Source organism: Lissotriton helveticus, chromosome 2_1, assembly GCF_964261635.1.
Source record: "Lissotriton helveticus chromosome 2_1, aLisHel1.1, whole genome shotgun sequence".
Classification (NCBI taxonomy): Eukaryota; Metazoa; Chordata; class Amphibia; order Caudata; family Salamandridae; genus Lissotriton; species Lissotriton helveticus.
Genome location: NC_136059.1, coordinates 1,089,389,796 through 1,089,533,974, shown reverse-complemented (window position 1 = coordinate 1,089,533,974; position 144,179 = coordinate 1,089,389,796). Strand labels below are relative to the sequence as shown.

Below are 144,179 nucleotides of genomic sequence, written 5' to 3'. Positions count from 1 at the left end.
CGGTTTTTACGATAGCACCTTCATCAGGACAAGGTTCTATTTAAAAAAAAAAAACATACAGTTAGAGAACAAGCATTAGTCTTTCAGAAAACTTTTCTTTATTATATTCTAAGGCACAGAAATATACTAACATCTTTTAGGTTGTTTCACATAGTATTTTTTACACATCTATAAAATCCTTTTTTAGTTATTGAGTTATGTGAGGTTATACTTTCAGGCTTGAATGAGAGTGACCTATGTCACTCTACGGTAGCATGTAGATATAATTATGCATACCTACGATAATTCGTTCAGCCTCTCATCTAAATTGGAGGGTTGTGTAAGATATGTGATGCCTCGAAGGATAAGGGCTCTATTCTGTAAAAAGTGCCACAGTTTTCTTGCTGGGGGGAAAAGAAATAAATTGACACAACACATCTATTAGTTAGATAGCCAAATTTTTCAATTACGGCAATTTGCCTCACTTTGAGGGCGCCTCAATTTTTTAAAACATACGCTCATTAGTTCGATGTTACCTTCGGATATGTCTGTGGTAAGGATGAGATCGGAGGGGGGCCACCGTGTTGTTATAGGTATGTATCTATAGAGAAACATATATATACACATTAGGATCATTCAGCTCGTTCACTGCTCGTTATCCTCCAACACTTCTGGATTATAAGAGCTTACTAACCTATAGTCTTGTATGTTTGTTCATAAAGTGCTAGTCATACACAGCCAAGGCTTAGCAGCGATCTGAAACATTAAATTAAAGATCCAATTTACTGTATGTTTATGATATTACTAGCCCTCTATGGTCTATGGAGTGCAAAGGAACTAGTACTTACCCTGAAAACAGGGATGTTGAGCCCTCTAGGTAGCGTGACTGGATTCCTTTTAATTCTACCAGCGCTATCCTTTGAGATGCGGTCTTTTATCAATGGACCTGCATTTAATTAAAATATACATCTCTTGATCATTTGAACAACCCTGAGAATTGAATTTCAGTAGCTCAATAAACATTGTCGATTGTTGCCGCGTATCCTCGATGTTAAATTACACAGTACATTACTAATTTCAAAATTTTTGTCTAAATCGTCATTTTTTGGGATGTCTCCCTCTTTTTGTTTTCAAATTCGAAATTAGCGTAGTTAAACAATTTGATAACTAAGAAATAGGAAGTAACCCAACATCGAACTCGTAAACGAGCTATTGCTTTATCGCAAGCATACTAGTAAAACCCCGTCTCTTTCACCCATTATTTTGTGGGCATTAATTACGATTTAATTCACGAGCTTTATTCGGTAGCCTACGTAACAACAGTCACGGATTAAATAAAGAGCATATTAACATTTGCTCTGCGTTATTGACTAAACACTATTAATTTAAGAAGACGTCTGTAGATCTAAATAGAACCACGGACGCCATTGGTACAATCTGACATACGTTCTTACTTGTGCCAGTGTACTTTCAAACCACGAGGACGAGAGGAAAGAAGTCTTACCTTATTTTCATACATCGGCCTCCCTGCTCCCGTCACGTCTCCTGGTAACTGCGTTTCAATAGTGATAAGCCCCCCGATTCATTTTGGGCTTTTTTATGCAAATTAACGCGGCATTATTTGGGTGTGTTCTCGCGAGAGTCTGACATCTCTTTAACATCATAGAGATGCGCTGCTTACCCGGGAATTACAGCGGTAGTTTTGATCACAATAGGCTTCCGGGTGTAAAATGTGAGAAAATACCGAAAGCTTTATTTAAACGTAAAATTCGGACAATTGACAATGCTTAGGCATATTTTATATACCATCCCCTCTCTGATTAGGGACAACACACGCTATACGTATCGACACTGTTGGTAATCAATCTTATTTTGATTTCGGCAATGTATATTCGTGGAGTGCATATTCAGGTGTGATCAACATATTACATATATTCCTACTATTAGGTCAGGTACTGGCAGCATAACTGGCTCCCTATTTGTTTGTATCATTGAGCGTATGTATAGGGGTTATTCAGCCGAAGTTTTGCTTGTCCTTCAACATATGTAATAAATCTCAAATGTTGTAATCACCATACCTGTCCTAGTGTATATATCAAGTTTATCCTATGGGACATATATAATAAAGATGATAGTATACTCAAATCAGACATTCTACACAATCCTATAGGATGCGTTCCCAATCCTCTTTAGTATTAAGTCCATCTCTTACTGAGTTAAATCTACACATAAAAAATTGTTCAATCTTTTTGCGTTTAGTGTCAGTATTGCCCCCTCTGCTATTAAGCGTGGTAAGTTCTAAACCACACCAACGCAAATCGTCAATACTGTGCCCTGCTATTCTCCAATGCTCAGTAAGAGGGGCACCTTTTTTATTGCACCGGATGGCGGATTTATGTTCATTAATCCTCAACCGTATTTCACGTGAAGTTTTACCAATGTATATATAATCACAGGGGCATTTGATTAGATATACTAAATTTTTTGATCTACAATTAATAAATGATTTTATTCTGTGTTTTATTTTGTTGTGTTCCACACAATCACCTTTAATTATATTAGTACAGTTTGAGCAATTGCTAGAGGGGAACGTTCCCAACGGGAGTGGGGTTTTATTAATGCTCAGTTGGGACACTTTGTTCTCCTCCCTGTAGGTATGTACTAGACTATTTCTGATAGTAGGGTTATGTCTAAAAGCAAACATAGGTTTAGGGACCTTTTCTTTGTTCTTTTTGGTCACCAAATTCCAATTTCGATTTATTATATTTTTCACTTTGTTGCTTATTCCACTGAAGTTACTAACAAATACTAATCGTTTGTCAGTTGGAGTTTTTTTAGCCTTTTCTTGAAAGAGGTTCTCTCTGTTAAAATACTTCGCTCTTTTAAATGCCTGTTTAACTATCCGTTTCGGATAGCCTCTGTTCAGAAATTTCGTAGTGAGGATTTCTGCATGTTTTATAAAATCACGATTCTGGGAACAATTGCGTTTCAATCTTAAAAATTGTCCGAAGGGAATATTATTTTTTTGGCAAGGTGGATGATGACTCTTATAATGGAGCATCGTATTTCTATCCGTTTTTTTGGTAAAAAGCTCTACCTCTAAATTGCCTCCTTCGTGTTTTATTATAATGTCCAAGAATTCACATTGATGTTGATCATGGTGCACAGTGAATTTGAGATTGCTATCGCCAAGGTTTAACCAGGAGATAAACTCTTCTAAAATTTCTAATGGTCCGGTCCAAATAAAAAGAAACCTCATCTATATACCTAGACCAAACTGAAATGTTTTCAAAAAAGGGGGCGATGGGGTTAAATATATGTGTCTCCTCAAATTGTGCTACGTATAGGCAAGCCAGACTAGGAGCACAAGTGGCTCCCATACTGGTGCCTTTGATTTGTTTAAAAAAATCTTTATTGAATAAAAAAATTTTGTTTTTCAACACAACAGTTACACACTCAATGATGAATGATTCATGAGGAGCAGGATCATTACCACTCTGACATAGTAGAGTATTCACCATATCTATAGTGCTGTCTTGCGGTATGTTTGTATATAATGCCTCGATGTCGAGAGTTACGAGGTATTGTGTTTCTGGATTAAAGGATAAGTGCTCTATTTTTTTAATGATGGCAGCTGTGTCTTTAATGTACACTTTCTGTTTAGTCACATGTGGCTGAAGAAAGATGTCAGCGTATTTACTAAGTGGTTCTGTTAAAGAACCTATACTTGAAACAATTGGCCTCATCGGTGGGTCTGTAGGATTTTTGTGGACTTTTGGAAGTCCATACAATGCTGGAACTGTGGGGTTGTTATTTAATAGAAATCTATACTCCTCATCACAAATGATATCATCTTCTTTAGCGAAATCTAACATCCTTTTAATCTTACTCTGGAGGTCAGACCACTCTTTCCTGCTTGATTTTTGATAATGTTCTTTATTATCTAGGAGTGAAATCATTTTATCATCATATTGTGTAGTTGACATCACCACTATGCTACCGCCTTTATCAGCAGGTTTGATAGTTAGCATAGGGGAGTTCTTCAATTTAGTGAGGGCTTCTTTTTCATCTTTATTCAAATTGAAATCAATCCAGTTTTTTTGATCAAGTAAATCTGAGATACTTTTAGTTACTACTGTTTCAAAAGCCTCAATCTCTTTGTTTACTTGCCCGATTTGAGGGGTCCAAGTAGATCTATGCTTGAGGCTGGATTTATTAAGAGAGGGTGCCCTATCTCTGTCCTCAAAGAATGACTGGAGTCTGACTTTTCTAAAGTAAGTTTGAAGATCCCTTTCTAGGTTAAATCTATCCACAGGAGAGGCAATCGCGTATCCTAAACCTTTTTCAAGAAGTTTAATTTCTATGATGGACAGTTCTATTTCAGATAGGTTAATCACAGGGGCTTTATTTAAATGTCCCAGGTTTTCTGGCTCCTGGTATGCGGTCTCTGTTGATACTGAGGTTGAGGGGGATATTTGCCTCTCCCTCTGCCTCTCCCTCTCTGTTGGACAAAAAACTGTCGCTGTTCTAAAAAAGAGAGGGAATCTCTATTCGTAATTTTTGTGGTTTCCTTATCTTTGCTAATATTCCTGTTGTCACTCGGTATCTCTGGTTCACTGTCAGAGCTGGTATATGAAGTGTCAAAAAATCTGACCTTCTTTTTCAGGAAATTCTGGCCCTGATGTTGTTGCCAAGGTATGCGATATTGGGGCATCTCTCTGGGGCGTTCATAATAATCTTTCTGTAGATATGGATAAACAAGTTCAGGATTGTATTTAGTGACATCTTTTCTTAGTTTACTGCTTTTCTTATTAAAAAGATAATCTCTGTAGACATTGACATCTTTTTGGATGTCCTCCAGCTTTTTTATGGCCTCTTCAACTGCCGTGCTTTCAGTTAGCTTCTGTTCTAGATCTTTCAGCTCTTGTCTTTCTATAATAAGTATATCTGATGCTGTCTCTATTATTAAAAGCATCCAGTCACGGCTGCATTGATTGGCTACAAGGGTCCATTTTCTATAAATTTAGTGTTCCCAATGAATATTCCCGGTTCATTTGTAACCTGGAGTCCCTTAGGGATTATCCCATTCTTACAATAATCAATTAGAAAATCAGAATGTAATTCTGTTCTTATTATTTTTTTACTTGGTATTCCATAAGTTGCGCCACTCTTCCTCATCAGTATTATTAATTTGTGCAGATGAGATATTTTTGGTAGTACCATTAATTATTTTATTAAATTGGTCCTCGCTATAGCTGAGGGTTTTTATGCCTTCCATATCGGCTATTCTAAGGTGAAAAACACCTCCCCGGTTAACAAACCGTGAGTTACAAATATCAAAAGAAGGGAGGTCTCCTAATTAATCTAATCAGGGACAAGGAGGAATGATTTGCAGAAACTTCAAAAAGTCCCAGTATTCAGTTTTTGAAAAAACTTATTGTATACCCCCCTCATAACTCAAAATAACTAAAGTGATCACAACCTCACAATCAAAGAAGAGTACAATTGTAAGAATAAAGCATAAAGTCAGAAAAACAGTTTTATAAAAATTTTACAATTTATTACACATAATTCAATTGAGTATTCAATAACAGTAATACAGTGCCATTAAAAAAAGTCTTTAAAAATGTGTCCATACACATAAAGAACAATTAAAATTACAAGGTTCAAGAGTTGTCGACGCAGCGTTTCGGTTTTTACAATAGCACCTTCAGCAGGACAAGGTTCTATTTTTTTTTTTAAAAACATACAGTTAGAGAACAAGCATAAGTCTTTTGGAAAACTTTTCTTTATTATATTCTAAGGCACAGAAATATACTAACATCTTTTAGGTTGTTTCAAATAGTATTTTTTACACATCTATAAAATCCTTTTTTAGTTATTGAGTTATGTGAGGTTATACTTTCAGGCTTGAATGAGAGTGACCTATGTCACTCTACGGTAGCATGTAGATATAATTATGCATACCTACGATAATTCGTTCAGCCTCTCGTCTAAATTGGAGGGTTTTGTAAGATATGTGATGCCTCGAAGGATAAGGGCTCTATTCTGTAAAAAGTGCCACCGTTTTCTTGCTGGGGGGAAAATAAATAAATTGACACAACACATCTATTAGTTAGATAGCCGAATTTTTCAATTACGGCATTTTGCCTCACTTTGAGGGGGCCTCAATTTTTTTAAAAATATGCCCATTAGTTCAATGTTACCTTCGGGTATGTCTGTGGTGAGGATGAGATCGGAGGGGGGCCACCGTGTTGTTATAGGTATGTATCTATAGAGAAACATATATATATATAGACATTAGGATCATTCAGCTCGTTCACTGCTCGTTATCCTCCAACACCTCTGGATTATAAGAGCTTACTAACCTATTGTCTTGTATGTTTGTTCATAAAGTGCTAGTCATACACAGCCAAGGCTTAGCAGCGATCTGAAACATTAAATTAAAGATCCAATTTACTGTATGTTTATGATATTACTACCCCTCTATGGTCTATGGAGTGCAAAGGAACTAATACTTACCCTGAAAACAGGGATGTTGAGCCCTCTAGGTTGCGTGACTGGATTCCTTTTAATTCTACCAGCGCTATCCTTTGAGATGCGGTCTTTTATCAATGGACCTGCATTTAATTAAAATATACATCTCTTAATCATTTGAATAACCCTGAGAATTGAATGTCAGTAGCTCAATAAACATTGTCGATTGTTGCCGCGTATCCTCAATGTTAAATTACACGGTACATTACTAATTTCTACATTTTTGTCTAAATCGTCATTTTTTGGGATCTCTCACCCTTTTTGTTTTCAAATTCGAAATTAGCGTAGTTAAACAATTTGATACCTAAGAAATAGGAAGTAACCCAACATCGAACTCGTAAACGAGCTATTGCTTTATCGCAAGCATACTAGTAAAACCCCGTCTCTTTCACCCATTATTTTGTGGGCATTAATTACGATTTAATTCACGAGCTTTATTCGGTAGCCTACGTAACAACAGTCACGGATTAAATAAAGAGCATATTAACATTTGATCTGCGTTATTGACTAAACACTATTAATTTAAGAAGACGTCTGTAGATCTAAATAGAACCACTGACGCCATTGGTACAATCTGACATACGTTCTTACTTGTGCCAGTGTACTTTCAAACCACGAGGACGTGAGGAAAGGAGTCTTACCTTATTTTCATACATCGGCCTCCCTGCTCCCCTCACATCTCCTGGTAACTGCGTTTCAATAGTGATAAGCCCCCCGATTCATTTTGGGCATTTTAAGCAAATTAACGCGGCATTATTTGGGTGTGTTCTCGCAAGAGTCCGACATCTCTTTAACATCATAGAGATGCGCCGCTTACCCGGGAACTACAGCGGTAGTTTTGATCACAATAGGCTTCCGGGTGTAAAATGTGAGAAAATACTGAAAGCTTTATTTAAACGTAAAATTCGGACAATTGACAATGCTTAGGCGTATTTTATATACAATCCCCTCTCTGATTAGGGACAACACACGCTATACGTATCGACACTGTTGGTAATCAATCTTATTTTGATTTCAGCAATGAATATTCGTGGAGTGCATATTGAGGTGTGATCAACATATTACATATATTCCTACTATTAGGTCAGGTACTGGCAGCATAACTGGCTCCCTATTTGTTTGTATCATTGAGCGTATGTATAGGGGTTATTCAGCTGAAGTTTGGCTTGTCCTTCAACACATGTAATAAATCTCAAATGTTGTAGTCACCATACCTGTCCTAGTGTATATATCAAGTTTATCCTATGGGACATATATAATAAAGATGATAGTATACTCAGATCTGACATTCTACACAATCCTATAGGATGCGTTCCCAATCCTCTTTAGTATTAAGTCCATCTCTTACTCAGTTAAATCTACACATAAAAAATTGTTCACGCTTTTTGCGTTTAGTGTCAGTATTGCCCCCTCTGCTATTAAGAGTGGTAAGTTCTAAACCACACCAACGCAAATCGTCAATACTGTGCCCTGCTAGTCTCCAATGCTCAGTAGGAGGGGCACCTTTTTTATTGCACCGGATGGCGGATTAATGTTCATTAATCCTCAACCGTATTTTACGTGAAGTTTCACCAATGTATATATAATCACGGGGGCATTTGATAAGATATACTAAATTTTTTGATCTACAATTAATAAATGATTTTATTCTGTGTTTTATTTTGTTGTGTTCCACACAATCACCTTTAATTATATTAGTACAGTTTGAGCAATTGCTTCAGGGGAACGTTCCCCACGGGAGTGGGGTTTTATTAATGCTCAGTTGGGACACTTTGTTCTCCTCCCTGTAGGTAGGTACTAGACTATTTCTGATAGTAGGGTTATGTCTAAAAGCAAACATAGGTTTAGGGACCTTTTCTTTGTTCTTTTTGGTCACCAAATTCCAATTTCGATTTATTATATTTTTCACTTTGTTGCTTATTCCACTGAAGTTACTAACAAATACTAATCGTTTGTCAGTTGGAGTTTTTTTAGCCTTTTCTTGAAAGAGGTTCTCTCTGTTAAAATACTTTGCTCTTTTAAATGCCTGTTTAACTATCCGTTTCGGATAGCCTCTGTTCAGAAATTTCGTAGTGAGGATTTCTGCATGTATTATAAAATCACGATTCAGGGAACAATTGCGTTTCAATCTTAAAAATTTGTCCGAAGGGAATATTATTATTTTGGCAGGGTGGATGATGACTCTTATAATGGAGCATCGTATTTCTATCCGTTTTTTTGGTAAAAAGTTCTACCTGTAAATTGCCTCCTTCGTGTTTTATTATAATGTCCAAGAATTCACATTGATGTTGATCATGGTGCACAGTGAATTTGAGATTGCTATCGCCAAGGTTTAACCAGGAGATAAACTCTTCTAAAATTTCTAATGGTCCGGTCCAAATAAAAAAAACGTCATCTATATACCTAGACCAAACTGAAATGTTTTCAAAAAAGGGGGCGATGGGGTTAAGTATATGTGTCTCCTCGAATTGTGCTACGTATAGGCAAGCCAGACTAGGAGCACAAGTGGCTCCCATGCTGGTGCCTTTGATTTGTTTAAAAAAATCTTTATTGAATAAAAAAATGTTGTTTTTCAACACAACAGTTACACACTCAATGATGAATGATTCATGAGGAGTAGGATCATTACCACTCTGACATAGTAGAGTATTCACCATATCTATAGTGCTGTCTTGCGGTATGTTTGTATATAATGCCTCGATGTCGAGAGTTACGAGGTATTGTGTTTCTGGATTAAAGGATAAGTGCTCTATTTTTTTAATGATGGCAGCTGTGTCTTTATTAATGTACGCTTTCTGTTTAGTCACATGTGGCTGAAGAAAGATGTCAGCATATTTACTAAGTGGTTCTGTTAAAGAACCTATACTTGAAATAATTGGCCTCATCGGTGGGTCTGTAGGATTTTTGTGGACTTTTGGAAGTCCATACAATACTGGAACTGTGGGGTTGTCATTTAATAGAAATCTATTCTCCTCATCACAAATGATATAATCTTCTTTAGCGAAGTCTAACATCCTTTTAATCTTACTCCGGAGGTCAGACCACTCTTTCCTGCTTGATTTTTGATAATGTTCTTTATTATCTAGGAGTGAAATCATTTTATCATCATATTGTGTAGTTGACATCACCACTATGCTACCGCCTTTATCAGCAGGTTTGATAGTTAACTTAGGGGAGTTCTTCAATTTAGTGAGGGCTTCTTTTTCATTTTTATTCAAATTGAAATCAATCCAGTTTTTTGATCAAGTAAATCTGAGATACTTTTAGTTACATCTGCTTAAAAAGCCTCAATCTCGTTGTTTACTTGCCCGATTTGAGGGGTCCAGGTAGATTTAGGCTTGAGGCTGGATTTATTAAGAGAGGGTGCCCTATCTCTGTCCTCAAAGAATGACTGGAGTCTGACTTTTCTAAAGAAAGTTTGAAGATCCCTTTCTAGGTTAAATCTATCCACAGGAGAGGCAATCGCGTATCCTAAACCTTTTTCAAGAAGTTTAATTTCGATGATGGACAGTTCTATTTCAGATAGGTTAATCACAGGGGCTTTATTTAAATGTCCCAGGTTTTCAGGCTCCTGGTATGCGGTCTCTGTTGATACTGAGGTTGAGGGGGATTTTTGCCTCTCCCTCTGCCTCTCCCTCTCTGTTGGACAAAATTCTGTTGCTGTTCTAAAAAAGAGAGAGAATCTCTATTCGTACTTTTTGTGGTTTCCTTGTCTTTGCTAATATTCCTGTTGTCACTCTGTATCTATGGTTCACTGTCAGAGCTGGTATATGAAGTGTCAAAAAATCTGACCTTCTTTTTCTGGAAATTCTGGCCCTGATGTTGTTGCCAAGGTTTGCGATATTGGGGCATCTCTCTGGGGCGTTCATAATAATCTTTCTGTAGATATGGATAAACAAGTTCAGGATTGTATTTAGTGACATCTTTTCTTAGTTTATTGCTTTTCTTATTAAAAAGATAATCTCTGTAGCCATCGACATCTTTTTGGATGTCCTCCAGCTTTTTTATGGCCTCTTCAACTGCCGTGCTTTCAGTTAGCTTCTGTTCTAGATCTTTCAGCTCTTGTCTTTCTATAATAAGTATATCTGATGCTGATGATTTGCAGAAACCTTTTTTAATGGCACTGTATTACTGTTATTGAATACTCAATTGAATTATGTGTAATAAATTGTTCAATTTTTATAAAACTGTTTTTCTGAATTTATGCTTTATTCTTAAAATTGTACTCTTCTTTGATTGTGAGGTTGTTATCACTTTAGTTATTTTGAGTTATGAGGGGGTATACAATAAGTTTTTTCAAAAACTGAATACAGGGACTTTTTGAAGTTTCTGCAAATCATACCTCCTTGTCCCTGATTGGATTAATTAGGAGTCCTCCCTTCTTTTGATATTTGTAACTCACGGTTTGTTAACCGGGGAGGTGTTTTTCACCTTAGAATAGCCGATATGGAAGGCATAAAAACCCTCAGCTATAGCGAGGACCATTTTATTAAAATAATTAATGGTACTACCAAAAATATCTCATCTGCACAAATTAATAATACTAATGAGGAAGAGTGGCGCAACTCATGGAATACCAAGGAAAAAATAATAAGAACAGAATTACATTCTGATTTTCTAATTGATTATTGTAAGAATGGGATAATCCCTAAGGGACTCCAGGTAACAAATGAACCGGGAATATTCATTGGGAACACTAAATTTATAGAAAAATGGACCCTTGTAGCCAATCGATGCAGCCGTGACTGGATGCTTTTAATAATAGAGACAGCATCAGATATACTTATTATTGAAAGACAAGAGCTGAAAGATCTAGAACAGAAGCTAACTGAAAGCACGGCAGTTGAAGAGGCCATAAAAAAGCTGGAGGACATCCAAAAAGATGTCGATGGCTACAGAGATTATCTTTTTAATAAGAAAAGCAATAAACTAAGAAAAGATGTCACTAAATACAATCCTGAACTTGTTTATCCATATCTACAGAAAGATTATTATGAACGCCCCAGAGAGATGCCCCAATATCGCAAACCTTGGCAACAACATCAGGGCCAGAATTTCCAGAAAAAGAAGGTCAGATTTTTTGACACTTCATATACCAGCTCTGACAGTGAACCATAGATACAGAGTGACAACAGGAATATTAGCAAAGACAAGGAAACCACAAAAAGTACGAATAGAGATTCCCTCCCTTTTTTAGAACAGCGACAGAATTTTGTCCAACAGAGAGGGAGAGGCAGAGGGAGAGGCAAATATCCCCCTCAACCTCAGTATCAACAGAGACCGCATACCAGGAGCCAGAAAACCTGGGACATTTAAATAAAGCCCCTGTGATTAACCTATCTGAAATAGAACTGTCCATCATAGAAATTAAACTTCTTAAAAAAAGGTTTAGGATACGCGATTGCCTCTCCTGTGGATAGATTTAACCTAGAAAGGGATCTTCAAACTTTCTTTAGAAAAGTCAGACTCCAGTCATTCTTTGAGGACAGAGATAGGGCACCCTCTCTTAATAAATCCGGCCTCAAGCCTAGATCTACCTGGACCCCTCAAATCGGGCAAGTAAACAAAGAGATTGAGGCTTTTGAAACAGATGTAACTAAAAGTATCTCAGATTTACTTGATCAAAAAAACTGGATTGATTTCAATTTGAATAAAGATGAAAAAGAAGCCCTCACTAAATTGAAGCACTCCCCTATGTTAACTATCAAACCTGCTGATAAAGGCGGTAGCATAGTGATGATGTCAACTACACAATATGATGATAAATTGATTTCACTCCTAGATAATAAAGAACATTATCAAAAATCAAGCAGGAAAGAGTGGTCTGACCTCCGGAGTAAGATTAAAAGGATGTTAGACTTCGCTAAAGAAGATGATATCATTTGTGATGAGGAGTATAGATTTCTATTAAATGACAACCCCACAGTTCCAGCATTGTATGGACTTCCAAAAGTCCACAAAAATCCTACAGACCCACCGATGAGGCCAGTTGTGTCAAGTATAGGTTCTTTAACAGAACCACTTAGTAAATACGCTGACATCTTTCTTCAGCCACATGTGACTAAACAGAAAGCGTACATTAAAGACACAGCTGCCATCATTAAAAAAATAGAGCACTTATCCTTTAATCCAGAAACACAATTATTTATTATTTATTTAATTTATTTAAAACATTTGTATAGCGCATCTGTCACCTGGCAGGTATCCTGGCGCTGAGAGATTACTCCTAAGATGAAAAATAACGAGAGGCTAGGAACGGGTAACGGTGAGGGATTTAGGGGAAGAGCCAAGTTTTGATCCGCTTTCTAAAAGGAAGGAGTTGTGAAATTTGGCGGCTATCGACCGGCAAGCTGTTCCAGAGTTTGGCGGCGGCCACTCTGAAGGATCTTCCCCCCGTCCTTACCTTATTGAATCTGGGTATCATGACAAGGCAGGCTGAGGTGGATCGGAGAGTTCTGGTGGGGGTGTACCAGGAAAAAAAAATTTGTAGGGGTCTGGGGCCAGTTCCGTGTAGTGCTTTAAAAACCAGGCAGAGTGCTTTAAAAGCTATTCGCTGCTTCAGAGGGAGCCAGTGTAGCTTGGCTAAGGCTGCTGTGGCCGAGGATCTCCTGGTCCATCCGAGGGCAAGTTTGGCTGCGGCCGACTAGACTCTTTGGAGTCTGTCCAGTAGAACAGCTGGGGACTCGATCAAAAGTGCATTGCAATAGTCAAGGCGACTAAGGATAGTGCACCCGACTATTAATGCTCGTGCCTGTGCGGGAAGTAGTGGCATCATTTTGCGTAAAGAGCGCAATAGGGCTGAGCAGGTGGAGACTGTTTTGATTACCTGCATTTCCATGCTGAGTTTGTTGTTTAGCAAGACACCCAGATTGCGGACACTAGTGACCGGCTGTGGTTTTTCTGGGGTTTCTGGGGGCCAGAATTCCGTAGGGAATAGGCGAGGAATCCGGCTCCTATCGCAGAACAATACCTCTGTTTTAGAGGAATTAAATTGCAAAGAATTTTTGTGCAGCCAGCCAGCTGTGTCTCTCAGGCAGTCGTGGAACGATTCCATGGGAATTGATTCTTCCCCCTCCCAGGAAAGGATAAGCTGGGTGTCGTCCGCATAGTTTATAGTTTTCAGTCTGTGGGATTTAATCAAAGTAACTAATGGTTTCAAATAAACATTAAAAAGGATCGGGCTGATGGACGAGCCCTGGGGCACCCCGTGAGGTACCGGGGAAAAGGCGGATTGAAAAGGGGGGAGGGACACAGCCTGTTTCCTGTCTCGCAGGTATGAGTGGAACCAAAGCAAGGCGGTGCCGTCGACCCCTGCCTCCTTGAGTCTTTTTAGCAGAATCGCGTGGTTGACCGTATCGAAAGCGGCAGACAGGTCCAATAAGATCAAGGCCACTGCGTGGCCCCTGTCTGCACGCATACGAAGTTCTTCCATGGCTGTAAGTACAGCTGTTTCTGTGCCATGGGCTGGGCTAAATCCAAACTGGAAGTCGCCCAGAATGTGATTCTGCTCCAGATGAGTCGATAGACAGGAGCTAACCCAGCGTTCCACAACTTTCACCGGGAAGGGTAGGAGCGATATAGGCCGAAAGTTGGATAAACACTCAGGGTTCAGTGAGGGCTTCTTCAGCAGTGGGGTGATAAGTGCTTGCTTCCAGGGGGTAGGGACAAATCCGCAACGCAAAGATTGGTTGCAGATCCTGCGGAGGGTACCGAAGAGTTCAGTTCCGCACACTTTCCATGTTTTTGGGGGCAGCGGGTCGAGGGGGGACCCAGAGGTGATTCCGTGTGCCATTCTCTCGAAGTCTGCTTCCGAAATAGGAGGGAGAACTTGCAGACATTCCCTGGGTAGGTGTCCTGGGCTCAACGGACACCCGGAGGCGTAGAAATTATCTTGCGAAGGGGTGGTATTTAGTTTGTTACTGATGGTCTCGATTTTGTCCTTAAAAAACAGTGCGAGATTATCGCAGAGTATCTGTGTAGGAGGGATGTTTTTTTTGGCACAGTCGGGGTGGATAAGGTTGTCGAGAATCTGGAAGATGTTTTTGGGGCTATTTGCGGCATTGACTATGGTAGAGCAGTTGTAGGTGGCTTTGCTCTCAGCGATGGCAGATTTATATTCCAGGAGCTTATTTTTCCAGATAGTTTTATTTATGTCGCGATAGCCATGTCTCCACTTCCTCTCAGCCTGTTTACAGGCTAATTTGAGGGTTTTCAGGGAATCGCTAAACCATGGGGCAGATGCTCTGCCTTTAGGTTTGCATCTTTTTAATGGAGCTAGGGATTCCGTAGTGGATAATAACCTCGTGCAGAAGGCTTTGTGGTTATCTTCTACCGAGTTGATAGGGGAGAAGCTGTCTTCCACGTTAAATAGGGTGGCGGTAGAGCTCAATTTTTCCAGAGCTTTCCAGTCTCTGTACATAAATTCTGGTGGGGCGCTATGATTCGGTATTCTAGTTTTTGTACTGGTAATGTGGAATTTAAGAAGAGCATGGTCAGTCCAGCTCATGGGCAGAACGTCATTTAGGTGTACTAGTTGAGAACTGGAAAAGATGAGGTCTAGTCGATGGCCTGCTGAGTGGGTAGGTTGTTTAATCAGTTGGTAGAGTCCCCCGCTTTCGCAGGAGAGCAGGAGGTTTTCTAGACCAGTGTCGAGATTACCGTTTGGCCAGAGGTTGAAGTCCCCTAGGGTAATTAGTTTATTGTGGGAGGTTGCCATATTCGTGAAGGTGGTGAGTAGTACTTGCTGTTGTTGGGAGGTGAAAGTCCCTGGAGGACGGTAGCAGATAATTGCCGTAATAATTCCTCCAGAATGGCAATTTATGGAGAGGCCAAGGATCTCGGTGCCAGCGACTGAGTCCATGTCTATTGTGTTAATGTGCCAAGAGGCTCTGTAGATAATACCTACTCCACCACCATGGCCTTTGGGTCTGGGAAGGTGCAAAATTTTAAAGTCCTGAGGACATGCCCATGCTAATTCAATGTCACAATCTGCGTGGGTCCACGTTTCGGTTAAGAAGAGGACATCCAAGTGATGAGATTCAATAAGTAGATGAATTTCATTAGCATGTTTTGGCAGTGATCTGACATTCAGAAGACCTCCCAGGAGCAGACCTTTGTTTGCGAAGTCATGCAGTGGAAAGGCAGTGTCCGCAAAGATAGGCTGACCTTCGTGTGCGAATTCTCGAAGGTTGAGCAGGGTTTCACGAGTAAAGCACGGGGGCTGTGTGAGAATTTGAGTAGGGTTGGCAGCGCTAGTCGTGTCCTCGTCGCGGACGAGCGCAGACGAGCTTACCTTAAGCGCGCCTTCGGCGCGCCATCGTCGCGCCCGCTGCGCTCGTCTGCTGCGCTTCTTACTCAAATTCATGCTTTATAGTAGGTGCTGTGGGCGTCGGTGGGGCGGTGTGGCCACCAGAGGTGGGCGTGGCTCGTGGCTCCCTCGATCAGGCAATGGCGGCAGAGGCGAGCGTTTTGGCCGGAAACAGCAATTTGATCTGTGTCAGTAAATACCTCGTAACTCTCAATATCGAGGCATTTTATACAAACATACCGCAAGACAGCACTATAGATATGGTGAATACTCTACTATGTCAGAGTGGTAATGATCCTACTCCTCAGGAATCATTCATCATTGAGTGTGTAACTGTTGTGTTGAAAAACAACATTTTTTTATTCAATAAAGATTTTTTTAAACAAATCAAAGGCACCAGCATGGGAGCCACTTGTGCTCCTAGTCTGGCTTGCCTATACGTAGCACAATTCGAGGAGACATATATATTTAACCCCTTCGCCCCCTTTTTTGAAAACATTTCAGTTTGGTCTAGGTATATAGATGACGTTTTTTTTTTATTTGGACCGGTCCATTAGAAATTTTAGAAGAGTTTATCTCCTGGTTAAACCTTGGCGATAGCAATCTCAAATTCACTGTGCACCATGATCAACATCAATGTGAATTCTTGGACATTAAAATAAAACACGAAAGAGGCAATTTACAGGTAGAACTTTTTACCAAAAAAACGGATAGAAATACGATGCTCCATTATAAGAGTCATCATCCACCCTGCCAAAAAAATAATATTCCCTTCGGACAATTTTTAAGATTGAAACGCAATTGTTCCCAGAATCTTGATTTTATAAAACATGCAGAAATCCTCACTACGAAATTTCTGAACAGAGGCTATCCGAAATGGATAGTTAAACAGGCATTTAAAAGAGCGAAGTATTTTAACAGAGAGAACCTCTTTCAAGAAAAGGCTAAAAAAACTCCAACTGACAAACGATTAGTATTTGTTAGTAACTACAGTGGAATAAGCAACAAAGTGAAAAATATAATAATTCGAAATTGGAATTTGGTGACCAAAAAGAACAAAGAAAAGGTCCCTAAACCTATGTTTGCATTTAGACGTAACCCTACTATCAGAAATAGTCTAGTACATACCTACAGGGAGGAGAACAAAGTGTCCTAACTGAGCATTAATAAAGCCCCACTCCCGTTGGGAACGTTTCCCTGTAGCAATTGCTCAAACTGTACTAATATAATTAAAGGTGATTGTGTGGAACACAACTAAATAAAACACAGAATAAAATCATATATTAATTGTAGATCAAAAAATTTAGTATATCTAATCAAATGCCCCTGTGATTATATATACATTGGTGAAACTTCACGTGAAATACGGTTGAGGATTAATGAACATAAATCCGCCATCCGGTGCAATAAAGAAGGTGCCCCTCTTACTGAGCATTGGAGAATAGCAGGGCACAGTATTGATGATTTGCGTTGGTGTGGTTTAGAACTTACCACGCTTAATAGCAGAGGGGGCAATACTGACACTAAACGCAAAAAGCGTGAACAATTTTTTATGTGTAGATTTAACTCAGTAAGAGATGGACTTAATACTAAAGAGGATTGGGAACGCATCCAATAGGATTGTGTAGAATATCAGATCTGAGTATACTATCATCTTTATTATATATGTCCCATAGGATAAACTTGATATATACACTAGGACAGGTATGGTGATTACAACACTTGAGATTTATTACATATGTTGAAGGACAAGCAAAACTTCGGCTGAATAACCCCTATACATACGCTCAATGATACAAACAAATAGGGAGCCAGTTATGCTGCCAGTACCTGACCTAATAGTAGGAATATATGTAATATGTTGATCACACCTCAATATGCACTCCACGAATATACATTGCCGAAATCAGAATAAGATTGATTACCAACAGTGTCGATACGTATAGCGTGTGTTGTACCTAATCAGAGAGGGGATGGTATATAAAATACGCCTAAGCATTGTCAATTGTCCGAATTTTACGTTTAAATAAAGCTTTCGGTATTTTCTCACATTTTACACCCGGAAGCCTATTGTGATCAAAACTACCGCTGTAGTTCCCGGGTAAGCGGCGCATCTCTAGGATGCTAAAGAGATGCCGGACTCTCGCGAGAACACACCCAAATAATGCCGCGTTAATTTGCTTAAAAAGCCAAAAATTAATCGGGGGGCTTATCACTATTGAAACGCAGTTACCAGAAGACGTGAGGGGAGCATGTATGAAAATAAGGTAAGACTCCGTTCCTCGCGTCCTCGTGATTTGAAAGTACACTGGCACAAGTAAGAACGTATGTCAGATTGTACCAATGGCGTCCGTGGTTTTTTTTTTTTGCAGAGTTTTATATAGCGCGAACTAGAATCGAACCGAATCAGTTATCAGAGCGCTTTACATAGCACCAGTTACGTTACATGAGGACACACTTTCATTTTTGGCACGGGGAGATTAAGTGATTTGCCCAGAATCACAGGGGGTTTTTGGTGTCGTTACAGAGACTCGAACCGAGTTCCCCAGGTCCGAGGTCGAGCGCCTTAGCCGTTAGGCCAACCCCTCTCCCCTGGTTCTATTTAGATCTACAGACGTCTTCTTAAATTAATAGTGTTTAGTCAATAACGCAGAGCAAATGTTAATATGCTCTTTATTTAATCCGTGACTGTTGTTACGTAGGCTATCGAATAAAGCTCGTGAATTAAATCGTAATTAATGCCCACAAAATAATGGGTGAAAGAGACGGGGTTTTACTAGTTTGCTTGCGATAAAGCAATAGCTCGTTTACGAGTCCGATGTTGGGTTACTTCCTATTTCTTAGTTATCAAATTGTTTAACTACGCTAATTTCGAATTTGAAAACAAAAAGAGGGAGACATCCAAAAAAATGACGATTTAGACAAAACTGTAGAAATTAGTAATGTACCGTGTAATTTAACATCGAGGATACGCAGCAACAATCGACAATGTTTATTGAGCTACTGACATTCAATTCTCAGGGTTATTCAAATGATTAAGAGATGTATATTTTAATTAAATGCAGGTCCATTGATAAAAGACCGCATCTCAAAGGATAGCTGGTGGAATTAAACTGGTGGAATTAAAAGGAATCCAGTCACGCTACCTAGAGGGCTCAACATCCCTGTTTTCAGGGTAAGTACTAGTTCCTTTGCACTCCATAGACCATAGAGGGGTAGTAATATCATAAACATACAGTAAATTGGATCTTTAATTTAATGTTTCAGATCGCTGCTAAGCCTTGGCTGTGTATGACTAGCACTTTATGAACAAACATACAAGACAATAGGTTAGTAAGCTCTTATAATCCAGAAGTGTTGGAGGATAAGGAGCAGTGAAGGAGCTGAATGATCCTAATGTGTATATATATATGTTTCTCTATAGATACATACCTATAACACCACGGTGGCCCCCCTCCGATCTCATCCTTACCACAGACATACCCGAAGGTAACATCGAACTACTGGGCATATTTTGAAAAAAATTGAGGCCCCCTCAAAGTGAGGCAAAATGCCGTAATTGAAAAATTTGGCTATCTAACTAATAGATGTGTTGTGTCAAATTATTTCTTTTCCCCCAGCAAGAAAACTGTGGCACTTTTTACAGAATAGAGCCCTTATCCTTCGAGGCATCACATATCTTACAAAACCCTCCAATTTAGACGAGAGGCTGAACGAATTATCGTAGGTATGCATAATTATATCTACATGCTACCGTAGAGTGACATAGGTCACTCTCATTCAAGCCTGAAAGTATAACCTCACATAACTCAATAACTAAAAAAGGATTTTATAGATGTGTAAAAAATACTATGTGAAACAACCTAAAAGATGTTAGTATATTTCTGTGCCTTAGAATATAATAAAGAAAAGTTTTCTGAAAGACTTATGCTCGTTCTCTAACTGTATGTTTTTTTAAAAAAAAATAGAACCTTGTCCTGATGTAGGTGCTATCGTAAAAACCGAAACGCTGCGTCGACAACTCTTGAACCTTGTAATTTTAATTGTTCTTTATGTGTATGGACACATTTTTAAAACCTTTTTTTAATGGCACTGTATTACTGTTATTTAATACTCAATTGAATTATGTGTAATAAATTGTTCAATTTTTATAAAACTGTTTTTCTGAATTTATGCTTTATTCTTAAAATTGTGCTCTTCTTTGATTGTGAGGTTGTTATCACTTTAGTTATTTTGAGTTATGAGGGGGGTATACAATAAGTTTTTTCAAAAACTGAATACTGGGACTTTTGAAGTTTCTGCAAATACTTTATACATTGACCAGGAGGATAAGCCTGACTGCTCTGTGCCAAGCTACCCCTGGTTGAGCACTGGTTATCGGACACATGTATGGTACTCATTCTATCTAGGACGGTGATTCCAACTGGCTTTGATGCGTCCCAGTCAGCCGGAAACCGCTGGGTTTAACAAAATTTCATGTCAGTAGTCTATCTATTTTGTTCAACCCTTCTACTTATAATGTCCCTTAGGGACACTGTTGACATTGCCAAGTTAGCATGAGCTTTGCTGCCATGATGCTTTTGAGCATGTTACTACATGACTTTGTTTTTGCAACTCTGTTTGTGCCTTTCACATGAGAACGGGCTGCTTTTAGCATTCTCTGCTAAGTTCCTGGAGTTTAGTCTGAACATGATGTGCATGGTCGATAAACAATGCCCCTTGTTATTTTGTTCTGGTCAGTCCCTAGCACCTAGACATAATATGCTATACACAGCTGCAATGCTGGAGACTCGTGCTTTGATATAACAGGGTTGCATGTTGTTTTAACACACTTGGAGAAAGCCTAAGAGCTACGCTGTTCCTATGATGTAAACCTTACATCCAGGCTTCAAGGTATGGAGTCTGCTGTCAAAGCCCAGAGATTTTCCTTTATATAAATAAACTTCTTCCAGCCAAGGAGAGGGTGGTTAGGCCTTAAAGTCCTTTTTCCACTGTTTTTATATAATGACTTCCCCCTTTGTACTCTATGAAATTGTAACAATGTTAATTGTCTTGAGTTTATGCATTTTGCTTCTGGTAGTGGCCCGGATACTGTATTGTAGAGCACAATAGTTAAAATAAACATGTTATACTATTTCAGAGACTCTGCCAATTCTTAATGTGGACCAGTACGAGTGAGCAAGCAAAAGAGTATGTCTTGCTACTGTGATTCCTGAGAGAGTCGGGACTTTTGTGATCTGGGTTGTCTAATCATTTGTAGCTTCCTGATATTTGGAAGAGAACGAATGAGACACTATAGCTAGTCGGTTTTGGTTACTAAGGTGATAGGTTGGTACACCCCTATACACTGAGGTCCTGTTTTCCTGAGCATAGGTCTGTGTAGGTGCAAAATCCCCGAAACATGGCGTCCAATGTTTGGTCTGGTTCTTATCTGCGAGACTCTTGAGTAGTGTTGTCCACAAAACCCTCACTTCTTTACCCGGAGACAGCTGTGACGGTGTAACCTTCTATATTGATGTTTTATAGGTTCTTTCAAGCTTGACATTTTAAAAGGTTTGTTTTCTTTACTGTTAACCTGAGTTTGCTCTGCCACGTTTTAGGTTGTTGTTCTTTGTCTTTCATTATGGCGGTTGATATTACGCCTCATAGCCGCACGCCGCTCAGGGCCTATTTGACTCAGTATGGTGTACGTGATGCAGGTGTCGCGCTTATATTTGTCGTGGAAGCGGATCCAGCTTTCCGCTTCGAGGTGTTTTATTCTTGGGTTACCTTACCGGCAGTGGATGGGACAGACAATTTGTTTCACAAGTATACTGCCACCGCGATTCTGCATGACTATCGACTGTATAGTACTCTTGAGGTTCCGCGGACAGTTTGGCTACACCAAATTCGGTTTAATGGTGCCCTTCCTCACCCAATAACACCAGTCCGTTGAGTCCCTTTATCGATAGATGTGGCCATGTGGCCCGTTTTGGCTGGGTATACCCCTCACCGGGTCAGCTGACAACAGTGACGCTTGCAGAACTCCGCATGTTACATACCTCTTTAGAACACATGCATAGAGGTGTTTTACAGTTCATGCAGCGCAACTTCCAGGTGAGGCCATCTGGTGTTGCTGCGCAACCTGCGGGTCCTGGTGGTGTGACCATCAGTCCCCTTATGGTTAATTCAGTAATGGGCAACGTCCACAGAATAAGGATGAGTTCCCTTATTGGGTTGCTGATAAATTTGGAGAACTCGAGGTTGTTTTTTCCAAATACCAGTCCTGTGGAGAAAAGCAGGATGTTAACAATAAGTTTGCTTAAAGACTTACTTCCCCAGTTAGCTGATTGTAACACCTGGGGCAAGTTGTTTGCAGTGGCATATTTGAAGTGTTTCGGCACTCCCTCCATGACCGTACTCCCCTCCGTGATAAAGCGTGTTCAAGATGAACTTGGGGCCGAGGCGGCTGTAGAGCTGGGGGTGAGACAGGTGGGGGGGGGTTCGAAGTGGTTGCTGATGAGATCCTTGCTTCAAGTGGCAAACCGCTTGGAGGCTGGCCCAGAGGCAGACAAGCCATGAGAAAAAATAAAGATTATTGCAAACGCTTATAAGATCATAGGCCACAAACGTCTGGGAGTGAAGCCTTTTACTCAAAAGCAAACGCAATCTCAAACTCAACAAAAGCCCAGTCTGATAAAGACAGGTGTACATTTTTTCCTAAAAAGAACTGGAAGAACAAAAAACTGGGGCAGCAACAGCAGAAGCAAGGTTTGTATGCTGGTCCACTGACACCTGAGACTTCTGAGCGTACTTATGACTTGTGCAACCGCTTGAAAATTAAGTCTCCTGATAGATTTCAAGTCCCTGATCAGTGCTCTCCTAGTTCTTTGCAGGACCCATCACGCTCTCAAGTCGGTGGAGGGGTACGCCAGGATCGTGGCAAAAGTCAATGTGCAACAGAGGGACGAGATCAGCCGTGACAGTTTGACATTAAAGGAAAACAAGAGGATCTACCTCATTTTCGACCCCCATTTCAGAAGAAAAAAGTTGCCACTTTAAAAGCGAGGTATGCCTCAGATGGCGAGAACGCGACTCTTGGATTGAAATTGGGCAGTGACGCTGCTGGACAGAGCGCCAGAGGTTACCATAGTGCGGGAGGCTCTGCGTCCCTGTCTGGAGTGGACAGCAACTGATACATTCATTATAGTAGAGACAGCAGATACCCAGGTTGCCTCCCCCGGATAGGCTCTATGAGATTATTTTCCAAATCGAAGGTGATATACCTCGTCCAATCAAGGTGGTTTTCTGGGAGAATCTAACCTCCTCGTATGACATTTTCTTAGCAGAGGCGGATTGGCCTCCACCCATTGTGTTAGCCACTTCTAGAGGGGAGGACGTGATATGAGTTTTTCGCGTTACGACCCTGAGGAGCTTGCAAAGGCTTTCGCAGAGGAGTGGGCTTTGGCCATTTCCCCGGAGGTGTACAGTAATCTGGTGGGTTGGGATGTTGATTCACCGGCTCATGAGATACCTGTACGATCTATGCCACAGCCACAACCATAATATCCAATCAGGCGTGAAGCTAAGGCTCATGTTTGTGACATTCTAACACAGTTAGGGTATCAAGGAGTGATTGAATCATGTACATCACCGATGAATAATCCTCTCTTTATGGTATTAAAACCGGACGTCTCCAATCGGATTGTATTGGATTACCGTAATTTGAACAGTCATTTTCGCACTTTTGCATTGCAGAACACACACAGCTCTGCTCTGGAGAATATTCTTGTTCGTAAAGAATACAAAACTACACTGGACATTTCAAATGGTTTCTACAGTCATAATCTCGCTCCTGAGAGCCGTGACTTGACAGCATTTACCGCCGTTGGAAATCAGAAAATGTATGCGTTTGCCTATGGGGTATAAGAATAGCCCCGCGGTATTTGCGGCACGTGTTGTGTCTTTGATACACAACATAGGCCCAGATGCGTACTCGTACTTTGAGGATATTTCTCTAACAGACGACAAACTTCTGCTGCATCTTGTCTGAGTCCACAGAATTACTTTGTCCTTTGCTGATTATGGATACAAGTTCAATTTGCAAAATCGCACATCGCCCATTTGGCGGTACTCTTTCTGGGCAATGTGCTCAATAATGAAGGAAAGGGGATAGCCCCCCCACTTCTTGGAAAAATGTGTACAATTGCAACCCCCTTTCACACTGAAGAAACTTCAGTCCTAGCTGGGATTTTTGAATTTCCGAGGACATACATTCCCGATTATGCCCAGCGTATCAAACCGCTTTGTGCATTGATACAACCCACATTTTCATCTACCAGCTGGCTCCTGGAACATACCTCTATCCTACATTCTTTGCAATCTGATATGCTTGTAACTACTTGTTAACGCGTGATAACACCACAAACCTGGAATACGTATAGTTCCAGGAGTGGTGGGTTTCACTTACTTGATGTTCAATGAGGGTGACACAGTAGCTGTTGCATACAAATCAAATTTATACATTGCAGCTGAAATGCGTTTTTCAAATGTTGCAAATTGTTTGAAGGCGGTACCGATGGCGGTGTTTAAAGAACGCTCACTGGCGCAAAGTAAATGCCTTCTCATGGTCACGCCCTTCCCTGCTTTGGAGGCCGTAACGAAGGCAAGTGTACCTAATCTCGAAGGCACTACAACCCCGTTGGATACAATGGGCTATGTCTTTAACATCCTCTGATGTCACATTTATCTTTGACGCTGCTCTTCAGACACAGGATTTTTTTTACAGTATTAACATGTTCATCCTCTTCCTTTGTCGTTGCTTCCTCTACATGAGTACGAATGCATCATTTATACCGATGGCTCAGCTCAACCGTCCGCCGGCTCCAAAGAAGCTTATTCTGCGGCTTGCGCAATTGTTGCTCAGCTCAATTGTCAATGGAGAGTTTAAGTCTTCCATAGTGCATACTCAGGCACTTGGGGACTGTACGGCATAATTGGCAGAACTGAGTGCTCTTGTTCTTGCTCTAGAGTTTGCAGATCCAAATGTGAATACTCTTATTGTGTGTGATTCCTATTACTGTGTCCAGTCTTTTAATGACAACTTTTTCTTTTGGTCTCAAAATCACTATTGTGCCTCTAAAGAAAGCGCAATCAAGCATAAAATGCTTTGGGTTCGAGTGGCAGACCTTAAACAACCTCTCACGCTTAAACATGTTATACATACTCTTGGCCATCTGCATGTGGGAGCACATGCTCTTGGTAATTATTTGGCTGATGAATCTGCAGTAGCCACGTATTTCGTAGCAGCAGTTACAAGGTCCATGACTGAAATAGATAATGATTTTCTAGCAGTAGTAGCTGCTACAAGGGAGGGAACTTATTATCCTCAGGGTTTCCCTTCAAAATACTCTTATCATATAACTCCCAAACAGGTTCCTCATGCTAAGATTCCTACAGTTGGGGGTCGGCTGATTCCCAACTTGGACTGCATATTTGCTTTGATCAAAGCCGCACATGAGGGCATAGCGTCAGCACATGCAGGTGTGTCGGCGACAGTCTCCATTTTACAGCACCGCTACTGGTGGTGTGGTTTATATAAACAGACCCGTAATTATGTACTTTCTTGTGACATTTGTCAACAAATTAAACTGTCTTTGGTCACACGCCCACCTCAAACACAGCTGTGTATTCCTACTCAACCATTTGGCTGTGTGTATCTTGATCACTGCGGTCCCTTCTTTTCTGATACTGTGTATAAATATATATTTGTTGCAGTTGATTCATGCACTAGATTCCTTTGGGTTTGGCAACAACGCAGTGTTGACGCTCGAAATGTCATCAGGGATTTGCGTGTCTTTGTCGGGATGTTTGCCTGTGGCACCTTCCATTCTGACCAAGGTCCAGCGTTTGCCTCTAAGGCGTACAATGGCGCAATGAAGTCAATAGGGGTACTGGTGCAGTTTTCGTCTCCACACAGGCCTAAGGGCAATTCAATTGTGGAGCGAATGAACCATGACTTAAAGCAATCCTTGACAGCTAGAGTCTTAGGTATTGGCAGGAACTAGCTGGCGAATTTGTATGGTATTCGAAGTGCACTCAATCTCCCTAGAAGATCTCTGGGTGGCGGACCCCATGCGAAATGCTCTTTGGCATTAAAATGCTTGAGCCAGACCTTGATGGTCTAGACGTGTGGCGGCTGCCGCAACTTTTGACGTAGATAATCATTCTACTGTGTTACAGGATCTACAAAAGACTTGTGACAGCTATGTAACTAAACATTTATCCTCTTCCACTGATGCAGCACTGCTGATTACGGTTGCCAGATGGCTTCCCAAAATCGGAGATCTGGTACGAGAAAAGCAGGAGAACAAAAAAGGATTTGGTCCCTCTTATCGCGCACCAGTTCCAGTGCTTGGACTAAAGGGTACTCCTACAGTCATTTTACCACCTTTACCTGGTCGCGAAGACAACAGATACATCTCAGTGGACAATGTCAAGTGACACCGTGTGGCCGATTCTGAATAGTGTCATGCCTACTGTTTTGTGTAACGCAATTTCATTGGATCCTCTGACTTCATCCTCTTCCACTGGTCCTCGTGTGGCTAAGGAAGTGATGGACACTGTAATTGACCTTTCACCTGTCCGACCTCTATCTTCCAATATGGATGTTCAGTATACTTATCCTACAGATGAGTCCCTTAGTGAGGTGCCGACCAGTCCTCGACAACATCAGGCGGACCCGGCACTGCCTCCTCTGATTAATAGAACTGCAAGTGGTAACTTTGGCGATCAGGCCAGTTTATTTTCTGACTCATCCTCCTCGACATCCAGTTTCGCAGTCCCCACCACCGAAATTAAGTATTTTCTTCTCTTGGTTCAAAAACACCTCCATGGACCTACATTTTGGTTGGTGCTCATCCTGATTTTCCTCTTCATGTCGATTGGATTTGTGACAGTGTTCTTTTTACTCATCAATGGTCATTATTTGCCAGAACGCTCTGCTGTGAACTTGGTTGATGGAATTCTGGACCCTCACACATCATCCAATATCATGAAACGTCATCAGACACTTGTGAACATTTCAGCATTCCTGGTTGGAGACGGCATCGTTTGGGACAAGTAGCCTTCAAAATTCATGGTGCGACCGAGGTGCTTAGGGTGCCATACGTGTTTTGTGTCTCATTAAGAGATGTGATAACACGGGACACACAATCTGACGATTGAGATGTGCAGGCAGTACATTTATTGTTTTCAGATTTAAAATATTATGGTGTTTTTGATGCTGAGGATTTGTATTTAAATTCTGACAATTATGCTGATCTCTTTCGTTATCGATCTTATGGGCATAATTTTTTGCACAAAACAAACACATTAAGACCTCTTCATAATTACACTCAATGGAAACATTTTCCTACTCCAGTACAAGGGAGTTCTAAAACTCTTAGAGATACATTCACTTACTTTCCAGATTATGACACGTCTAATACGGAATCCTATTTCTTTAAACTACATTTGTCATCTCAATCCAAAGTTATATTGACCCACGCTAAATTGATTTAATCCAACTCATTTATGACTAAGATAGCTACACAGGGTTATGATCACTGGAAAGACATTGTTGATTTGAAATCAATCTGTGGCATGAAGTCTTGGCAGCTTCAGGGAACTGAGGTTTTACATCGTGCCTGCCTGATCCCAACTCAAATTTTGTTTTTAAATGATACAGTGTACCAAACCAATTGTTTCGGCCTGGCAACTGTAAAAAATGTAAATACTCCATCCATTCCGTCCTTAGCGGAATATGACAATTGGCGCGCTCAGACGAATTATACTATTGATGCATTGCAAGCTTTGTTTTCGAAATGAGACCTTCAATGTCATCTGGGTGGTTAGTATGGCAAACAAATACATGGCAACTGCGTTTTTATAATGTAACACCTGGTTTCACTCAGACTAGACCGGAGCCTCGTTATCCACTTACGCATTCGGTCACCACATACTCAGTGGGCAAGTTATGCCAACAATGGTTGGAACATTCCACATTAGTGATGGAGCATGGTTTCACATATACCGAAACTTGCTCATACTCAGCCCTCTCGAAATAACCTGTAATATATTAATCAACATGTTTTGTCCATTAATATTTGCATTACATGACATATTTAGTATCTAGGGGAAGCTTTCCTATGTGCTTTTACTAACAGTAACCGGAGTGTCCTAAAAATGGCCGCCGTAAACACAGGAACTTTACTGCGCATGCGTCTGCCACATCTACGTGGTATGATGTCCTTTGCTTTTTGGCAGGATCTTGCTTCTGTGCACTAGTGTCAGAAATGGCTGCTTCAAACCTCACATGCTAATGCTTAGGCTGCTGCTTGTACTAAACTTGTTCGTTCTGCTTAACCATTAATGCAAAAGTTAAAATAAAGTAATGGGGTTAGAGTAGAGATAAGTGGTATACAGTGCATTCATTTATTTTTGTATTCTAATGTGTCTCTCTTTGACTTTATTAATAGCTCGTATTTGGGCCGAGGGAGACCTGAACAACCATTTTGAAAATAAAAACTGTGCGTGTGTACCGAACTTTGAGAGACCTCGAGCCATGGCATTGAACCGATGCCAGAAGTTGTCTTTCCGTCAAAGCACCTGGGAAATCTACAACCTCAACCTGGGAAAGGAAGACAAGTCGCAACTGTATTAGTTTTGTACAACAAAATTGAATAATATTGGTGGGCGGAATAAAGTCATGGGAAAAATAAATTGTGGGCGGAAACTTTGATCAACTATATTGAGTTGAAATGATCTCATCTTATTATGGTGTGATGACCTCTCCTCGTCTTTCTGACCAATCACTAAAGGGGAACACATAGATTTGCAACATTTAGGGGTGGTACATTGCCCTGGAAATGGTATAACTAAGGTAGGTTTAGTTAGAGAAATTGTCCAACTTGTCCGAATATCTGACCTGTCACTGACTCAATGCATGCTATAGGAGATCGAGAGCACAGGTGCTGGCAGAGCACTCTGTCAGAAAATTCGAGGTGTTTGTGAGAAATTATCGATTATCCGAACGGGGTACTTTGAATTGGCTTAATGACAGAGAGGGGTGTGACACTGGTGTTGCACTTAGCGGAGGTCACCTGTCCTGAACTGCACCTGGCTTGTCCCTTGGGCACCTGATTAGTCAGGAGCCTTGTCTTTTGCCCCAGCCCGTGACCAGGATTTGTCCTTGTACCATTCTAGGTAAATATAATCCATGCTGTATGTCCTTGTGCTCCTTCCCTTTCTCACCCTTCACAGGTACCAATGTCTAAGGGTGTTACTGTTATTTCTTGCAAACTTTATATCTTATTAATCATATTTTTACTTCTGAAATTTATGGTGTCTGTAATTTGGATGAAGACTCACTTAAACTTGCATAGATAAAGCATTTAAAACTTTCCCAGAGTCTGTGGTTATTACAGGAAAGGTAAAATTGTTTAAATACTGCTTATTTATTCTAACGCCTTTTCGATCCCTAGGACTGATAGCAAAGGTGACAAGGATTGGTAAATCATGGTTTACAGATATATGTACTTAAAGGACTAAAAAGTACTGATAGGCGATTAGTAGTAAAAAGCAGGACTACTAGTTCAAAGTGTGAATGTTTATGGGCCCAGGTGAGTATGGTAAATTTGAGCTAGTAAAACAACACCTCACACTCTTGTTGAATATAATCAATCTGGCTGATTTCATTTTAGGACCTAGATCTCCTAGATCTAAGAGATTTATTTATGCCTCTTACAACGAAATTTGGAAACTTTCGCAGATTGAGGCAGCTCTCTGTTTGCGCCAAATTGATCAAGCCAATTTAGACAAAGTCCTTGCCGTGGCCGATAATAGTATCAATACACTTTCATCACGCATTTATACATTGGATAATATTGTTTCATCTGTTATTGATATTGTTCAAAGTGATGTATCTGTGTTATATCATTGTCAAAATCAATTAAGATCTGTTATGCACTTTGCATGGACATTGCAGAATCTCAAAATGGGTAAGGTCCCTTGGGATTATTTGAATGCTTCTGCTTTGTTCCTACCTTTTAATCTAAATGATAAACAGATTTATGTCCATGAAAGAAGCTGCATATACACGTTTGCATATTGAACAATTGGAGCCCTTGCTCAGTAGCGGAAACAGACTCTGCGGTTTGGTTAATTCATGGGTTTATCTCTCCCTTTTTTGCTGTTTCAATTTAAATCATGCATGCAACCCTTTTCCAATTGGTCGCTTTGAACCACCGGGTAGTGCATTTCTCCATGAATTGTGGTCCCTACCTTTCACTTACAGATGTCAATGGGAGGATAAGGAAGTTTTGCTAACAGGGTAGGACTGTGATTCCACTGTAGGACATTCTCTGCTTTGTAAACACGTTAAGTTGCACGGCGTGTGTAATGTATCAGCACCTAATCTTGCTTGTCTTTTTAAAGGCACCCCAGTGCATTCAATAATTGATGCTTTTACCTTGCTTACTAATGGCAGTTATCTTATTTTGAACAACCAAGACTGCTGTGGTTTATGGGCAGGAATCCCGTACAGCATGTAACTTGTTGTAGCAATGTGCTTTTTCCGCCCCAGCTGGGAGTCTAGATAGTTCCATTTGGCCTTCCATTCCGACTTTGAAAACAGATTTAAACAAATCAAGCAAGCTCAAAGTGCTGATATTCCAGCAAGAAGTGGCTCCACGTCCGCTTGAGAGACCTTTGAGTTACACGTGGCTAGGACATCTAGCGAGTTTCGGTCCCTTTTGAACACTAACCTCCCACTTCACATTGGGGAGCTTATACATCAAATATTTAATACGTCTGACACTAAAGGCCTTGCACATTTTTTTAAACATATGGGATCCAGGCTTGTGACTTCTTTCTAGACTATATTTGGAGTTTTGTTCATTCGATTTTTTCCAGCATCTTTGGCGGGTTCCCCTTATTATTGGCTCTAGGTGGTGGAAATCCTGCTTCTTCTGTTCCTGTTGCGCAATGGCTGCTCATTTTGTGGTACTGCACAGACCAGGCCAATTTCAACTGTACTGTGATCAGATTCAACAGGTTTTTGGATGCTTACCATTAGCAATGCTTGGCGTGAGTTATGAATTAACTTTTCGCTTTGCCTACTTTACTTGCGTGCAACCAGTATTCTACAGTCAACGGTGCCCCTTCTATTGGGCTATGGATTTATGCCTCTCCAAAACGTCATGTCCAGTCCCGGATTTTAACCAGTTGATGGGTCCCTTAGAGACTCATGACCAAGCTTGTTCTGGGGATGGATGTATGGCGCGTGCGGCAGCACTTGGTGTATTGGCTGAATGGGATGTCTGTGCGGCAGCGGAGACAGTCCTGCATCGGAGTTTCGTTGAATATCACACAAGTTGTCCGGTTATGCCATTGGAAACATTTGAATACGAGGAGCACGTTTGTTCTTTCGACTTCCTGAATTGGATTGCATCCCTTTTTTCAACCATTGATAGGGATGATCTTTTGGAGGGAATTGCATACTTGAGTTCACATACTTTGATGGATTCACCACCTCCTTCATAATAACTTTATTATCCCAGAGACAGCACTCTTTCAATAGGCGTAATAAGACAGTTTAATATTTATTTTTTACAATTTGTTTTTTTCAGATGTTTTGAGCTCTGCTTGCCTTTTGAGCTCTGTTTTGGTCCTTTGTATATATCCTACGGCCTTACCAAGGGGAGGGTTTTATTTGGCCCTTAGGAACATTGTATACATTGTTACGTTAGCATGAGCTTTGCTGCCATGCGGCTGCTTTTGCGCACGTTACTACATGACTTTGTTTTTGCAAGACTGTTTGTGCCTTTTACATGAGAACGGGCTGCTTTTTGCGTTCTCTGGTAAGTTCCTGGAGCTTAGTGTGAACATGATGTGCAAAGTCGATAAACATTGCCCCTTGTTATTCTGTTCTGGTCAGTCCCTAGCACCTAGACATAACATCCTAAAAATAGCTGCAATGCTGGAGACTCATGCTTTGATATTACGGGGTTGGATGTTGTTTTAACACACTTGGAGAAAGCCTTTCCATGGGGAAGAGCTATTCTGTTTCTATGATGTAAACCTTACACCCAGGCTTTAAGGTATGGGGTCTGCTGTCAAAGCCCAGAGATCTTCCTTTATATAAACTTCTTCCAGCCAAGGAGAGGGTGGTTAAGCCTTATAGTCCTTTTTCCACTGTCTTTATATAATGACTTCCCCCTTTGTACTCTACAACATCAATTGCTTTGAGTCTATGCATTTTGCTACTGGTAGTGGCTCATATACTTTATTGTAGAGCACAATCGTTAAAATAAACATTTTGAACTATTTCAGTGACTCTGCCAATTCTTATTGTGAACAAGTACGAGTGAGCGAGCAAAAGATAGCTCTTGCTACCGCGATTCCTGAGAGAGTCTGTTCTGGGTTGTCTAATTGTTTGTAGCTTTGTTATTTTTGGAGGAGAAAGAATGAGACACTATAGCTAGTTGGTTTTGGGATTTTGGTTAGGTTGGTACACCCTTATACACTGAGGTCCTGTTTTCCTGCGCATAGTTCTGTGTAGGTGCAGAATCCCCGCAACACCATGTACTTATAACTTCAACCCTACTGAGCTGGGTGAATACTTGTTAGTATCAGTCTTAAAAGCCAGCCCTTTGAAGTAGCTGCAAGGTGTACATGATCAGAGCAGAGACCAGAAAGTGTTTGTTATCCATAGTCAAAAGAAAAGTCTTTACACACTGACTGTAAATTGCTTCGTTGAAATGGAGATTACATAACAATTCTGTGGTTGCAGTGTTTTTCACTGTAAATAGATAAACCAATGCAGATCTGTGTCTTCACTTAAAAACCTCTTTTATAAAAAACAACACTGATAAAAACAGGAACCAGTCACTATGTGCTTCGAATTTCCAAATGCCCATCACGTCTGCATCAACATGTCCAGGCTAAGGCTTGCTTTGTTGCACTACGATCAGATGTTCTTTCACAGCTTTATCTGCACTTATGCCCCTCAGGTTTCTTTCAGGGTTAGTGAGGCATGTTAAATTATGCTTACCTTGGCACATCTTTTTTTCCATGTTTTACCTCACTGATTCCCTGTCACATAACAAAACATAACACATCAGTTCTCAGCTGTTTTACTGCGTTAACCAGTGTGAAAATGTTTTTTTAGCTAGAACTTGAGCAATTCGTGTGCTTTAACCTCAAACAATGAGTTTGATCTAAATCTAATTTTGTTTATATCCAAAGCAATTGATTTGCAAAATGAAAGAAAAGATAATTTTACTTTTCTAAAAGAGCACTCCCTAAAGATAATTCTAGCAAGCTGTAGACAGTAGTAATTTACCTATGGATTCTTATGAATGTTATTTTAACTTTATAAGAGTAAACACATGATCCTTTTTCGTGTAATGATGGTCCGGAGAAAGGCTCACAGAACAATAAGAGAGCCAAAATAAAAGCAGATCTTTGTGTAAGACGTTTTTGTGTCTGCCTTTAAATGCAAAACAGCAGGTATCGTTTGATTGAGGTAACAATTTTCAATATTTACCTTCATAAATTGTACTCTACATGTAGTGGCAATTTAAGGAAGGAGGAATGGCAATAAGAAAACATAGCACCATGAATAGAAATTTCATTTAAAAGTAAAAAAATAAACAAAGATATCCAGCTTTAATCAATTTACGTTCCTTCCTTTACCACCTTCTGTGTGACTTGCTACTGCCCCCCCACCAAATTACCCACGTCCTAGCAGCTAATGTGAACCTACTCGCCATGAAATGTGACCCCTGGTCTTGGCTGTTCACCTTCACTTTTTCCCAATGCATGAGATTTCTGTTATGTAATGTTTGTTGTTCAGTCTTTAATTATTACTGAATTCATAACATAAATCTAAGCCTTGGCGGAGTATGCGGAGTTCCGCAAAGTGACAAAAACACTCTGCCGTGCTACGCAGAGTTCCGCAAGCGGCTGAATACGTTAGGGCATGCCATTTGCAGTGATTTTGAGTGCCAAGTGTTTGTCCCACGTGATAAAATCATCATGAAAGGCACCATGCACAGGGCAAGAGGGCGCAGCTTCCTTTCTACTGCTCGAGTAGATTTTCTACTCGAGCAGCAGCTTTCTCAAAGCAAATGGAAGGTTTTTCAAAGAGAGTGGTCGTGACCTCCTGCAACCATTCACATTGAGAAATCCGACTGCCCGCGTTGAGAAATCTCACCAGGATGTTCATTTTTCGTTGCTTACCAACTTGATATTGACATGCAAGACAGAGGAAAAAAACTCTGCTCAGCTGAGTTTTTGGGAACTCTGCGTGCTCCGCAGAGTGTGGAAAACTGGGCAAATGGAAGGAGTGTGAAAAACTTCCTCAAAGGGAGCAGAGTTCAGTGCCCAGGATTACATAAAACATAACATGTGCATTTGTAGTGCACGTTCACCCAGAAGGGTATCTTGGCGCTGAATAACAGGTGTTTGGCCTTACTCAACTCACTGGTACTCCTTTTATCAACCTCAGAAGTGTAAAAGGCTGAGTGGACCCGCTGGGATTTGAACCTGTGACCATGAGGTCGAACACAAGCCCCTAGAGTGGAGGCATTAGTCCATTAAACCAACAGAACTGGCATTCACAAGACTGCTGGTCACTGTGGAAGTTGTAATTGTGTGAGGATTTATTCAAATGCCATGTAAATTCGTGGACAAGCCTATATTGTCTGCTTTCTGCTTATGTTCAACATAGTCAACTTTACATGCCTGACCAAAGGTCATGAAGAACATTTGGCAAAGATGGTCTTCTAGTTGCTCCATATATCATTAACACATTTTTAGGGTTTATGAAGCTTTTCAAATTGGTATAAAGATGGCAGTGTCAAATAAGTTCAAAATATTGCACAAATCCCTTCGGATTCAGTTTCACTTCCCTAGTGCAGCTGGAGAGCATGCAGGCTCAACATCTAGTAGAAGTCCGTCCAGAAAGGCAGTCAGTATCTTGCGGTTTAATGAATAAGAAATGAGATTAAGATATACTAGAATAAAAAGTACAAAAAATAATACCAGATGCAGTTTTATTTCTCGACTGGAATATGGTTAACTGCATCTCATTTGAAAAATAATTGCTTTCTTAAACTGGACAATAAATTTTTTATATTTTAGTTACATTGGAAATAAAAACAAACAATAAATTAATAAAACATATACCCACATAAGACACAAAAATATCGACCTGAGCGCTAAAAAAGCTACTTTAAAAAACAGTGTTCCTGAAGGACGAATACAACAGCAACAGACCGGCCCCAGCTGCCAAGCTTCTCAAATATGCGTTCATTGCCAGATAATAGATTTTCAGTGGACCTGAGAAGGCTGAGTTTTGTCATACTTTGCAGACCCAGGGAGCACATCATACAAGAGCTAAAACCAAGGCACGTCATCAAACATATCAACATTAAAGGAGTATGGTACAGTCTCCTACAAAGTGAACAAAAGTGAGCTTTCCAACCACCCAGATTTCCCTTTCGTACCATATCCTATCATGGGTTTGCATACTTACTTTTTTTTTTTTACACAATAGCCAAGTATTTTTCTGGCATACTCTTTGCACTTTGTAAATTAGGTATTACATTAGCTTTTGTAAAGGGCTGCAGAGGCACGCTGCTGAATACTCAAGCTGTGAGAGTAAGAAAGCTCCTCGGCACATGTTAGGATGCTTGGAAAGTAACAAGAAACCAATCAGTTTCAGAACATTATAAAGTCCAACGATGGTATACAGTATGACGTTTAAAGTTGATGACCATGCAACAACCCAGTAGCAGCTTGTACGGCAAGTAAGGTTCCACATTTCTCATTAACCTAAGCAGAGGTACTCGTCAGTGTCATTTTTGGGGCGCTTGTGCAAAGAATGACTCTCCACTGAATCCTCCGTCACTGAAACATCACTGAACTGGTCAAAATCTGAAGGGGTGAAATGGCCCGGAATAGTGTCTGCCAAGGTGTCCAGGTAACTTCCCACCGAGATGCCATCCATGCCGTCGCTGCAGTCCTGTAAACTATTATAACTGCCATGGAGGGACGTGTCCCTGCTCTCCAATAGGCTGCACAGGCTGTCACTCAAGCTGCTCCCTCTGCTTACAGGGATGCCCTTTTCTTCCATCATCCATTTAATGGACTCAATGTTTTCGTTGATGATAAGCAGCTGGCGCATCAATTTGACATCGGTAGCTCTGAGGTGACTCTGTGCAAGAAAGGAGAAAGACAGAGGTATATTAAAATACAAACTTATTTAGGCTGGAATTCAGGAGTTCGCCTGGGGCACTAAAAGAGTAAGTTACACGTACAAAGAGCAACATCTTTGTGAATCAGATTAATTGTCTTAAAATTGCACTCGTTCATCAGTGTGCAGACTACCTAACTTGCAGCTTTGTGAACTTATGAAAGGCCATGCAGTATTCGTTCAGCCACCCCTACAACCCAGAAATAAGTGCCCACGTGGCATTGGCGCTGCTGATGTGGCAATAGCGTGTGGTAACAAAAATACAACGAACAGACTATAAGGGGTCCGTTTTAGAAAATAACATTTCAAAGTTATCAATACACGAGAGTACGCAACTATTTCTGACCCACAAATAACTACACATGACAATTACATGGTTGCTCGTTCCATGCGTTTTAGTCATTTTTAATTAAAGATCGGATCCCAGTTCCATGTATGCAAACAATTTTATTAAACAACAAAAGATAACAATACATGTTAGGTTACCAATAGTCCCCACCCTGTATCCCCCCTCTATCCTGAATCCGACACGACATCATCTCTAACATCCCTCTAAGCTGTCATTTCTCCTAACAGTGACACATTTCAGCATGTAGGACAAATCACAAATGGTAAGAGATAACACTTAAAAGGTGGTACAATCTCCACATGGTAAAAATAAAAAGTACACTCTGGCGGATGCCCTTCAATGCTTATACCTCAATAAATGACTTTCTACCATCTCTCCTCCCGAAAACCTCCCTTATGTTCCCTACAACGGTAGAATGAGGGACATCCTACACAAGCAAACCATTAACCAATGAAAAGACAGTACAAAATCCAACACAAAGCCATTCAGACCAATCGAAGGTAATAGAACCTGTGGACCATCAGGTATGTCCAGGAGGGCATCATGTGACAAGTTTATTTAAGTTCTTCAGACACAAGTGCCTTTCACACAATTAATTAGATGAATAAACCTCTTTACAAAAATTAATTAGATGCAGCTAAAAAAATGCTACAGTGTTAGTCTGTGCCTCACCCTCTAGTACAACTGTAACGTCTTTGGGGTTGTCTCTTTTATAGTTATTTATAATGGTGCAGCGTTTGGATCATGTATGTATTAACATTTAATTTGCTGCATTTGCTTGTGTGATAGCACTTGGGTCTGTCGCTACTGTGTAGGTGGCATTAGGTTTCAGAGGTGCTTCTGGACTGGTACGATTACTAAATGACCTGTGGATTCTTCTAATGACCGTCTGTATATTTTGCTCCATGAAGAGCTTTGTCTTGTGCTCTCCTGGTATTTGCACTGAGGTCATATAGTGCTAATCTGAGGTAGATGTTTTTGCTAAGGTGCCCTGTTTTTCTTTGTTCAGTTCGCACCATCTACTTTTGTACGAACTTTGTGTCTAACTGCCCAAGCCTTTGCCAGAATGTCTCCATCAGTCTTCTTGTTGAGTCTGACGAGTCGCAGAGACGGTAAAATACTAGCTGACTACTTGATTTGAGGGCCTCTTTGGCTATTATTCACAAGATTGTCTTCTATTGGATGTCATCACACAGTGGGCAGATTTAAAACCAGTGAAGAAGGTCTTCCTAGCAACAAAAGGCAATTTTCTACAAGGGCTTGGTTTCTTTTGCAAAAGGAGTTCTCAGTCGGAGGGATCCACTTCTAGCCAAGGTGACTGGCTTCCTCTTGCTAGGATTTGACAATATAGTCACGTAGAATATGCCCAGTGCATTTAGTTTTCTTTGTTGCAGGAGATTGTCAAATTGCTCAGTTACCAGCATGTATGCCCTTTCTAGTGGTATATTTATTGGGCTTGTCACTAGAACTTCTGTTTTAGACCGAATACTGACTCAAGATTTTCTATGCTTGTGAGTACAGTGATCCGGGGAACATGCTAAAATAAGTTTTTTCAGGTTTTGCCAATCAGCTGATTGTTGGTGTATTTTCATTGTTTCATCCTACACATTACTGGTGATATTCTGCATCTGTCTTGCATGGGGTTGTAGCCAACATCTGTTTCAAGTGTGATGGTGGGGAAACCTGATAAAAGCATGGGCAGTGCCTCCCAGAACTTCCTTTCACGGGGTGCTATTTTTTCAGGAGTGTTATCCAGTCTTCAGAGATTATTTTAGATTCTGTAATCTAGATCAATAAGACCAGAAGTTCCATGTGACTTTGCACTGTTCTTTGCACCTTTTTAGTATAGTGGTACGATTATGATTATGCTATTCTGCAATGAAGCAGGGAAGAACTGGGGCTGCATTAGCCATTTGGCACACTTCCCCAATTTGTGCCACGGCACACCTTTTAAAAGGAACACTGGCGCAAACAAGGACGGTGCCCAGTATTACAAAGCGAGCCCCTGGAGCAGCACATTCAAGTGAAATTGGGAGCAGCTGCTGCAAAGCCACTCTGTGTTTTGCAGTCCAGGTGGCATGCCGTCTGCATTTTGAAGAGGGGAGAAAGATCCCCTAGCATGCGGTGCAGTGAATGACTGCACCCACCTGCACGGGGATATCCGAGGGGGGTCCATGGGACCCCCTTTTCTCCACTCCAGAGTGCTGACATTAGGAGAAACACTGAAAGTGTGTCTCCTGAGGACATGTTGCATATACACCTGTGTCACTAATACAGCACAGGCACAGAGGCAAATTGATTCCCTCATTTACATGGGGCCACACCCCAATGCAAATGAGGGAATGACCTGTCCTGATAGCGCTGGTGCACATTTAGCACCAGCACAATCAGCATTACAGAAGGGGATGCACAAGTTTTTGTCACCGCTTCTATAATATCATTGTGAGCAGGGGTGCATAAAGTGGGTGCGTATGCCCGTTGTGACCCCCAGGGCACAATGTATCGTACGGCCCCTGGAGTGTCAGTTGCTTGAGAGGGGCATTAGCTGTGTTAAGTGCACATGCATGTAAGATAAGAGTAATTTAGAATACTGGGACGCAGGTTAAGGCACACACACACACACACACACACACACACTATACTTCTGGGGTTTCCACTTTTGATGAGGTAGTCAAATAAAGACCATTGATACAGACCTTGGCAGATGGCCCAACACGTACTTTCTTAGCTGTCATACTCCAAAAGTCTCTCTGATACCCATTCCCCTTCCAGTGGGTTCTTCATAAAACACCAGTGTTGACTGGAGATCTGGAGCGCTTATGGTCAAAGTGCAACAAGAATCAAGATTCTGAACACTCCTGCAGAGGATAGCAGGTACACCCTGGAAAACAATTTGGACTCACTGCACTTATATTTGGGAACATGTAAGGACCGTCCATTCAATCAGGTCATTAGATCAAGTTGCCCTGTATCAAAACTGAATATCCAACATTGCTCAATAATCAGTAAACCAGACACATGTTCCACCTTCTGTAGATGAATATAAAATTCAATCAGAAAACATTTCAGGTGCTTGTAAATGGAACCTTGCCAGATTGGACCTCATTCCCTGTCAACTCTGAGAGGTGATACTGGGACTGGAATTAATAATTAAGGCTGGCGCCTCTCTGAGGGTTAGTGGTAATCCTGGGCCTAGTTTGCATAGTAGCGCTACGCGAAGTGCACTTCGCACTACACGAGCTACGCGTAGCTATGCGAACTGCGTAGTGCACTGTGCAAAATGCTGTTCGCACTGATTGCACAGTGTCTGATGCTTGTCCGCACTGCGCAATCAGTGCGAACCGCATCTTGCGCAGTGCAAGCAGTTGTTTTCTGTCGCTGGAGTAGATTTCTACTCGAGCTGTAGCTTTCTCAACGCGAACTGGTAGTTTCTCATCACGAGCGGTCGCGAGCATACGCGACCACTCGCAATGAGAAACCTGACCTCCCCGCATTGAGAAACTCGCCGGCAGGTTTATTTTCCGCGATCGGCAACTTGATGTAGCTGATAGCGAATGAGGATAAAATCTTGCCGGGATGTCATTTTGCTCGCTCGTGGTTGCCAACTTGATGTTGAGGACCGCGAGCAAGCAAAAAAGGACTGCCGCACTACGCTATGCGTGTTTGCACTGTGCTACGTGCAATTCGCGTAGTGCAAAATAGCGCAAACTTCACAAACTAAGCGAGCGTAGCTTAGTATTTGCCCCAGTGTTAGTTAGTGGGGATAAAATGCTAAGCTAGCTGGAATGGGCAATACCTGCCAGAATAACAATTGCTGGGTTCTTAAAGGTAAGTTTTTAAAAAGTGCAGAAAGTTTACCACCACCATTTACCACCTGCTGGCAACCCATGGCAGGCAGATACTTGGCTCTGAGGAGCATCGTGGGCTTCCCCATTGGTTCTGGAGGGGGGATGATCGGAGGCCGGGCAAAGCCTCAGTCCACAATCTCTAAAGCTGAGATTTTTCAGGATTTAGATCTGTGGTCCCTGCAGTTTTGAGTCCAGAATTACTGGACCACTCTTAGCTGCCTGGAGAAATCTTGATGCAAATACTGCTCCTGGCAAATCGGAATGAAATTTGAAGAGTTGAACAATCTCTAATATCTCTTCAGCACACATTTATTCTGTGTATGGGCTACTGCTTTCCGATTGACTATGACAAGATTCAACAGCTTAAGGGGCACTTTATACCAAAACCACATCAGTTCCTCTGTAAGGGTTTTTCCTAGATAACCTACAGATGTTAAGATAGGGAGCACTTGGGTGGTGCCTAATCCTGAAAAAAAGAACAATAATGCAGTAAAGCTTCCACGTTGTAGGGAGAGTAGGGAGAGATAGAAAGTCCTCTTAAGTTTTTCACTTAGTTCCTCGTTTGTTTGAAAAAGCTTCAAAATGTGGGAACACATGACAGCTAATCTAATTTCACAAATACACAGCATAATTATGGGCTCAGCAAACGTGTAGTTTGGGGTAGAGTTCTTTATGAACTTTCACTGATGGTTGGCATGCACTTCATAATTCCATTTGTGCTACTTCGCTCCATCTAAAAATCAAACCAAGCTGTAAATTCTCTATAACATAACGTGTATTTGTAAAGCGCACGTTCACACAGAAGGGCATCTTGGAGCTGAATAACAGAGGTTTATTGATACCCAGCTCAATGGTACTCATTTTGACGATCTCTGAAGGATAAAATGCTGAGTGGACCTGCCAGGATTTGAACCGGTGACCATGAGGTCAAACACAGGCCCTTACAGTGGATCCATTAGTCCACTAACCCACCAGACCCAGCTTCTTTATCAGACCAATTCAGTGAAAACTACTCTAGTGGATACATTTGTTTTGGGCTTGGTTTACAAATCTTCATACATTGCATTATGGTAGCATTTTATTTGCAGGTCACACATTTTATTCATATGGTTACTCTCTTGCATGCTGATCTTCGAGTCATAATTTCAGAAGTGCATTAAGTGGAAAAAGTCCTTCATTAGATATTAGATTCCTTTCCATGCAACTAATAGGTCATCTGTATAGCACCACCAATGGTTAATGATTTTTATAAACGGGTTATTTGGACTACAAAAGGAGGAGGCTTCAAAATATGCCAGCCATGTTCCGGAGGCTGTCCTGGAAGGATTGAGCAGGAATTAAGCAGGAATTCCCCAAGATTCAGAGACACTCTTTCCTAAGAATTTCCAGGGATTCAAAAAGCCCTAGGGAAGTCCATACTACAGACTAGACTTTTGGTTGTCCAGATTCCCAAATCTTGTGTGCCCAGTGGTGGGCGGCACGGATGGCAGGGTGGGGAGAGAAGGGTTGCAGGGGATTGGGGGGAATGTAAAAACCTTTTTTTTAAACTCACCTTATCGCCGCTGCGTCGCTCCTTTGCCTCAGGACTCAGGAACCAGCAGGCTGCTCTGACCAATCACAACGCTGCAATGCAGCATTGTGATTGATAAGCACCCTGGCCTCCCTGACCAATCACAATGCTGTAATGCAGCGTTGTGATTGGTCTGAGCATCGTGGTTCAGCCAGGAATAGGGAGCCTATGCATGTTCTCCATGCAGGCTGTAATGCAACCTGCGTAGAGAACAGGGAAAATGTGCATGACTGTTTGGCCGGTCCGAGCATCTGACCTAGCCATCATATTACACTTTCTCAAAGTTGTGGCTTCTATTGTAGCCTTAAATATAGATTCAGAGGCAAAGAAGCAAAGTCTCAATGAAACTTAGGAGTGGGCAAACCACTCCTCCCGTGCCCTGCTCCCAGAGTAGAGCAGCCCGGGCCGCAGGAACAAATAAAATGAAAATAACGTTCAGTTATTATCATTTTATTTTTCCATCAGTTACACAGCTTAAAAGCAGTGGAGCGACGCTCCTCTGCCATACTGGCAAAGCGGCTACTGTGTGTGCCCTGTGCATTTGTTTGGGCATTGGCACCAAAAGGCGCTTTTTCATCTGCCTCCATTTCACAGAACTAGGAAAATGCAGGACAGTTTATTCGTATAGTATCTTGATTAATCCTCCATGAAGCCTGCACAAGGAGGGAATATTGGCTGCGGCGCTGGAAGAATTTTCAGAGTGGGAGTGCTGACACCAACAGTAGATCAATGAAGTCAAAAGCACTATGAAAAATCCAAGAATCACACAGAGAACAAGTCTAGCAAATGAGCCACACCCCTTCAGCAAGAGAGTGGTGTAATATGTAGCCAGTGCTACATTTTGGAGCACACTGTTGCAAATATATTACTATGACATGGAGTGGTGGTGTACTTTGTCTGTTACAGATAGCACATCTTCATTTGGAATGGCCACAAAATCTGACCCGACCTGGAGTTTTACTGATAAAGCGATACAGCACGAAAACAAACTATGTGTGGGAACCGAGTTTCAGTGAATATTTATCTCTGGTGAATCGCCAAGATAAATGTCTGGATTTCCTTTGATCCTATTAAAATCTTTGTTTCCATCACTCTTCAGAAATACAAGAAAGATGTGCTTCATTTGTACTTCCCTAACTGGTGATAGTTTGACATATGTGCACATATTATTTACCAGTATATACGTTTTGTTGTGTGTTATAGGAAAATGGTCATCCTATATCGGTTCCTTTCACACACCTTGTACCCCAGTACAATTGTCACATAGTTCACTATAAAATCCTCTCACTTTTGCAGTCAGACAAAAAAACAGTAGTCAGGGAAAAAAGTACACATCAGACTCCATGTTAAAAGAATAAGAAGTTTGCCAAAAACTTAGTCTGAGATTTGACCTCTGTCATTGAATGCATTGCAAATATGACAAGATAAAAAAAAATGTAAAGGCAGTTTTATTGGTAATTCACCTTCTAAAGCCCAGCATGATTATTGTGGGGGTGCTGCAGCACCCCTCGCACACCTACTTCCAGCGGCTAGGAACATTGGGCCATATGTATCAAGCAAATTCTCATTCGCAAACACCGAAATTCACAGAATTTTGGCGTTTGCGAATTTGCCAAATGGTATGTATAAAGGAAAATCTGGTGCAAAACAAAGAATCGCAAAATTTGCGATTCCTTATTTTGCAATTGCATTTAAGGAATCACAAATTTTGCGATTCCTTAAATGCAATGTATGAAGCAAAAAAAAAATGCAAATTGTCCTTAAGGAATCGCAAATTACCACCAACTTCAAGTTGGTGGTAATTTGCGAATTCCTTGAAAAATTCACATTTTAGCCTTTTTCAAAGTGCCATGTGACGCACATACATGCCCTCAGGGCATGTATGTGTGCCACATGTGCACCCATGCTTATTTCAGGGGTGCAACAGGGTGTCCTTTGGACACCCCTGCACCCTTGAAATTATTCTCAATTTGCGATTCTCAAATTGCGAATCGCAAATTGAGCATAACTTCCCATTCATTCCTATGGGCCTCCTGGCCCATAGAAATGAATGGTAAAGTATTCCTTAATTGCGATTCGCAATTTGCAAATCGCAATTAAGGAATACTAAGAATTCGCAAAAAATTTGCGAATTTGTACATAAATCCCAATTTGCGATTCTGAAATGGCAATTTCTAAAAAAATCGCTATTTCAGAATCGCAAATCTGGTTGATGATACATATGGCCCATTGTGCTCTACAGGGTTGCACATGCTCTGCTGACTAAATACTGAAATAGACTCAATAATTTGAGTGGATGCCCTATGGACAGTGCTGCAATCTTCCAGACAGGCCCTGAACCACCGAAGACAGCATACACTCTGCCCTCAAAAGAATCCCAGGAAAATGGCAGCTGAGGTGATGAGCTGGCACCTTCAGGTTTCAGGTGAAGGACTACTTCGAGGAGCCCTCCTTGAATTCATCGATGCCCCGCGTATCACATTGAGCTTTCTATGCAGGACGGACAGTTCAAGAGAGATATGAGCTTAAAAAAGATATGTTTTTACTTTTTACTCACCTATGGCGTCCTACCAATAAAATAATTCGTACTCTTTACTTGTGAATTTATCAACCGTGTTTCTCCATGAGAGAAGCATACTCTGAAGGGACATTCTTGAAAGGGATTAACAAATATTTTAGGAGGGAGTGTTTTGGCCTGGCCCAAGTGCATCAAAGAAACAGCCTGTGCGGGTCACATTCCAAAATGTAGCTGCTACTAAAATGCCAACATGCGTAGCCTCCGCAAAGCACAAGCGGGTAAGCAGAATTGTAAAACGTTAACAAAAGCGCTTTCACCTTTCAGGCTGCATCATAATGCAAAAAAAAGATGGGGCTCCCCTGTAGAATGTGATGAGGGCCCCCCGAATGGCCCATATTTCACAGGTTGTAATTTGCCTGATTTATGGAGGGGGGGGCTGAAGGTTTGGGGACCACCCCCTCCTGCACCCCCTGTGGCATTGTTTACAGAGGCCTGTGTTACACCCTTGCTTTCAGAAACCCACATTGTGACAGTAATGGCAGCTACGCCGTTCAGTACGTTCATTTTAGAGAAGAAACAACTGAGAAACGGGGTTCAAAAGCTGTTTACTGGGTGGAAGGAAGGGTCGAGAGCGCGGGCCTCTTCAACTGTACAAGAAGAATCAGCTTCCAAACAGTGCATACTGAACATGTTGAGCAGCCGAGCACGTGTGGTGAAGGCACACGTTTTTCCCTTTTAGCAATGCCAAAGTAAAAACATGACAAGCCAGGCAAGGAGATGAATGGAAGATGCCCTATCACAAAACCGAAGGGAAGGCAATAAGACCCCCATTACAATTGGACAAGAAAATCTAGATGCAAAAACGGCACCAATTTTACTATCTTGATTAACAAAATAATTGATTTAGACATTCTGATCTGTCAATCATTTAAAAACAGAAGCTCAGGATCTCAGTGCCCTAAGCTGGTGGGCTGAGGCAGCCACAAACAGTGGTGTTTTGGAGAGGAGATGTTAGGAGTCAAGACAACGATTGAGAGAAGTCTGAGTCTCTTGAAGCCACCATAATCCAGGTTAGAAAGAGACCAACCTGAGCGCATCGCCTTTATTCTACAAAAAGTGTCAACCTCAATGAGGAGATCTCACTAGTACGGAATATCAATGATACACACAGTTCTAAATATAGCGGTGTCTTGAAAGGTTACGGGGAGTAAACACCAGAAATGGAGAAGTTCAGAACCGTCTGAAGACCTGAATTCCTAGTTGGAGATGGAGAACAATAATGCGAGAGTAGGAAGACGAAGATGGGAGAGAGTTAACACCTTAGGAGCTTCGTAAATATACCTCCCCAGTGCTGCGCTGTCCATTATCCAGTGCTGAATGGATGTCCAACGGTCGCACGCAGCACTGGGGAGGTAGTGCCCGTGACGACCGTTGGCCGACGGCAGCACTTAAAGGGTTAAAGAGATGCAGATAGAACTAAGGGGCCGTGCGTGTTGTGTTTAGTTGTCATGCAGTCCAAACAAGACCCACAAAAAGGGAATGTGCTGGACAAAGTAGACAGAGGTAAGTATACAACAGAGTTAGCTACAACAGAGTTAACTATATGCAGAAAAAAAGACAAGATCATTAGTAGTATTGGAAATCCTAAAAACAGAAGGAAAGATTGTGATATACAATCGCAATCAATCATGATAAAATATTTATGAATTGAGACTGGCAATAGGGGCAAGTACAATGGTTATGAGTTTCGCACACACCTACTCAAGACCCGAAGATATGGTCAAGTGACTTGAGCTGCTGACCTTATAACATCGGGAACCAGCTCACATCACCACTCTATATAAAAAAAATTTTTTTTATCTATATATATATCACAAAGGCTTCCTTGTAGAAGAGAAACGGAGAGCCACAGCGGGGAATGCCAGGAGGAAGATTTATTTTCACAGGAGTAAAGTGGCATGACGCGTTTCGGCATGTGCCTCATCAGATGCCTGCTCCTTGAAAATATATATATCCTCCCAAGTCGGTTCACTTTTCCGGTAATGCAGCGCTCAATGCTGGTGCAATTCCCCTGCGGCTGAACCACGCCGCTGTAAATTTCACAACTTCTCCTTCACCAGGAAAAAATGGGTCGCACACCCAGGGCAGTACTTAATCTTAGCTTTTATTTGTATTCAATCATACAAAGGCTGACAGCGCATATATTGATCTACGCGTTTCGGTGTATCGCCACTTTGCTCGATCGTGATCGTGATGTCATCAGTGATGTCATTTGAGATGTCATCAGTGATGTCATCAGTGATGTCACTGACCATGTCATGAATGATGTAATATGTGACATGATCAGCAGTGGATTGCGGGTGCGCGATATATAGTTAGTACTACTAACTATATATGGAATTTCAATGGTTTTGTGTGAGTAAAAAAAGTTTTTTTAAATGCTAATTCCTAACTATATGTGGTCTATAACCTATGGTTTTTTCAGTGAATTTTCAAGGTTTTGTAAATGCTAATTCCTAACTATATATGGTCTATAACCTATGGTTTTTCCAGTGAATTTCAATGGTTTTTTAATAGCAAATATCATAAGCTGTCGAATGTCAAGTACGTGGTAAGAAAAAACATGTTCGTGTTTATGCAGACTGATCTGCTTTGAATGCTGCCCCCCCCCTCATTTCTATTAGGAGTACTCTCTCTTTGCAGATAGTGAAGGGTAGTTAACGCAGGCCTTTGCCCCCGTTGTAATCCGTCGTGCCTGCTTCTCTCTCCATTTGATTGATTGTTATCCAAGCATTTACTATTTTAGAATTGGTTCTCTTTGGTTCATTCTCTATTTACAAACAAGCACAGAGTCGCAATACTCTGTTTAGTCTTTGCAGATAGCGAAAAATCGTGTAAAAAAACAAAAGGAATCGAGCAAAATCAGTAGGCCACTAATGGGATCTCTTTTTGACCTCGCTAAAATAGAAACATTAGGAACAACCCCTCATGAGAAATACGAAACTAGTGAGATGAACTGAACTCCACACCATGATGTATGCAAGACAGCTCGGCTCCGCCACCCACCCCGCCCAAAATAACGATAAACTCTATGCAAATATTACAAATATATACAACACACCAAGAAAGTAACAGGGTAAAACATTTTATTAAATAACTATTTACATAACTATTTTATACTTTTTGTTGCCCGATCCGGCTAGCTCAATCGATCGAGCATGAAACTCATGCACTCTGATGGTTCAAAGTTTTGAGGAGTGCTTGTAACACTGTCTGAAGCCTATTTGCACTTGCTTCAGCTTCACTATTCTTAATGTAAGTGGGGGCTGTTTGAGGACGTGACTGCATTTGAAAACAATGTGATGCGGTGCCACCCTGAACCGCTTGACGGAGGCCCCCGAGGGACGGTGTCATGGCGCGGACTCGGAGGGGGCGCTTGGCTCCGGCCCCCTCCCCAAGTCGTGTTGCCCTGGTGTGGCCTGAGATCGCCCCCGACATAGGTGGCCGGCTCCCGGGGTCAAGCGTAACTTTTTGCCTTTTGGTGACTCTTCCATTCTTCACCTTGTCCCACAATCCGTTTCACCTAAAGACACGCTGTAGTGGGGCGCCCCTTTTCCGTTTCAGTTGCCATTCCGCCCGCTTTTGCTACACTGTGCCTCTTCCGCTATTCAGCTGTTTACCGCCCGCTCTTTCGACTACAGCGTCTCGCTCACCATGTACTTGAGTTGCTCCCGCTCTTGCGGTGCAGCGATAGGCGGCTGCCACAGGACTCTCAAAATGGCGGCCGGCTCTTCAGATTTGGGCGTGGTCCACTAAAATGGGCCTGCGACACCTTGGAACTCGGACGCTTGTCTGCTAGAGCTTGGGCTCCATTCTCGAAAGCGTCCCCTCAGCCTTGAAGATTCTACAAAAGTCTTGGGGGCCCCCGACTCCCGCAGGCTTCTGGTGGGGAGCGCCTAGCATGATTGCTCGTGGAATGGCCACGACGGAGCTACGAAATGGTGGTGCTCTCATGCTAACGCCAGCTTCAGTCTGAAACATCCAGAAACACTGTAGACTACCAATTCGATCAGTTCCGGTAGCGCCCCAACGTGACCCGGTAGAGAAGAACTTGCCCTCCCCTCTTTGACTGATGGTTCTTGTTGCCTGTCCCTTCTGTTGTCATTTAACAGAACTATTTAGCCTGCTGAAAGGGGTTGTGTTCCGACCGCTGGTTGGTGGAGACATTTTGACTATATTCTGGACCTGCGTTGTCGCGTAATGCGTCATATGACGCGCCGCGTTAGCGCACCCGGAAGTGCTCCGGTGCGCGAAGCGCAGCTTCCCGGAAGCGATCCGGGGCGCGGCGCGCAGCGCGTAACGTAAGCATAACAGGTCATGTGACTTGTTAATAAAACTTTTCATTGGTTCATTTTACTTTTCTTATTCTAATGATGAAAGGCTTGGTCATATGACCTAAAAATTACGCTTTTTATTACTTTCGAACATTATTTTTTCTTAAACATATGTTATAATGTTCCAGGCTAATGTCCTTTCCCGGAAAATTTACAACTGTCCTGCAAGTAAAATATATTCCTTTTTCGAGAAAAAGGGCGTTTCTTCGTGCCATGACGGAGCCGTTGAGCAAAAGAGGCTCGGCCTGCTGTCTTAGTCGCCGATACGCCTGAATATCAGATTCTTATCGATCACTTTATGTTGCAGGAGTAGAAAACACAACAGCCCTTGACCATTTATCTTTACTGCGTTCCTGCGTATTATACCTTTTACCCTTCATGTAATTGGACTGCTTTATTTCACTTGCCTTTTACTGATTCTAAAACAGTGACTATTATTAAAAACTTTACCAATGTAAAAACTACTACCATGTTTTCTTTTAAAAACCTTTATTGTGAAAATGTCAGTATACAAATACGGGCCTATAACCACGTGGGCCGGCCACGGAGCAAACTGTAATCGTATATGATGAGTAGACATTTACACTGTAGAGGAACGTAACGGGCGGGCCATTAGGTTGCAAGAACTAAGGTGTCTAACAGTTGTGGAATCGGTGGACGTACATTTTATAATTAAAACACGACAGAGCCAGTTACAATAAAATTATCTAGATATACATTTGCGGGCAAGTACCATGGGTGACGTTAATTCGAACATTCAATAGTACAGTAATCAATAACACATCAGAACTTAATATCAATAGGGATGTCGAAATATTCAATCAATTCTCGTCCCCGCCCGCCATGTGCTTCAAAACTGCATACGTATCTCGTGATTTCAAGGTTCTGCAACCAGTACACAACAAGGAGTTACGAGTCCCATTTATTCCGGCGCCATTTTGGGAGAGGATGGGCAGGTCCAGGATATAGTCAAAATGTCTCTACCAACCATCTACTATGATGATGTTCATATGCTGTATTTATTAGAGTAACACTCATCTGTCCACATGAAATTAATTTGCCACAATCTAAACATGTCATTTTAATCTTTCCAAAGTTCTTCTAAATATTTGGGACCGTTTCCCTTGCCTCTGATGCTGTCAGTGCCACTTCTTTGGTGAATGTACTAGCAGGTCAGGGGTTCTCCTCCAAATCTCTCTTTTATGCAGCACTATAATTAATTGGTGCCACCTCTCCATATGACGATGCATGGTATAGTTACCATAACTATATTTTTTTTCGGTTCCTCTGGAGAGTACATCGTGGCAGATGAGGCGTGTAACGTACCGGGCATTTACCTTTTTTGCATGTAGAGGAAAGGAAAAAAAATTTGAGCGTCCGAGTTCTAAGGTGTCCCAGGGCCATTTTAGTGGACCAGGCCCAAATCCAAAGAACAGGCCGCCATTTTTAGAGTCCTGTTGCAGCCGCCTGTCGCTGTAGCATCAAGAGCGGCCGAAACTCAGCTGAATGGCAACTGAAACGGTAAAGGGGCGCCCCACTACAGCAGACGAGCCTCCACCTGGGAAGGCCCGTTCACGCCGCCTCCTCCCCCCCACCTTCGGGCACCCCACGCCGTTATTCGGAGCAGGATTGTAGGATGGCTACACCAGTGCGGCAACTTGCTAGACACCACCTCGGTGCCAACCGAATCTCAGCGCCTTGTGGTGTCTTCTATTCAGAAAATATTGTTGTGCTGCCTTCGACCTATTCGCCGCAAGTGCGCACGCAACTCAGCTGCATAGCGAGTGAAACACCAAGGGGCGCCCCACTGCAGCCGAGGAACCTTCATCTTGGGGGCGACGCACAGCATCACATTGCTTTCCAATGCAGTCAGATCCTCAAACAACCCCCACTGACTGACGCAAACTCACAGGCCAACGGAGCGCCCCACGCCGACTTTCGGCGCAGCATTGTAGGATGGCCACACCAGTGCGGCAACTTGCTAGACACCACCTCGGTGCCATCCGGATCTTGGCGCGTTGCGCTACCTTTGGCCCTATTCGCACATCGGTCCGCTACTGACACCACCTCACAGGCCAACGGGGCGCCCCACGCCGACTTTCAGCATTGTAGGATGGCCACACCAGTGTGGCAACTTGCTAGACACCACCTCGGTGCCATCCGGATCTTGGCGCGTTGTGCTGCCTTCGGCCTATTCGCACATCGGTCCGCTACTGACGCAAACTCACAGGCCAACGGAGCGCCCCACGCCGACTTTCAGCATTGTAGGATGGCCACACCAGTGAGGCAACTTGCTAGACACCACCTCGGTGCCATCCGGATCTTGGCGCTTTCTGCTGCCTTCGGCCTATTCGCACATCGGTCCGCTACTGACGCGAACTCACAGGCCAACGGGGCGCCCCACGCCGACTTTCAGCATTGTAGGATGGCCACACCAGTGCGGCAACTTGCTAGACACCACCTCGGTGCCATCCGGATCTTGGCGCGTTGTGCTGCCTTCGGCCTATTCGCACATCGGTCCGCTACTGATGCCGCCTCACGTGCCAACGGATTTTCTACGCTTTTTATACCCTATGCCGCATAACAGGTCATGTGACTTGTTTATAAAACTTTTCATTGGTTCATTTTACTTTTGGTTTCCTAATGACGGAAGGCTTGATCATATGACCTAAAAATAACACTTTTCATTGGATGAAAACTTTTTTTTTCCCCAAACGATGAAAGCCCCACCTTGTTTCTGGATGTTTCAGACTGAAGCTGGCGTCAGCATGAGAGCACCACCATCTCGTGGCTCCGTCGTGATCATTCCGCGAGCAATCATGGCAGCCGCTCCCCACCGGAAGCCTGCAGGAGTCGGGGGCCCCCAAGACTTTTGTAGAATCCTCAAGGCTGAGGGGACGCTTTCGAGAATGGGGTCGAAGACCTAGCAGACAAGCGTCCGATTTCCAAGGTGTCCCAGGGCCATTTCAGTGGACCAGGCCCAAAAAGGAAAGAGCCTGCCGCCATTTTGAGAGTCCTGTGGCAGCCGCCTATCGCTGCACCGCAAGAGTGGGCGCAACTCAGCTGAATGGCGGATTTTGACACAGTGTACCAAAAGCGGACGGAATGACAACTGAAACGGTAAAGGGGCGCCCCACTACAGCAGACGAGCCTCCACCTGGGGAGGCCCGTTCACGCCGCCTCACCCCCCCCCCGGGGCGCCCCACGCCGTTATTCGGAGCAGCATTGTAGGATACCAAAACCAGTGCGGCAACTTACTGGACATCACCTGGGTGCCATCCACATCTCAGCGCGTTCTGCTGCCTTGGGACTATTCGCACAACAGACCGCTACTGACGACCCACCCCCCGGGACGCCCCACGCCGTTATTCGGAGCAGCATTGTAGGATACCCAAAACCAGTGCGGCACCCAGGCAACATCACCTGGGTGCCATCCAGAACTCAGGACGTTGTGCTGCCTTGGGACTATTCGCACAACCGACCGCTACTGACCATTGTTCCTTCTTTTTTCCTAAAAATGTTTAAATGTTTTTACTGTTTTTGTTGCGTTGTATATATTTATAAGTTATTAAAGTTTTATAATCCTACTACTTTGTTGGAGTGCTATATATTTTTAATGCGACACATAATTGTAAAAACTTTGATGTACAAAGAGGCATCCCTGGAATCTTCCGCTTCAGGCTCGGTCCCCTCCCCAATCACAATACAGGATGGTTTTCAGATAGTAGGAACGCGTGTGGTGTGACGGATCTCATCGGGTGTGGGCCTTGATCTACTATAACTCCTTTGAAGAGGGGTGATTCTTTACAGCTGGGGCCATAAACTACATCTGCAGGGCTAGCTGATACCCTAGGACCGGCCTGGACAATCGGACACAGAGGAAGAGGAGTGTCAGAGGGTGCGGTAGTGAATAGGGCGAAAGGGAGGTGTCGGGCGGGCACAGGGTGTGATTCTCAGGGAAGAACAGCGCAGATGGGGGGAGGTTTATTGCCCATGCATAAGACAGAGAGCGGGGGTGACCAGTGCCTGGGGGAGATGCTTGCGAGGGTGGGGAGCCATGCTAAGGATCGACAGCGTGCAGAGAGTGGGTCTGGTCAAGGCATCTAAAATGGCTGCCGTGCACGACAAAAGTGTGGCATTTGAAAAAAGGCAAGATGGCGCAGACAATGTTTTTCAACACTTCCTGATTTCCTTCGAATCGAACGTTAACAGACGTTATCTCTCCCACACTACCGGTCCCCCTGGGCTTAAACGCCGAGATGGTAGGGACTGCATCCCGTGGAGATAGGCCGAGACGTCACTCAGCAGAAAAAAAAGAAAAAAAAAAGTCTATAAACATACAATAAGTTAAAAGTCAATCATTCTTGTTTCCTTGTAGTACGCTCCCCAGTCCGCTTCCCGTTACGCTAACCGGGCGCACCCCATCAAAAAAAACTTTTTTTTTTTTTTTTTGCCCCACGGAGCCCTTTTAAAGCCTCCACATCAAACCTATGGGGTCAGGAAGGATCTACTATGCCCCCCTATGGTCATTTGCCCCTTCGCTTTGGCCTCCTCTTGTCTCTCGATCCTACCGAGAGACAAGATGGCGGCCGCTCCGTACTGTTTGGAATGTTTACAGACACCGGAGAGCCAATCAGCTTCGCTTCGCAAAGCTCCGTAACGCGAAAAGTACGCGAAACGGAGCGCTACCCGGGACACTGTCACAGATATATATCTTTTTTTGAACGTTAATTTCTCAAAATCCTCTGGAGCACATATATTGAGACCTAGCAAAGGCACATCGGGCTAACAGTCCCTACAATTTTGCCAATTTTCGCGCAAATCCATTCAGCCGTTCGGGCTAAAAGTGAGGCCAACCGCCCTATGGAAATTAACATGGGAAAAACGCGTTTTGGGACCCCCCTTTTTTCTCGGCCCCCCCTTGACGAACCCCCCCCATTTTCAGGGGCTGCTCAGAAACAAAATGTTCCATTTTCCTGAAAATTTCAGCCAATTCCGTCCACAAACGCCAAAGTTATTAGACATAGAATTTTCAAAAATCCCATAGGGAAAAAATCCTAACTATATTCACTGAAAAAACCATAGGTTATAGACCATATATAGTTAGGAATTAGCATTTACAAAACCTTGAAAATTCACTGAAAAAACCATAGGTTATAGACCATATATAGTTAGGAATTAGCATTTAAAAAACCTTATTTTACTCACACAAAACCATTGAAATGCCATATATAGTTAGTTGCACTAACTATATATCGCGCACCCGCAATCCACTGCTGATGATGTCACATATTACATCATTCATGACATGGTCAGTGACATCACTGATGACATCACTGATGACATCTCAAATGACATCACTGATGAGATCACTGATGACATCATCCAGTGACTGTGTGTTTCTGTAAAGTTTAAATATGTTTTACATATTGAAGAATGAGTAGATGTATAAGTGTCTGGACGAAGGATTTAGTAGGTGCATGACTGAATGTATGAGTGAGTGCATGGGTTAGTGACTAAACTGTCTTAATTTGTGCATCATTATGTCTGTTGTTCTGTAAACTGCTGCATGTGTTGATCAGTAGCTATATGATTAACTATATGGGTTACTGATTGATTGTCCAAGTATTTGTATGGGAGACTGAGTGTGTGTGTGGCTGGCTGGGAGGTGTGTGACTCTGTGCAGATCAATGTGTACTTGTATCAATGATTGTATACGAAAGTAAGTATGTGTTAGTATATGTTTGAAAATGTAAGGTGCTCTATGTTTAACTGTATAGACAAGAAAATGGAAGTGTGATTGATTCTTTACAGGACTGACTAGGTGTGTGAGTAACTCCATGGATGAGTGGCAGAGTGTGAGTGTCTGTATAGGTGTATGAGTGCATATGATAGTGTTGTAAAGATGAGTGATTGTATGTATGAATGATTGTATGGGTGAATGAGTGAATGTGTGTGTAGACGTAGGAATCAGTGAGTGCGTATGTAGTAACTAGTATTGGTGTGTCAATGGTTTCAAAAATTATACTCTGTATTTAACACTGGGTGAAACAGAGGTTATATTAAAATGTGAGGAGATGCATTGTATTGTCACATGAATGATATCATCAGTGATGTGGTCATTGATGTCAAATGAGATGTCATCAGTGATGTCATCAGTGATGTCATCAGTGATGTCACTGACCATGTCATGAATGATGTAATATGTGACATCATCAGCAGTGGATTGCGGGTGCGCGATATATAGTTAGTGCAACTAACTATATATGGAATTTCAATGGTTTTGTGTGAGTAAAATAAGGTTTTTTAAATGCTAATTCCTAACTATATATGGTCTATAACCTATGGTTTTTTCAGTGAATTTTCAAGGTTTTGTAAATGCTAATTCCTAACTATATATGGTCTATAACCTATGGTTTTTTCAGTGAATTTCAATGGTTTTTTAATAGCAAATATCATAAGCTGTCGAATGTCAAGTACGTGGTAAGTGAAAACATTTTCGTGTTTATGCACACTGATCTGCTTTGAATGGTGCCCCCCCCCCCCTCATTTCTATTAGGAGTACTCTCTCTTTACAGATAGTGAAAGGTAGTTAACGCAGGCCTTTGCCCCCGTTGTAATACGTCGTGCCTGCTTCTCTCTCCATTTGATTGATTGTTATCCAAGCATTTACTGTTTTAGAATTGGTTCTCTTTGGTTCATTCTCTATTTACAAACAAACACAGAGTCGCAATACTCTGTTTAGTCTTTGCAGATAACGAAAAATCGTGTAAAAAAAAAAAAGAAAAGGAATCGAGCAAAATCAGTAGGCCACTAATGGGATCTCTTTTTGACCTCGCTAAAATAGAAACATTAGGAACAACCCCTCATGACAAATACAAAACTAGTGAGATGAACTGAACTCCACACAATGATGGCTGCAAAACAGCTCGGCTCCGCCACCCACCCCGCCCAAAATAAAGATAAAGAGCGGCTGCCATGATTGGTTGCGGAATGGCCACGACAGAGCTACGAAATGGTGGTGCTCTCATGCTAACCCCAGCTTCAGTCTGAAACATCCAGAAACACTGTAGACTACCAATTCGATCAGTTCCGGTAGCGCCCCAATGTAACCCGGTAGAGAAGAACTAGCCCTCCCCTCTTCGACTGATGGTTCTTGATGGTTCTTGATGGTCCCTTCTGTTGTCATTTAACAGAACTATTTAGCCTGCTGAAAGGGGTTGTGTTCCGACCGCTGGTTGGTGGAGACATTTTGACTATATTCTGGACCTGCGTTGTCGCGTAATGCGTCATATGACGCGCCGCGTTAGCGCATCCGGAAGTCATCCGGGGCGCGCAGCGCGTAACGTAAGCATATCAAGTCATGTGACTTGTTAATAAAACTTTTCATTGGTTCATTTTACTTTTCTTATTGTAATGATGAAAGGCTTGGTCATATGACCTAAAAATTACGCTTTTTATTACTTCCGAACATTATTTTTTCTTAAATATATGTTATAATGTTCCAGGCTAATGTACTTTCCCGGAAAATTTACAACTGTCCTGCAAGTAAAATATATTCTTTTTTCGAGAAAAAGAGCGTTTCTTCATCCCATGACGGAGCCGTTGAGCAAAAGAGGCTCGGCCTGCTGTCTTAGTCGCCGATACGCCTGAATATGAGATTCTTATCGATCACTTTATGTTGCAGGAATAGAAAACACAACAGCCCTTGACCATTTATCTTTACTGCGTTCCTTCGTATTATACCTTTTACCCTTCATGTAATTGGTCTGCTTTATTTCACTTGCCTTTTAATGATTCTAAAACAGTGACTATTATTAAAAACTTTACCAATGTATATACTACTACCATGTTTTCTTTTAAAAACCTTTATTGTGAAAATTTCATTATACAAATACGAGCCTATAACCACGTGGGCCTGCCACGGAGCAAACTGTAATCGTATATGATGAATAGACATTTACACTGTAGAGGAACGTAACGGGCGGGCCATTAGGTTGCAAGAACTAAGGTGTCTAACAGTTACGGAATCGGTGGACGTACATTTTATAATTAAAATACGACAGGGCCAGTTACAATAAAATTATCTAGATATACATTTGCGGGCAAGTACCATGGGTGACGTTAATTCGAACTTTCAACAGTACAGTAATCAATAACACATCAGAACTTAATATCAATAGGGATGTCGAAATATTCAATCAATTCTCGTCCCCACCCGCCATGTGCTTCAAAACTGCATACGTATCTCGTGATTTCAAGGTTCTGCAACCAGTACACGACAAGGAGTTACGAGTCCCATTTATTCCGGCGCCATTTTGGGCGAGGACGGGCAGGTCCAGGATATAGTCAAAATGTCTCTACCAACCATCGACTATGATGATGTTCATATGCTGTATTTATTAGAGTAACACTCATCTGTCCACATGAAATTAATTTGCCACAATCTAAACATGTCATTTTAATCTTTCCAAAGTTCTTCTAAATATTTGGGACCGTTTCCCTTGCCTCTGAAGCTCTCAGTGCCACTTCTTTGATGAATGTACTAGCAGGTCAGGGGTTCTCCTCCAAATCTCTCTTTTATACAGCACTATAATTAATTGGTGCCACCTCTCCATAAGACGATGCATGGTATAGTTACCACAACTATATTTTTTTTCGGTTCCTCTGGAGAGTTCATCGTGGCAGATGAAGCGTGTAATGTACCGGGCATTTACCTTTTTTTGCATGTACAGGAAAGGAAAAAAAAAAATTGAGCGTCCGAGTTCTAAGGTGTCCCAGGGCCATTTTAGTGGACCAGGCCCAAATCCAAAGAACAGGCCGCCATTTTGAGAGTCCTGTTGCAGCCGCCTGTCGCTGTAGCATCAAGAGCGGCTGAAACTCAGCTGAATGGCAACTGAAACGGTAAAGGGGCGCCCCACTACAGCAGACGAGCCTCCACCTAGGAAGGCCCGTTCACGCCGCCTCCCCCCCCCCCTTCGGGCACCCCACGCCGTTATTCGGAGCAGTATTGTAGGATGGCCACACCAGTGCGGCAACTTGCTAGACATCACCTCGGTGGTAACCGAATCTCAACGCCTTGTGGTGTCTTCTATTCAGAAAACATTGTTATGCTGCCTTCGACCTATTCGCCGCAAGTGCGCACACAACTCAACTGCATAGCTTGCTAGACACCACCTCGGTGCCATCCGGATCTTGGAATCTCAGCGCCTTTTGGTGTCTTCTCTTCAGAAAATATTGTTGCGCTGCCTTTGGCCCCATTCGCACATCGGTCCGCTACTGACGCCATCTCACAGGCTAATGGGGCGCCCCACGCTGACTTTCAGCATTGTAGGATGACCACACCAGTACAGCAACTTGCTAGACATCACCTCGGTGCCATCCGGATCTCGGCGCCCCACTGCAGATGAAGTGCCTCTCAACTATGAAACCACCATGGTGACATCCGGATCTTGGCGCGTTGTGCTGCCTTCGGCCTATTCGCACATCGGTCCGCTACTGACGCCATCTCACAGGCTAATGGGGCGACCCACGCCGAGTTTCAGCATTGTAGGATGACCACACCAGTACAGCAACTTGCTAGACATCACCTCGGTGCCATCCGAATCTTGGCATCTCAACGCCTAGTGGTATCTTCCATACAGAAAATATTGTTACGCTGCCTTTGGCCCCATTCGCACATCAGTCCGCAACTTAGACATCACCTCGGTGCCATCCGGATCTTGGCATCTCAGCGCCTTGTGGTGTCAGTCAGAAAATATTGTTGCGCTGCCTTTGGCCCCATTCGCACATCAGTCCGCTACTGACACCATCTCACAGGCCAACAGGGCGCCCCACGCCGACTTTTACCATTGTACGATGGCCACACCAGTGCCACAACTTGCTAGACACCACCTCGGTGCCATCCGGATCTTGGCATCTCAGCGCCTTGTGGTGTCTTCAAATCAGAAAATATTGTTGCGCTGCCTTTGGCCCCATTCCCACATCGGTCCGCTACTGACGCCATCTCACAGGCCAACGGGGCGCCCCACGCCGACTTTCAACATTGTAGGATGGCCACAGAAGTGCGACAACTTACTAGACACCACCTCGGTGCCATCCGGATCTTGGCGCGTTGTGCTGCCTTCGGCCTATTCGCACATCGGTCCGCTACTGACGCAAACTCACAGGCCAACGGGGCGCCCCACGCCAACTTTCAGCATTGTAGGATGGCCACACCAGTGCGGCAACTTGCTACACACCACCTCGGTGCCATCCGGATCTTGGCATCTCAGCGCCTAGTGGTGTCTTCTATTCCGAAAATATTGTTGCGCTGCCTTCGGCCCCATTCACACATCGGTCCGCTACTGACGCCATCTCACAGGCCAACGGGGCGCCCCACGCCGACTTTCAGCATTGTAGGATGGCCACACCAGTGCAGCAACTTACTAGACACCACCTCGGTGCCATCCGGATCTTGGCGCGTTGTGCTGCCTTCGGCCTATTCGCACATCGGTCCGCTACTGACGCAAACTCACAGGCCAACGGGGCGCCCCACGCCGACTTTCAGCATTGTAGGATGGCCACACCAGTGCTGCAACTTGCTGGACACCACCTCGGTGCCATCCGGATCTTGGCGCGTTGTATTGCCTTCGGCCTATTCGCACATCGGTCCGCTACTGACGCCGCCTCACGTGCCAACGTATTTTCTCCGCATTTTATACCCTATGCCGCATAACAGGTCATGTGACTTGTTTATAAAACTTTTCATTGGTTCATTTTACTTTTGGTTTCCTAATGATGGAAGGCTTGATCATATGACCTAAAAACAACACTTTTCATTGGATGAAAACTTTTTTTTTTTCCCAAACGATGAAAGCCCCACCTTGTTTCTGGATGTTTCAGACTGAAGCTGGCGTCAGCATGAGAGCACCACCATCTCGTAGCTCCGTCGTGGTCATTCCGCGAGCAATCATGGCAGCCGCTCCCCACCAGAAGCCTGCAGGAGTCGGGGCCCCCAAAACTTTTGATGAATTCTCAAGGCGGAGGGGACGCTTTCGAGAATGGGGTCCAAGACCTAGCAGACAAGCGTCCGATTTCCAAGGTGTCCCAGGGCCATTTCAGTGGACCAGGCCCAAAAAGGAAAGAGCCTGCCGCCATTTTGAGAGTCCTGTGACAGCCGCCTATCGCTGCACCGCAAGAGTGGGCGCAACTCAGCTGAATTGCGGCTTTTGACACAGTGGACCAAAAACGGACGGAATGGCAACTGAAACGGTAAAGGGGCGCCCCACTACAACAGATGACACTCCACCTGGAGAGGCCCGTTCACGCCGCCTCCCCCGGGGCGCCCCACGCCGTTATTCGGAGCAGCATTGTAGGATACCAAAACCAGTGCGGCAACTTACTGGACATCACCTTGGTGCCATCGTTCTGCTGCCTTGGAACTATTCGCACAACAGTTTGCTACTGATGACCCACCCCCCGCGACGCCCCACGCCGGAAATCTGGACGTTGTGCTGCGTTGGGACTATTCGCACAGCCGACCGCTACTTCGTTGTTTTTCCCTAAAAATGTTTATATGTTATTACTATGTTATTACTATTTTTCTTTTCTTGTATATATTTATAAATTATTAAAGTTTTATAATCTTACTACTTTGTCGGAGTGCTATATATTTTTAATGTGACACATAATTGTAAAAACTTTGATGTACAAAGACTCATCCCTGGAATCTTCCGCTTCAGGCTCGGTCCCCTCCCCAATCACAATACAGGATGGTTCTCAGATAATAGCAACGCTTCTGCTGTGACGGATCTCATCGAGTGTGGGCCTTGATCTACTATAACTCCTTTGAAGAGGGGTGATTCTTTACAGCTGGGGCCATAAACTACATCTGCAGGGCTAGCTGATACCCTAGGACCAGCCTGGACAATCGGACACAGAGGAAAAGGAGTGTCAGAGGGTGCGGTAGTGAATAGGGCGAAAGGGAGGTGTCGGGCAGGCACAGGGTGTGATTCTCAGGGAAGAGCAGCGCAGATGGGGGAAGGTTTATTACCCATGCATAAGACAGAGAGCGGGGGTGACCACTGCCTGGGGAGATGCTTGCGAGGGTGGGGAGCCATGCTAAGGATCGACAGCGTGCACAGAGTGGGTCTGGTCAAGGCATCTAAAATGGCTGCCGTGCACGACAAAAGTGTGGCATTTGAAAAAAGACAAGATGGCGCAGACAATGTTTTTCAACACTTCCTGATTTCCTTCGAATCGAACGTTAACAGACGTTGGGGCATATTACCAAAGTTAAGCGATATTTATCCCTAACGATGCTTAGCAACGATTTTTTTACCGCTAAGCATCGTCAGAAATTATCGCAGATAAACCTTGCTATTATCAAGGTTTATCGCAAATACGATAAAAAACGACCGCAATGCATTAATATCGCTGAAAACTCAGCGATATTCATGCATTACCGAGCTAATGCTCTTAGCCATGTTATCCACCTCCCATTGGATAACATGGCTAAGAACTGCTCAGGGCAGGTGCTAGCTTTTGGAGATATTCGCGCTTATCTCGAATATTTCCAAAGGTTGATAATAGGAGATAGCGATATTAGCGACTGTTTCCAGTCGCTAACATCTTGGCATGCCCACTTTGCATGTAATTAGTGATAAATATCACTCACATGCAAAGTGGGGCCCAAGATGGTCGCTATCTCCTACTAGCCGTCGCTAACTGGTGTTAGCAACAGCTAGGTAATACAGATATAATTTTATCTCCGCGAAGCGGAGCGCTGTTACAGATATATATCTTGTTTTTGAACGTTAATTTCTCAAAATGCACTGAAGCACATATATTGAGACCTAGCAAAGGCACATCGAGCTACCAGTCCCTACAATTTTGCCAAGTTTCGTGCAAATCCATTCAGCCGTTCGATTATTATTATTATTTTTTTTTTTTTAAAACCTCCACATCAAACCTAAGAGGTCAAGGAGGATCTACTATGCCCCCTTATGGTCATTTGCCCCTTCGCTTTGGCCTCCTCTTGTCTCTCGATCCTACCGAGAGACAAGATGGCGGCCGCTACGGACTGTTTGGAATGTTTACAGACACCGGAGAGCCAAAGCTCCGTAACGCGAAAAGTACGCGAAGCGGTGCGCTGTTACAGATATATATTTTTTTTAACGTTATTTTCTCAAAATCCACTGGAGCACATATATTGAGACCTACAAAAGGCACATCGGGCTACCAGTCTCTACAATTTTGCCAAGTTTCGTGCAAATCCATTCAGCCGTTCGGGCTAAAAGTGAGGCCAACCGCCCTATGGAAAACTCAATGTTAAAAACACGTTTTGGGACCCCCCTTTTTTCTCGACCCCCCTGGACGAACCCCCCCCCCCCAATTTTCAGGGGCTGCTCAGAAACAAAATGTGCCATTTTCCTGAAAATTTCAGCCAATTCCGTCCACAAACGCCAAAGTTATTAGACATAGAAATTTCAAGATATATATCTTGTTTTTGAACATTAATTTCTCAAAATCCACTGGAGCACATATATTGAGATCTAGCAAAGGCACATCGGGCTACCAGTCCCTACAATTTTGCCAAGTTTCGTGCAAATCCATTCAGCTGTTCGATTATTATTATTATTTTATTTTTTTTTTTGCCCCGCGGGGCCCTTTTAAAACCTCCACATCAAACCTAAACGGTCAGGGAGGATCTACTATGCCCCCTTATGGTCATTTGCCCCTTCGGTTTGGCCTCCGCTTGTCTCTCGATCCTATCGAGAGACAAGATGGCGGCCGCTACGGACTGTTTGGAATGTTTACAGACGCCGGAGAACCAATCAGCTTCGCTTCACAAAGCTCCGTTGCGCGAAAAGTACGCGAACTGGAGCGCTGCCCGGTCCGCTGTTACAGATATATATCTTTTTTTAAACGTTAATTTCTCAAAATCCACTGGAGCACATATATTGAGACCTACAAAAGGCACATCGGGCTACCAGTCTCTACAATTTTGCCAAGTTTCGTGCAAATCCATTCAGCCGTTCGGGCTAAAAGTGAGGCCAACCGCCCTATGGAAAACTCAATGTTAAAAACACGTTTTGGGACCCCCCTTTTTTCTCGACCCCCCCTGGACGAACCCCCCCCCCAATTTTCAGGGGCTGCTCAGAAACAAAATGTGCCATTTTCCTGAAAATTTCAGCCAATTCCGTCCACAAACGCCAAAGTTATTAGACATAGGATTTTTTCTCTATGGGATTTTTGAAAATTCTAACTATATATATATATATATATATATTATATATACACACACACATACACACACACACACACACACACACACACACACATATATACACATAGACGGATCTTCAGTCTCGTCAATACATAAAGCACATCTCTCACTTGGAAAGATAAGCTGTGATTAACCATTTCTGGGTGGAACGTGTTTTTACATGACCCACCTTGCATCATGAACTTCCCTGAAATTCAGGTTGTTTGTTTCACGCCTAAAAACGTTCTCACCCAGCCCTACACGTGATAATTATACCAACAAAGTAACTGCACGATCCCTCCTTCCGAGACGAATAAGCAGTGTCTCCGTAGAAATACTGCGCACTTCTGAGAAGCGATGTAGGCACCTTTGAAAAGGCCATATGTGGAGGTACCCTGCGCCCACCTCACACGTCTATTTAACCTCCTTAACCGAACATTGGCTTTGACGTCCTAATAAATAGTGCGTACAGCGACAGCCTCTTCTCTGGCAAGCAGAAGAGACAGATCAAAACAGACCTAAACATGTCTAGCTATCAGTGTACGACTGAAGGGCTGCTGTCTTAAGGCAGCCACAACAGGGAGAAGCAGACAAACTGTGCCAAGAAAAAGACATCAGGCATAGAAAACAATGTTCTGTTTGAACTGGAGGTTTTTGTTTGATATGCACTTTGTTTGCACAGCTAGGCTCAAAAGCATTCTGTTAAAAATAAACGATGGTCTGTGTATTACAGCCGGTTGCTAGTGCTGTGTATCCAGCCAAAGAAAAGGCCATTGATTCTCCCACACTCGAGAGTATCCAGGGCTGACGCACTTCCTTAAATAACTGCAAGGCGCGTGTTCCAAGCACGCGCGCACACGCACGCACCGGGAGAACAATAAACAGTGTCTAAGAAAGCACCACGGCTGTTACATCTCTTTTCATCAGGTGTACAATATGTAAAGTACCGAGCAAGCCTCTATTTGATAGAGCCGAATGTTCATGCCTGTTCCGTGCGTGCGCACACATTCATTTGCGGTTTAAAAATATGACCACATATAATGGGGCCTATGTCGATTCAGGTCACAAACTGAAATTTGAGCACCTGCTGTTTTAATGCAAAATGGCATTCGTCTTTTAAACTGTTGTACGCACGCCCAGGGCTCGAGTCGGGGTACCACGGAGTCCCGCCACTTATTTTACCAGGAGCTCGATTACTGGAGCAAATGGAGCCACACATTCACTCTTTGGCCTCTCTGGGGCGATTTCGGAGCTCATTCAGAACGCTGCTCACGCGCTGGCTTCTCTGATGCAATCGCATCTAAGGGGTGAGCGAGGGGATGCAATGGGTCTGATGGTGCAATCCACCTTTCATGACGTCACTTCCTGTTGTGACCTCAGCGTCCCCCCCACTTCTTTTTTAGGACTTGTGCCCTGCGCACGCCCTGCATTCTATAGGACGTTACACCGCAATACCTTTTCAATGCAGGCATTACAGCGCAAGTCGTTACAACGACTTGTGCTGGAGGGCGCTGGACTTAGGAACAGTATGATTTACTATTCCAACTCCAGTCTACATACAGTAGAGAAGATTTTGGTATAGTGAATCACACTATTCCTTAGGTTAGAGAGCCATCCAGCGCAAGTCATTGTAATGACTTGCGTTGTAATACCCACGTAGTAAAGGTATTGTGGTGTAAACACCGTCATGTAAACATTGTTTCCCCTGCATTCAAGTGCACCGCTGCTGTCACAATCAGTGCGTCTTAAAGCAATTTTAACTCAAGTGCAAAATGGTGCCGATTTTTATCTGCACACACTGCATTTGTGAGTGCAGATGTTCAATTTTCATTCACATTTGTATTTTATTTTTTGTTAATAAAAAAAAGGCATATCTTAGCGGTGTGGTTCATAACAGGCACAACAACGTTGCTCTTGTTTATCAAGGGTACTCTCCAAGGATCTAGGAAGTCTCCCATCCTCTTAAATACATTATTGCAGTTTAGTTAATTTAATGGGAATTCCCCCCATAACACTTTGGACAAAGTAAAACATCACCACAATAAAAATTGCTATACAGTTCATATGAAATACTATTAAAAGTAAGACACAATCATTTGGGAAAGCATACATACCAACGAAAACAGATTATTTAACTTTACAAAGGCTAAGGTTTTAGCCACGTACAGGGCATCTGCTTATAGACAATGCCCATATAGGGAATCTTGATTTAGCAAAGACAATTATTTCAGAAGCGTCAGATTTGAATATTCTTGAAGCAAGTCAAAAGTGTTTTAGACCCATCAGTCTACACAACGGTAGAGCCTATTTTTTTTGTAAGTAGTACATTTTGTGGGCTGTAATATATAAAGTGATCAGCTGATTCTTTTTCAGTAAAGAAGGCCGGGCAACAATCATTACAACGGGTGTGTATAGTCCATTTAGAATTAGAAGTCTGTAAAGGAAGAATGCCAAATCTGAAATTATACACATAGGTCTCGTACGGGTGAACATTTCTGGTATAAAAATACTGTAGAAAAAACCCTATGCCAGTGTTCACAATTTCCATTTGCTTCACAAATGGCTTTTAAGATTCCTTCCCTACAGTTATTGACCATCTATTGATTTGGTGAAGATTAGCCCAAAGGTCTGTTCACTTTAGTTTGCTGAGCCACTTTTTAATATTCCTCAGCCACGGAACCATGCAAACATGATCTAGAGCCAAGATCTCGTGCACGGAGCTTCGATAGTGAGCACATTCGTCCACACTCCATATCCTAACCTAATATAATAGGAATCTGATATTTGCAATGTGGTCAGCTCTATTAGCAGCCACATCTAATTGGAAAGGGAGAAGAGGGGGTGCTTCGTGGGAGTGCAAACAAAGATCTTAGAAAAGTTTGTTCTATTGTACATAGCGAAGAGCTATTCCTGTGACCCAATTTCTCTGTGTCTTAGAGTGCTCCCCCAATCACCTTAAATCTGGGGCAACAGGTCTTGAAGAAGCATTACATTTGTGACTATAAATGACCTATGCGTCAGGATCATTCTACTTTTATTGATCTTAGCTGATCACGATACATTATCGGATTATGTGACTCTCAAGTACTCAAAGGTTGGCTTTACAGAAACTGACATCATACCATTAAAGTTAGGAGGTGGATTAAAGGTCATGTACTTTGTCTTCTGAGGATTGATCTCCAAGCAGTGTAATGTACAGAAGGAGGAAAACAAGTGCAGTAGGGCCTGTAATCCCATAAGTATCATGGAGTTTAGAATTGCATCATCAGCAAACATCAAAGCTACAACTTTGATGCATGATGATGGAGCGTCATTTTGGCACTTTCCCAGGTAATAAACAACCCCATTGATGCAAAGTGAAAACAATGTAGTGGCTAGCGCACAACCCTGCCTAACTTCTCTACAGCGATGCTATTAGTAAGTCCCCCCCACCCCCCCACCAGGTCCCATCTGGCTTATGCATATGTTTAGGAGTGAAGGCGAATGAGGACACCCAGTAAATGGACTGTGGTGCCTTCATTTCTCTAGACATCCCACAAATGATTCAGAGGTACCACATCAAAAGCAGAAGGAAAATCAACAACATTTGTATACACATGGCTTTTCTTAAAAAACATATTTCCAACACTAAAACTGAAAATGAAAAACCTGGACAATGGTACTAATCCTAGTTTGGGAACCTGCTTGGAAATCTCTCAGTATTTATTTTCCAACCAGTTCGGCTCAAACTTGCCTGTTGAAAACTTTATTAGGTTATCTAGGTGGCTGATAGACCTGTTGAATGGATTGCCTTTATGGCCCTTCTAATGCATCACATTTATTATCGCTTCCTTCCACGTTTCTGGCATTTCCGTTCCCTCAGCTATCATGTTAAACAGCATATTTATATAAATTACCCAAATTACTGTTTGGAAGGGGACAGGTCACAGGTATACTATCGGGCCCTATACCATTTCAAACTGAAGTCTCGGAAATGGATTCACATGACCACGTTCAGCATATAACGCAACTCTCTACAGACCCTGAGATCATCACAAATTCTCATGAGTACAAATTGTATCCCGGCGGGTTTGTTTGGCATTTGTCCACTCTTGTAAAGTCTGCAGCCTATACATTGCCATCAATCAGTGCTGTAAATCTTTAATACACATTGCCCTTTGGTCTCAGATGTAGGCCTAAAATAGAATGTGATCAGTTAAAGTGACCAATTTTCCTACTGCCTTTTTCAATTGAGTCACTATTTTCTTCCTGTGTTCCGCTACCACGTTGCATGCCCATAGCTCATGAAACAAATCTTGGGCTGTATTTAGAGTGAGCCAGATACATTTTAGATAACACCAGGGGTAAATTATGTCCTATGTAGGAATCTGAATTTGGTAGGGCAGAATCAGGCATTACTCAAATCTTTATAGGTACGGACCAAGATTCCGTCACACTTAGCAACCACCACCTGCACCCCATTGTCCTCCATTTCAACAGGATATGCCGAGCCAGAATAGCATGCTGTTCACTAATCACCTGGTAGAGGTAAGATAATGGTCATTCACCCCACACCAATGAATCAATTTCCTGACACACCCAGACTCCGGTGGCTGACACGGAAAACAACAAGATGTTTTTAGCAAATCTGCCAAAGAGTTAGAAATGGGCCATTCCTCCCTCATGCATTCGTAAATTTGGGGTTGGGGCAGGTTTGTGGGAAGGGGAATGTTTGGGTGATAAAACATGAAGAAGTAGATAAATATTCACAAAACAAAGTTTTTCTTTACATTTACATAACCATTGCATGTAGTTTCCCATATGTCACGGAGTCACGGAGTCAAGGGGTCAAGGGGTCAAGGGGTGAATTAATGGGTTTTACCGTATGGCTGAGGAGGAAAATGTGCTTGGAACATAAGTTTGTTTCAAATGGCAAGGCATTTCTCACATTACAAGCTAACCCATTGTCAGTCACATCCAAAATATCGACTTTTGGTTTGACACTAAAAATTAAGGGCTAGTGATGGAGATCCTTAAGATAGTTCTTCTTCTAGATTACCTATATATACACACATACACACACACACACACACACATAATATATATATATATATATATATATATATATATATATATATATATATATATAATATATATATATATATATTCTTTTTAAAATATTGACAGTAAAAAGCAAATGGTGGTTGTTTAATCCAGGCATTCTCCAAATCATAAGTTGCACAACCCAAAAGGTGTGAACTTGTAACATACATATTATAAGAATGGACATCAGTGTTCAAAGGAGAGGTTTTTAAATCTAAACTCGGAACAATAGTACTCCCCATTATCACCAAATTCCTGTACCTTTTGGTAGGTAGAGGTAGCCAGGTTGATGCTCTGAGACGCCCTCACAAGTCCATACTAAGATCTCAACTAGCGCCAAAGTGCTGCAAAACTCGGCTATATGGATATAATGAAAGAACAACATTTAAAGGGCACAGTCCAACCTAATGCTGACTTCCAAAACATCTGGCACCTCTGGTGATGAACACAAATCCAATAAAACAATAGGGTATGCGAACTTTTATACTGGAGTAGTTCGATTTCTCTATTTCACAAAATGCTTCTTACATAATCGTGCCTTACCCCTACTGAAGCAAGTTGGGTATCTTACCTATTTAAGACCCTGGAATCCAGGACCTTTAATGTCAGGTATCCTTTTTTTTAAAGTCAGATAATACCACCTTGTTCACATTTAGTGCAATCAGTTTGTCTCACTTCTGAAAAGGGGTGTGCCTTGTAGCATAGTAAAGATTGAAATAAACCAGGAAATCACACCTTTCGCTCTTCTATTACTGCCACCTGCGCCTGTTCTCTTGTTTTCCCCGGCTTTGAGTAACTGAAAGACTTACATTTTAATAACAAAGACTTTTTATCCCACCCAGGCATTTCCCTCCCCTTCAGTTGTATATTTGTGGCAGTTGTGGGAATAAGCTGCTAAAAGGATTTTTTTGATTTTCATAGCAAATACGTTTTGTCATTTTAAAATATTTATGTATTTTTATTGTTCTTGCCCTAGAGTTTTACTCTCTCTTTTAGGAAAGAGATTTCCTTCAAGAGACAAAAAGTTTGACAATCACTGATTTGGTTGTGTTGTTGGTTCTTGATACGAAGCTTCACTTAGATAGTTCTGAAGGATTGTGGACTAGAACCCTTGGCTTTGTGAGGTTTAAGCAATACTGACATTAAAACACATCTGTACTACTTAGTTGAGGAGTTAGAGTGGTAGGACTTATTTCCTGTAAATACATATCCCTACAATGGTGTGTTTAAGATGTTGCAAAGTTCATTAAAGGAAAACTGAGACTGGAAGATTCTACTGAATTGCACCAGGAGGGGCATAAGTGAAGAGATAGCACACATAATATTACGACAATGGCTGCTCAAAATGTTTAGATTTTCTAATCACTGAAATAAAAGATATGAAAGAAAGGGAAGTACCTTGCACAAGGGTTTCTGGCCGCATACACAATTTCTCCCCGTTACATCAGGTAGAGAAGACAGTCAAGCTCTCACGATAAAATGGAAAAACAATAATCACATTATGCCACCCACTAAAAGCTCCTGCAATTGCTCTTAATGGTTTCAAAATTTTTATCAACATCTCAGGTTTATCTTTTCTGTACTTCAGTAAAGTCAAAACAAGATTGTCTCATTTGTCCTGTGACTCAAACTCCTGATCAGGATCAGCCTATCCACTCTCACTTCAATATCAGAACACAGACAACAATTCAAGCTGCATCAACGATCTGATCTGTAACACCAGACTTCCTGGGCTGCCACTTTCACAAACCTTGCTGGGCTATGAAGAAGATCCCAATAGAACTACAGGCCTCAGGATGGTTTCAATATTCGTTTTCTGAAATGTGATGGAGAGGGACAACAGAGAACGGTGTGTTCATTGCTTATATTTATTTTGAATAGCGCATTAAGATTGCCCAAATAATCGAACCCTCCAAAGCCGCCACCTCAGGCAAAAGGAATGATGTCATTTCAGACCTACACTACAGGGGCGGCTCCTCTGCTAAGGCGGAGGAGCGTCGCCCCACTGCTTTAAAGCAGTACAAACATAAAATAAAATGATAATAACGAAACTTCATTATAATTGTATGTTTAGTATTGCAGTTGTACAGCAGCCAGCCAGGTTGTTAGGGTGGGGCGAGCCGGCTCCCCTGACATCCGTTGAGGGAGGAGGAGTGGTGACTGCACCTTCAGTGCGCATGAGGGTTTGGACAGCCAAACCGGCATGCGTACTTACTGTGCATGTTTTCCACAGGCTGTATTATACAGTCTAGGGGGAGATTATGCACAGCCGCCAAGCCCCTATCTGAGCGCCTTACCACAGCGCTCAGACCAATGACAACGCTGCTGTAAAGCAGCATTGTGATTGGGCAGGGATTCTGGGAGGTTGTGTTCTTCCTGGTTCCTGCTTGACCAGAACCCACGTTGGATACCACTGGCATATATAGACTTAGCAGAACCTGAATTAGGTCAAAACCATTAGCCAGTGCACAGGGTAGTTTTACATACTATCTTCTCATTTACTGAGGAGGATAGTGAGAAATAAATGTGAAGGAGAACGTAATAAAACTATAACAATGCAAATGAATATGATAAATCCACTAACTTCCATCTGTCTCCTTTCCTCTTGGCCAGATAAATGCACTAAGGCTTGACAACTTTTGTTAGTAGTTAAATGTTGGGTTAAGTGTAGTTATAAAGCACACCATCACCCACAAGGGTTTCCTGGCGCTGAAGAGGTGTGTGTCCCTAGCCCTGCCTAGGGTAGGTTGGTTCATTGAAAAGCCAAGTCTTCAGCTTCTTGGAGAATTCTAGAAGAGAGGAGGAGGCTGTGATGTGGAGTGGGAGGTCATTCCATGCTTTGAATGATGTAAGAGAACACCCGTTCTCCTGGTGTATCTCAGCTGAATTGTGTTTGCAGAGCTTGAACACGTGGGAATATATAAGGGTGGCTACATAGATGGTTTCGAAATCTGTGTTCAGAATAATTACACAGATGCACACACATTGAACAATTTCATATATTGTGAAATATTGTTTAACCAGTTATCAGGGTTTGTCGTGGTATAAACTTATGGACAAAGAAATTCTTATGCCCTTGAAAGAACTCCCAAAGACACGTGATTTAGATAAACATCCTGCAAAACTGCTTCATATCACAGACTCTCTTCACCTTCTAAAGCTTATAGACTACGCCCTTTATTCCTTACACACTATTAAACATTAAAATGAAAACTCTGCCTAGGGAACCTCAGGAAGAAAAACACATCTTGAATTGGCATGAGACTTAATAGTGCAAGCATGCACTCACTGTTTCAGAATTAATTAATACAGCAGGACAAATGAGAGCAATCCAGCCGAAAACATCCTAATTCGTTCTGGTCTCTAGAAAGTTTAACTTAAGTTGATCAGAATCACACAGTAAACTTTGAAATTGACAAGATGTTTCCGACTCATTTAAGGCAGGGAAAATTCCTGATCACCTTGAGAGTTTAACTAAAAGGGCAACTAACTCTACCTTATCAAATATTGAAGGTAAATGAATTTGTGACATTAATGGGGCATTTGCTTACAATCTTAATGTTCCATTAAAGTTTAAAATTCAGAATAAAATGGTCTGGTGTGGGAGTTGCACTCCCATATTACCTCTTGTGTGCTGCACTGTGGTTTAGAAAATAGGCAATATCAAACTGGTTTTCAAATTTCAAGATGGGGATTAGATTGGTCCTTAGCTTGATAATATTGCAACTTCATACTGGGAGTAAACCGAGAATGATCTGGAGATTTGAAGGTGAAGAGGCACCTATTTTGGAGGATTTCCACTCTACTTTGTAAACTATACAGTGACGTACGAAGTACAACTGAACTCCATGGTGTCTGTGAGAAATTGAGTTGTTGGTTGATGGGGGTGTTGGTGGAGAGGGATGTAAGCCCTTCTCAAGCAACAACCACCACCCTTGCCAGGGTGAACCAAAATAAGTCACTAAATCAACCAGTGCTTAACCCTCCGGTCGTGCCGGACTGGGACAAAGTCACAAGTTCAGGAGGACTGAGATGGAGCTTGGTTTAGTCTCACTGAGGATCGTACCTTATGTTCTTGATGCCGGGCGTTGCATAGTGCTGTGTCAGTTTGGATGAGGAGCTGCGAGGGCTGTGATGAGAGTTACTGCATCGAGTTGCATCGTACTGTGTCAGTTCCGATAAGGTTACAGAACAGGGGCTGCAAGGTGAAGTGATGTAAGGTACTGTGTTGCGCTGTTTTGAGCTTTATCGCTTCTGAGGGAAGCCACAGTTGGGCCAGGAGGAGTAACCTTTCATGCCAGTGTAGGGTCTGGTCCAGGAGCTGAGGGGCACCTCTTGGGGATCAGGAGTCATTCCAGCAGAGGCCAGAAGCAGGACACATGTAGGACCAGTTGAGTCAGGGCAGGTTGGTATGGTGTTCTGCAGCTCAGAACAGTAGGCCAGGCAGCTAGCCCTTGGAGTCACTCTGGTGGTTCTGGGTTCAGGAAACAGGCCCAGACTTCTTTCCTTAGGCTGCAGGGCAGTCCTCCTTGCAGCAAGGCAGCAGAGCAGTCCTTATTCTGAAACTTGCACAGGCCCAGAAGTGATCTGAAGAGTGGGTCCTACTTTTATACTTGGCACTGTCTTTGAAATGGGAGAAGCTTCTGGAGTTTCCCCCCCTACAGAGGTGTTTGGAATGTCCTACCTGCCTCCCCTGGTCACAATAGGTAGGTGTGAAGTTCTGCGTGAGTGAGCTGAGGTAGTATACTTGTAATGCAAGTCAGACAGGTGATAGCTCTGCCCTCTCATCAAGTCAGGATGGCCCATTCTACCAATGCCCAGGCCCTCTACAGTGATACTGTCTGGGAGGAATACACAAAGTGCAACTGCCAACTACACCTAGACATGTGACCCAGGAAAAGGCTGCTGGCATCAAACCGTTATGACAAGAAAATGGCAACTTCTAAAAGTGTAACTTTCAGAATTGTGACTTTAATCCAGATTTTACAATTAAAGAGGATTTCAAATTACAATTCCTTAAGACACCAAATATGACACACCTCTACCTGCTCCCAAACAAAAGTTATTACTTATTAAAGATAATAAGATGACCCAATGTTATCCTATGGGAGAGGAGGCCTCGCAGTAGTGAAAAACAAATTTGTGAGTTTTTCACTACCAGGACAAGTAAAACTTAAAAAAAACATTCCCAACTTTCTAAATACAATGGACCCTGCTCTAAGGGCCCTTACGGCCTATCCTGGGGGTGGCATACACATTTAAAAGGGAGGTGCAGGCTTGAAAAAGGATTACCTTATCACATCAAAATGGCAGTTTAAAACACCACACAGGCTGCCATGGCAAACCTGAGACATGTTTAAAAGGTATACTTCAGTGTGCGGCATGATAAGGGATGCAGGCCCATTAGTAGTATTTAATTTACTGGCCCTGGGTACATGTAGTACCCCAAGGTAATTACAAGTAACTTAAATGTGGCAATTGGGGGAAAGCCAGTTTTACCATGTTTAGAGGAGAGAAAACAAGCACTTCAGCACTGGTCAGCAGCGGTGAAGTGCACAGAGTCCTAATGTCAACTAAAACAAAATTCAGCAAAACAGAGTGTAAAGGCAAGATGTTTGGGGTGACTCTGCAGAGAAGGCCAGGTCCACAAGTGGCCTTGGTAAGGTAATGAAGGTACGTGCATGACAAAACACACACAACACACATCATACAATTAATCTCCCAAAGATGTCAGTCTCACCATTTAGCCAGTTATCTCAGTCTTTATTAGGAATGGGATAAGGAGCAAAAGAAACCCCAACTGTCACTTAAAAGAAATGTGCAACATGTTTAAATAACATTTTCATTTGGAGGGATCTTAAGTTTTACTGTGCTGTTATGATAGATCACTGCAAAAACAACAATTGATGGACAGAATGCAGAACAATGTCATACACTCACCCCAGTACAGAGATCTGGGCCTAAATCCATCGTTTTTTTGCTCACCATGCCATTCCAGTTTGAACCCAGCCATATGCAAATCAGTCTTGACCCTGTGCCCCATGGGAACAGTCCAGCCCGAACTGCAAAGCCAGGTCCTCCCTGGACTGGAAACAAGCATCCAAGGACCGGTTTCAGGCTTTCAGCCCTCATCAGCCTGGATAGCTTGACTCCAGTGGCATGGAGAGCACGGGACTCACGTCTGAGCATACCCGTCCCACTCGGGGTGACAAATGCAAAAACAACAATTGATGGACAGAATGCAGAACAATGTCATACATTCACCCCAGTACAGAGATCTGGGCCTAAATCCATCGTTTTTTTGCTCACATTTTGACCTATGACCTTTAGACACCTGGGCATAGTGTGCCTCCGGGGCAAGATTTTATTCAAGTAGTTTATCTACCAAGGGTTGACAATCTAAACATTCGCTGCATGTTTACCCTTTATTAAAACCTTTTTTCACTTTGCACGCACTTTTATCACCCTCTCTGGACCCACACCCACACATGCAACATCCGGCAGTCCTTAAAAAGATCTCTGATAAAGAGACCCTTCGGGGAACCCGTAGGGAATTGCAGCGCCGGCCCTATGAGGAGCAACTGCCCGATGATGAAGCATGACACCTCTTGGGGTATGTGAGGGCAACAGAGGACAACAAGTTGTTTCCCCACTGTACTAGCGGGCTCCATTTACCTAGGGATCTCCCTTTTTTTCCCCCCTTTACTTTTTTCACCTTTCTTTTTCCATTGCACGGGTGACTATTTGCACCCTCAGGCGTGGGTGACTTTTTGCACCCTGCCAATAGGAACTGTGTCCCCTTGTGAAAACCTATTATGATAAAAACATTTGAAATGGGAATCTAGAGAGCACAACCATCAACCCATGCATTTTTTAGGGTTACATCCAGATTCTAGGTACAAACAAATTTCGTATTAGTTCTAAGGATTCCAAACAAAGTCTTCGAATAATGGCAATTCTACTGTGCAGGCAGAGTGATTTTGCTAGGTTTAATTGGAGTCTAATTTGAGATCACTGCTCTAAGCTTTCAATCAGGATGATTTATTCAAAATTATACTGAGGTTACATCTTAAAAAATAGGTATATCTAGTGCTTGGCACCAGCACTTAATTGACAGCGCCGCCTCTAGTACCAGTCCACCACATGGGTTTTAATTTAAGATCAGCACAGATTACTGGAACGAGTGGATTGGAAAAAATAACAAGCCATGAGTGATTGTTTGTTCTGCATTTTTACTTTCTGTAACCCATGGGTGCCTCCTCCACTAGGGCGGAGGAGCGTCGCCCCACTGCTTTTTCGCAGTGCGAGAAGCAGAAACATAAAATGGTAATAACTTTCAGTTATTACCAATTTTATGTTTGGTTGCGGGTGGGTGGGTGGGGCTGCTCTGCGAGCAGGGCAGGGGAGGAGTGGTGTGCCCACTCCTGAGTGCATATAAAAACAAACTTTTTTGTTGGCACTCTGGGGCAGCCCAAACTAGTTATGAACACCCCCACCCACTACGCCGGCCACACGCTTGACCCCGTCTTCTTCTCCAGCAAGCACATCTCCTTCAGCCACTCCACCGGACTCCATTGGACTGACCACAGCTGCATCCACTTCAGCTTCAGAAGAACCACGACCCACCACCACCCGCAACAGATTCCTCACAGGAGCTGGAGCAAGATCACCGCCGAACAGTTCACCACCTCCCTCCGCCAGAACCCTCCCGCCAGCACAACGGACCCCAACGAAGCAGCCAGCAACCTCACAGAGTGGCTCACCAACTGCGTAGATGACCTCGCACCACTGAAGAACCCTCCCAGCAGAACCGGCAGCAAGAAAGCCCCCTGGTTCACCGACGAACTCAAGATCTCCAAGAAGAACTGCCGCACCCTCGAGAAAGCCTGGCGCCACGACCAGACCACGGACAACATGTCGGCCCTCAAGCACGCCACCCGCAAACACCACCAGCTGATCCGCATCACCAAGAAGACAGCATTCAAAGAACGACTGGACAACAACGCCCACAACAGCAAGGAACTCTTCAGCATCGTCAAAGAGTTCTCCAACCCCAGCGCCGGAAACAACAACATCACTCCCTCGCAAGACCTCTGCGACTCACTCGCCTCGTTCTTCCACCGCAAGATCGCCGATATACACAACAGCTTCGGCGCACCAACCACGCACCCAACCACCGAACCAACGCCCCCCACCACCACCCTCTGCGCCTGGACCCCGGTCAGCACCGAAGACACCGCCCGCACGATTAACACCATCCACTCCGGATCGCCAACCGACCCCTGCCCCCACCACATCTTCAACAAGGCCGACTCCATCATCGCACCCCATCTCCGGGACATCATCAACACCTCCTTCAACACCGCCACCTTCCCGGAGAGCTGGAAGCATGCCGGACTCAGCGCCCTCCTGAAGAAACCAACAGCGGACCCCATCGACCTCAAGAACTACCGCCCCATCTCGCTCCTCCCTTTTCCTGCCAAAGTCATCGAGAAGACCGTCAAGAGACAGCTCGCCGCCTTCCTCGAGACGAACGGATCCCTCGACCCCTCGCAGTCCGGTTTCCGAGCCAACCACAGCACCGAGACCGCTCTCATCGCAGCCACTGACGACATCAGATCCCTGCTCGACAACGGGGAAACAGCGGCCCTCATCCTACTGGACCTCTACGCAGCATTCGACACTGTCTGCCACCGCACCCTAGTACAGCGCCTCAGCAACATCGGAATCCAAGAGAAGGCACTGGAATGGATCATCTCGTTCTTCGCCGGAAGAACCCGGAGAGTCCGCTTCCCCCCGTTCAGATCAGAGGCCACCGACGTCATCTGCGGTGTACCACAAGGATCATCACTCAGCCCAACCCTTTTGAACGTCTACATGAGCCCTCTCGCAGCCATCGCATGCAAACACAACCTCAACATCATCTCCTACGCCGACGACACCCAGCTAATCCTCTCCCTCACCAACGACCCCGCCACCTCCAGAACCAGCCTACACGAAGGGATGAAAGACGTCCCCGAATGGATGAAGAACAGCCGCCTGAAACTGAACTCAGACAAGACGGAAATCCTCATCCTGGGATCCTTACCCTCCGCCTGGGATGACTCTTGGTGGCCCCCTGCTCTGGGCACCACTCCCAAACCAACGGACCACGCACGCAACCTGGGTTTCATCTTGGACTCCTCCCTCTCGATAACCAGACAAGTCAACGCTGTCTCGTCATCTTGCTTCAACACTCTGCTCATGCTCCGTAAGATCTTCAGATGGATCCCCACCGAAACTAGGAAGACGATCACCCAGGCACCCGTCACCAGCCGACTGGACTACGAAACACCCTCTACGCCGGAACCACAGCCAAACTTCAGAAAAGACTCCAGCGCATCCAGAACGCCTCCGCACGACTCATCCTGGACATCCCACGACACAGCCACATCTCCCGCCACCTGAGAGACCTGCACTGGCTCCCCGTCAGCAAGAGGATCACGTTCAGGCTCCTCACCCACGCACACAAGGCCCTCCACGACCGGGGCCCCAAGTACCTCAACAACCGCCTGACCTTCTACACGCCCACCCTCCAGCTACGATCAACCTGCCTCGCCCTCGCCGCCGTACCACGCATCCGCAGAGCCACCGCCAGAGGAAGATCCTTCTCCTACCTGGCAGCCAAGACATGGAACTCCCTCCCGATCCACCTCCGGCTGACCCAGGATCATTTCTCCTTCAGGAAGCTCTTCTAAACCTGGCTCTTCGAGCAGTAGCGGACCCCTCCCCCCAAGCGCCTTGAGACCCTTCCTAGTGAGTAGCGCGCTATACAAATGTCCATGATTGATTGATTGATTGACTCTGCCCTTCTCCAAGCAGGCTGCAATGCAGCCTGGATGGTGAACATGGCTTCCCCATAAGCTCCATGGCTGGCCAGGGGATGGAGCCTGGCTGCCCGTTTCCTGTTCCTGTTGGAGGTCAGAGAGCAGGAGCAGAGAAGATGTGGGACCCGGCTGGCAGAAATGTAAGTTGAATAATAAAAAAATTATAATTAAATTACCCCCCCGCATTGAGCGACCTCCCGGCGCTCCCCCCCCCCCCCCCCCCCCATCTGCGACCTATGCCGGCCGCGACGGATGTAACCAGCTACTCAGTAACTTCACACACAGCACTCAACTCAATGTCTTATCTTAAATTGTTTAAGGTCCTGGGGAGTTTGAAAGCTCCAAATCTGGTCCTGAGCCTATCATCTTCTTCACCTTTCTTTTCACTTCAGCATAACAAGTCAGTCCCTATCTAGTACTACAAAATTCTTACCTTGTGTGGAGAGAGAATCACAACAAATAGAATGGGCGATGGTGACAACATAAGCTCAAGATGCTATCCAGTGAATGGGCTATCGAGATCTTAACAAAACTGATCATCAGCGCTTGAATCCGAAGCAATATGACGAGAAAGCAGTTTCTTAAATGGCTAAACTAATGGTTTCCTTACGGACATGCAAATGTAAAGTCATAGATACAGCTAAATATTTTTCATGAGAGATGTAAACGTCATTGGAAGGAGATGGCAAATCAACTTTACAGAAAAAATTTTGAGTGGAGGGAAAAGCGGGAGGGTCTGGTGTGTGCATTGCTGCTGCAGGTGATCTAACAACTTCCTAACACGGTTGAAGTAGACTTTTAGAACTGTATGTACATAGAGATTGTGGTGCAATTAATTTTTTTAAGTAGCAAGAGAAATAGGAAGGAAAACAAGAGATCTTATGCTCTAATTGAAAATCTAGAGTGAGGACAATTGACCACATGATGAGCTTAATTTATCCCCGTAAAAAACATCCAAAGGGTTGACAGCGGTAGAGTGTATAGGCGGATCACTTGAAAATCCTCTCCACTGACAAGTGTTCAATCCAAATGGACCATCATCAAAAACTCTTGAATTAAAATTTGTATATACTATTATATTTTGGATCCGTGTCTAACTCTCTGATGCGGCCTTCAGTATTAAATACAAAATACAAGTGGACCTGCTTTCAACTGCTGGCTGCTGCTGCTTGCATTTCTGGACCGGGGGCCACCATTTCCGGCACTCTCTGCACCTTTGCGATGTGTAGCCGCCATCGTCATCGGGTAGTGACAGGAGGCGCTACAAAAGGGGCCGCGGGCTCCCGCAGCGCAGGACCCACTTTCAACAGCTGGCTGCTTGCATTCCCAGACTGAGGGGCCACCATTTCCGGCACTCTCTGCTCCTCTGCGGTGCCACGAGATGCTACAAAAGCAGCTGCAAGCTCCCGCAGCGCGGGACTTGCGCAGGGGTGCCTGGGCAAAGCCCGGGCCAAGCGCGGGCTCATCTGCGTTGTCAGAGGCAGGAGGTGGCGGGGCGGACCTAGTCTCTTGGTTCCTGGTTTTGGAAATCCACACGCCTGTACTACTGGTCGTCCAACATGGGGTGCAAGAACAAACTTTTCCTGCTCCTCCTGCTCATGTAAACCCGCTTTATACATGTAAATTATTTCCATTGGAATGGTGGCGAAATGGAAATCTATGGGGTGGGGAGGCGGTCACACCAAAAGCCCTGACAAACTCCACACTTGATTGTTTTCTCCTTCGGGCTGCATAGGCCATCAATAAGGAGATCCAGGTTGCTGAACATCGTACGTCGGTGGGAGGGGACCCAGTTGGTTATATTACTGACCCAATTGCTGTGGCTGATGTACAAACTGATGTTTACATAGGACACTTTGGTTCAAATTGACTCAACCATTAGTAGTCCGTTTTCACTTTGTTTTTATCGAAGGTGTACTGTCCCTTTATTAAAAATGTATTCAGGGAACAGCTATATCTTCTTTTAAATCACTATTTTCACATATGGGCACTAATTCACCAGCCTTTTATAAAAAAAGAACCCAACGATGAAGCTAGTCACCGACTCTGTTGGTGCATGTGGGTTCATTTCCACAGTGTCTCCGACTAATTCCACCCGTCTTTTCATTTCGTTGTGGGTTATAAGGTAACAAACCTTTACCCAGGTCAATATTATACCTGGTTGCTCTTCTGTTGTTTGAAATAATGATGTACAAACTGCCCATACAAGTGACACTGGTCAAAATGATCATGTATCTACCAGAAGTCCACCCATTTCACCTCCCGCCCAGCATTATTCCTTATCACCCCGAGCATCACAAGTGCGCGAAACTGTAGCAAAAAGGAAAAAAAAGGTAAAACATCTGGAGCCTCCACAGTGCACACAGACCAGATCCAGGAAAAAGATCCAGGACCTGACCCCAGAAGCCGCCACTGAAATACTACAAAGATCACCCCCTATAAACGGCTCTAATACAATTTTGCCTCCCCACCCTGAGAAACTATCCCAGCAAATCATTGTGGCACTAACATCATGTATAGAAGAAACCATTGCCAAAAACTTTGTATCTATCCTAGCAAGACTTGATAAACTAGTCAACTACGGTATCAATTTATACTTCGGTTGCTGATATATCATCGGGGGCAGGGGTTAAAAGGAAAGTGTTGGATGGAGGGGGCAGATCATCGGGGAGTACAAACTCTGGTGAGAGGTCCTCAGCAATAGACGTCAATCCGTTAACCTGTACTGCGAACAATGGTCCCCCTAGAATTGTCACCAGTGTAGTATCACGAAGGCACCCAGGGCCCTTGTATACTAGACAACTGGGGAATGTAAGCCCACCCCCAGGCATAGCCAGTCCCAGTTCCTTATATGCAACTTCTACTGGGAAAATGGCAAGCTGCAACTGACAAGCACCCCCTGAAACGCTCAACCAAAATGGACTAATTGATCAAGATGATAAGGCGAGTCTTCATCTTTCCCCGAGTGTTGCCCTTACTAATGCCTCCCCGCTGCAGGAAAATCAAAAAGAATCACATAACCAGTTGAAGAATAAAGTCTGCCGCTGGTTATTACAGAGCACAAATTATTCAAATACCAACTATCATGATATTTTGTTCCTAAGGCAGGTAATCTGGGTTGGCCCGTTATAAGTCTTTTGCTGGAGATTGTATTATCATAAATTGTAGATATCCAATCTCAGCAAGCCAGTTGCTTGGTTGAGGGTCATACTCAACAAATCAGAGGCTAGGCCTAGGGATCAACATTGCACTGCTTGGGTTCTTTTATAGGCATCTTAAATACAGAGGGCGGAACACCCTGTCACTAAGCCACCCATAAAGAAGTGCCTTATGCGTCAGGAGGTCCCCCTCCTGGAACTAAGAAATAGATATCAACTACTGACTGACCTAGATTCCCAAGACTGACTACTTACAGTAGCTACTACCCCACTAATTACTTTTGAGGAACCACATGCCACGCAGTTGGAAGAATCCCCTGAGATCTATATTAATAATGATATTGTTCCAAGAGGCTAAATAATTAAGAAATGTCACCACTACCAACAACTAGAACCCGAGGGAGAAATAAACCTCATAGGACACTCCCAGGAACCTCTGTTAGAACCCCAGGATTTGAAAATGTTATCTTGGAACGTTGCAGGCGTAAAGTCCAAGCTAATTGATCCTGATTGGTGTAAGCTAGTGGATGACTCCCACCTCTGCTTATTACAGGAAACCAGGGTGGTAGGGCGGGTTCACAGGGCGGGGTTCACTACTGACAGCATTGAAGCTAAGCAGTCTAAGTCGGCCTCCCAGCTGGTGGTCTTCTAATTTGGGTTAAAAATATGCTAGCCTGTAAAATAAATGTTTTAGACCTTAGTTCCGAGGAAATACTTGGGTTGGAATTGTCCCCTTTGAAAGGGAATATCCAAGTTAGGATATTTAACATCTACAATCGTTTCAGTAGTCTCTACAAGTTATCTGGAACAATAACAATGCTAACCAATTATCTTGATACAGCTTAGGAGTACTACCAACTTATAGTTGCAGGCGACTTCAATATAACCTTTGAACCTGTTGATTACATACGAGAGCTAATATTAGATGGAGAAAACGCCAGAGGGATTCCGAAGCTCCAGACTCCACCCATCAAGAAATGTACTAGGGTGGGGCAACAGGTCTTATCATTCAATGTTACTTATGGGGCCCGAGCCTGCAACGGTCGGACACGTTCTGATAGACAACCATGCCATACGTTCAAGAGGGGGGAACTAAGACCAGGACTGACTATAGTCTGGTCGATCTTGAACTCTGGTCAAGTGTTAAAGATATGGTTGTACTAATCTGGGAAGATAGCGACCAAAACGCCCTGGCACTCACGCTGTCTGGCCCAGCACTATTATATGGACAGCCCGGGCTCAAGAGCACCCCAGTAATCACCAGTAGTAACAATAAAAGAGTTAAATCGCCACTGATCCTACTGTTCTCCCCAAAGTATACTATGAGGTTGAGCAGATTCTCCCCGACTTGAGTAATACCGCTACCAGCATAGATGACATTATGGCCATATTCCTGCAACTGACCACCACAATAAGACCATTCTTTAATAAACAGTGTAATAAAGATCTACTCAAACAGAGAACTGCTCCATGGTTCAATAAGGTCTGCAAAAAAGCCAAGGATGATCGAGCTATGGCGGTAAAGTCACAATCTCCTATAGATATTAAAAACAGCAGGAAGCTATATAAACTAGAGCAAGACGAGGCAAAAAGGTACTGGGAGACAGGAAATTAGTGCTTACTTGTAGATGCATCAAAGCAGAAGAATAGTCAATTGTTCTGGCATCTTCTGTCAAAAGGGTCACCTAAATTGAAAACAGAAACTGACTTCCATATACAGCCCCATGTGTGGGAGGAGTATTTCAAGCACCTAGCAGGTCAATGGGCAGCCCATGATCCAGGTCCACAAATGATATCTACAGACTTCGCACTAACTGAGGAGACTGCTATTACCTTAGATTAAACTACCTCAGCTATAAAATCTGTACAGAATGGGAAAGCCCCGGGAGATATGTATGAGGCTGAGCCAATAATATACGGACCTCTGCTCCAAGTGGTTTTTAATGCCATTTTGTGTGGTGGTGAAATTCCAACGACTTGGAGGGGCGCCAAAATCATCCCTATCTACAAAAAGGGAGACAAAGGGTCTCTCGAAAATTACAGGCCTATCAGCCTTATAGATGTCACCCAAAAAATGTTCCGTAAAATCATTCTAAACAGGATAGAGGAAAATAATGTTTTGTCAAATCTGCAGGTAGGATTTAGGGCTTCTACAAGCACCACAGACAAAGTTTTTAGATTTCTTCTGTTAATATGGAAAGAAGTGACCATTAGAGGAGGCCACCTGTATGTAGTGTTTGTGGACCTAAAAACGCCCTTTGATTCTATAGATCGCACCCAACTTTGTCTAGCTTTTAAGAGAACTAGGACTCCCATCATATCTACTTAATATTTTGATCTGCCTTCACCATAATACTTACACAAAGGTCAAGTGCAACTTTGATGGTAGTCTTTCAAAAGATATTCCGGTTCGTAAAGGTGTATGCCAAGGCTGTGTCCTTGCCCAAACATTATTCTCCCTCTACATTAATGGGTTAATAGGAGAGCTGTATATCTGCAGTGGCGACCCCACAAAATTAGCAGGCAGTTTAGTGCCAGGTCTGTTTTTCGCAGATGCCAGGACACCCAAGGGGATTCAGAATATTTTGAGTAAGTTTGACAAAGCCTGTAAGGACAGGGGTCTATAAATAAACTGCTCCAAAACAAAATACATGATATTTAATCCCTATAAATCCCACAAGGGGAAACTAATGCTGGGCACATAAATCTTGGAGCAGGTCAATGCATTTGATTATTTGGGAGTACGCATTAGTGACAGGCTGGTCTGGACACCACAAATTGAAAAGAGTTTTTTGAACCTCCAACATGCTGATTGTGCAATAGTCCGGAGGGCTAGGGCATCCCCATATGGGCCGCTCTCGCCCATTTTGGAACTTCATAGGGTCAAAGGCCTAGGAGCAGCCCTATATTCTGGCTGAGGTATGGGGGCTGGATAACCTGAAGGATCTAGCCCTTGCTGAAAATAAATTAATTAGGGTGATCCTTAACCTACCGGTGAATACTCCCCTCCTGCAGCTTAGACTTTATCAGGGTCTTAAACCTATCAACGGTTTAGAAAGTGGGGGACCCCTATATAGAAAAATTGCTAGTTATACATAGGGAAAAGAAACTAGTTTGGAAAGGCCTATAACTAGACATACAAATCAATTCGGTATATATGTCTAAAAACCCGCTATGCACAGACTGTCAACAACTACACAAATACATATTTTTTCAGAATTTATTTGTTTTTGAAAAATATATATTTTTTGATTATTTATAGATAGATATTTTTAGGTACATTTCAAAACATTTCAATACATTTCATGATATATTGATATTATTTTTGGGATTTCTTATTCAGTTATATAAAATGACATACACATAATTGGACATAAAAAAGAGAGAGAGACATGATGCAGGCAAAGCGGTAGATGCACTAGGCGCGTTTTCGGCTTGGGAGCCTTCATCAGGTGACCCGTCTTTGACACTATAATTTAAAACATAAATGACAGTCAACTGTACAGAAAATGGAAAAAATTAAGCAGTAGTGGGCACATATATATCTCCTTAATGCAATTAATTTTTTTTTTAAAAGAACATTCAATTCTCATTTGTTTATATACAATTAAAAAGTATTACTATATTCTGTACATGTCCTAATATTTCACAATCTTATGTATAGCCACTTCTGGATGCTGTACAATTCATAAGGTTGATAATGTTTGCCTCCATACATTGATGTTATGGCCTATATATAAAGATCATGGATATATTCATTTTCTGAAAATGAATTAGGACATGTACAGAATATAGTAATCATTTTTGACATTTGACTGTCATTTATGTTTTAAATTATAGTGTCAAAGACGGGTCACCTGATGAAGGCTCCCAAGCCGAAACGCGTGTAGTGCATCTACCGATTTGCCTGTATCATGTCTCTCTCTCTTTTTTTATGTCCAATTATGTGTATGTCTTTGTATATATATCTGAATAAGAAATCCCAAAAATAATATCAATATAGCATGAAATGTATTGAAATGTTTTGAAATGTACCTAAAAATATCTATCTATAAATAATCAAAAAATATATATTTTTCAAACACAAATAAATTCTGAGAAAATATGTATTTGTGTAGTTGTTGACAGTCTGTGCATAGGTTTTTTTTAGACATATATACCAAATTGATTTGTATGTCTAGTTATAGGCATTTCCAAACTACTTAAACCTATCCACAGCATTGCCATTCTGAGGGCTCTCCTGTTTTGGATAAGGATGTGGACTAGTAACACACAGGTCCCGGTGAAGGATGCCCTGGAAGAGCTAATGACTCTGCAAAAACAAACAGTTCATATTAAGTGGTTTAACATGATCAAGGATTGGTTTTTAAAACTATGGTTGAGGTGTATCTGGGAGGAGCCAGGGTCTATAACAAAATCTATGGTTCCCCTCCTTAAAAAAAGGTTTTGGGAGTATATGGACTTAAAAAGTATAGAAGGTAACGCACATGGCACTTTAACCTCTAGCTTCTTAAACATTAAGGGATGGTTTGGTTTCGAAATGTTTTTGGATGGCATTGAACCCCCCCAGGCAAGAGCTCTGTATATCAGATTTAGATATGGAGCTCTCCCCTTAAATTCATGAAGAAGCAGCTGGGAAAATATATCTGTAACACCACTGGCCCCACCTCTCATACTTCCCCTTAATCCCTTGATCACCTTCTTTTCTTTTGCCCCTCTTGGATAATTTCTGCTAGCCGTATATTATCGTTCACACTCCCTAGTGAAGCCTTATGTATTTTTAAGTCAGATACCACAAGGTGCTAGTATTTGCAATCTCGAGATTTCTGTTCTTTGCCTTGAGTAAGAGGTACACAAATTATTAAAAATGTTTGAGAATTTGATATGAAAATGTACACTAATTTGATCTCAGGGAATAGAACTATGAATGGAATGTTATTAACAAATTTACCCAAAAACATGGAAATATGTTCACTCCAACATACCCTGCAAGTGCTGGACTCGATGCAAAATTGTAATACTGCTAGATGCAGTGATAGCTTGTTTTTAATATATAATCTTTTATGATGTATTGCAATGTAAGATTTTAACTGTCTTTCATTCTTATGAATTGTTTCTTTTTACGATGTAAATGATCATATTTTTGATCGAAGACAATAATTAATACAAGTGAATCATGAATGAGTGTTAGTGTAAGACTGTTGATTCTTTACCTAAGCAGAAACGAAAGTACAGTTACAACGTTTCCAGGTCCAAGCAGAGGCTACACATAGTGGCAACTGTACTGCTGAGTAGCTATGTGAATTAACAAAAGGGGCAAATACATGTAAGATTGTGCCAGCAGCGACTCTGATTGCGTTTTAGGGAGCTAATCACCAATGTTCTACCCACTTTAGTTCTCACGACCAATCCTTGTATTTTATTAATTTGTGACTTCCTCCAGCTGACTGCTTCCTCAACGTTTACAGCAACACATCTCATACCTCATCATTATTAACAGAGGTAACTATTGTCTTCTTTTCGCACTCCATACTATGACTGGGTACTTCACTTGTTACTTCACTGCATTTTGCCTCTCACTCTGTGGTTTCAAACACTTCGAATTGCTTTGCCTATCTTTACAACCAGGTTCTCAATTTCTGTTGTCAATCTCATCATTTGTAACAGTTACCATGCTCTTAGTTTTCGGGTCCCATCTCTATCCTCTCTTCATGCTCAGCCGTCTTCTTTACAGTCTTAATTTAATTTCAAATGTTTTCTTTAAGTTGTCCAGTTCCATATTTGTATATTTTTTTTCTCACAGCCTTGAAAAAGTGCTTTGGACGTAACACGGGTGGTCTGTTGATGCCTAGTTATCTATCTTGCTGTTGTTGCCTAGTTATCTAGCTTGTTGATAGCAATCAGCTGCATGCTCTATTTGTTTTCGGGAGCAAGCCTATTGTCATCCACTGATTGTATTGTGATAATTGAATGATCGAAATGAAACAAAATGAACTTTGTTTTTTTTTTTTATTTAAATCGATTTGACATATTACTACTAACATTATCCTATATGCGTTGCTAACAATTGCTGTGCTCCCAACAATTCTAGTTCATGCTGCGAGTGACGTTTATTATTTCACTCTGCTGGCACTCTTTGGATAGCAGAGTGCAGTCAACTTTAGAACCCTTTGAAATGAGTACTGTTGAGCATACAATCAGCTTGTCATGATGGAGGGCACAATCCCTTTTTATGATGTGCAGGTATCATTATCCACAACTACCTTTGTAATGTTGAGTGTTTTTAGGGAGCCCGAACACCTGCCTATCAAAGATGCAGTGGTCGGTAAAGCGGTGCTCTTCTATGTTCAATTTTGATCCAAGTTGGCGCAGAAGAAGCATTATGTGACAACCTTAAATTTCCCACTCATGTAACGGAGACCGCTTTCTGATATTTTATCCTCCACTGATGTTCCAGTGTATGGAGATTCCATACTCTCCAATGTGACCAATGAGAGAGAACTCCCTTGTCTGCTTAGGTATTCCATCCTGGAGTTTTTCCTGAATTATCAGGATAATTTCTTTCAGACTCAATAAGCAGGGTCCTGTGGAGCACAGCTCTGTGTTCGCAGCGGCCCGCAGAACAAATAAAAATTCAAGGACCCTGTTCTAAATGCAAGCCAATTGTGTCAAGCTGGAAAAAACATTCCCCAACCTACTGGAGACATGACTAAAACAGCATTGGGAACATATGGGTTATTGTAGAGAACTTTGGGCATCACATCTTTCTGATCTAAATGAAAGAGGTTGCATCTGGAAATCTTCTATTTGGAGTTAGACTTTTGGATCTTTAGCGGACTCTCTAAAACTATAATGTGGACATCTGCCTACCTGTAGGCTTGAAAAAGGGGAAACATTCCTTTGATACTAGTAGCCACTCTTAGGAAATATTATTCCAGAGCCCATAACATTCTCTGTATACTGAAGTCCAAGTGCAGAGTGTATGTACCCTTGAAGTCAAAGAACTAAAAACATGTACATCTTCAGAAAAAGAGGACACACCCTCACCCTTAAACTGCGACATGGAGTTTAGGCTCACATGGTGGATAGAATGCAACTACTAACACGTAGCATTCAGGAGAAGAACATACAAATGTTTTTGACTTGCTGAGGTCCTTCACATCCCAAACATTATAAATTGAAGTAGTGATAGATTTATAACAAATCAAATAAAATATAATACAATGGGAAGTCAGTGGAAAACTGTTACAAACTTAGTTGTGAGTTAAAGCTTAAAAACGTTTTTTCGAATAGCTTAAACTATCAAAAAAATGTTTTTCCTTATTTCCACTTTTATAAAGACAGCATACAATACTTTACAATAACTCCACGTCGCCAGCTTCAGCTTCTTACGCATGACTGACCGATGTACTCCATGCTTGCAGGATCTTGAACTAGCCAACGACAGGCATTGGAAGTTGAGTTATTGCTCATGCATTCAATTCTTGATGTGACTTAGACTGTCGCTTCCTGCCTGAGGGTCTCAAGGATCATTGGACACTTGTATTTCTATCTGAATAGCCTCAGTGTAGAATCAGTGATTCTGAGTAACTAGGCATTGAAGGCGGGGGAGATGGCAATACTGCCAGTATTTGTGGGACTCTGTAGCTGATGCCACTAAACTCAAAACACTAGTATAATAGTTTGATCGAGTAATACCAGTTGTACAAAGAGGAGTTGGCTCCCTAAGGACAGTTCTTTGAGCAAACCCAAAATTGGTCAGCTGGTTGAGGAGTAATTTGCTTTCAAAATGTCATACCCCGAAGAGAGACTGGCCAAGTGCCATGAATAAGCCCTTCTAGTGTTAATTGGGAAAGTTGGAACCAGTGTCAAGGACAGAATCAAGAACAGATGTGACTAAGGATATTGTCCTTTTCTGGGAGTCTGAGAAAACCTGAATTTACCATCATTTGAAGTAGCTATATTGCGCATGGGAGGTCAGAGACTGGTCAGTAATTTAATGGGGTTGGTGGTCTGCACTTTACTTTTTTAGAAGAGACAACATCAGTGCTTGCTACAGTGGTTTCATGAAACTCCTCTGTTGACCGGAAACCCTGATTCACAGTTACATGAGGGCTGTGAGGCCAAGCTTGCACAGTTTGACAGCTCTGAGATTTCAGGCTTAGTTTGTTCCCACTCAATGTTACAGTCAGCTGATCTTTCAATCTTTCAGGATCACCTAGTCACCCTTGCCTGGCAGCTATATTCAATCTAGATAATGAAACTAGTGCTCCTAAACTGAGGAATCTATGTAACAGTTCCTTGGCATAAGACACAAGCACCGAGTCATCGAAGGACACTATGGTAGTTCCCAGATTGAAAAAGCCCACAGCAAGGCATTATGCAGCTATCACCCAGTCTTCTTTCTTCCATATCCAGGAAAAGTATTAGAAAGGGGGGTATTTGTTCAGTTATTATCATTGTTTGAGATGAACAAATCTACTGGATGTAACAAAGGCTGGCTATCGTCCATTACATTAAATGGAGGTAGGCTTGCTGGCAGTCCTAGACAATATCTGAATGCTAGTAGACAAAGGAGAGAGCACTACTCTAATCTTCCCAGATCTAAGTGTGGCATATGAACAGATTTCTCATGGTGATCTCTGTGCCAGGAGAGATCGGTGTGATGGATTTAGGAGCCAGGAGTCTCTTCTGACCAACAGTGTTCAAACAGTTATTATGAAGATTTAGAAATCCAAGCAAAGGAGATAAGATGTGATGTCCCACAAGGGTCCTTGCTGAGTCCTACGTTATTTAATATATGCATAGCACCACTGACTGACCTAGTCCGCACCTGTGGTTTTGCGTTAATGGCACATACGTGTGATATGCAAATTGTAGTTTATTTTGCAAAGTGCTCTAGAGATACAAGATTACACTCAAGGCGGACTAAGAGCAGTGATAGTTGAAGGAAGTCCTATTGAAGTAAGCCAAGTACTGACAAAGCAGAGGTCTTGCTTTTCGGGGGATCATCACTGGTTTGGTTACCAGACTGGTGGCCTGGCTCATTAGGAGTGGCCCCAGAAACATTAGACTCAGCAAAAACTCTATTTACAATGGTGGATTCAACTGATCATTTATGAAACAAATTACCTCCAATAGTACCCACTGTTTTTGTTATTTAAAAAGGATTCAGAAAGTGTGTTCATAGCTATCAAAGAAAACTGAAGGGCGGTGATCTGTGCGGTTATTTTATGCACTATAGATAATAACTGCAACTCCTTGTATCAAGGGCGTCTGAAGAAAGTGAACACATACAGAATACTGCTGCCAGAGTTGTACTGAATCTAGCCCATGATACTCAACATCCCAGGATACTCAACATCAGATTACCTGAAGCTACATTGGTTCCCAGTTTAACAATGGATATGGTTCAAGACTCTCTGTGTCAAAGTGCATTTCAGAAGAGGGGGCCGTGGTTAAATCAAGATAGACTGAAGTGTTATCATCCCAGCCACATACTATGCTCTGCAGGAAACAGATTACTCACAATTTCATCGATGTATTTGGCTACTCCTGGGTAGACCGTTTTCATATTTGGCTCCTAAGCTATAGACCTCTGAATAAGTTACAGACTAAGGAACTACCCAAGAATTCAGAAAAATCTAAAACCTTGGCACATCTGCTCTCTGTGAACTGTATTTTGTTAGCACCAGGAAGCCCTCTGGGTAGCTTTAGTATATAATAAATATAATTTATTCATGCAATGGGTATGACCAGGAGAATAAAAGAGGGGCTAATAAAGGGAAGGGAGGTAGAGTGAGAATAAAAATGGGAAAGTTAAAGGAAGAGTAAAGAGAAAGAGGCAAAGAGGGGGAAAGAGGGACAGATAAAGATAAAGAGGAAAGTGTTCCATTAGAGAACATACAAAAGGAAAGGAGAGGGTTAGGCAAAGGAGAGTCATGATGAGAGAAAGAGGAATAACAATCGTTTCAGTCTAGTAATATAAATCTGCATCTCATCAAGCATCTAAAACATTGCCTTTCCTTTGGTTAAATAGATTTCGAGACCATTCTGCATCAAATCAAATCATTGCGCAACAGAAGCACTGGATAAACCAGGGATTAACTCTCGAAACAACATTTATTTGTAGCCAATACTGAATGTATTAGCAACACACAAGATGAGCAGTTGTGCGGAACTCAAAACAAGGACCTTAAACAAGCAATTAAGAACACAGTCAATAAAGACATTGTTCAGCAAGAAAACACCAAAATACTATTTTCTATCCAAAAGTACATTTACCAGCTTCAAGGCTGGATTTCCCATTTTGCAACTTTTCAACTCTAAATTTGAGAGCAGGCTAATAAGTCTGCATTGTTCCACTGTGTAGCAGTTGGAATGACCATGTACTCGTGTATTTAATATATCCCTCTGTTCTTTAGCAACATTTCCATAGTTGAGATATCCTGTGCAGAGGCCTTCCTGAAACCGAATCAAAGGCCAGAGTAAATTTACAAAATACCTTCTTTGGGGATAATTACAATGATGCTGTGCAAGAAGCCCACTTGGTCATCCTGTAAGTAACCAAGACATGATACACTTCTGCTCAACAGTATCTACAGTCCTGCAAGCTCCATGAAGAATTCCTTACTGGCCTGGCACATCCATTGCAGCTGCCAGAGACCATGATCGTCATGGGTTTTCTGCTGGATTGGACCGTCTAAAGTCCACATGCAACACATATCCGTAACAGGGGTAGATTGAGGCTACTAAATACTCGGGTCTAACAACATGGGTGGCAACACTGTTGCCTCCTTCCTTGGATTCGTGGAAGGATTTTACTGCTTGCTTCCTACCTGGGCGATTCTTAGGTAGTGCCTGACCTCCTTTCGTCTTGCACTTCATCTCGTATCACATGCATGCTGGATTGGGGGTTGCCGATATCTTGTACAGTCCCTATGCCCAGGTTGTGGGCTGGCCCTTTGAGGTCCCTCCCTGGAGACCGGCCTACCCTGTAGATCAGGTTTCGGCAGCCGCCTTCCAAAGAGGATCAGAACCTGTTCTGCCTCAGAATGTTTATGTAGCTCTTGGCCTAAATGTATCTCTTTTTCCAGGCTGAAGAAACAAGCCAGCAAGGCAAATACCATGACGGAGCAACATATTTGCTAATCTAATCTGACTAGAGGAAGCGGAGAGCAGGCACAGTCCTGTCTTCCACCTCGTTCCTTGCATCAGTGCCTTATTCACTGAGTCAATCATAAAGGAAATTTGCCATTCGGTTTAAGCCCTTCAGTCTTAATTCACAACCACCAAAATCATGCACAGTTAAACTTGATGAATAAGATGTAACCAACTAATCGAGAACATGCCCAGAACACAAAGTCAGTTAAATCAGGCACTGGACTGTGATAGTGCTCATAAAATTAGGCCTTGTGGTCCTTCAATAAATTAAATAAAGCTAGAAATATCAATGTATGGATAAGGTGTAATAAACATAAAATAAGATATATGAACCTCAAAGCAAAACTTATGCAATAATTCACTATGAACAGAAGTTAGAAGGAGACGTATCATTCAAATAGAAGGAGACGCATCATTCAGATAGGAAGTATCCACAATGTATCGGAAGCTGTAGCTATAGGAGTAAAATGTAGTCCTAAACCAAAACAAACAAGCATTTGTAATGCAATAGGTCTCACACTTATGAGACTTTGAGCTACTGGAATTGTAAATGTCAATAGCTTAAATTCTCGCAAATGCTAGACCTATTGAATTGCAAATAATTTTTGTTTCCAAGTGCCCCGTGCCACACTTCCACGTGAATAGAGGCCATGCCCCTTTCTTTAGACAAGCTGTGTCTAAAGAAAAGGGTGCTGCCAACACTAAAGTTAAAGCGCAGTATGGGGTGTTTTCACCAAAAAAGCATGTGTTTGTTAAACAAATGCTTTTTTGATAAAAGTGCCTCAAACAGTGCGTTCATTTTGATGGCGGCTGCGCCCCCCTTTAGACGCGGATCGTCTAAAGAAAGGGGCGTGGCCTCTATTAAGTGCAAGGGCAGCATGAGCTGCTTGGAAACAAATTAAAAAACAAATATTTGCAAAGCAATAGGTCTCACATTTGACCTATTGCATTGCAAAGAAGCGGCCGCAATTTTCCCGGCTGCTTGGAAAATTAAAGCACGCATGACGCTGAATGTTGCTACAAAGCAAGTTGTGCCTGCAGTAGGACAAAACTCACCAAGAAAATAGTGCTTACAGACTAAATAACACAGACCATGTACAACTGAAGTAAAAGGGCCAGCCTACATGGGAGGTTACAAATAAAGACAAGGCGGTACTAAGGAGGGACTGACAAGCCGATTACCAAACCAGAAGCCAGCATTTACAAAGGACACACAGACACAAGCCAATGAAAAATATGGGCGGGGAGTGAACGGAGCATCACGTCCATACTCTAATACAGCAACCTTTGCAGAGCAGCGCATGCGCTGCCCAGGGTCAACCTAAAAATGGATGCATCAGATCAGAATTCCTGTAGAACTCTCCCACACAATGCACACATTTTATAAACATTAGCATGTGCTCTTGATTGTACAAGTGTGCCAAACTCAAACACTAGACTCTCCTTTCACCTCCTTATGACATAGATACAACTTTGGATCTAATCTATAAATATCCCATTCTGGAGGTCCACCTCATCCAGGGCTCCCTGCTTAAAACAGGACGTACACGGTGGGGTAGCTTTAAGGGGGCATTCGGAGTGTAGACCCCTTCTATTAGGTGTATTCTCTAGTAAATAGTTGAGAAAGGTTGCTCTGAGTAGGGTACGGTCAGGTCTCCATCGGACTTCACTCTGATTTTTTTACATGCACACAGATTTAAATTCTCTCTCCCTCTGGCCCCATCTGTTTTAAAGGACTTTAAGAATGTTTTTTTTTTGTTTTTAAATGGCCTTTCTTGCCACTTATCACCCTAAAGAATCCACACTCCCCCTTTAGCTCCCCTCCTTGTCTGTAATGTATCATGACTGTAAAGAACAACGTGATACGCCCCTGAGAGTGTACTGTTCGTTTTCTAGGTCACAGTGTATCATAGAGACACCATCGTGGGTTTCATTTGTCTGTTCTCCAATTAAGGTCCCAGTTGCCCCTTTTTGGTTCACAGCATGTTTTGCAAAGAATGAAAACGATGTTTAGTGATTGACCATAAAAACTGCATCAATTACATGTTTGGGATAAGAGGGCTGGGCGCGTTCTACAAAAATCTCAGAAAAAGGTCAAATGTACGTTTGCGCTAAAACGAATATATCACGATGGAAAAATCATCTGGCCAGACGAGATTACATACCCGACTGTGTTTCACTGGAGAAGAGCTAATAACAGCGTACACTTTTATGGACCTCAAGATGAGCTATTTTCCCCCAAGACATTTTTCTGCGGGTCGATATTTAATAAGCATCTTTATTGCCGCTTTAGATAAGTAAATTTAAAGAGGACTGATAAACTTTTGGGAGGTTTCATTCAGTGGCTTCCTTGGTCAGATTTCGATCCTTCCTCCAGATCCTCATCATCATATACAGAGTAGGAAATGCTCCTCTGCTCTGTTCTGTGTAGTATTTTAACACAAGTCAGTCTCTAATGGTGTTGTGGATGTTAACAGTGGCACACTCTGTGTTTTCTCCAGAAACATATTTTAGCTGGTGGTTGCAGGAGGGGCCCACTGGCACTCATTTCTGGAGACCAAGACGTACCCAGAGACAGACTCACCCAGACACAGACTCACCCAGACCAAGAGAGTGAAAAAACTCAAAATGGAGAAAAATTGAGAACTAGCGACAACAGGGAAAAAGTAGGAACCTGCAAGAGCAGATTAAGGGGCAGAGTGTTGGGTGGTGGATGAAACAGGCATGACCTGGAATCAAGACCAGGCAGCCGCAGTATTCGGAATCTCTGACATTCTGTAGCACCAGCTGTAGATTTCTCTGCAAATACTTATTCTTATACAAATGGAGCACAACATACTGGTGAAGATTCACACACAGGCTCCTGGTTTCCGTTCCTGGGCAAATTGCTCCATAACTGGGGAACTTTAGGTACAACAACTTAGACCACATCATCTATGGCAAAAGTGGGGGTTGCAAAGTGTAGACGCCCCCATGAACCCCACCTGGTTAGGTCTTTGCTATTCCATATGCCATTTCCACGGGAGGGGGCTTGAGTGAGTTATGAACAGGTATTTGAAGGTTTGAACCTTGACTGCTGGATGATCTCTCAGAACAAGTGGTCTACGTGGTGTAGGTAGTTTTGCTTTATGACCCTAACCCTCAAGCTGTGGTTTGATGGGTTACTGTACAATTCTTCCAAACAATATTGCTCTCTTACTAAGAGTTGAATCTGTCCCCTTACCAACTTAATGGAGGAATCTGCATCTAGCAGAAGTAGAGTAGAGCTCTAATGCCTCTCTCAGTCATAAGTAGGGAAAGATCTCAGGATTGCTTCAGATATATGTTTGGAAAAAGGCCAACACTAGCCTGTGCTTCACAACAGAAATAGAAGTTTCAACCCCTTTCTTTTGCTGTGACTGATTCTTGCTTAAATCGGAGAAGAAATGCTGCACAGAGGGACATCTTCTTAGTAGGATTATTTATGAATCACCTTTCCCACTCCATCCCTCATGTCTTCCAAAGAGGACCACTTCACTGCGCCTGCACAAAATCCTTAGGAGTCGTAGTGAGATAGGGAGGGTGACTCCTGTCAACTTTATAAACTTCCATTCTGCCATCCATCTTTTACTGTCCCTCCATAACTACATTTCCTTTCATGTTATCATCCCATACAAACTGGTTTCACACAGAGCGAGTAACAAAAGGAAATCATTTTATGTATTTAGTTTTCATGTTTTGTATACTGCACATTAGAGCTGAAACAGTTCAGTAACTATAATTTTACATGTCCTAGGAAGACTGAAGCAGCAGCTAACTACCATTATTGCACTCATATAAAGGATATCTATCCATCCAGGAAAGTGCTTTAATGGCAAATATCTAATCGAAATAGTGACAGTGAAAAAAAAAGCGTCAGCAAAGCCAACAGGTCTCGCTTATGCAAGATCTATTGGCTTTGTCAATATGTTTTTTGACAAACAAGAACAGAGCTGCACCACATATAAAATGAAGAGACAATGTGTTACAATAAGATATAAAACAATTTGAAAATGTCAACTTCTGACAAGATCCAGTTGCGATTCTTTACTTTATTGTAGATTCATTTGAAATTCATAAAAACATCAGCCAAAGTGTTTCATTCAGTAAAAACGTGGGCTTCTTCAGGGCGGAACCGATTTGATGCATACATGTCAAATGCCCTCCAAGCGTCAGAAAACGATCCTTGAGAAATTTGCATCAAAGATCAATATCTGTGTGTTATCACCAAGAGTGAAGAATTATTTCACAATATCCGGGTCGAGCAGACACCTCTAACCAAATTTGAGAGATGCTATAGCCCCTGCAGCTCGCAAACTCCTGGTGGGATCACAAAATCTCGTTAAGTAATTAAAATATATGGTAGTACTGATGATGATGAGAAACGTGGGCAAGCTGGTGAGAACCTACCAGTATCTCCTCTGGTGAAGCACACGTGAGGAACCTTTTCACCTTCACGCAATTTTGTGTTTGTTCTTATATACACACCTCTCAGTAAGGGGGTATGTTTATATGCAGTTGACTGATAAACGTGTTTTTGTAAAAATATAATTATCTGGGCACTTGGGACTGGATAAGATTGGTAAACCAGCAGTTGGGTGGAGGTAGTAGCCCCCCCGCAACCAGTTCTACAAAGGAAATTGGAAGTTGCCCCTATTCGATCGGGTCTTTTGGTTTATTGTCACTTGTGAGTGGAGGGCGACCTGACTACATTTTTTTCCTCTAGAGCTCCATATTGTGGTTGTCTCAAGGTTGAGTACCAGATTTCTGCGATAGAGTCAAATAACCTGCGAGGGTAGTGTTGAATGGCAGCATGGTGTCTTTTTGGGACAATGAGTTCTCCAAGGGGTCTTTTGACCCCAGTAAAGGAATCCGGCACTCAACCTTGAGGCTGAGACCACACTCATGCCTCCCACTGCGTGCTACCCTGAGCATCTGCGACAGTGGTTAAACTTATTGCAAGCACCTGTCCATCACCTTTTGTGTGTTTCCTGTACTGCCCTAAGTGGCATGGGTATGCCCAGACTTGGGTCTCACGCTCACTGCATCACTGGAACCAAGCTGTACCCGGCTGATTATCCCATAACTAAGGCGAAACCTGTCCTGAGTTGCTGGTGTTCCGGCTCGGGAGGACCTGGCATGGCGGTTCAAGCTGGACTGTTCCAATGAGGAACAGGGTCAAGACTGATTTGCATATGGCTGGGTCCAAACTGAGGTGGCATGGTGAGCAAAAGAACGATGGGTTGGAGCCCTACCCTGACCGATTGCCAGTGGTTAGACTTAATGCAAGCAGCCTTCCATCATCTTTTGTGTGTTTCATGTTTTTTTTTTGCCCTTACACGCTTTACGCTGAAGGCAGTATGACCCTTCCGAACAAGGGGCCTTAAACTGTGTGCTTCGAAAATGTAATCATGGCCATTAGGCTCATCATATTCATGAAGAGAATCTATATGCCTTAATGCTGCAACGGTGGGAAAGAACTGGACCAGTTGCAATACTGTGCAATGTAGGCTGCACTGTTTCTGGGACAGTCTCTACATATGTTCATCAGTGTCATGCTCAGACAGAAAGAGGACAATCCCTTATGACAGAACTGTACGCAACTACAATTATGTGACATAAGCTGGAGACTACAAAAGGGTCCTTAGGCAATGGTGAATCACTGAACATCACATGAAAATGTATCTTTACCTTGCATAAGCGTCTCCATAGAACAAACATTAAGGCGTCATTTAGGAAACTCTTACATACAGAATGAAAAGGAGCAATGCATGAAAAGTTCCTAAAGGGCACTTTCCTTAACTTCCTGGGAATCTAATAACAGTCACTTATTTTCACTAAACAGTGATACAGATTTAACTCTGATAACTATCGCACTCTCTTTCCTGATACGTGCTCTGCATACTTTCTCAAAGATGCAAAACAAGTTTAGGTGATTATTAATAAAAAGCATCATATACTGATGTTTAATCCCGCATTTTTTTTGCCGGAAAATCTGACAAAATAATAACCGTTTACAACATTTTAAATTAATGATATGTGCAGTAAATCCCACTGACGCGTGCCACTTCCATAATGTCAGTATGCACTATACGTTAAAAACTATTTACTTGATGCAAAACTGCCACAACTCTAGGACATGTGTAATTTCAGCATATTGACGCCTGTATTGCGCATCTTTTACATGACTAAACTCTCTCAGTAATCCTCTTCCTTTGATTTTCAAGGAAACGCCGATTTCCAAAAGCACCGACAGCACCTGCATTATTAAAGCATCAATCCACCGTAAGAAGACATGTTTTTTTCTTAGGATAAATGACAGGCCTGAGCTGCACGTGCAATTGACATTCATTGCCAGGCAGGATAATACAAGTGCTGTGATGTAGGTCACTGCACAGGGGCGAGAACAGCTGCTGGTGTCAGAAAGCATTAAAGAGAAGGGTACGTGATGGATTGATTCGAATTTACTCCAGATATTTGGTTCAAAAACGCATTTACAACATCGCAACAAATGACAATGTCTCTCCCTAGAAAGAATAACATTTCTTTACACATCGGTGAGATCCTATTCTATGAAGGTTCCACCTTACAAGAACAGTTTTAGGAAGGTGATTTTAACAACACAAACCTAACTGTATGTACTATTCCAGAATGTGCGCAGATTTTTTCATGTGTAGTCCTAGAGAATTTTGAGACTACCTTACAAAAAAAAAAAAAAAAAAAATTGTCGAGACTTGAATTGCGACTTTTTTGACTCAACCGTACAAGATTCGTGTCAAAAAGAGCCATTGGGACTCTCACTGTTAAAAAGATATACTATATACAGTGCCATATATAATGTGGACTACAAATGAAGTTGAAGATTTTCAGCCACATGCCAGCTGAAACGACGCTGTGGGCAAAGAACACAGCCATTAAGTAGGGGTCGGGGAGAGCTGGACAGCTGGGAGGCGAGCCGGATTGGGCCGGTCGCACTGGTCGTGCTGGGGGGAGGGGCCGTGGGGGCAGCAGCGGCAGGGAGAAACGGGCTAAAAAAGGAAAAAGAAAAAAAGGCAAAAAGGACAGAGAAAAGTGCAAATAAGGCAGCAAAACGATGAGGGTTCGTCTAACACCTTGGGCTCTTGTCTAGAGGCTGTTGCTAGGTGGATGCGACTCTCCCACCTCAAACTCAATGGGGAGAAGACTGAGATCATGGTGCTAGGTAACCCCTCCCCCTACTTCCTTAGCCTCTAGCTGGCCTTTATGCCTCGGTGTCCCCACCCCTCCTAAAGACCAGATAAAGAGCCTGGGAATCTGGCTTGATAGAGCGCTGGATTTCTCAGTCAAAGCTACCAAAACTGCCTCCACCTGTATGGGGCTAATGAAAATGCTCCGTAAAGTGCTCCCCCTACTTCCTTTCCAGGCGAGAAGGGTCATGGTCCAGGCCCTGATACTCTCCCGCCTGGATTACGGAAATGTCTTATATCTAGGAGCCCCGGTAGCAGTGACTAAAAAACTTCAAGTCACCCAAAACTGTGCCGCCCGACTATTGTTCAACATTCCCCGCTGGCAATCAGCGAGGAATGCTTTAAACGAACTCCACTGGCTTCCAGTGGCTGCCAGGACACAGTTTAAGGCCATGTGCATCTTGCACAAATCTTTCCATCAAACTGGCCCGGCGGTTCTACGCCCTCTAGTGCTACCTTACTCACCATCCAGAGCCCTTCGCTCGGCCTCATTGCATCTGGCAACTATGACAAAAGTCAAGAAAGCTCGTTGGGGTGGCCGCTCCTTCACTCACACGGCGGCGAAACTATGGAACTCCCTGCCCCTAACTCTTAGACAAAACAGCAACCTAATGTCATTTAGGAGAGATTTAAAAACCTACTTGTTTTCAAAAGCGGACTAATTTCCACCCAGGAGCCCGACAAACTAATTCAGTCTAAAGCGCTGTGAGGCCTCCGGGTGGTTATGCGCTATATAAGTGGAATTTTTCATTTCATTTCATTTCATTTCAAAAGTGCAAGAAAGTGTGGAGGAAGGACACAGGAGAGTGAAAGGGGTAGATTGAGATGAGGGTAAAAAACGAGTGAAAAAACGGAGAAAAGACACAGGAGAGTGAAGGGGAAGCTTGAAATGAGGGGAAAACGACAGAAAATGGAGGTTCAGACCAGGGTTGATTGGGATCACAATTTGGCCCGGGCACTGACGAAAAAAGTGGCCCACATTTGCGGGCGTGGTCCACATTCGCGGGGCGTGGCCCATATTCGCGGGGCGTGGCCCACATTTGCGGCCGTGCCCTTTCATGAAACACACAAGGAATGTAAGTGGGAGGATATTTTATTCCTCAGCCCTGCAGCGCAGGAACACCTAAAAAATAACTAGGACCCTTTCTCTTAAAATATTATCCCTCCAGCACAGGAGCATCTGAAAAACAGCGAGGCCCCAGCTATTTGTAAATTACTCAGCCCTCCCCAGCCCTTCACTGCCTCAGGGCAATGGCCTGGCAGGAGAGGGGCCAAAGCAAAAACAAATCTTCTGGGCCATCCATGGGGGTGGGGGGGAGGCTAAGGTGAAGATGGTGTGAGTTCCCCACATCACCTGGCCCCCATAGTGAGACCCATTCTTCCTCGCCCACTATGCCCTGAATGAGAAGGGCTGTGGGCGAGGACTAATGCAAGCACTGTTTCTGGGCTGCGTGGGCCCCAGTGGGGTCGAGGTGAAAATGGGTCATAGGCCTGAACAACACCTGGCCCCCTGGGAGGCCGATTCTGCCACACAATCATCCCTGCTCAGCCCACCATCAGCATGATTGCTTGGCAGGGGGTCAAGGAGAGGCCACCGCTGATCATCGGCGGCACAGGAAGCTGCTTTACTCTCCCTGTCAGTGCTTCTGTGGGCTGGTAAATGCCCATGCCCGAGTGCCCGTAGTGCCAATCCGCCCCTGGTTAAGACCCAGAAGGAGAGTGAAGGGGGGAGACAGAATTGAGGGAAAAACGAAGCAGGAGAATGGAGACAGAGGTCCACTGGACCACCAAGGATGAGGCGCAGGTGAAACCTGGGGGTGGAGGAGGGCATCGAACACCAACACTCGAGAGTACAGGGGCTCGGGGGAAGGCCTCACTTAATTGTGGGAGCTGCGAGGGAGGGAGAGCAATTTTACTGACAATCAGTCAGTGGTCTATCTTCACAGGTTCCCATGCATACTCTTCATCCAAGTATGTCAACATCTTATCAGTATTGCAATCCTGTACCCCAGTTTCCTTTTATTTATGCCAATATCCCCCCCTCCACCCTCTTGTGGTCCAACTCTTTCCTTCCATAGGTCAGCAAAAACCCCTCCATTTCCTTCCCTTCTCTATGCACATGTTTTAGAGCGCGGGTATTATTTTTGGCTACTCTACACTTGTAATGTGGAGGCTGGCTGTTTAGCAAAGTGATCTCATCTGCTATCTTCCCACCGTTACTCTCTAATACATTGCTTAAGTCTTCAATTGTACCAACTTGACCTCCTTAATTTGCATGTTGGTTCACACTCAGTGTGATCACACATTACCAGGTGAGCTGGAACGTCCCTATTTTTTTAAATTTAAAGATCATTAAATTGGGAAACATCCTTTACAACGCAACTTTTACCACGCAGTGCCTTTACGACGCAACTTTTACAGCGCAAACCATTACAACGCATTGTGCTGGGGGGCGCTCTAGGATAGAGAATAGATTTAATTTACTATCCAACACCTTCCCTAGTGTCCACGGGGACTGGAGTTGGAATAGTAAATTAAACTATACACTATCCAGCACCCCAAAGCACTATGCGTTGTAAAGGCATGCGTTGTAAAAACCGCGTTGTAAAAGCATGCGTGGTAAAAGCATGCGTTGTAATGTCATACATCCATTAAATTACCTTATTCTGATGCCTGTATTAGAGTAGTGCTAAGCACAAGTAAAGAGCTGGTGGTTAAAAATAACCATGATGTAATAGAAAACATTACGAGCAAGAGTGAAAACCTTGGTATCAAAACTAAAATTGAAGGTGACTCAGGAAGTCATACCATTCTTGGTGAACAAGGAAGGCAAGACCATTTCTAAGCAAAAGAAATCAGTCTGATGTAGACGACGATGACGATGTGGTCAAAAGAGGGCCTGTAGAAGCCCTCTCCTAGACCTAGAGTCCTGCAGAAATTGGAATATTCACATAGGTGTGGAGTTTCATCTAATTTGTGAAGGGCACACTGTAAATGTGTTGTGATGAATATTTTTTCAGGAGCCAGGCATAACAGGCCTCTTCAAAGAAGAATCAAAATGGCAGCGAAGGACATCACCATGCATGAAAACATTTGATCTACCTAAATGAGAAAGTTCTGAAACTTGAAATCCAGCCAAGATTAGGGCTGAAGACTGTCATCCCACTGAAGATATTCGAGCTTTAAATAGAATCGGACTTTAGTGGGAGACCTGTAAGGGAAAATACAACATTGGTGGCTGCAAGAAAATTAATCCCTAGTCTTGGTAAATGCTCTGCGATGGTTGGATGTTATCATATCCCAAAATATATCATCACCAACCCCTACATTGCATGCGCAAAATCGTGGGTGACTACATCATTTTTATATACCTTCTATGCAGTTGACCACTACATCACACAGCATCAGATGGCTTTTCCCCCCTATATAGTTTTCTTTAAAGCTGAGAGGCTATTTAGTTTATTTTTAATTGGGTTAATTCCATACCCTAACCTATTAATATATTTCATTCGTTTGCAATTTATTTACATGGTTTCCAGAATGGCATCTGACTACAGACCCTTTGCACGGTTATTGACATGAACCTAGGCCGGGGCTCTGTCAATTACTTTGACCACACGGCCGGGCACACCGCGTCATCACGTGACCGCTAAGAGCACACGCTTCAGATTATGAAGCAGCGTACGCCTGTCCTTGAAGGAGGATGCCAGTTGTCTTGGTCCCTCCTGGGGTGTTGCGTAATCACGTGGCCCCAAGGCACATGCAACGGGACGCCAGAAAAAAGATCACAGTGGATGATATTGGGGATTGAATATGTTGCTCTTTTTCCACCTGAGATGCCACGTCACACATAGCCTCCAGGCTCCTCAATTGAAACGTGGTTTCTGCCATGCCCATAGACCTCTGGTGCACCTAATTTACGACGCTGCCTTCAGGGTGCTACGCGGACACAGGATCTAGTAGCTAATCAGCGGTGGCAACCTGTAATCGCACACATATGGCTACTGGTTGGCCAATTGAGTGATTACCACATCCCTATAGAAAAGCTGGCTTTCATTCCACTCGGACATTGTCGGGGAAGAGGAGTGGACATCTCTGGGAGTACGGCAAGTGACGCACCGTGAGGAAGTAAGACTATGACTGGAAGTGTGATTGGGAACTCATGAGCATCGTAGCATGTAATACTCATTTTTGGATGCTTATATACTTCTTTTAATCACCAACTTTACCTTCCATAGAGTGTGACTACAGGGCTCCCTTTTACCCTCTTCCCATGGGGCAATTAGGACTTAACTTGGAGTAAGAATGTGAGCTGGTCTCACAAAACTAATGAAATTCATTTTTCACGTTTTGATAACATATATCACATTTGCAGTGTCACGTGTTTCAGCCTCACATGCAATTTTGACATATGTATGGTGTGTATGTTTCCTATTCCTGCTTTATGTAACTATGCATCTCACTGAAAATACTTATATTTGTTTTACAGGTTCACGAAACACCAGTTTAGTTAGAGGACTACACAGGACACCCTAACATAGTGGTAATGTCTGACCGCGGTGGTAAGACAGCAGCCCTGTTTTTCGGCCTGATGAATGCCACGGACCAATCTGGGCCAATGGCAGAAACATGTTAATGACAGAGGTGGTAATGGGGTAATAGTTCCCCCAATCCCCACACTTCAGCTTTTAATACCAAGTAGTACCCAGCAAATAAATGTATTTGGGTTACTACATTGGGTTTTTAAATCACTTATTCATGGGCCCCCACCTAGTTTATTAGAAGAGCCTCTCTGTCTCCAGTTGTAGTCCCGCTCTCTATCAAATGGTTTTTAGCGAGCGAGGACCGCCAATGATGAAGCATGACACCTGGTGGTGTGTGAGGACAATTCTTTAGATTCTTTTAGATGCCTAGCACTTTACTGACTTAGTGCTTTGTAAGGATATGGTTGCATTTTGTTAATGACTAATCATTCATGGTAGCTTCTTACGTGTGTGCATGATAGGTTTGGAGGCCAGCTCACTCTGAACACCCCATACCCTCTAGTTTCTTCCCTTGAAGAATTCCAAGGTGTTATGTGGTGATAATCAACAAGGTGATAACTGCTTCTAATTGTGTATCATTTGTTTATTACTTCGGAGCCACTACGCCACTTTAAAACAAACTGGAATGAGTTGGTATTTTTTGCTATGCTACTGTGAATTAGAACATTGGAATGTTGAGAGCTCCACTGAAGACAATGGAGAAGCTCCGGAATTATAATGGATGATATAAGCCTGAGCTCCAACCTTCCATTGTTAGTCCTTTTGTTTCTTCCTTTTGGAATGTTCCTCATTATAGGCACTCGCCTGCGCTTAGACCTATAACTTGGGTTCAAGGTCTTTAACAACTGGTATGACCCTCGGCAGTGGGCTATAAGGTAATATCAGTAAATTGGAAATATGGAGAGCTCTATTCGAGGCAATGGAGTGGCTCCAGGCTTATAATAGCTAATATAAGCCTTCTTCTCAAACATTACAGTGTTTTTCTTTCTGTTTCTCCCTTTTCAATTAAGAACCCTTACTGGGTGGAATTTTCTAATTGCCTTATAGCCGTTCTACTTTGAGGTATATAGGTTGATAAAGGCCATCACGGTCATTCTAGGTCCTCACTACTATAACTCTGGTTCAGGGACTTTAACAACTGTTATAGCCCTCAGTGGCCTGCTCTAAGGCTATAGTGAGACATGCCACAAAATGTTGATATGGTTAGAGACATACACTGAGATGAAAATCTACCGGCTTGTTCCCCTTCGGGGGAATATCGGCCTCTTGTCGATGGGTCCTTACTGCTTTGGCAAGAGCTCAGAATTTTGTGAGACAGAGTGACACACAAGAATAGGGAGAAAAGCCATCCAATTAAGAACAAACAAGTGAGATGGACAACAAACACATCCAATCATGAGCAAGGGATTGATCAAAAGCCAAATGTAAGTGTATGTTTTGCATTTGAATCAATAGTTCTACCTACAGAGCACTAATTCAATCTATATCCATGACCTAAAAATGAAAAGTACTTTGTGTAAGGATTGTAAGAATACAACTTATCTAATCAAAACTATGACAAAAACGATGTTCCAAATGTAGGACAAAGAGTAGAAGGGAAGCCATCTAACAAAAAGCAAGGAATGGAGATAAACAAAAAAGCCAGCAAATCAAAAGAAAACGGATGACCAAAAGCTCACTATATATTGCATTGCTCACACGAGGTACAGCCAATAGACAGCTAAGCTTGTTTTTAGGCAAGACTTAAAAACTGACGTTAATGCCATAGCCTGGACAAAGCGCCGAATGATTTGCTGAGCTGCAGGGAGCTAGGGTCTCGCCTTTTTCAGCCCTATCTGCAGAGACTGGATTATTTCTATGGGTGATTAGTCAGAACATTTAATCCTGAACAGACAAGAGTGGCATTTATTGGCACCAAAAGGTTATTCAATTAAAACTATATATTTTTAAAACAACAGCCTTACAGGGGCCACGAGGCAAAGTTTCAAACATGCACTTTACTTCTGATATGCACTTGTTTAATTGTATTTCTGACAAACGCAGCGATGCTAACCTCAGATTTGTTTACACACAATGCTCGACATTTTTCCCCATAGTTTTACTTTTTAATCTTGATACAAGACTGGTTCTGCAAGTAACCGGAACCTTCTGACGGAGTCTGCGCCTTGGAATTAAACACATTTTTTCCCATGCCCTTAAACTGAACTGCCGGGACACGTGTAATAACTGGAATCACGTGCTACGAGGGAGAACAGACCCGCACAGTTGATGACGTTTGAAGGCTTAGCAAAGCAAACACTTCCAACAAAAAAAAACTACAATTATGAAGCTTCGCGCATCCCTCCTCTACAAAACATAAGACTATTTAAACAATGTTTTTTTTATTGGGGACGGGCAAGCCAGTGGCCACCTTGCATAACTTGCGCAGGTGCCAGGCTGGAATCAAATTTGCTCCAGTAAGTCTATACAAAGTGGTTTCCGCATTCAGGCCCAATCTAGGCCTTCTCCAGCAAACGTGGCTCTGCAGTAATGACATGTTAGCTTTGGTTGGCACGTTTTATAAACTCTATGAATTCCGATGAAGTGAATTGCTATTTATGTCAGACTCGAGACCAGAGCTATGCATTTAACTGAAGTCGCCCTTCCATGGTAACCGCATCGCAGCTGCCATGCGGTGCGATTTTGAACTTTTTTAATAAACCCTTCTGAGATCTCTTAAGCAAAACAGCAATTAAATACAATCACAGCATCATGTACAGTTAAATACGCTGCTTAAGCTCAGCTGCTGCAGAGAGGAGAGGAGGGGGGAGGAGAAGAGGGAAAGGAGAGAAGGGGTGGGGGCAGGGTGGGAGGATCCACCTGAATTCTTGGCGCTAAACATCTCTTCTGAAGGACACACTGCTGACCAAATCAAAAAATTCTAATAATGAGATGCAAGAGTTAAAAAACATCCTGGATAATAACTTTAGTGTCTATTAAGGTCACGACCTTCCTAGAAAAAAGACGATCAGAGGCAACATCATATCACGGAATGCAAAAATTGATCAGAGATAGGTGGCAGTATGCGGTTTAGTATTTGGCAGTTGGATAAAGCTTAATTCCCCTGTGGGCTGCTGAAAGGCTTACCCACATGGACAGCAAGCTACTCTGTGTACAGTCTGTGACTGTAAGAGGTTGTTTTTGTTTTGATCCTATGTGAGAAGTGATGTCATGTTGTGCTTGAAGACCACAGAGGTGAGGTGTAATCATAGGATTATGTGATGCGGCTCATGGTTGTGTGACGGGCAATGGTATGTGTGAGACAGGTGCGCAAATTTGAATTATAATAAGGACTAAGGCAGATGGGCAGCTACACAGCACCAGCCTTATCACAGGAACCATAGGATGTTGTCTGCGTGTACATCAGAAAATGGGGATATCAGAGAAGGCCCAGTAATCCTCACGTCAATATACAGAAGGTATAGATGGGGTTCATGGGGCAACGGTCAAAAGAAGGCAGTAAACACAGACAGCTGTGCTAGCTAGCAGTTCATTCATTTTACTATGAAAATAATCTGGCCATACAGTTCAATATTCACAAGGTTCCCCTATTATCACACGTACACACAAAAACAATGGAAATATAAAAAATTAAGAGATGTACTGATTGTGGATGGGGAAAGGCAGTTCTCCAATTGGGGCAGAGTAATGCCTATAAAAGGCATTGACAATGGTCCAGCTTTAAAAAAAAAAAGTTACTTTGAGTTTGTTGGTTGGGGATTCTATAAATTCATCAATACGAGTTTTTGAGTGTATGTAAATGGACAAGCAAACTGGGTGGATGGAAATGTGCGGATGCCTAAGTGCATATGTGGGAATATACCTCTTGATAGGTGAGTGTAAGTGTGTGGCTGAGTAAGGATATGATTGAATTCATGAGTGCATACTGTTGAGTGAGTCTGCATAGATGGATCAGTGTAGGTGTAAAGGTGTGTGTGAATGGATAGGCATGTGTACGATTGGATGGATAAGCGTGTGTGAAGATAGGAGAGTGAATTCAACATGGGGATGGGAGAGTGCAGGTGTGTGTATGTGTGGATGGGCAGGTGCATGACAGGATGAATGAATGCATGTGTTGATGGGCCAGAGAGTCTGCATTATGAAGGACGAGTAAACGTGTGTCTGCATGCATGAGTTTCTTGGGATTTGTGGTTGAGTATGTGAATGGATGAGGGCACCTGGATATGTGAATGAATGAGGGCACCTGGTTATGTGGATAGATGGGGGTAAGTTGTTGGTTTTAGTTTGTAGACAAAACAACAACATTACGAAATGCATTGAAGAATTGTGGCTCTCAGGCATGAGTGAGAGCACACAGTGAGTTAGTTACAAAATAAGCAGAATCACCTTCCACCAAACTAGCAAAAACAATATGGTAGCAGCTGCATCCGGTCCATTGGGGCTCACCAACAGTGTCTATCAGGCTGAGCAAAGGTCGGCCTGACAGACACTGCTCATTTTCAGGTCAGGCAACCAGGAGCTAGACATGCGCTAAATGCGCAGGCTCCTGGCTGCCTGAGCTGAACTTTGTTGGGCTGAGGAAGTCACAGATTCTGTGAGTGTGACATCCTCTGCTCAGCAAAGGTCACTGAGGCAATCCCCTCAGTGACGAGGGGTAGTGTCACTGATTGCCTCGCACCTGGGCGCTTCAGTTGTAAGCCCATAAGCACCCAGGGTCGAGTGTCAGTCAGTGACACTTCATCACAGAGTGGGGTGGGGTCAGCAGTCTCACTGACCCCATCCCACTCTGTGATAACGTTGGGACTGCTGCCTTCCCTCATTGGCTGACCTTAGGTCATTCAATGAGGGAAGGCAGCAGTCCTAAGCCTCCTGAAACCTCCGAGGCAGAGCTGGCTGCAGGTAAGTGTGTGTATTCTTTTAAATTAATGTTTGCTGCGTGCGTGTATGTATGAATGTTTGGTAAAGAGTATTGTGAATGGATGTGTTTTTGTGTGTGTGTGTGTGTGCGTGTGTGAATGCATGGCTTTGAGTGTTATGTGTGTGTGCGCGTGTGCGTGTCCCTTCTGCCCCCCTCCCTCCAAAACTTACCAGCCGCCACTGTATAGTGGCTATAATAAACACGACCTCAGACTACAGTCTCTTCTGGAATCAGAAGTGATGGTTTTGGCACACATGTTCTGCTGTAAGAGACAACACCATAAAACACTTGCCCTCTTGGGTATCAAAGTAGTCGTCTGGCACATAACGCTCATTCAAAACAGTCGGTGGATCCATTACCTTCTCAAATTATTAAGAGGCTTTAGGTGGTCTGCAGTGTTCAATCATTTCGAATGGGCGAAGACCTTATTCAAGTTCATCAACACCATGAATTACACACCCTTACTTCAGAATATTAAATTATTAACATTCACAACAACTTGCAGAAATAAAAACTTAAGCAGAAAGTTCAAGGAAAATTTAAACTATGTTCCCATAATGTAATCTGTACGTTATGAGCTTTCTTCTGAATTTCTTGGTGTTCAGAAAGAATTCCATTAGTAGACACAAGTCAACATTATTGTATTTGGAAATATAGGGGGCACCTTTCTGCATTTATAAATTTCATGTATTTCACTAAGGAAATATTTGTACCCATGTAGAAATTCCAACCTGCAAAACAGATGTTCAACTGTGCTTGACTTGAGTATCGGGGACCACTGTAGGCTGCAGAAACGACCCGCCATCTCACTATAAAAGTATATAAAATGTTTTACCACTCTGCCTGTTTCTCGGCCTGAATCACCACAAACAGCTGCGCTGGGAGGAGTTAAATCTCAACAGGCCAGGAGCAATGTCAAACCCCTGCAACGTCGGTATCACCCATTATATTCTATGTTCCGGCAGTCTGAAGTACCACAGGAAGAACAATCATACCGCCAGAGAAGACCTAGGAACATATAGAGAAAAATATGGCACTGGGAAGCATAAACATTAAACACATCAAACTATAAAATTTCTCATTACAACACAGCTCATCACAAGACACAAAACCACAGAATCATATCACATCTTTCAAAATCACATCACAACACACATCACGTGTTCTATATTGCTTAACATCGCACAAACTCTATACTGCACCATAATATACTAATAGTTCACACTGCTCCACATTATACAACGTTTATTGACACACTGTATTCAAAATCACACCTAACATCAAATGCCACATCGTGCTACACTCAATAACGTAGAATACCATCCAACATTTCAAAACCACAGCGCACTTTACCACATCACAAAACTCATCACATCACATCAGAAAATACCAAATCATTCTTTCCACTATCTCATCACACCATGCTTCAAACCACCAACTACACCACCCCCACGTAATTAAACACTATACTCGATTACACCACACGGGCAATGTATACAAGAACACATTCTTACTCTGGTACACCATCCATATCCAAATTATATGACAACACCTCAAGTCATAAATACCACATTACACCTCTGCACTAAAAACCACTCCACTCTGGACATCGGCTGTTCAGGCTACCCAAACACAGCTGGAGACCCACTCTCCAGTGGTTTCCACCAGTTTTCCCTTTTACTGTGTGATATCATCCCCACACTGGGTGACTGTGTGAAGGAAGCCGATACTGCATGATACATGCGGGCACCGTGTGAGTTGGCAAGACTGAACATTACACTACTAAATTATAAATGAAACTGTAACGTCACAGCATTAGTAACAGTGTCAGTACCAGCAATGATTCGGATACCTCTGGCTTTGTCATTGGGATGTGCTATGCAAATGTATGTGAAACATAAGGAACAGGGCAAGGATTTTCAGTGTGCCATGCTCCATAGAATTCTGCTTCTGTGAGGGAAATCGATACACTAACATGCATTAGTAAAGCTAGTAGGTCTCACCTATACAAGAGCTATTGGCTTTGGAAATGTGTTTTTTGCCAAGCTGTACACCAGTGTGGCTGCTGTTCAGCATGGCTAAAAGTTAGTGGCATGGAGTGTCCTAGAGTGGATTGTGGCGCGTAGAGTGTCATAGACTGGATTTGTTGGAGTGGACTGTTGTAGGGTGAAGTGGGGGGAGTAGAGTTCAGTACTAGAGACAGTCGCAGAGTGAAGTATCAGAGTGCAGTGTCGTAGAGTGGAGGGGGGTGGAATAGGATGGAGTGGGTTGGAGTGGATTGAGGTAGTGGGGTGGATTAGATTGGGGTAGAGTTGGTTGGATTGAGTGGAGTGGATGGACTGGATTGGAGTGGGTGTATTGAAATGGAAGGAGGAAGATTGGATTTGGGTGAATTAGAATGGTTTGGGGTGGATGGAATAGGTGGGGGTGAATTAGAGTAGGCTGGTGTGGAGTGGAGTGAATTAGCGTGGACGGGTGTGGATTGGACACTACTGGAGAGAGGTGGATTGGAGTGGGGTGGGTTGGACTGGAATGGGTGAAATGGGCAGGAGTGGGGTGGGCTGCATGCATTTGATTGAGTGGGGTGGACTGAACTGGGGAGGGGTGGATTGGATTAGGATAGGGAGGGGTGGATTGGATTGGGATGGATGGGGTGGGGTGGATTAGATAGGAATGGCGTGGATTAAAAGGGGGGGATTGAATTGGGGTGTATTCAATTGAAATGAGTGGAATAGATTAGATTGCAGTGTGGGTGGACTGGAGTGGGGTAGACTGGAGTGGGGTGCGTTGGATTGGACTGGAGTGGGGTGGATTGGAGTAGATTGGATGCAGTGGGGTGGACTAGAGTGGGGTTGATTGGAGTAAATTGGATTGCAGTGGGGAGGGTTGGATTGGAGTGAGTAGGGTGGGGTGGTTTGGACTGGGGTGCATTGGACTGAGGTGAACTGGACTGGGGTAAACTAGGGTGGAGTGGATTGGGTTGAGGTGGAGTGGGATGGCTTGGAGTGGATTGGAGTGGGGCAGCTTGGTTTGGAGTGGGGCATCTTGTATTGCGTTGTAGTGGGGCACATCTGGGTGGACTGGATTGGAGTGGGGTGGATTGGATTGAGGTGAGGTGGATTGAAGTGGGGTGGATTTGACTGAAGTGGATTGGAGTGGGGTGAAATTGGGATGGAGTGGGTAGACTGGATTGGCGTGTGGTATTGAAGTGGGGCAGATTGTTTTGGATTGGAGTGGGGCAGATTGTTTAGAGTGGGGCAAAATGTTTTGGATTTGAGTGGGGCAAATTGGAGTGCAGAAGATTGGAGTGTGGCAGACTGTTTTGGATTGGAGTAGATTACTGTTGGACCCGGCCCTTTTGGCAGGTTCACCCCGAAACTTTTTGCTTTTTCCTAGCCTGTTTCTGGAACCTGGTGTTGGTGATTTTAGGCCTTTGCGCACTTTTTCACTGTGGTACAGTGTAAAATGCGTGTGCTCTCTGTGTATGTGTGGTGAGTGACCTGCCCTCCCATAGGAATGAATGGGGAATATGTATGCCCATGGTAGTTCCTGATGTGTGGGGAGTGCAGGGTCGAGTTTGATATGTGCGTACTCGTGAGATTGAATGCTGCGTAATGGTGTATGCGGCATGATTGTGTCTAGTCTAGAAGTGCCACTTTGAGAAGTAGGCATATTTGTGTAATTTGTGCCTGGCGTGTGATTGGCTGGTGAGCCTGGCCCAGAGTGCCTGGGCCTGCTTGTGGATTGACTGTCTGGTTTGAGGGTGACAGGGGCTGCAGAGCCCCAGGAGGTTGTCTGAGTCAGCCCATGGATGAAAGGCGGCATCTGCTGCCAGGGAAGTGGGAGGAGATAGCACCTGGGAGTGAATGAGGCTGTGCCTGCCTGCTACAATGCTGGCTCCACCTCCCCGCTGGGCGACTGTCACCTCTGTCCCTGATACTGAAAGGACTTCCCTATAACCAGTTCTAGCTGGTTCTCACACTGCCTGCACAAAGACTTCAAAGACTTTTCTCTGTATAAGAAGGGGCTGTGTCCCCTTCCAAAAGGTTCTCGTTTCCACTTGAATCAAACCAGGGGCGTGCTGCTGCTTGGGCCCAGGAGGAATTGCCTTCTTGGGCCCTGCCCAGCCCCTGGATCCCTGGACGCAGGAGGAATTGCCTTGCTGGGAGCTGCTGTGCTCCATCTGGATGTTTCAGGACTTCTTTGGACCCTTCTCGCTGTAGGGGTCATCTCCTGCCCCGGAGGAGAAGTGCGGGCTGGTGCGGGGCTCCCATGTGCGGAGGGAGCCCCGGAGGAGAAGCGGAGAAGAAGCATCACGGGCTGAGGCGGGGCTCCCGTGGTCTGGAGGGAGCCTCGAGAGATGGTGGAGCAGTGAGGTGGGGGCGCGGGGCACATTGCCGGTGCCCGCCCCCGCCGCGAGTCCAGGCCGCCAGCCGGCGGAGAAGAGAAGAATCCCACGCTGCCTAGAGGAGCCCCGCCGAGAACCGCCCGGTGAGTTGAGAGGGCTGGGGGGGCTCCGTGATGTTGCTGGCGGTGCCGAATGGAGACAGAGCCAGGGCGGCCCCGGATGACAGTGGGCCGCCCCAACGTATGTAGAGCCCGGAGAGGGCTCCTGGGCCATCTCCTTGAGGCTGAGTCCCCCGAGAGGGACACCAACGACCCCCGCATTTTTGTTTGGCGAGCCTAGATAGGCTCTGGGGGCATTTCCTTGATGTCGAGCCCCCGAGGGGGGGGCTCCAACGACCCCCCACAGTTGTTTACAGAGCCTGCCAGGCTCAGGGGGCATATTTATTCAGACCCTGTGTGGCTCAGAGTGGCGCAGTTGTATTTTCAAGAGCTACTGAAAGCCCAGGCCACAGATTTGAGTCCTCAGCTGCCCAGCATTTTGTGGGTAGCTGCTACGTTTAGGCTTGTGCTTGGACTGGCGCTGCATGGCAGCGCGCCCTGACATTTGGACACAGGGTGTCTTAGCCCAAACAAGGCCAGTTGGCCTAGGGACTTCCACAGGTGGTGGCTTATGTAAGTTTTGCGCAATGTGGTTACCTTCTATGTTTAGGATGGTAATTGCCTACTGTGTGTTTTTGCGCTATTGAGTTGTGTTGGGGCACCTCTGAATATTTTTATGCATCACGTGTCTTTCTTTCCCTGCGCTGCACCTCTGAATGTTTTAGGCGTCATGTGTCTCCTAGCGCTGCACCTCTGAATGTGTTTGTGATGCATCATGTGCTTTGTTCTTAACACAGCTGAATGTGTAGGTTTATGCATCATGTGTTTCCCTTTACTACTCCTCTGAATGTGTTTCATGCATCATGGGTAATGTGTTCTTGTTTATACCACTAAATGTATTTTATTCTTAGGTGGTTGTTCTTTCTAATACAGGTGGTCCTAGTGAGGTCCTGGTTCCCTGCGTGACATTCTCCTAAGGTGTTTAGGGTTGCGTAGGTGGTACTTACCTGTTCCCAGTAGTTACTGGATGTGATTTATAACTGTTATTTTGTGCTATACTTATTCTAAGTTCTAGAAGTGTTATTTCTAAAAGTGTGGCCTTGTCCTGTACATAATCCCTTGTGAATATTGCCCGTGCCAGTTGGCACAATGTACATGTGTGATTTCTATCTGATATGTTTTGACAAATACAAAAGTTATTTTATATAACCTTGTGTGGAGTTCCTTTTGTGGTGTGCCTAGGATGTTGTTGCTGTTGTGTGCTGGCGCAAATGCTTTACACATTGCCTCCGAGTTTAGCCTTACTGCTCGTGCCAAGCTACCAAGGGGGTGAGCAGGGGTTATCTTGGCGTGTGACTCCTTTGCCCTGACTAGAATTGTGGTCTCTGCCTGGCTTTGGCGTCGGCGTAGCCTTAGCCTACCAGAAATAGCCAGTTCTAACAATTACATTCATCTTAATTGGAGTGGGGCAAATTTGAGTGGGCCAGATGGAAGTGTGGTGGGCTGGGAGGATTGGAGTGTGCTGGATTGGAGTAAATTAGACTGGGATGAGCGATTTGCATTGGAGTGGGGTGGATTGGATTTGTCTGGGGTGATTGCATTGAGTGTGCAGATTAGTGTGGCGTGGATTTGAGCAGGATGGATTGGGGTGTACTGTACGATTATATGTATAGATCATTTCAGAAATTGCATATAAGAAAATCAATGTTGCTTTCCAATAAAATAATCCTAACCTTTTGAGAACAGCGCCTAAGAGCAAAAACAAAAGAAAACATTAGTGCAAAGTGAAAAAAAAAAAAAAGAGTTGGCAAAAAAAAGAAAGTAAACCATAGAAAATAAATCTATGCAATTTCCCTGCTGGGCACGTTGGTCCTGCTGGGCACGTTTTTGCCAGTACACGTCTTCTGTTTTCAGGGCATTGTGCATGTGCTAGTGCAAGGCTCGACCCTAAAACGACATTTCCTGAGTCCTTGTACAGTAATTTGGTACTGCCATGTGGCGGCACGCGGAGACTAATGCACCGGCACCCCATCAACAAGAGGATCACGTTCAGGCTCCTTACCCACGCACACAAAGCGCTCCACGACAAAGGACCCAAATACCTCAACGACCGCCTCTCATTCTACACCCCCACCCGCCAGCTCTGCTCACCCAGCCTCGCCCTCACCACCATCCCACGGATCCACAGAATCACCGCTGGAGGAAGGTCGTTCTCCTACCTGGCCGCAAAGACATGGAACTCACTCCCCGCACACCTTTGACTGACCCAGGACCACCTCACCTTCAGGAAGCACCTCAAGACCTGGCTATTCGAGCAATGACAGCACCCCTCCCTTTAGCGCCTTGAGACCCTCACGGGTGAGTAGCGCGCTCTATAAATATACTGATTGATTGATTAATTTATGAATGCAATGGTCCTGCCTGCACAAAATACATCCCTCCTTTCCGCATTTTGATGGCAAGTCTTCAGAGTCACTCTCCACCCCCACTTTATTGGATAATTCCATGGCGATGCCCCACAAACATAAGTTAACTAATTGAGAACCAGTCTGGTAGCACATATCTACCTAAGTAACAGGCGTAAATAGTAGATTATTACAAAGCAATTAAACCAAAGTTACTCTGCCCTGAATATAGAGTCTACGGTATCCTGGGACAATAATATTGTGGACTAAACACCAAAAAGGTAAGAATATATAGATTTTCTATAACTACCTCCACATCTAGATAGACGATCTATCGATCTCACTATCTGCATAGATGTGGAGTTAACAGTAACCCTATACTTCCCTCTGTACATTTACCTTTCAGTATTTTATACCTCGAGATATTGTCAATGATATTAGTGTGCCACGATGTTCTTGTACTTGATATTCGAAGGTTTAATCCTTTGCAGAAGAAATGGGATGTTCTGAAAGTTTGCAAAACCTAATACCCCAAAGAAGCAACCCAATTGTGCCATATAAAACACCCTACCACGACAGACTGGAGCATTTCATGTATGTGCTCCAGCTGCTTCCATTCTCAGCTATCCCACCTTTAAATATGCTTGTTTTTTTTTCTCTTTCTCGGAATGTAGCCTACATCACGTTTCACTTACATCTATCTCTCTAAATAAGTACAGCACTCGGACGCCTTTTGGGCCTTGGAACTGTCTTTATTTTAACTTCAAAATAGATAAATCCATTCAGTGCCTAAATGTGCACAAGGCTACGGGTCACTGTATAGAGAGCTTTGTGCGAGGGCAACAGATCACCACTCACAAAAGACAATGTCAGAAAGAGATTGTGTGGGCAAATAATCATTGTTTAGCACGCCCTTGACTTCCTGGTACCCCTTGATCTTATCACAAGTGTGGATTACAGCCCAAGACTAGTAAATCAGTTTCATGAGTGAAAGGTTTCTGCACATCATTTGCCGCAAAGGCGAACAGCTAGCTTCACAAGGAATTACTCATTAACATCGTTCAGCTGAAGTGTGCAACACCTACCTCACGCTCTGTGCCCAGGCCAAGGCTCATCTATAGGCGAGGGCCTCTATCCCTTTCTCTGGACGGACAGCTGCGGAGAATCGGCAAAAACGTAAACAGAGGCCACCTGGGGTGACACAGTACTTTACGAATGTGCACACAAGCACACAATAACAATTGTGCTGTGATAGATCTTTTGTTAAAATAAAATAAACAACGGGGCACGAACTTCTAAAGCCCAATTGACAAAGCCAATAGGTCTGCATTTAACGTGCTAACACATGAAGCATTAACACATTAAATTGAAGTATGTGGGAGGGAGCTGACAGGAACAAACTGAGAGGGCTATAGTTGTAAAAGTATTCCCTCCTGCAGTTCAATGTAAGCACTCAACTGGAGGTGGAAAGATACACCCAAACAGCCAATAGTATCCAATACATCAATGGCTCAACTTTAAAATGTGATTCACGACTAGAATGCCTTGGTAATGTACCTGAACCACTCTCCAAAGCTAGGAACACAGGAGGATCAGTACAGACTCACTTCTTGATCCACCTACGTTGAATCGCATTCACGTGTAATGCCCATGTCATCAGTGACAACCACTGCACACCTTTTCTTCTTTAGGTAACGTATTTAGAAGGAAAATGTACAAAAAGCCAATAACAGGTCACAGGGTGTGGATTGAATTTACAGACCAGAATACACTGCACATATCCAATCGTTGTCTATTTACTACAACCAACAGTATCAACAACAATCCCACTATCATTCTGACTTCTATTTGAAGAAGCCATTCCTCATTTTAGGAGTGTTGTGAGTCTGCTACGCACAATCAGCAGCCAATGCTAAGGGCATTGCCACACAAAATAGGAATCCTTTGCTTAACTCAGGATAGAACCAACACATGATCCAAAAATCAAAACCAAAACCTGTCAGAAACTGGGTTTTAGTTTGGGAAGGGGGTGACCCCTTACAACCTTAAAAGCACAATATGGATAGGTCAAAACAGTTCTTGGAGAATCTCTGCTCAGCCCCCAGTAACTATGGCAAAAGCAGCAGGGAATCGCCAGAGAGGCATGAACTAAGTTCAAGCAGTTTCATTTTCAGTTTCAAACACAAAAAACACACACACACACACACACACACACACACCATAATAACATTACCAAATCCAATTAAAAAAAAAACCACAAAAAAACCCACAGAAAATATTCAAAGAGTAAAATATGTCAACATCATCCAAATAGGATAGGGGGATCCAGAGATTCTTCCACCCTCCAAAGGGAGAAGAATGATTACGTCCCATTTTTTTTCTAAATGCTGGGAAAGTTACTTCTAGTTGGTCCTGCAGCCATTTGCTTTTTAGGGAAAGCTTTCAGGCCTCTCTCCAGCCAGGTCTCCCTCAAGGTCCAGTCGTCTGTGGTCAGCTACGCCCTCAAAGTGAGGAATACTTCTTATTTTAGAGTCGTTGAATACAGCAGTTTCAGTCGGGTGCGAGCAAGAGTTGTGAATCCTTGAGTCGGAGTCCTTATGTCCTTCTGCAAGTCCCCTTTTCCTAGCTGGCGTCAGGAATCTTCTTCCAGCAGGATCTTCCTCTTTAGCTTTACTCTTCTCAGTCCCAGGAATGTTCTAAGGAGGTGGTGGTGATGGTTGAGGTACTAGTTTTGTCCTGTCCACTAATCAGGGATTGGAAAAATTCTGCATTCAAATTTTAACTAGTTTCTCAAAGTCACCACGCCACCTTCTGAGGCATCAATATGGAATAACCCTTTGCCAACAAACGGATTAGTCTTTAGCTTCTTAGCTCTTCCCGTATTAAGATGAGCTCTCCTCCCAATCCAAAAGGGGACAAATTGGTTCTCTCCCTCACTGACACTGGAGCCTGGCTGTCTAGGAGGCTCATCAGAATGAATCAGAGAAGCTCTCCCTGTATCTCCAAGTCAAAAGAGGTCGAACTAATATTGTACTTTATTCTTCCAATTGTTACTGTCCATTCCCAGATGGTTAAACTATCCTACATGATCAACAATTATTAGAACATTGGAATGTTGGGAGCTCCATTGCAGACAATGGAGTGCTCCCTGCTTCTACGGGCCAGTAAAGGCCCGCAGAGCAACATTCCAATGTTCTACAAAGGCTTCTCGAAGTTCGAGGGGATTTATATCCCCTCGAGCTTCGAGAACCCTTTGTTTAATTTGTTAGAACATTCTGCCCTCTAGTGGCAGAAGGTTCTAATAGCCTTATAGCCCTTCGTAGCAGGGCTATACGGCTATTAAAGTCCCGCTGTTTCGTTAAAGACCCTCGCCTTTGGCTCGAGCCTTTAACGATTCAGCGGGCCTTTAATAGCCGGTATAGCCCGCTACGGCGGGCTAGAAGGCTATAATACATCCCTGTCCTTCCTGGCCTCCAATGCAGACCATTGTCTTCTAAGCAAAGGCTGTTAACTCTGACAGCCAAGCTGTGCATTTCAGCTCTGGTGATGTGATGAATGGCAGAACTGGTTTTAAGCCAGTTCTGGCTCTGGAAGCCTAAAGAAATTTTTTACATAAAATTACTTTTCCGCTCAAATTATCATGAATCTGATATCACAAATAAACCAGATTTTGAAAAATAAGTAAGAAATAACTCTGAAAGACTTTGTTAGCATTTTCCCAAGATAAAGATATTACATTTCATGTTTTAGTCAGACCTATGACTGTCCAGTGGAAAATGTAGCTGGCGTACCCAGCGTAATGCTTTTTAGGTCTTCTGTCACAGTAATAGTACACTTTTTAAATATACAGTGTTCCACCTTTTTGTTTTATATAGTAGGCAACCTGCTTTGTGGGCTTACTAGGTACACTTTAGGGGTAATTTATTAATGTATAAAAATAGGTTCATACCTGGCAAAGGCACTTTCCTTGGCCTGTTTTTTACTGTGTGCTTTTAAACTGTAGCCCAGCCATGGAACTGTTGTGCTCCTGGAAGCTATACATTATTGTTTTATATGTAGCGTAAATTCACACTGTAGCTAATATGACGTTCAACTCCCATGCCATTGGTGCATTTTCAGCATCACCTGCTATGCCTTATGGGAAAGTCAAATAGGGCAATTGGATGAAACCAATTTCACTAATACCAATTTTAGCACCAGAGCGTGAACACAGGGTCACTGATAAGCAGCGACTTAGTCCATGAAGCCCCAACACCATCAAAAATAGGGTTCACCCCAAAAATCCATGCATAAATTGAAAATGTGCTACTGTATGCATCCCATTTATCCAAGAAATTATACCTCGGACCAAATTTAACAGTGGGGGCGAGAGTGTTGGCAAAATTACAGCTAAAGTTTTAACTGAAAGGCAAGAAGTTCTAGGACTGTTATTTTGTATTTAAGTGTCTGTTTTTAGACCTTAAAGTAAAAGCGTATGTTATTAAAATTACATGGTGTGCTTCGAGATTCTTGCCAGATAAAACACCTCGGTCTTGAAGCTATATCTTACAGATAACTTCAACCACAGTTTCTTCATTACCTTTCATGCCAGAGACTTCCTTGAATGTTATCTACAACATTTCTGATCTGGAAAAGGGTTACCAAAAAATATCATGCAAAAAGGACTGAGTAACTACATATCAAACTTGCAAAACTAGTCAACCCTGGCCTTCATCAGCAGGATGTGCTTGGTGCATGACAATCCAGAAACACTATATTGCGGAATAAAGTAGGGCACTGTAGAGTGACAGAGCAAAGTTGAAACTTAACATATTTTTGTAGATTGTTTTATGTTGTTGTGATGCAAGCCAATCCTTAGAACAGTTATTTTGGTTCCTACAATATCCCACCACAATGTGAAACCCACCCTCTTTAGTCCACCTACAATTTTCTGTGACAGAAGGCCCACTGACACATGCTCTGGCACTTTAGTGATACCGTTTTTAATGAACACCAGTATGATGGCAAGGGGATGTGCTCTCATCCGCGTAAGAATGTTATGTTATGTTATGTTAACAATTGGTAAAGCGCAACAGCTGCCCCAGCAAAGAGGCGTCCCGGCGCTGAGAACCACAGAGAGCTCTAACAGAGGAGAGAGGAAACCTGCTAAGAGACCTGGGGAGAGGGGAAAAGGTGGGTTTTAACGGCTTTCCGGAAGGCAGACAGATTTTCTAGTGAGCGAATGTTCAGTGGGAGAGAGTTCCATAGTTTGGCTCCCAGCACCTTAAAGGAGCGTCCACCAGTGCGGGCAAGCTTTGTCCGGGGTACAGTCAATAAATGTTGACCTAGTGAGCGGAGGTTGCGTTGTGGCACATATGGCGTTAGGAGTGGGCAGAGTAGATCTGGGCGTCCAGTTTTAAGGATTTTAAATGTCAGGATGAGTGTTTTGAACTGGATTCGTGCTTCGATAGGTAGCCAGTGCAGTTTTCGAATTGTAGCTCTGGCCGAGCACTTGCGGGGAAGGCCGACCAAGGCTCTTGCGGCGGTGTTCTGCACGCGCTGCAGTCGTGCTATCTCCGCTTTGTTGGCACCCAGTAGTAAGACATTGGTGTAGTCTAGGCGGGAGAGAATTGTGGCTTGGACGATTAGTTGACGAAAATTGGATTCAAAGAATCCGAGTATTGGATTGAGGCTCCTTAGCAGGCCCACACAACTGGCTGCCACTTTTTTTTGTGTGGGTCTGGAAACTGAGTGAGGAGTCCATCCAGACGCCTAAGTTTTTGACCAGGGATTTTGGAGGTGGGATGGTGCCCAGCGAGGAAGGCCACCAGTGCTCGTTCCAGTAACTGGTGTTCTTTCCAAGGAGCAGCACCTCCGTCTTTCCTGCATTAAGCTGTAGGCAGTTGTCCGTCATCCACTGAGCTACAGCGGCCAGACCATCCCTAAATCTTGAGGCCATGGTAGAAGGGCCTTCAGTGAGAGTGATGGCCAACTGCGTGTCGTGCCCATTGGAACTGAAGGAATCTTGCTTTTGTGTCCACACCTGATCATACACATGGGTGCAGAGGCAAATAGACAGTCAGGAAACAAACTGACTGCACACACAGCCAGTGCACCCATCAAAGGGGTAGAGGGTATCCAAGGGGCCTACCCCCAGGCATCCTACTGCAGGCAGGTACAGTCACTCACTGCACACATCTGTACAGGGATCTCTTCCCCTCTGGATTGCAGACCAGTTTGCCATCTGCGCAGTGAAAAGCAGATTGGATGCTTCAAAACACACTGTCCGCCTGCTTCTTCCAGTGAAGACAGGAGTTTGCAATTGCACTGGGAAATACAGATTCACAGTAATAAAGTGCACTGTCATGGTCTGTGCCCAGCGCACCCAGTTAATGGTGTGCCGTGGCACAGCCCATGGCTGTGTACCCTATATGTAATATGGAAGCTGGAGACCTGGAAGCTGGCAGCATCTTACTCATGATTCACCCGGACTGGAGTTCCAGGGGCCCCGGCCTTGCACAACTGGCTGTGGCATAGCTTGAAGCATGAGTAGGAGAAAAGGATAAGTAATAAATCAATGGAGGGACTGTGAGGCCTAACGACAAAGGGACTGGTTATGAAGATGTTTGAAATGTTTAGGAATAACTTAAAAGACAAATCACACCAATATGGGCAAAAGAAAAATGTCAACAATCGAAAGAGTAGTCCAAAGCCCCAAACCATCAACATGAACAACCAAGCACTCCTAAGAACTGAAGGACTAAATAATAACATAACTCCACACAGTACCACTGCATGGTGCCCAGCAAGACTGATCATTAGGCCATCAACTAATCAAATAAAACATGCTCCAGCGAAAGGGCCCAAATCAGGCCTAAAAGGTAGACTGCAAAGTACATGAAAAACAAATTAAGGAATAATAAGAGAAGTGCTCCCAATCCTCCATCATCACTGCAGGAGACCGGATTATGGAGCACCAGAAAAAAAAATTATACCGCTTGAGGTTCTAGTCATTCATTCAAAGGAATTAGGGTTGGATGTATGAAAGTGATGGATAGTGATTTCTCGCAAATCACAATTAGGAAATAGCTATTTATAATGTATGAAACGTATTTGAATTTCATTAGCGGTTCATAGTAGGTCGCAAATAGACCTACCTTCTGAATATTATTATTATTATTTTTTTTAAATGCAGCTCATTTTCATTAAAAAAAATGGGGTGCGTTTAAAAAAAAGAAAAAAATGAAACTTGGAAGTTTAGTTTTTTGAAAAGTAGGCAGTTGTCTGTGGAATCACTGCCTGCTCTTTAATAATATTTTACCAACCCATCTGCGAATGGGTTATCACCAACTTTCAATTGCCAATAAATTGCAAATGTTTTGGGAGCACATTTCAGTCGCAGAACATTTGTACATACCATTTCAATTACAATTTGGTATTTGGAAGGGACACCCTCAACACGCCCCATCCAAACACCCAATACAAAACCCAAAGTGTGATTAGGCAACAGATTAACTAATCGCAATTAGGGCTTTGCTTATCTAAAATAAAGTATTTTGTCCTGTCACAAACGGCCAGATTCTGCGAATAGGGCCATTTGTGACAGGCAAAATGCTTAGTACATCTAGCTTATAGTCTCTACCAGATTCAAAATAAAGCTGTCAACCGGAATTTCTCCGAATGCAGTGATATTTGGAGTAAGATCGAAGTGTTTTACACGCTTTGAGAAGACAGCATGCCACATTGCAAGCCTTTTCCATCCATCAAATGATGTCAGCCATCTGAAGCATTTTCTTTTTTTATAAAAAAAGGGGAGGGCGTGATGTCGTCTAATTGAGGAACTACAAGGATCATGCTTATTTGTGCTCCCACATTGTGATCAGTAGTAGCATCCATAAATAACGATCCTAATATTACACTACACATCTTGCCACACTAAGTTTTCAACACACAATCTCCTTCATAATCAACGGGCATGATATATTCTACAAGCTACTAAGGGGCATATTTACCGTAAAGTGGTGAAGCGTGTTGTTAATCCAAGAAGGCTAACGACACACTTCGTCACTTTAGAAACGCAGGGCTGCACCTTTACTTGAATATGGTGCAGCCCTGCGTTTCCCCCACGCTGGCGCTAACCTTAGCTGCCTAACGCAAATGCAAGCACCCTTGCACCATAGTGCAAGGGTGCCTGAGTTAAGCAGCAGACATAGAAGTTGTAAAACAGCATTTTTTTAAATGTTTTTTATGTGCAGGAAGTGGGTCCTTCCTGCACAGAAATAGGCAATTTGCTGTTTCTATGTGTGTTGCACAAGGCAGCCCACATGGAAACAGCAAAAACCAGCATTTCTTCTTGCTTCGGCTGTTTATGAATAGGTTTTACCTGCCCTCAATTTTAGCGCAGTGTCCTATTTACGCTGCCCCTGTAAATAGGAGGCAGCGTCAATATCAATGGGTGCTGTGGTGGAACACCCACAGCAACACCCATTGCCCTCCCCTTTCATGCTAAATACATAGTGAAAGGGTGCCTCATTTACAAGGCAGCGTTAATACAGGTTAAGTGGCTTAACCTTACCTTGTAAATAAGGTGACCCCCCTATCGTCAGTGACGTTGTGGTGGCGATAGGGGCTTGTAAATATGCCCCAAAATCTTTTAGCTGTGCCGCTTATTGTTCTAGATTGTTGCAACAATGAAGGATTAACTTCTTTTGCTAATATGATACATTTGTGCTGGCTGGTTAGAATGGATAAGAGCAAATAAGGTGACATCTGGATTTGGTATTTTTGATCCATTATTTATAATAAATGTAAAAAAAAGTCAACACCTATGCCACAAGTTTATTCCCTATGGCAAGCACAGGATTGTTTCAATAATTTTCGGTCTCATTGAGACGTATGCTGCACACCGTCAATGCTGAAAAGGGACTTGAGAGTGCTCGTCACTTTCCTTACTGAAAATGTATCTATTTTGCTCAAGTCACATCTACATTTTGCTGCACTAAAATATACATCTGCCTCCTGCCTGTACGATTTTGTATTCCGTGAGCATCTATATTGATCTGGCAGCAATGTGAAAATATCCCCATGCGAGAGATCGCCTGTGCTTGGCAGCAGAAAGTCTCTTTTACTAAATTAAGCTGGCAGTTCTCAGTACCGTGGGTTTTACAATTTCCTGTGAATGCAGAGGTCAACCAAGGTTTCAGAAAGCGAATACTAGGAATCTCATCTCAAAGAAATGATCAAGCCCCCCATGTTCTACCTAATGGGCTTTGAATGGAAAGCTTTTCTGTCAAATTCTGATATGAACCACTCACAAACATTTCTCCAAAAGTGAAAAAAACATATGTTCTCATCATAATCCTTAGAGCTCTGAGGGTGGTCTGTTTCATCAATCACTTCTTCTCTGTACCATATCCAAAAGGTATTTGTGACTATGGTTTGACACGAGTCTAGTACCTTTTACTTCTTTCCAGACTCTGTTAAATACAACTTAAAACAGGTCCTGCCTTAAAAAAATAGTCTTGTTTAACTGATCTGTGTGTACTCCCAGATCCTTTCTGTGCATGTACGTAAAGGATCCACCCACATATATGTACTTCAGCATGCCTTACATAAAAACTCCAATATTTGCCTTGATGCACTTTATTTTAAAATATTGAGCTCTTTCGAAAGAGTGCATTCTTTGCCACATACGAGCACAATGCATTTCAAAGCATGTAGACACTAAACATCTCTTCATTATTAAGGCTAACCGCATACTTCAAGGAGAAGACCCCTATCAAAAGCGACTAAGCAAATCCCATCATTCCTTTTCCAATTTCTACGCATAAGGTCAACCCACAAAACACCACAAGCCGAGATGCCGATGTACACAAAAATTAACTGTAATTCCTCCATGGTCTGCATCGAGGACTGCTGCATCTCTCAGATAAAAAGACAGATGACCAGATGGCAACTAAAACTGACCCAAGATGCTTCTGAATCCCTTATAATCAGTTATGACCCATGGAGTAACAGAGCAAACTAGTGGCATAATAACTTGAAAGAAGCAGCTATTTGCTCCAAGCGGATTCTTAAAGCCACATCTCTGGGTTTCATACCACATAACAAATAAAACTTAAATACAAGGGTTATTCAACAGCAACTAACAATTTAAAGATGTGTCGAGAAATGTAAATTCTAAAGAGGATCCTAAACAGGTTTGGGGCAATAGTCAAGACAGAAACTCTGTATTTCTTCAGTCACCGGCCACTTGGCTATCCAAACAGCCGCTTTAAAAGAGTTCTTTATGGAGCTCCAATACTAGTCAGACATAAGAAAATTTGATGATATGAGAGCAGCACAATCAGAACTCAATATGTTTGCTCTCAAAGTGTGATCAAAGTTTCAAAGTGAGACACATTGTACCATCAGATCTTGGATTTTTCTTTATCCACTTCCTAGGTATTTAGATTAGTTAAGACCCAGAACAAGTTACACAAAGTCCAACCTTCCTTCAACTGCCAACAAATGTGCAACAGTCACTGCAACATTTGTGAGTGAAGGAATTTATACTGCTTTTACTATGTTCCCATTGCTTGCCACTTCCCAGCATAACCGAGGCAGGACCCTGTAAACAGAATTAACATTATTTTGGAAGACAACACCTGCAATGGATATCCACGAGTCTGGAAGCTCATTCCATAGTCAGATCCCAGTGTCAGATTTTCAATATGAACCGAAAATTTGTGAAGTAAAAGAGACTTATTTAGTAACAGAAATTTATTTGGGAAGGTTGGAAACTGGAAGATATATGTATTGTGTTCACTTTGGAGTGTATGATGTACATTTTAGGCGAAATTGTTTCTATACTAAATCGACATTTGCAAGTTTTAGAGCATAGCCTAACCTTTTTTCCTAGTATGAGCCCTGGTCAGTTGAAAAGACAATTATTTTTGATATTTCGCTGTGCTGCTTGCTATTTTTCATTAAACGCTGTTTGACACTGTTTGAACGTGGCTTCCCTATGTGTTGGATTTCATTTTTAACAGATGACACATTGTGGCGGCGAGAACCGCTTCCATTTAGAGACAACAGGGCAAGGGACTAGACTACATTTGAGGACGTAGGCACCAGAGAACACTTAATTCTTAGCTTTTTAGTCCAAAGCACAAACAAGCATTGGTAACCATAAAGTTTGGAAACATTTGAAAAGATTTAAAGACTTGTGTTTGACTACTTAGGCCCAAACAGGGTGACCTGTTCTGACAGGGGGAGAGTTAGGGAGACCAGTATGGAGTATTTGGAAATTTACCTGGTCACCAAAAGCAGTCTTGACTTCAATTGAACACTTTACATCAAAACTGCCATAGACTTCAATGGAGTAGTCCTGATGTGGAGGATACAGGATGTTGAGGATGTGCTGGGTGCTGTGCAGTCATTGAGGTTCCTCCTAGGTTTATTACGCAGTCCACAGGTGAGGTGGTGTGATTTTAGCCACAGGAGACAGCGACCCTCACATCCTCTTCCAGCGAGCAAAAGTGTAGTTACAACCAAGCTACTGTTCTCCAGTTGCAGCAGGTCCAGCGGTATCCTGTGCCATAGGTTAGTGGCCCTTTTAGGCAACCAGTCTGCACTCTGATGATTCTCCCAGGTCTGCCTGACTCTGGTGCAAATTTTGAGAGCTGATGAGTGGTCTTCTTGGTTGCACATTGGTGGTTAGCGGCGATCCGGTTGAGGTGGCTACCAACCAGCCAAAACGGCCTAACAAAGCTTTTATGGCCCTGGATCTGGAACAGGGAGTCTTGGAGTTCACCATTTCAGGCCAGGGCTCTGGAGTCTGAAACACTTATCTCCATGCTAGTCCAAGGAGCAACAGATGCAGACCAGCAGTTGGTGCAGCCGCTCTTGCCAGGTCCAGGGATCAGCAGGGTGGTCCTTTTCGTCCCTTTCTCCAGCTCCGATGCAATCTGAGGTTCAGGTTGCTAGAGGTGCCCTACTTATGCCCAGAAAGTGCCCTGTAGATCTCATACAGTGAAAAGGAGTGTTGGTAATTGTGCCCTTTTGAAGGGTCTCCCTTAATTTGTTGTGCCTTTTGCTGAACCCTATATTTGGTTCGCTAGAACGTTGTACACTTTATCGCTGATAACCAGCGGTGAAGTTTTTGGGCTAATCCTTTCAACATGATAACATTGGTATACTCCTAATTAGCATATTTAATTACCTATAGAGCCCAGGTATTTGTTACCAAGATGTACCCTGGGCTTGTACATTAAATGTCACGAATGGACTGCTGCGCCCATTGTGCTATCCACTACAGTGACCATGTAAACATGACTGCAGGCCTGACAACAGTAGCCTGGCTGTGCCGGTTTTAACAGCCAATTCAACCAGTCAAAATAACCACTTCGGCAGACCTAAACCTTCCTTTGAGATAGTAATAAGGAACCCCCAAGTAGGCCTTATTGCCTTAAGGCAGGGTGCATGGTATTTCAAAATAGGACATGTAAACGTTTCATGCTAAACATGTCCTTAAAGTGAAAAAGTCCCAAAATGTATTTTCATTGTAGCAGTTTGCTGTTCCATAGGAAAGCACTGTGATCCAATAATAATTTTAATAATTGCTATCCTCACCTAGGAAACCGCTCCAAGTTTAATTTCAGAACTTTTTGAAATATTTATTACAAGCCCGACTCACTGGCGATGTTGGATTAATAGTAACTATTTTGGTAAAATGCATTTTAGAAAGTTACCTTTTTCCTGCCTTAAGTCCCTAAAAGCGAAATCTGTATTTTGGTCTCCCTCTTCTGCTAGCAATAATTAGCATTCCATTAGGCGTGAATGATGTGTGAACTTGTCCCAGGACAGATACAAAAAAAAGCCTTGGGTGTGGGAAGGTGTTCTTGTGCCCTTGACAGGATGGCCTGTGAGCTGGGTCAAAGGACATGATTAACTTCGAAGAGGCTTACCCGGTTACAGGCAGATGTACCTAGCACCCAGACCTGCACCCTTTTTTTGTCCCCTTAGCGAGACGGACCTCCATCACAGTGGGCCTCTTAGTGAAATCACAGTGTCACATCCAGCTGGAGTGCCAAGACCTGCTTGACCGGTCTGCTGAAGTTTTTCATATGACATTTGGGGCCCACTTCCAAGGAGAGAAGGTGAATGCCTAACAAATGTACGTTAAACTACTGTCTGGTTCCTAAGAACTCAGCTTTGTTCTACCAGAAAGTGCTGAAATGTTTCAACCACTCACCCCCAGTATCAGATCTGGGTATAACCCATCATTATTTTGCTCAATATGCGACCTCAATATGCACCCAGCCATATGCAAATCAGTCTTGATCCTGTTCCTCTTGGGAACAGTCCAGCCCGACCTGCCAGGCCAGGTTCTCCCTGAACCGGAAACAAGCATCCTGGGACTGGTTTTGGGGTGTTACCCCGCATCAGCCAGGCTATCTTGAATCCAGTGGCACAGAGAGCAAGGGACCCACGTATGGGCATATCCTTGGCCAATTAGAGCGAACATAGCTAACACAACAAGATGATGGCTGGGTCCAAACTGGAATGGCGTGGTGAGCAAAATAACGATGGATTAAACCCAGATCCATGACTGGGGTGAATGTTTGACAATGTTCAACATTCCGTCCATCATCTTTTTGTGTTGCATTTTCACTGTTAACTGGAAGGGTATGCCCAGACGTGGGCCCCATGCTCGCTACGCCACCAGTTTTAAGCAAGACTGGCTGATAAAAGGCTATACCCCGAAACTCGTCCCAGGATGCTTGTTTTCTGGTCCAAGGAGGACCTAGCCTGGCTGTTTGGCTGGACTGTTCCCATGGGGAACAGGGTCAAGGCTGATTTGCATATGGCTGGGTCCAAACTGGAATGACGTGGTGAGCAAAATAATGATGGATCAAACCCAGATCTGTGACTGGGGGTGAATGTTTGACAATGTTCAACATTCCATCCATCTTTTTGTGTTGCACCTTTTAAGTGTAAACAGTTTACCACAAGCATAAGTAATAAACTCTGCTGCTGTAGCTTCCAGGAGATGCTCTACATTGCAGGCAGAGGAACTGCGCCGTTGAGCCAGAGCCCAAATTCAGCATTCAAAATCTTTCCATGAAAAGGGTTGAGAGGCCAAGCCTGCCCAGATCAGAACCTGCAACTAATGGCCCAGCCGAGTGGTCCCCAAAGCTGGTCCGCTTCATACAACTGTCACTCTATGAGAACATCGAGGGAATGTGTTGGTGTGAGTTCTGGTACAGCAGTTCCATGCATCTGCTACACTTTTTTAGGTGACCAATTATGTTATGGTGGCTGGTGTGAATACACCCTGCATTTATATCACTTCTGCTATACCAGAAGATAGCTTGAGTATATGAGGTGTACCTTACATGGCAATCTTTCTACAGAGCCATATGGCTGGGTGCATCTGTTTGGTACACTGAGCATTTTTTATTTCTTGTCCTAGGACTAATGATTGTGTGAGTGTGTGTGCTACACCACGCATTGCCACATCTCTTCTGTGACTTGGACGGTCTGAAATCTTAAATTGTATACTACATCTGCCACTAAAGAATTCTTCTTCCGCTCCCCTGGAGAGGTGGTTCCAGGGAGCAGTCCTCAAGGACACACCACTGCCACTGCTCATTCCACCCTCATGACCCACACTATGGCTGTCCCACAGCATCCACGACCAGGACTCGAGAGCTGTGCGACTGCCCGCAAGCAGTGTAGTCTCATGTGCAGTGCCCATTAATCCGCCACACGAGGCACTGCATGACACAATAAGAAAATGAGCTGTTGACTAAAGAACAGTTCAGAAGAAGAGGATGGCAGGCTTGGCTAGAAAGGGAGTAGAAGTTGCAATTTTACGTATCCCTTGATCTGTAGGCAAAAGAGTGAGCCACAGGCTACTAACAGATTAACTGTAGGTGGTATATACCGAAGAGAAATGTGAATGTAATTAAACGTATTACCATTACTGCAAATATCCCATTAAAAGCAATAAAAAAGTCAAATATTGTTTACAAACCGGAAGTCTACTTTAACAGTACATATATAAGACACAAAAGTACTGCCTAGACGTTCTTCCCCATGCCACCATCCAAGAATAAGCTTTGATAGTCTTCACTAACCCTTGTAAGTCGTACCTAAAGAAGAGGTATTCAGCAATGCAGTGAGGTTGCAGTAGTATTTAGTTCATGTGTTTCCAAGGACAAGGCCAATACTTGATGGGATTCATGTGAACATAAAAAACAAAACAAAAAAAAAACCACAATAAGTATTTTCTAAATACTTGTTCCTTCAAAGCAAAGCTCAGCTACCAGCTACGGTATATAAACCAGCTCACTTCCAAGAAGTTAGATGAAACTATTAGACACCACTGCCTGCTGCAGGGAACTGAGTCACATCTCAGGGGGTAATGTCCTGAATAAAAAATATAGAACTTTATCTAATGGAACTGTACTCAAGATTAGGCAAACAGCAAATACACAGAATAACTTGTACCAGAGTTCAAATGCAAGCATAAATATTGTCTCACTTTTGAAAAGATATGTTTGTTAGGGCAGACAGAACACTGGGTTCCATGACTTCTGTTTTACCACAGCTGATAACCTTTTATTAACTAAAGCAAGCTGTGGAAAAACGCTGACACATCCGAATACCTTACTGATTGGAAAGAACCCTTTCAGGTGAGGAGATCCGAATTGAACCCTCTACTTGAAGAAAGGGCATATGAAGACAGGCCGGCAGCATGAATATAAAAAAAACTAAGTACAGATAAAAAAAATTAAAAATCCGCAAAAACAAATCTCCCCGTTTCCCAAAAAAAGTGCACAACACACTAGATTGTAGGGGGGTCTTATTACAGCACATTTGGAGATGGAGTACCGAGACAGACTTTGACAATAATAGTCATCACAGGACGGAAAAACTATCCCGTTTAGAAAAGCCATTAACAAAATGAAGGAACATCTATTTATAGTACATTTAGCCCATCAAAATAGGGAGATTTCAAAATAAGTGTTCTTTTGAAAACAGCTACTAATATTCATCTGTACAGGCGCTGGATAAATAATGAAGGACAGTTTTTGCTGAGTTAGTGGCACAGCTGCGGTCGCTCCCTTTCTCTTGAGAGAGTCGATGTAAGACTTGGCGTTGAGCTGCGTGTGCACGCGCCAAGGAAGAGGAAACGGGACCATGCTCCCCCTCTGATGAATTAACACTTATGCACTTTACTTGGCGGATTTATACCGGAAATCAGAAATTATGTTAACCAAGAAACAAGAGTAAACCTCTTACAACGGTGCGGAGGGGGGGGGGGGGTAAATTGCGTTGGCTTGCAACAGTAGTGGTACTTTAAAGGGGCGGGTACCTGCACTTCGTGAAGTTGAAAGGGGAAATACCGGCACTTTTAAAAACAGAGGTGCAATACTTTTAATTGGAGAGAATCTGCACTTCCAAAACGGGTACTCTGAAACAGTGAGCACCTGCACTTTTATGTTTCCATTTCAAGCTCTGAGCAAAAATCCTCACTGTTGAGGGGGCAGCAGGATATGATACGTAGTGTGCCGCCCTTCTCAAAGATGAGGCACAACTTTTTGCGTTTTGTTGTCAAGAGCTGCCAAGGCTGCCAATGAGGGGTCGTGAGGCAATGCCTCTGTTGAGGGCCAAAGAGTGAGTTATTAAGGGTACGCTCCATTTCTCTCTGGAGAGTTTATCCTTTATTCGAACTCTGCTCAGACACCCTTCACGTTTACAACACCATTCCACAGGGCGGGGGCACGTATACATTGCGTGAATTGTATCGATGGAATGCAATCTCCGGCCACACGTGACTACCAGCCATAGGGGCGGATATTTACCGAGAGGGCCAGGGTTGCCAGGGGCTAGTTTCTGAGAGCCTGCGTCCCTCTACTTTTACGGGGATGGTCTCCTATTCTCTTTGGTAAGCACTGGGGCGGGATGAGCAACTGGTTACCGACAGCAGACCCCGGAGTTGTACTGATGCAGAGTTAAGATTTTTTTTTTCACCCGGAGGGTGATAGCAAAAAAAATTGAGAGCCCGATAGGGACCCGTCTCCACAACTACTTTTTAGAATTGCCAACCCGGCCCACAAAGCCCTGCCGATAGTGTTCTCACTTTCACACACAAATTGGGGTCTCCTTGGCAGAAGCGCCATCCTACTCCCTTGCCAGCTGTCAACAGCTGTGCACCGCTCACTGGCAGCAGCGCCCCTCGCTGCCGCTCACTGACAGGAGCTGCAGCCCCCGCTGGCCTTGTCGTACATCAGTACCAAGTCTGCTCGTCATAGACAGACTGCACCGCTGCAGGGCTGGTCTATGACCCACTTCTGTACCAGTTCACAGCAACAACCCCCCCCCCCCCTAACCATTTGAGCCGGCATGCAACACACATGCCATCTGGCAAATACCACTGGCCCCTGGAGTAGATTACATTTGTAGAGTTATATAGTGCGGCATATCACCCGTAGGGTATCCAGATGCTGTCCGCAGAGGCATAGTTTAGTCCCCTAACTGGACTGGTATAATGGAGGATTGTGATGAAATCCGTCCCAGCAGAGCTCCTGTTCGGACCATCTCTCCCTCCAACGTAAGCCTGCTCAGGACCATAAACATACATTTTAAAAAAAAATCCAGAATGGCCAAGCCGTGCCTAACCTAATGGACTAGGTCCCCGAATTAACAAGTAGAGCAGTAGCTCGCTATAGTTTGAGACTAGTATGCCTGTATCCCACTGGCGACAGCCTGCTCCCGACATTACTGCCAGCAACATTCACAGATGACTCACCGAGTACAGCAGCCTCCACTCCTGCATATCAGTATTTAAGAGTGCGAGAACGCCGCAAATACCTGCACAATTAAAACGAATGTATGGAATTGTTCTGCGCTGCATTTCGCTCAATGTAACTGCAATGAAAGTATTGCGAAGCGCTAGATAGTTGTGTTCTGAGATTGTATTACAATGGGACCCTACAGAAACCTTGGCTTGCAGTTGCACATATCCCAGGATCTTGAGAAAGCGCAACACCTGCAGGAGTGCAACTGAGCAGAGTTAGTTTATTGCGAGGAACCTCGGGGCACAGCGCCCCCTTGAGGCACCGTTCGGTATCTGCGTGGAAGAGCCGGTACTCACCATTTCTCGCTTGAGCAGGTGGATCTTCGCCTCCAGCCTCTCCAAGGCGCTGTCACCCCCCTCGGCCAGACTCGGGCGCTTGTCTCCGGGGGCCTTTAGCCGGAAGCCCGCTTGGTCGTCCCGAAGGCACCGGGCTAAACTCTCAGGCACCTTCCGGCCCAGCTTCAGCTCCACATCCCTCAGGTCAGGGACGGGCGGCTCCTCCATAGCAGGCTCCGGCGAGTATGGAGCAGGCAGCAGCGCGGGGGTCCGTGTCGGCAGGAATGCAGGGCTGTAGCGCCTGTGCGAGCCCCGAAACAGGGAGCGCTGCAGAGCTTGCCTGCTGGAGCGGCTCCTCCGATCTGCAGAAGCCGGTTGTGGCAGCGCAGCTGTCCGCGCTCCTGAGCAGACCGCAGGGGACCGCCCGAGGTTTTTACTGAACCCTTCTCTGCAGGCACTCAGCGTTCCCTTCTGTGCTCCTACATTAGCACGCCCTCCTGCGTGTCCCCACCTCTGCCTTCCGTTGTTGTTTCACCGCGTCCCGGTGTGGCAGCTCCTCCACCTCTTTTCGGACAGACATTCAGTCGCTCTCCTGCAGACGCTGAAACTTTAAACTCCGCCGCTGGCAGGTGCAGCGGGCGGCCTCCGCCTCCTCTATGGTAATACACCGAGCAGAGGGCGGGCCCGGGCGAGGAGACAGCGCAGAGCCCTCACAGTGGCACACGGCGTTCCCGGAGTCCGAGGGAGGCTCCTTGGCAGCAGTCACAGAAGTGCATTAAAAAGTGTGGGAACTGTGATGCTGCCTTTAACGGGGCGGGGTGAGTGAGCCTTGATGGTCAAAGGTGTGGCTTCAAAAATAAATATTTTGTAGCTTTTTTGGGTCTTTTACTTCAGGTAACTACATATAACATAATGCAGAGTAAATACACCATCATACATTATGAAACTCTACCAGTTAATGCACTGCATCAGAGAGCCATAGAATCCTTGCTGGTGCAGTTGAGAATACCGACTTGTAATGTTTAGTGTTACAAGGTCCCAGTCTGCGACAGGAAGCACTGTGTACTTGTAAGTCATTATTTTAAACCTACATTACACAGCACAGAGTAGGTTAGGTTGCTACAAAATGCGCCAAAATATTTAAGATAAAAAAATGCTTCCAGAAAATAGTGCTTTTTTAATAAATGTCTTTTAAAAGCACACACTTCACAGCTTTGTTGGTATCTCAGTTACAATACCACACAAAAGAATACATGTGTGTCATCAAGATGCTTCAAGGTGTTCCCTCAATTAAAGCCAATACCGGCTTCCAAGCACCCTTTACATATGCAGATTGACCAGTTGCGCACATTTATATTTCTTTCAGGCAAGCAGGCGCCCTGGCAAGAAGGCTTGTTAAGCTGTCTGCCCCTCCTCAGTTTCACAGCACAGGAGACTTTACACTTCAGCTAAAGCATTTCAGCTGTCGAAATTAACTCTCTAAGGACGGTTATCTTTTCACAAAAAGTAGGGAAACTTTTTTTCTAAAATTAAAAAGTAGATGCCACGCACTTCGACAACTGCTCCAGGGACAAGGTTTACCGCAGGGTTCACACCAGGGACAAGACAGGACAGCAGCAGGGTGTTCCAGCGCACCTTTAAATGCACAAAGGGGAAATACACACATGATAGGAGGAGTGCAAGAATGCACTGAAAGTTCCCATTTGCCACCACTTCATGCTTATGACCAGGACCACACTGGGAACTCCAAGCAGGCCTGACAAATTTTGTCAGACCAGCCCCCATATGGTGCCAAGCGAGTACAACCACATACAGAGACAATGAATCATGTGTGTGTAAATCAGTGTATAGAAAATGCTACAGAATACAAAGGGGACTGCAAGTTGCAGGATTCACATTTCATCCATAAAGGTAGGCATTTTTTAGGAGTGCTGATCTGGAGAAGCACAGGCAGGATTCAGAACGTAACACAGTGGTTAGGGCTGACTTTACTAATACGAATTTATTTCTAACCAAAGAGACCCTTTTAGCAACATTAGGATTATGAAAGACTGGGAAAAACATAACTTTCTATTCTGCACCATGCAGTCTGCATGCAGCTCTTTGATGGCAGTTCATATCTCACTGTGCTAGTTACCAATTGTAAGAAAGAAACTGAAGGCTTTTGGTCAGCAAAGAACACTGGGTGCGCAACCAACAGTGAACACACTCGATAATTGTTATTATATATTGTGGTGCAACCGGGTGAGTGGAAGGCCCTAGAACCACTCAATGTTTGGTAGTAAATTACCAAAAACTAAGAATTACAAGAACACCCAATGCACTCGAGTATAACATATGCAAGGTAACAATCAGGAACATATACAAAAAACAAAATGACAGATAGATGTAGGAATCTCCAATGGGAGAGTGGTCCGAAGGAGTCCTTTATTTGGTACAACAGCCAGCCGACACGTGTTTCATCGCTATTGCGAATCCTCAGGGCTAAAAATGGCTGTGCTACACCAAAAGGTCGCTTAGCTGGTGATACTTCTGACCCAGCTGGGCCCGTGACCGTAGATGCAATAAAATCTGAGAAGAAGCAGCCGACCCCCGTGTGAGGCAAATGTCGGATGTCCTGGTCTATAGATTCGGATCACCACGGCAACTTCATTTATGTTGAGTTCCAACGTTAATCAAAAAAAAGTTCCAAGTCTCTCGTGGCTTGACGCTAATGTAAAGCGGTAAAGAGTCGGGTACGACTCGTTTCTTAGTGAAGGGAAATTCCCGAATCAGGTCTGTAGTCCAGGATGGAAACACACCACGGGGATTCACACGGCAATGCTGCACTACAGACCTGATTCGGGAATTTCCCTTCACTAAGAAACGAGTTGTACCCGACTCTTTACCGCTTTACATTAGCGTCAAGCCACGAGAGACTTGGAACTTTTTTTTGATTAACGTTGGAACTCAACGTAAATGAAGTTGCCGTGGTGATCCGAATCTATAGACCAGGACATCCGACATTTGCCTCACACGGGGGTCGGCTGCTTCTTCTCAGATTTTATTGCATCTACGGTCACGAGCCCAGCTGGGTCGGAAGTATCACCAGCTAAGCGACCTTTTGGTGTAGCACAGCCATTTTTAGACCTGAAGATTCGCAATAGCGATGAAACACGTGTCGGCTGGCTGTTGTACCAAATAAAGGACTCCTTCGGACCACTCTCCCATTGGAGATTACTACATCTATCTGTCATTTTGTTTTTTGTATATGTTCCTGATTGTTACCTTGCATATGTTATACTCTTGAGTGCATTGGGTGTTCTTGTAATTCTTAGTTACCAATTGTAACTTATTAACTGCACAGTGGCAAAAGGATCTCTTTGACAAAAGCAGTAAGCCACTGACAGGTGCACGTAAAATACTGTTCTGTGATCTGCATGGTACATGTTCTTTGCAGCAAGCGTATTTACCCCCTGAGCTAACTTACATGAGTGAAAACTGCCACCAGACAAAACTCTGATTTCTCTCCACCAGGTTCATTAATCACAGAGTTATCTTGGCACTTTTATCATTGCCTGAAAACTGCTGGATATACAAGGAACTCTGCACTAGGTGCTTGTAAAACTGCTGCACTGCTACAAACTGCCCCAGTAACAAAACCAGCCCCCTCTCGTCCAGCCTCTGGGGGAAATGCCCAGTCCGGCCAGTCCGATGATACTGCGGAAAGGGACCAATGTACCAGTTCAATTTGTGACTTACGAGAATGGCTCCAACTCCGTAACAAATTCTTTTCCTAAGCGACAGATCTTTGCCACTGTTTTTTGAATGGAAGATAAATCAAATCATATCAATCAACATTTAGCCCCTTTGGTGTGCAGATGGTCGGGAGCCGTCTGACGCACCAGTGCTCATGTGCGTCGGATGGCTCCCGTCCGTCTGCCTGCACACATCCCACTGGAAATCCCTCTGGTGCAGGCATCAGAGGGATTTCCTTTTCACCCTAAAATCTAGGGAGCTGGGGAAGGGCTTCCGCAGCTCCTGAGGCTGTCTCTTTGGTTTCTCTGCAATGTCGATCAGTGCGCACGTCGTGCTGATGTCATTGCAAAGAAACCAAGCGGCTCATTTCAGTTTCATTTTTTATGTGCTCAGGGGGCTATCTCAGCCCCCCAAGCATTTAGAAAGACAGGAGAGGTATCATTGGAAAGGGTAGCATCTCCCTAGTGGATCCCTGCTTTCCACAGCTTTCTGCCAGATGGGGGCAACAGCCCCCAATCCAATCTGCCCCCCCCCCGGGGGACAGACAGCACACTAGGCACCAGGTATAGGGGGTGTTTTTGTACATAGAGGTGGGGGCTGTCCAAAATGGGCATGCCATGCCTCCACCCACAAACAAAATTGCCACAGCCAGTTGGTGGCAATAGTCCCTAATCTGCCCGGGAAAGGGGGGGGCAGAAAGTCCAGTAGGCACCAAGGATTTTTTTAATACATAGGGGTGGGGCTGCCGAGAATGGGCATGCTAATGCCCTCACCACCAAAAAAGGCTTTCTGCCTCTTCAGAAGGCAGACCGGGTCAATGGCCCCCTATGACTTTTTAGCTAAATTTTAAGTCTGCAGTGCATTCTTGAAAGGAAAATGTTGGGGGATCAACGCAAGACAAATCTCCCTAGACTCCCACGGGTGTCTAGTTTTCAGAAATGTATGGGTTTTTTAGGTTCCCCATGATGTCTGCAAACCCGGGACCAAAAACTCAGGTGCCCACCTATCTATCACAAAATGACCTGATTTTTCAAGGGGGTCACTTGCGTTTTTGGTCCGGGGCTCAGCGGCTATCTAGAGAAACCTACCAAACCCAGACATTTCTGAAAGCTAGACAACCAGGGGAGTCCTGGGAGGTATGGCTTGCATGGATCTCCCACCATTTTCCTACCAGAATCCCCTGCAACCTTAGCTTTAGATAAAAACAAATCCAATTGTCCTCATTTTTCTGTGTGAGAAAGATGTGGTATCCCCGGGCCACCACAAATTACTTACCACCCAGCGTTCCCCCAGGTCTCCTGATAACAATGGTACCTCACTTGTGTATGTAGGCATAGTGGTCGCAACAGGAAATGGCCCTAATCGTACTGGGGAGACTTCAAAATGACCTATCATAAAACAACCTGGATTTGCAAGGGGGGTCACCTGGGTATTTGGCCCCAGACTCACCAGCCATCTGGGGAAACCTACTAAAACCACACATTTCTGAAAACTAAACACCCTGAGGAGTCCAGGGAGGTATGGCTTGTGTGGATCCCACAAAGTTTTCCTACACAGAATCGCCTGCATACCTCACATTTAGCTGAAAAATCACATTTTGTTCAAGTTGCTGTGTGGGAAAGTTGTGGGATCACTGGGCTGAAACAAATTTCCTACCACCCAATATTCCCCCAGGTCTCCCGATAAAAATGACACCTCACTCGTGTGGGTGGGCCAAGCACCTGCGACAGGCAAGGGCCCAAAACATATTGTGGAGACATCAAAATTACCTATCTCAAAACAACCTGGTTTTGCAGGGGGGGCACCTGGTTTATGGCTCCAGGCTCTTGCGGCCATTTAGGGAAACCAACCAAACCCACACATTTCTGAAAACTAGACATCCTGTGGCGTTCGGGGACGTATGGCTTGCGTGGATCCTCCAAAGTTTTCCTACGCAGAATTCCCTGCAAACCTCAAATTTAACTGAAAAAATCACATTTGTCCACACATTTTTGTGTGGCATCATCGTGCCGGCACAAATGTCCTACCACACAGCGTTCCCCTTAGTCTTCCGAGTAAAATGATAACTCACTTGTGCGGGTGGGCCAAGGGCAAGTGATTGAGAAGGGCCAAAAACATAGGCATTAAGGCAATATAGCACAGCAAATTCTAAGTGCTACATTTTTTAAAATAAATTATGTGTTTTGCCGATCCAGCATTGGACAGCCACAGACATGAGATATAATTTTACTCGGGAGACCAAGAGGAATGCTGGGTGGTAGAAAATGTGTGCATGTCCGTTGATCTCACAACTTTCCCACAAAGATATTTGAGAAAAATGTTTTTTTTCCAGCTAAATTTGAGGTTTGCAGGGGATTATGGTTAGGAAAATGTTGGGGGCTCCACGCAAGCAACACCTCTATGGACTCCCTCAGGTGTCTAGCTTTCAGAAACATGTGGGTTTGGAACACTTCCCTAGATGGCCGCCGAGCCCAGGGCCAAAAACCCAGGTGCCCGCCCGTTGCAAAACCAGGTTGTTTTGTGATAGGTAATATTGATGTCTCCACAATACGTTTTGGGCCCTTGCCTGTCGTGGGTATTTGGCCCACCCACATGAGTGAGGTACCTTTTCTATCAGGAGACTTGGGGAATGCTGGGTGGTAGGAAATTTGTGTCAGCCCAGTGTTTCGACAACTTTTCCACACAGAAATCTGAGAAAAATGTGATCTTTCTGCTAATTTTTAGGTTTGCAGGGGATTCTGGATAGGAAAACATTGGGGGATCCACGAAAACTCATTCCTGCCTGGACTCCCCAAGGTGTCTAGTTTTCAGAAACGTGTAGGTTTGGTAGGTTTCCCTAGATGGCCGTCGCGCCCGTGAAGGCAGTGGCCCTTAGGGACCACCTGGGTTACTTACAACCACCTGCTATGCCTTCCCAAAAATGAACAGTCGGTCAGACTGTGGAGAATGCAAACATACATTTTATTAGCAATTCTCTGCAGAGGAGTCCATTCTAACCTGCACCTCAATATGTCTGCTGAGGGACTGACCCCCCCAACAGCCTACAACACCTAATGAATCTTCCCAAAAGCCTCCAACCACGCCCACAATGGAAAGTTACCGGCCTGCGTCGAACATGAACAAAGAGGGCACGGAAGGATGAGCTACCACCTGCCAGATGGGTATATGTTATCGACAACTCAAGGTTACTATGCTGAGCCTCAGCGTCTCCTAACGTGGGAGAAGAACTACACACTCGGATAGGTATGCAAGGGCAGAATGGCCTATTCATTAGTAAGTCGAGAAACAGCCTTGAACAGAAGAGAAAATAATAACGAAATACAGTGTTCTACTGAGGCAAGCAAGAAGAGTAATGAGGCCTAGTTCAGGCACAGTCTAAGCAGCCTAATAGGGATTACAAAATACAAAAATTGAGTCACACTCGCTAACTGAAGCCTGCACATTACAGGGAGAACTCAGTGGGTTGCATAACATGAATACAAATGGTGTCTATTTAGCCACACACTGCTAATCTAATATAGCATGAAACGAATGCATTGCGGGAATGCGATTTTCAAATCTAACAGACCCTCCTTTTAGCATGGCTGGTTAAATGCTTTATAGAAGCTATCCGGTAGTGTCTTTACTATTCTAGATGGGGAGAAAGAAAATGCATAGTCACTGAAGTTACAAGGAAGAATAAAGCAATACACTTATTATCAAAATCCACTTATATTCAAAAATGCCCTGGCCGATAAGCATTATATCCCGGATATCCTGCATCAACATAGTAGAAACCTTGTTATCACACCCTGAGAACTTAGGGGGAGGGGTGAGCTTGCTCACACATTAGGTGCAACATGCTGGAAGGCAATTAATACATAAGCAACATGTAAAGATGACACCTGCAATAGCTATTAGGACAAGTAGCATCTTCCAACCCCATGATGTCAGTAGACCCCAGAGCCACCCTGTGAGGGCCCATAAACCATTATCCTGATGGATATCTGAAGCAAGTTTGTGTTATTTCTGCATTGCGGAGTATACAGTAGGGACGCTATCAGGAATGTACACACAGCAGCAGCTGCCAATGATGCGGCAGGCTCCACCCCTATCAGCCAGAATAACATCTAAAACCATCCGATTTGTAGAGCAATGAGCCTCGTAGCATGAAGCTTAACTGTAATAATAGTCAGTATACCTGCAGTAGTATTAATATCTTCCTCAACTCCTCTGGCTAGGCGACAAATATTACGACTATTGAACATGGGACCCCAGAACAGTAGAATGCCCTTCATTATGTCAGTAAATTGCTGTTTGATCAATATTGTCTAGATTGACAACTCTCTTAACTCGATGCAAATGGAGATACCTACACTGTAGCCTATGAGCTTTGTGATAATTAGACTGTACAATGTAAATGGGAGGTAAGAGGAAAGAGAAATAACACCAGCCAGACCATCCCCTGGGAAGCCATGTATAAACCTGTTCCCCACGGCTGAAGTATACATTCAGAGTTCTAAGCAAAGGTGGGCTACTAGTAGTGTTCAATCGGTATGTGTAGTTATAACTGCTCTGTCCTTCAGGAACGCTTCCTAAGCCTTCAACACAGAAACTAGCTGTTGCATTGATCAAAGGGATGGGCATGGCTTTGTCTTCAGTGACATTGCGTTCCCGGAAACATTTGAAGTACTCAGTAACAATAAATCCTTGGAAATCCAGCATTTCATTCTGTAACCAAGTGACATTCTCATTAGCTTTGAAAAGGTTCATTCAAGCTTCTGGATTCAGGGTACCCTCCTTGCCATCTGCCCCAGGAGTATATCCCTGGTGTACCACTATATACTCCAACACTGCTTCATAATCAGACTGTTCCATTTTCATAGCGTCAGCATGCTAGTGCATGTATACCATAGAAAGCAAATGGAACCATGCCTCACAGCTACCCAAGTATGACAGGGGTTATGACACCAGCAAATCTTTTTTGTGCATAACGGCAGGGAGTATCCCACTCACCCAACAATTTGTGGCATTAGTGGTACTGTGTACCTGATGAACCATCCGTAGAAAAGCGTTCTCGGTATACGTATGTCCATGTCTCTCTTTATGCGGGGCAAATGTAACAAATAGGTACTCAGGGGGTATTGGGGTAGTCCCTACCAGAGTGTGCACAGGATGCTGTCCTTCTAAATACCAAACCACCCTAAATCGTGTTAGTGTTACAATGAGGAAGACTACTACCACTTCTACCTTGCTCCCAGTAGACCAACTAGACCACACAGGACCATTCTGCTGTAATGGAGGGGCCACCAGGGGCTGTTGCTTCTTCATGCCTGCACGGCCAAATGGGTAAATAGAAAGAAATCTTAGGAATTGGAGCCACAAATATAAAACCGGCCAGAGGGGCACAAATCACCCAGCGTCCGCCTAGAGCCTCACTGGCAGGGTCCTATTGTTCATCAACAATGGTGCTATGAGGGACCTCTCACGGGGGAGCCGCGCGATTGCAGCCCTTGCTGAAAAATAAATCCTCTTCTTTCAGGGTAGGGTACCCACCCGTCTGGACAAGTACCCTCAACAATCCTGTCCAGTGTCCAGGGCAGTGCACCAGTGTAGCTCACTATAATCTAATGCAGGCACCTTAGCCCGAAACCGGTCCTTGGATGCTTGTTTCCAATCCAGGGAGGACCTGGCTTGGCAGTTCGGGCTGGACTGTTCCCATGGGGCACAGGGTCAAGACTGATTTGCATATGGCTGGGTTCAAACTGGAATGGCATGGTGAGCAAAAAAACGATGGATTTAGGCCCAGATCTCTGTACTGGGGTGAATGTCTGACATTGTTCTGCATTCTGTCCATCACCTGTTGTTTTTTGCATTTGTCACCCCGAGTGAGACGGGTATGCTCAGACGTGAGTCCCGTGCTCTCCATGCCACTGGAATCAAGCTATACAGGCTGATGAGGGCTGAAAGCCCGAAACCGGTCCTTGGATTCTTGTTTCCAGTCCAGGGAGGACCTGGCTTGGCAGTTCGGGCTGGACTGTTCCCATGGGGCATAGGGTCAAGACTGATTTGCATATGGCTGGGTTCAAACTGGAATGGCATGGTGAGCAAAAAAACGATGGATTTAGGCCGAGATCTCTGTACTGGGGTGAATGTATGACATTGTTCTGCATTCCGTCCATCACCTGTTGTTTTTTGCATTTGTCACCCCGAGTGAGATGGGTATGCTCAGACGTGAGTCCCGTGCTCTCCATGCCACTGGAATCAAGCTATCCAGGCTGATGAGGGCTGAAAGCCCGAAACCGGTTCTTGGATGCTTGTTTCCAGGCCAGGGAGGACCCTGGCTTGGCAGTTCGGGCTGGACTGTTCCCATGGGGCACAGGGTCAAGACTGATTTGAATATGGCTGGGTTCAAACTGGAATGGCATGGTGAGCAAAAAAACGATGGATTTAGGCCCAGATCTCTGTACTGGGGTGAATGTATGAACTTGTTCTGCATTCTGTC

General features: G+C 43.5%; 1 protein-coding gene across 1 annotated transcript; it reads right to left on the bottom strand.

Moving 5' to 3' along the window:
- Positions 1–34,884: 34,884 nt before the first annotated feature.
- Positions 34,885–134,714, bottom strand: LURAP1L (leucine rich adaptor protein 1 like). The gene is made up of 2 exons (XM_078677425.1): positions 133,979–134,714; positions 34,885–36,062 (listed from the first exon to the last, which is right to left on the bottom strand). The coding sequence occupies exons 1-2, from the start codon at positions 134,183–134,185 to the stop codon at positions 35,676–35,678; spliced, it is 594 nt and encodes a 197-aa protein (XP_078533551.1). The 5' UTR covers positions 134,186–134,714; the 3' UTR covers positions 34,885–35,675.
- Between the last annotated feature and the right edge of the window lie 9,465 nt (positions 134,715–144,179).

Bases quoted from the DNA above. Each gene is read 5' to 3' on its own strand.
- LURAP1L (XM_078677425.1), bottom strand. From the start codon at position 134,185: ATGGAGGAGCCGCCCGTCCCTGACCTGAGGGATGTGGAGCTGAAGCTG. The intron at 36,063-133,978 runs GTGAGTACCGGC...TTTCTTGCACAG, and splicing joins ACCTGCTCAAGCGAGAAATG to AGTCACCTCAGAGCTACCGA.